Source organism: Tiliqua scincoides, chromosome 9, assembly GCF_035046505.1.
Source record: "Tiliqua scincoides isolate rTilSci1 chromosome 9, rTilSci1.hap2, whole genome shotgun sequence".
NCBI lineage: Eukaryota > Metazoa > Chordata > Lepidosauria > Squamata > Scincidae > Tiliqua > Tiliqua scincoides.
Genome location: NC_089829.1, coordinates 45,539,988 through 45,682,567, shown reverse-complemented (window position 1 = coordinate 45,682,567; position 142,580 = coordinate 45,539,988). Strand labels below are relative to the sequence as shown.

The 142,580-nt window shown below is 45.8% G+C and overlaps 3 protein-coding genes across 5 annotated transcripts; 2 read left to right on the top strand and 1 right to left on the bottom strand.

The window, feature by feature from the left end:
• The first annotated feature begins 7,076 nt into the window (after window positions 1–7,076).
• CTCF (CCCTC-binding factor) lies at window positions 7,077–38,303 on the top strand. Of its 3 annotated transcripts, none has more exons than XM_066637521.1 (11): window positions 7,077–7,139; window positions 23,606–24,395; window positions 26,003–26,173; window positions 26,754–26,887; window positions 28,613–28,733; window positions 30,583–30,732; window positions 31,378–31,538; window positions 31,688–31,870; window positions 33,138–33,273; window positions 34,201–34,365; window positions 36,703–38,303. In XM_066637521.1, the coding sequence occupies exons 2-11, from the start codon at window positions 23,615–23,617 to the stop codon at window positions 36,882–36,884; spliced, it is 2,184 nt and encodes a 727-aa protein (XP_066493618.1). In that variant the 5' UTR covers window positions 7,077–7,139; window positions 23,606–23,614; the 3' UTR covers window positions 36,885–38,303. The 3 variants fall into 3 exon arrangements, with proteins under 3 accessions (XP_066493618.1, XP_066493617.1, XP_066493619.1); XM_066637520.1 differs by lacking the exon at window positions 7,077–7,139 and adding an exon at window positions 13,956–14,258; XM_066637522.1 differs by lacking the exon at window positions 7,077–7,139 and adding an exon at window positions 17,380–17,696.
• A 6,089-nt stretch (window positions 38,304–44,392) lies between these two features.
• CARMIL2 (capping protein regulator and myosin 1 linker 2) lies at window positions 44,393–115,712 on the top strand. Its single transcript, XM_066636800.1, has 40 exons — window positions 44,393–44,432; window positions 48,810–48,898; window positions 49,448–49,498; window positions 53,626–53,685; window positions 57,001–57,122; window positions 60,236–60,333; window positions 62,218–62,288; window positions 65,870–65,943; window positions 66,203–66,278; window positions 67,072–67,160; window positions 68,032–68,126; window positions 70,272–70,358; window positions 71,652–71,761; window positions 73,208–73,285; window positions 73,486–73,562; window positions 76,984–77,088; window positions 78,606–78,675; window positions 79,471–79,552; window positions 80,423–80,519; window positions 81,050–81,107; window positions 82,449–82,621; window positions 84,247–84,315; window positions 84,824–84,917; window positions 85,375–85,464; window positions 85,735–85,863; window positions 86,515–86,628; window positions 87,522–87,667; window positions 90,332–90,419; window positions 91,052–91,171; window positions 93,743–93,809; window positions 95,408–95,637; window positions 104,075–104,178; window positions 105,269–105,680; window positions 106,315–106,434; window positions 107,135–107,171; window positions 108,727–108,798; window positions 109,964–110,314; window positions 110,963–111,070; window positions 113,432–113,536; window positions 113,867–115,712. Exons 1-40 carry the CDS (start codon window positions 44,393–44,395, stop codon window positions 114,022–114,024), a joined length of 4,416 nt encoding a protein of 1,471 aa, XP_066492897.1. The 3' UTR covers window positions 114,025–115,712.
• On the bottom strand, window positions 115,488–138,961 carry LOC136659920 (uncharacterized). Its single transcript, XM_066636795.1, has 14 exons — window positions 138,801–138,961; window positions 135,400–135,529; window positions 133,716–133,840; window positions 131,325–131,415; window positions 126,957–127,036; window positions 125,791–125,835; window positions 124,551–124,579; window positions 123,491–123,645; window positions 123,036–123,123; window positions 122,121–122,195; window positions 120,439–120,516; window positions 117,557–118,395; window positions 117,139–117,218; window positions 115,488–116,659 (listed from the first exon to the last, which is right to left on the bottom strand). Exons 1-14 carry the CDS (start codon window positions 138,842–138,844, stop codon window positions 116,599–116,601), a joined length of 1,920 nt encoding a protein of 639 aa, XP_066492892.1. The 5' UTR covers window positions 138,845–138,961; the 3' UTR covers window positions 115,488–116,598.
• Window positions 138,962–142,580: the final 3,619 nt, after the last annotated feature.

The following is a 142,580-nucleotide window of genomic DNA, read 5'->3' as shown; positions in this document are numbered from 1 at the left end:
TGCATGCAAAATAAAGCATTGTACCACTGGGCCACAGCCCTTGCCTTCAACAGGTATCATTACAATTCCCAACACAGATGGCTACATTTACAGGTGAAAACTTTGCCTATTGTGTTTCTGCCTCATTAACAGTTCAAACCTATTCCCAGCTGCACCAGTGGTGCAGCTGCACCAAAATGGTGACCGCTATATCCAGTGGCATTGCTGAGGTGGCCAGAGATCTCCTCAGGGAAGGGACTTTCATTCCCTTTCACCAGGAAAGCTCCGGGCCACACAATGGGGCTTATCAAGTCTGTGCCACCTACTTTGCCAGTGCAGACTTGAGAACCTCTATGTCAGGTTTTTCAGCCTGATACAGAGAATAGTATAAGGCAGAGCAGGGCTCTGCCAGTGCCACGCCACATAAGAACAGCCCCACTGGAGCAGGCCATAGGCCCATCTAGTCCAGCTTCCTGTATCTCACAGCGGCCCACCAAATGCCCCAGGGAGCACACCAGATCACAAGAGACCTGCAAGGCTTCCTGGGAATTGTAGTTAAGAACATAAGAACAGCCCCACTGGATCAGGCCATAGGCCCATCTAGTCCAGCTTCCTATATCTCACAGCGGCCCACCAAATGCCCCAGGGAGCACACCAGACAACAAGAGACCTCATCCTGGTGCCCTCCCTTGCATCTGGCATAGCCCATTTCTAAAATCAGGAGGTTGCGCATACACATCATGGCTTGTAACCTGTAATGGATTTTTCCTGCAGAAACTTGTCCAATCCCCTTTTAAAGGGATCTAAGCCAGATGCCGTCACCACATCCTGTGGCAAGGTGTTCCACAGACCAAGCACACGCTGCGTAAAGAAATATTTTCTTTTCTTTGTCCTAACTCTCCCAACACTCAATTTTAGTGGATGTCCCCTGGTTCTGGTATTATGTGAGAATGTGAAGAGCGTCTCTCTATCCACTTTATCCTTCCCATGCATAATTTTGTATGTCTCAATCATGTCCCCCCTCAGGCATCTCTTTTCTAGGCTGAAGAGGCCCAAACGTCGTAGCCTTTCCTCACAAGGAAGGTGCCCCAGCCCAGTAATCATCTTAGTCACTCTCTTTTGCACCTTTTCCCACTATATCCTTTTTGAGATGCGGCAACCAGAACTGGACACAATACTCCAGGTGTGGCCTTACCATAGATTTGTACAACGGCATTATAATATTAGCTGTTTTGTTCTCAATACCCTTCCTAATGATCCCAAGCATAGAATTGGCCTTCTTCACTGCTGCCACACATTGGGTCGACACTTTCATCGACCTGTCCACCACCACCCCAAGATCTCTCCTGATCTGTCACAGACAGCTCAGAACCCATTAGCCTATATGTGAAGTTTTGATTTTTTGTCCCAATATGCATGACTTTATACTTACTGACATTGAAGCGCATCTGCCATTTTGCTGCCCCTTCTGCCAGTCTGGAGAGATCCTTCTGGAGCTCCTCACAATCACTTCTGGTCTTCACCACTCAGAAAAGTTTGGTGTCGTCTGCAAACTTTGCCACCTCACTGCTCACCCCTGTCTCTAGGTCATTTATGAAGAGGTTGAAAAGCACCGGTCCCAGGACAGATCCTTGGGGCACACCGCTTTACACTTCTGTCCATTGTGAAAATTTCCCATTGACACCCCCTCTCTGTTTCCTGGTCTTCATCCAGTTCTCAATCCATGAGAGAACCTGTCCTCTAATTCCCTGACTGTCAAGTTTTTTTTAGTAGCCTTTGGTGAGTGACCATGTCGAACGACTTCTGAAAGTCCAGATATATAATGTCTACGGGTTCTCCTGCATCCACATGCCTGTTGACCTTTTCAAAGAATTCTATAAGGTTCGTGAGGCAAGACTTACCCTTACAGAAGCCATGCTAACTCTCCCTCAGCAAGGCCTGTTCGTCTATGTGTTTTGAGATCCTATCTTTGATGAGGCATTCCACCATCTTACCCAGTATAGATGTTAGGCTGACCGGCCTATAGTTTACCGGGTCTCCCCTCTTTCCCTTTTTAAAGATCAGCGTGACATTTGCTATTCTCCAATCCTCTGGCACTGTGGCCGTTTTGAGGGGCAAGTTGCATATACGCGTAACTCTACGGCAGATGCCATCAGGGCCTGGTGACTTATTGATCTTTAATAAGATCACTCCTATCACTCCTGGACTTGTTCCTCCCCATACCCTCTCCCTGCCCTGAAAGACTTTACTGCTGCCTGGAGCTCTTCCCTTGCTCTGGGCAGCGGCTGTTTGGTGCTGGCACTCCTTACACACCAGGTGCTGTAAACATGCTTTGTGGCAGGAGTGCCAAACTCATTTATACAGAGGGTTGAAGAGCATTCATGATGCCTGCTGAACTCCAGATGTCATTAAGCAGGACGTGATGCCATTAAGCAGGTAATGACCAGAAATAAGCACTTTTTTCTCACTAAGGAACTCTTGGTTGCAAATGACAGAAGAGAAAATATCAAAATATTGATCATATTTTCAAGATAAGGGAGAGTCCAATCATCAGGCAGGCCGCCTTTTCAGCAGTGACACCTCAGCACAGATCAGCACCTGAGAGCAGCTGATAGTGGTGCTGGGAGAGCCCAAGGCCCAGATATAGAGCCTCCAGGGGCCACATCCAGCCCAAGGACCTTATGTTTGACACCCCCGCTTTACGGCTTGTTTATGAGATCCAATGCCGGTCCTGGAGCTCAGCGCTGGCACTCAGAACTCTTAGGATTGGGCTCTAAAGAGGGAGTTGTTAAAAATGTAAGGCTGCAATCCTATGTGCGCTCACCTCATTGAAGACAGTGGGACTCGCTAACTTCTGAGTGGCAGCACAATCCTATGCGTGTCTACTCACAAATAAGTTCCACTAAGTTCAATGGGGTTTACTCCCATAAGAACATGAGAAGAGCCCCACTGCATCAGGTCAAAGGGGCCCCATCTAGTCCAGCTTTCTGTGCCTTAGGGAACACACAAGACAACTAGAGACCTGCATCCTGGTGCCCTTCCTTGTCAGCTGAACATAAGAAGAACTCTGCTGGATCAGGCCAAAGGCCAATCTAGTCCAACTTCCTGTGTCTCCCAAGGGCCCACCAGATGCCTTACATAAGAACATAAGAATATCCCCGCTGGATCAGGCCATGGCCTATCTAGTCCAGCTTCCTGTATCTCACAGCAGCCCACCAAATGCCCCAGGGAGCACACCAGATAACAAGAGACCTGCATCCTGGTGCCCTCCCTTGCATCTGATGTAGCTCATTTCTAAAATCAGGATGCTGCACATACATATCATGGCTTGTAACCCGTAATGGATTTTTCCTCCAGAAATTTGTCCAATCCCTTTTCAAAGGCATCCAGGCAAGATGCCATCACCAGATGCTGTGGCAATGCGTTCCACAGACCAACCACACGCTGAGTAAAGAAATATTTTCTTTTGTCTGTTCTAATTCTCCCAACACTCAATTTTAGTGGATGTCCCCTGGTTCTGGTGTTATGCGAGAGTGTAAAGAGCATCTCTCTATCCACTTTATCCTTCCCCTGCATAATTTTGTATGTCTCAATCATGTCCCCCCTCAAGCACCTCTTTTCTAGGCTGAAGAGGCCCAAACGCCGTAGCCTGAGGCCTGCATCCTGGTGTCCTCCCTTACTCTAGCATTCTGAGGTAACCTATTCCTAAAACCAGGAGGTTGCACATATCCATCACTGCTAGTCACCTGTGGTGAACTTTTCTTCCAGAAAACTGTCCAATACACTTTTAAAGGCATCTAGGCGAGATGCCATCACCACATCCTGTAGCAGGGCGTTCCACAGGTTAATCGAAAGTTGGCAACCTTCGGTCTCGAAAGACTATGGTATCGCACTCTGAAAGGTGGTTCTGGAACAGCGTCTAGTGTGGCTGAAAACGCCGATTCGGGAGTGACAATCCCTTCCACACTGGGAGCAAGTGCAGTCTGTCCCTGGTCTGTCTCCCTGGCTATGGGCCTTCCTTCTTTGCCTCTTAGCCTCAGACTGCTGGCCAAGTGTCTCTTCAAACTGGGAAAGGCCATGCTGCACAGCCTGCCTCCAAGTGGGCCGCTCAGAGGCCAGGGTTTCCCACCTGTTGCGGTCCATTCCTAAGGCCTTCAGATCCCTCTTGCAGATGTCCTTGTATCGCAGCTGTGGTCTACCTGTAGGGCACTTTCCCTGCACAAGTTCTCCATAGAGGAGATCTTTTGTGATCCGGCCATCATCCATTCTCACGACATGACCGAGCCTACGCAGGCGTCTCTGTTTCAGTAGTGCATACATGCTAGGGATTCCAGCTCGTTCCAGGACTGTGTTGTTGGGAACTTTGTCCTGCCAGGTGATGCCAAGGATGCGTCAGAGGCAGCGCATGTGGAAAGAGTTCAGTTTCCTCTTCTGTTGTGAGCGAAGAGTCCATGACTCGCTGCAGTACAGAAGTGTACTCAGGACGCAAGCTCTGTAGACCTGGATCTTGGTATGTTCCATCAGCTTCTTGTTGGACCAGACTCTCTTTGTGAGTCTGGAAAATGTGGTAGCTGCTTTACCGATGCGCTTGTTTAGCTCGGTATCAAGAGAAAGAGTGTCGGAGATCGTTGAGCCAAGGTACACAAAGTCATGGACAACCTCCAGTTTATGCGCAGAGATTGTAATGCAGGGAGGTAAGTCCACATCCTGAACCATGACCTGTGTTTTCTTAAGGTTGATCATCAGTCCAAAATCTTGGCAGGCCTTGCTAAAACGATCCATGAGCTGTTGGAGATCTTTGGCAGAGTGGGTGGTGACAGCTGCATTGTCGGCAAAGAGGAAGTCACGCAGACATTTCAGCTGGACTTTGCTCTCAGTCTGGAGAGGTTGAAGAGCTTTCCGTCTGATCTGGTCCGGAGATAGATGCCTTCTGTGGCAGTTCCAAAGGCCTGCTTCAGCAGGACAGCGAAGAAAATCCCAAACAAGGTTGGCACGAGAACACAGCCCTGCTTCACTCTGCTTCGGATGTCAAAGGGGTCTGATGCGGAGCCATCAAAGACTCTTCATGTGCCCTTCATGTCCTCGTGGAAAGATCTGATGATGCTGAGGAGCCTGGGTGGGCATCTGATTTTGGGGAGAATCTTGAAGAGGCCGTCCCTGCTGACCAGGTCAAAAGCCTTTGTGAGATCTATGAAGGTTATAAAGAGTGGCTGTCGTTCCCTGCATTTCTCTTGCAGCGGTCTAAGGGAGAATACCATATCAGTGGTGGACCTGTTGGCTCGGAATCTGCACTACGATTCTGGATAGACGCTCTCTGCAAGTACCTGGAGCCTCTTCAGTGCAACTCGGGCAAACAGCTTTCCTACAATGCTAAGGAGAGAGATGCCACCTCTGTCGCCTTTGTTCTTGTACAGCGTGATGATGTTTGCATCCCTCGTGTCCTGAGGTACTCCACCTTCTCTCCAGCAGAGACAGAGGATTTCATGCAGCTCAGTGACAATGATCTCTTTGCAGCACTTTAGGACTTCAGCAGGGATGCTGTCTTTTCCAGGTGCCTTGCCAAAGGCAAGTGAGTCCAGGGCCACGTGAAGTTCTTCTAGGGTTGGTTCACTGTCACGCTCCTCCAACACAGGCAGGCACTCAATGTTGTTCAGCGCTTCTTCGGTGACTACATTTTCTCTGGAATATAGCTCAGAGTAGTGCTGTACCCAGCATTCCATCAGTTGTGCCTGATCCTGGATGACTTCGCCTGCGGCAGACTTCAGAGGGGCAATTTTCTTCTGTGTTGGTCCTAGGGCCTGCTTGATACCATCCCCTTGATGTTGCCCGCGTCAGCTGCTATCTGTATCTGGGAACAGAACTGGAGCCAGTAGTCGTTAGCACATCTCCTGGCAGTCTGCTGGACTTTGCTGCGAGCAGCTCGGAGGACCTGCAGGTTGCACTCACTGGGACAGGCCTTGTATGCTGCTTGAGCTCTCCTCTTTTCCTCAATGACTGGTGTCAACTCCTCAGAGTGGGCTTCAAACCAGTCTGCCGTCTTGTTGGTCTTCTTGCCAAATATGGACAAGGTGGTGTTGTAAACAGCATTCTTGAAATGTTAATCACACGCTGCCATTTCAAAGAGAGGATGAGTTGTTTGAGAAAAGTTATGAGAACATAAGTAGACCCCACTGGATCAGGCCAAAGACCCATCTAGTCCAGTTTCCTGTATCAGACAGTGGCCCACCAGAGACCACTCCCTGGTGACACTTCCTGGTGTCACTCCCTTGCACCTGACCTTCTGAGGCAGTCTACTACTAAAACCGAGAGGTTGAGTATGCCCCTCCATAAATCTGTCCAATCCCTTTAAAGGCAGCCAGGTCAGGTGTCAGCACCACATCCAGTGGCAAGAAGTTCCGCAGACCAATGACATGCTGCGTGATGAAAGCGGGCATAGGACTGCAGCCTCAGGCAACGATCCTTTGCGCTTTCCTGAGAGTAAGCTCCATTGAAGACAATGGGACTTACTTCTGAGTAGACAAGCTTAGGCTTTCGCCCTCAATGCGGTGCCAGGAAAAGGGGCAGCTGAGCTTTGCAGGCACCCTTTGCGTGGCCAAGAATGACAAGCCCCCCGCCCAGGGCGGCCCTGACGTCACTGTGCCACGTCAAGGGGGACCTGTGCACAAGTTGGCCACAGCAGGCCGAGCAACGTGTGACGTCAGCAGCGGCGCTCAGCCTGAGGGGAGTTTTTCCTCCTGCTGCGCCTGCGCCGCCGCCAGGGGGCGCCGGACCGTCCCGGCGGCGGCGCCCTCGCGCGTGACGTCACGGCCTCGCCCTCCCCGCTGCGCGCGCGCGCGCGCCCCCCTTCCAAGCCGCTCCATTTGAAGTTGGCGCCCAGCGACCGCTCCCATGGTGCCCCGCGCGGAGGCGCTCTCCCCCTCCCGCCCTCCTCCGGCGGCCGCGGCTGCCGGGCCGGCGCATGCGCGGTGGGCTCGGCGCCCGCCATTTTGTGTCTGAGGCGACCGTGGAGCGATTAAACCGCGAGCTGGTGCTGGGCGCTGGCGGCGGCCGCTAGCGGCGGGGCGGCGGCGGCGGGAGCGGCTCCGCCGGGGGGCCCGCGCGGGGCGGGCCGGGGCAGGAGCGGGCCGGGGCAGGAGCGGGCCGGGGCGCCTCCGGGGCAGGTAAGCGGCGCGGGGTTTGCAGTCGCGTTCTCGGCCTCTAGGTGTCACGATGGGGCTCGGGCTGGGCGCGCCGGAGCTGCGGGGCTTTGTCTCCCTCTACCGTCCCCTCCGCCACCCGCCGCCGCGGCACTGCCGCCCTCCGGCCTCCCCGCGCAGCGCCGCCGCCCGGCCCGCTCTGCTCTGAGGCGCGGCCGCGGCGCCCTCGCGGGCCGACCCCTCCGCGCTCCCCGGGCGCAAGCCCCGAGCGGGCCCTGCCTCCGGGCGGACGCCACGCGGGCTGCGCCGCCACCCGCGAGCAGGCCCCGTCGGCCGCAGTGGGCTTGCCTCCGAGTAGACGGGCGTAGGGTGGCCCGCCCGCCGCGCGTCCTCCCCGCCCGCGCCGCGCCGCTCCCCTCCTGCCTTCGCTGCTCGCTCGCCGCGCCGCCGCCTCCTCGGCCGCCGCCGGCCTCTTCCTGCGCCGCCGCCCGCCGCCCGCCTGCTCTCGCTGTGCGCCGCGCCGCCGAGTGAGAGGCGCGGCGAGCGAGCGCCAGAGCGGGACTCGAGCTCCCTCTTGCCAGGCAGGCTGCGCTGCAGCGCCATGCAGCGCGGCCCGGCGCCAGGCGGGGACGCCCGAGACCTCCGTCCGCAGCCGACAGGGAGGCGAGGGCCCCCGCCCTGGAGAGTTGGAAGGGGGGCTGAACACTCTCCCAGGACCCGGTGCTCCAGACCCTGCTGGGGGGCCAACACCCCCTGAGATCTGTCCCGCACCCTGAAGTCTCCAGCCTTGCTGGGGGGGGGGGGTTATTCTCTCCCAAAATCCGATGCTCCCTTTTGGGGGGTTTAACACTTTCTCAAGATCTGTTCTCCCCCCCCACCCTGAAGTCTTTAGCACTCGAGGGGGGGCTTGACACTCTCCTAAAATCCAGTGCCCCCCTCTGGGGGGCAAACACACTTCCAAGATCTGTTACCCCCCCCACCCTGAAGTCTTTAGCCCTCTTGGAGGGAAGGGGCTCGACATTCTTCCAAGATCCAGTGCCTTCTTCACCCTCTAAGTCTTCAGCCTTCATGAGTTGGGCTTGACACTCTCCCAAGATCCAGTGCCCCCCCCCCAGACCCTGAAGTCTTCAGTCCTACTGGAGGAGTCCTACTTGGAAGAGGGCACTCTTCCAAGATCCAGTGTGCCCCCTCCCCATTATCTGTGTTAGAGAGTCTGCTGTGCTTTTCTCCTCTGTCTGAAAATGGGACCACCATTGGGGAGAAAGCCTTGGAATGGAGAAGGCAAGCCCAGCTCTGGCAGGTTCCCTTTTTCCTCTCGCCCTGGAGAGTTAAAATGGGGGGAGGGTAATACTCTTCCAAGATCTGTTTCCCACCAAACCCTAAAGTCTTCAGTCCTGCTGGGGTGCGCTCCCAAGATCCCCAAACCCCAAGTCTTAAGACCATCTGACTGATATCTGTGCCCTCAACAGAGTGCCACCCGCATTGCCCCCAATTATCCATATTAGAAAGCCTGCTCTGCTTTTCTTTCCTCTCCTGCACCTGGCAAAAAATGGGACTGCCTAGTAGGGAGGCAGTAGGGATCCTTCTCTTTTGGCTCTGCCCCAGCAAGGTTTGCAGTGGGTTGGGGCTCGGACATCCAGCCCTGGCATTGCAGTCTGTGGTTCTTTTTGGGTCTAGATCAGTGTTTCCCAACCAGTGGTACTTGTACCACCAATGGTACTTGAGGTGGTATCTAGTGGTGTTCATGAGACCCCCACAACCCTGCTACCTGGCGGAGACCAACACTGCAATGCAACAAGCAGCAGTAGGAGGCTTGGCAGGCAGAGTTCCAGCATGCGCTTTTCATGTGCTCAGAAAAGCCCTCCTGTCTGCCCTGAGCTTCTAACCAGTATATGTTGCATTGCATCTGGCCTCCCAGTCCAGAAGTAACCTGTGATGACACCGTCACTAGTTACTTGCAGTGGTACTTCTGATAGATGAACCATGCTAAAAGGTATAGCAGGGGACAAACATTGAGCAACTGATCTAGATCCTTCCTAAGGATCTCCTTGTAGGCTGCAATCCTGTCCACTTACTCCAGCTTGGGAGTAAGCCCCATTGATTATAATGTGACTGACTTCTGAGTAGAAATGCATAGGATTGGGCTGTTCGTAAGGAGAGCCCAGCTCAGTTTCACAAGAAGGGTGAATCAGAAATAAACATAATTATCAGCTTAGAATTTTTTGTGCCTTGCTTCTCAGTGTTTCTCAAACTGTAGGTTGGGACCCACTAGGTGGGTCACAAGGCAATTTCAGATGGGTCCCCATTCATTTCAATATTGTTAATATGATAGACTTGATACTATCATGGTATATGACTGCATTTGGGGAAATGTTACAGACCTGTACTTTTATCAGGCTACTATGTATATTCTTACAACAATGATAGTAAATGGAACTTTCTCCCGGATAAGTGTGGGTAGAATTGCAGCCTAGGATTGTTAAAAATTTTACTGCTTGATGTTGTCACACCACTTCCAGTGGGTCCTGGTGCTAAATGTGTGAGAACCACTGTTCTAAAGTCTTTTTGAACATTGTTGTCTCTTTAAAAAAAAAGTGTGCCATGACAGTTTGAATCTGAGCGGTTTGGCACATATCAAGCCCTCCTTGCAGCTGCTGGTGTGAAATTAGTAATCTTGTTGGCTGAATTTCTGTGAATAGGGTGTTTCCCTAGGCTGCCCTTAACTGATTAGGTATGATTGAGCCCCTCTACCACCACGCCAGTTGGCTGTCTTTTCTGGGGAGAGGTGGGAGTATCAGTGGGGCCAACACATTGCCTTTTTCGCCCTATTCTGTTTTCATATAGCACATGGCATTGTAAAGCTTCTGGCATTATGACTTGCCAGAGTGCATAGGTGCTGGTATCGTGAGCCTTTACTGCTCTGTGCATTATGGAATAAAGTGGTTCATAGTGGGGAGGGGGATGTAAATAGTATTATAGAATCATGTTACCTTGAGTATATTATACTAACCTGTAGTTGGTGCAGCACCTTGATGAAGCTGATGATTCTGGCATCTGTCAGTGGTTTCCATCTCTATTTTACAATAGTGGCCAAGATTAAGCTTAACCGTGTGGAAACCGTATACATTATGAAAGTGATTCTTTATTCCTATCGTGATTCTTATACTGGAATAACCTTTAATTCTGAATACTTGCCCCTATCTAGAAACCCTTATTCCTTACGTACAATTACAGTTCTACAGTGCCACCCACGTTTGTGGTTATTGGTTCGTTTTGTCACACTCCATATATGAATCACTTCTAAATAACCACAAACTTTGTAGTGCTGACTTCTGGGTTAAGCTCCGTTGCCTCTTTTAAACTTTTCTTCCTGCCGTAAAACAGGTGGGCATCATGTGCTGCTTAAATGATTCTTCTGTAGCCTGTAGGCAAATAGTTCACTATACAAAACTGTGAGGGAGCTTGGCCCAAGCTGCTCTTTTTGGTGTTGTCCATATGTGATCATTCTAGGTTTAGTTAAGTTAGAGATAGTAGACTCAAGCTAGCAAAAGTTACAACTGCTGTATGGAAATCAGTGGGATTTAACTGTGTGCTCTGTCCAGTACCCTTGATATTGGTGGGGCTTAGTTGTGACTACATCAGGCAGGTCTTCTTCTTTGGCTTGGTCTTATGCATATTCACAGTACTTGGATTAAGATCTGCTGAGTTAATGGGACCTATTCCCAGTGAAGTGTACAAATAGGATGGCAGTTGACAGCTTACTGTGAGACAGAGTTCAGACTTGCCTCTGATTGTGTTCCACCTCCATGCAAACGGCGCCAGCAAACTGTTGCTACTTGTCTTTTTGAACTCCACCTCTTTTGGGCTTAAAGTGTCCTGAACTTTCATGTTAGGCTGGATGCACTCACCTTCACTCATCACCATCTCAACCAATCAGACAGCATCTTATATGAATTTGTACTTCATTCATTCATCAACCCATCATTGTGTTGGATTCTCTGTTAGCAACACTGCTAAGGACTCAGTGTACCCTATGATGGAACTGTGTGTGTTTCGTAAAACATTCAGAATGGCAGAGCCAAAGGCAATAACTTCAGAATCTGCTTTGTAAATCTCTTTTTTTCATTTCAAGTTTAATTTGTAAATTTCTGAGGAAACGAACACTTATTTGGTACTACCCTAATCTTCCCTACAGTACGTGCCTTGAGCACCTTCTAATAAGAGTGAAAAGTGTGGGGGGTTTAAATCTTGTAATTAATAGTGCTTCATGTAAGTAATTGCCAGCCACCCTGCACGCTCTTAAGAAATACTGAGCTCCATTGAGCCAGTAAGATGAATATTTAAGACAAGAAGTCCCAATGATCACCATAACTTATTTACATAACTTTAACAAGAAAGGAATGTATATAACAGTAGAATTTTTGAGTTTTTTTATTTTAAAATGAACTTCCAACCCTTATGGTTGGAGCAGTTTAAAACACACTTACTTGCATGTTCATGGGGCAGGCTGCAGTGCTTTGCCTTCCTCAGTTTCCCTGCTGATAAACCTCCAGGGATGTATCCACTGCACGAATACACTTCTCTATCAAGAGATCCAGTTTAATATACAGGGTCAGTGTGCTGAGTTTGGATGACCCCACTTAAGTCTTGCAGTTCTGTGAGGTGCCCTTGGGTAACTTGCTCTCATCCTAATTGTCCTTACAGGGCTGTTGCAGAGATAAATTGCTATTCTGAGCATCTTGAGGGACAGAGTAGGATATAGACATGAAAGATCTTGTCTCGATAGCCATGTCCTGCTACTGCGCTGCTCTTGCGAAAAACAGTTGACATAGCACCAACTCATACTAGTCTTTAGAGTAACTCTTGTAGCTTTAGTAAGTTATGTCTAGTTTGGCATTTGGGCTTCCTGTATGTATGTTTTTATCTAACAGTTCGGAAACTTCTGGATTTGTGTGTTGAAGGAGTGCTCTGAAGAGTTTAGCTGCAGGTGGCAGATCAAAGACTCCTTTAGCGTAGGTGTAAGTAACTTTTGTACATTTTTTTTTTGTTAGAACACTTCTCGTCCTGGCTGTAGACCTGTGCAGTAACTTGAATGTCTCATATTGGTGGTGTTGGATGTGAACTGGTAGCATCTAATGTAGTCTCAGCAAAGCTGAAAGCAGAGCAGATCCTAAAGGTGTTTAGGATAACTTGAGAGAGATTCTGGGATTTTATTTGCCTGTCTTGCTGGCAGTCATGTGAATTGTACTGTTGGTCATCCCTGCTTCCAGTATACACTGGGATGCGGCTGATGCTGTTGAGAGTGGCTTGGTTCCATTTCACAAGGGAACCTGTTGAATCCCATTAGCATGGAAGACATGCAGCAGTGCTTGTTCCCTGTCCCAGATCAAGAGAGAAGTTGCACAACCTGTTAGCCTCCCAAAATTTTCTTTCCCAAAGTGTAGGTGTTTCTGGTTTGGAGTCAGCAGTGTGGCTGAATGACAGCTTCTTTGCACTGTTGTAGTGCTGGCTGACATATGATTTTTGTACTGACATTTTGCATGTCCTTGCTCTTGCGCAGTTTCTTTTTCTGTTGAGGCTGCAGCTAGAGAAAAGTTCGTGAATGAAAGCTCTGAGTTGGGAAGATGTTTGGGGATAGGTAAAGTTAGAACCTAGGACAGCTCCCCCATTCCTGTTAGTGGAAGGGCTACACAAGTGGCTTAAGCATATGAAGTTTATATTGAATCACAACATTGGTCCATTTAGCTCAGCATTGTCTAGTGTCATTGGCAGCAGCTTCCCCAAGTATTTTGAGCAGATACTAAGAAATGATTCTGAGACCTTGTTTGCAAATAATGTATTCTATCATGGAGCTGTGGCTTTCAAGCTTAGATTTCTGAGTATGCCTTTTTCTCAAGCAACCCCCCCCCCCAAGAAAATGTTATGCTGACACCAAAATAATTGTTTCTTTGCATCAACTAGGAATAGAGTTGAAGCCTATGTTGAAAAAGCCAGATTTAGGAAAGAGAAAAGTTAAAATATTGAGGTTGTCTCTACCTTCCCCCCACTTCCTTTGTAACCCGGAAGGTGAATTCATGAACTACAAGTGCCACGGTGCTGGAAAATGCAGTGTGTTCCTTATTCAGATTAGGTCCCTTGGAGTCAGTGTGCTGATTTTGGACTGTGATGTCGTTAGCATCAAAAGGGCTGCTCAGGATGGCACCTGATGGCTCATACAGCTCCTTACAGTTAAGGAATGAGAGACAAAACACGCATTTTGCCTTTGCTATCATTACCTCCACGAATACAAGATTTTTATTTGAAACTCTTTAAAAATGGATGAAGGAGGTACAACTGGAAAGGGCTGCTACTTGAAAGTACTTCTGTGCTCTCAGCTTATTGGAAACAATGTATCACATCAGGGAAAGCTTCCTATTTGCATTTTATGAGAAGAACTCTGACACTCAAACAGATCAGTGGTTCTCAAACTTTTAGCACTGGGACCCACTTTTTAGAATGAGAATCTGTCAGGACCCACTGGAAATCATAATATGCTGACACAATGATATGCTGATATGCTGCTTGACATCATCAAGCATGAAAATTTTAAACAACCTAGGCTGCAATTCTACCCACACTTACCCTGGTGTAAGTTTCATTTACTATCATTGTTAAAAACATATACATAGCTACCTGTTAAAAGTACAGGTGTGTAACATTTCCCCAAATATAGTCACATACCATGGTAGCATCAAGTTGAATATATTAAAAATAAAATCTTGAAATGAATGAGGACTGACTTGAAATTGGCTTGTGACCCACTGGGTCCCATCCCACACTTTCAGGAACACTGCTCTAGATGCTTCTGAATTATCTTTTTAGATGCAATTAGCTCTCTCCAAACTTGTTTTTAAGTTTGTACTGGGCTTTAAGTTAAGTCAGGACTGGGAAAATGCTACAAATGTTAGGTACTTTTTCAGTTGTGATCAAAACTACTGTGAGAGTCATTTTTTAATTTATTAAACATTATACCGCTCCCTTCTCCTGAGACCCTGGGCACTTGTAATGTCCATGGCGGGAGGAGGCCCCTGCCCTGGGGTCAGTTCCGAGCACGAGGGGCTTACCCGGTCTAGGCGTGGTGACCGGCAGTCGAGCGGGAAGCAGGTATGGCAGCTTTACATAGACGGTTTATTTGAGTCAACCTCTTTACATTCATGGGGGCTCGTTACTTCACGACCCCCTTCCATCTAGGCTGACTGGTGTCGTTGCCGTCAGAGCAGCTCAGGCCCCGGTCCTTCGGGTTCTTTGGAGCTTGTAGTCCAGGCCTCCCTGCCCCAGCCCTGTGCCTGTGTTCTGGAAGACCCTGCCCCAGCTGGCTGGGGTCAGGCTGGTTGGCCTTGGGAGGGCCCACTGTCCCTTGGTGTTGGCTCCCTTCTCAGTTGGTTCTCCTGGGCTGTAGTGGCATCGAGCACCCATCTCGACCACCAAGGCTCTCCAGGGTACGCCCTCTGGGTCTGGGCAGGCCCTGGAAGGTCTCTGTCCCAACCCCCTCCCTGTAGAGGCATCTCTCCTTTCCCTTTGGGCTGGGTTGCCTTCTCCCACCAGCTTCCTTCTGGAGAGTAGTGACCTCCCTCTCCAGCTCCCTTATGAGGCTTACCTCAGGTCTGCCTAACCCCACCCTTCCGGCCCACGTGTCTTACTGCTCCCAGCTGTTCCCTGTCCCTACTCCCGTGTAGGTGTCCTGCATGGCTCCCAGTCCTGCTGACACTCGGGGCTTACTCCTGAGTAGGCCTTGACTCCCAAGGAGACCTCTGTGCCCAGGGAACTCCTGGCCACCTGGTTGGGGTCCAGGTGACAGCACCTTACAGTGTATAAAATTAGAAACAATGTAGCCAAGCACAATGTGTCTAATTACACCATCGAGTGATGCCTTGCACGTGTACACCAGCAATGTTGCAGAGCTTTCATATAAGCTTGGGATGCTGGTTAATTGGCTGCATGTTACTATTATTAGAATATTTCATTAAGACAGACTCCCTTGTGTAAGTGACGTTTCTCTTTGTTTAATTGCATCATGGGGTAGTCTGACAGCAGGAGCAAGAGTGACACATGAGTCAAGGCCACATGAATACATGCAAACTCCTCATTGAGGAGCAGAAACCTCTTGCCCTACCACTCTCTCCAGAGAGTTTTTGTAAGCTGCATGGTCTAACTTCTCCTTCACCATGTGCTGTAGTCATACATCACTTCTCACATACTGTAATGTCCAGTGGATACTGTTCATGTACACAACAGTGAGGTTGTGCCATAAAAGTACATATGAATTGGGCCTAAATTCTCAGAGACCTTGAATATGTTTGCAGTATATGACTTGGAAGAAACCATTCCTCCCCCCCCCCCCAAAAAAAAATTCACGCCATGGCACATCTCTGTTTGAATAAGAATGTCTTCTACCAGCAAGGTACAGTTTCTTGCTAGTAAACAAGGCAGCTGTCCTTAACTTTCTCATCATTTTAAAACTGATGCACTTCTTGAAAAGTGAAGCTGATAGAAGGTCCTGTGTATTCCTTGAGTTTGGAGGATGGTTCCTGGGTTTTTCTGAAGGTGTCAGTGGAATGAAATTATTTCCTTGTAGCTACTTGTAAAGTAGTGTTAGCAGATATCTTGAGAAATCTTTGAAACAAAAGAAAACTTGTTGACAAAAATGAATGCTTTTCCTGACATATTTTGTCCACCATGTATCCCATTTCTCGGCAGAGTGCAGAGAGTTGCCCGATCAATTTCTCTAGTGCTCTTAGTTTGTCCAGCTCCACAATGTCTGAGGATTTCAGTAACCATTATCTTACCAAAGGGAAAGTAGAATTTTTTCATTTTAGTGGCTAACTTATAGGTTTTGTTATAATCAGTAGTTTTATTATAAGGTGTTTTGACAGAGGGATGTTACATTGTATGGAATGCCATCGTCATAGGAGTCAGATGTACAATATGGCTAATTACTAGAAAAATAGTTCTTACTGTTCAACAGCCCAATCCTACCCACACTTTCCTGGGAGTAAGCCCCATTGACTCTAATGGGACTTACTTCTGAGTAGACAGGCATAGGCTTGGGCTCTCAGGCCAGTAACTTTGATCTGAGAACTCCACCATATGTGATTAATATCTGTGTGAGGAGGAACACATTTCCAATCCTGAAAATCAGTTTATTGAATCAGATTCAGTCTTGCTGGAGTGAAGTACCGGCAAAATTGTTTGTGCTGTGTGTTTTTTTACTTCAGGCCCAAGGAAGAGTTTTGATAAACAAACATGAGTCTTTAAATCAGTGCAGTATTGCTAAAAAGCCAAAATAACTCTTGTGTACCTGTGTGATGCTTAAGAACATAACCCTTCCAGTCCAGCATCCTGTTTCCAGGTATGGACAGCCAGTTGCCTCTGGAAAACCTATAACTATGATATGAAAGAAATACCTCCTCCTCCCCCCTTCCCCCGTGTCATAATTTTGCTCCCAGCAATTAGTTTTCTTCTGGTTGCTCCCAGCAGTTGTTTACCTCTTAACCTGTTCTGTGTATTTTTGATAGAAGCAAGGTCTAGGTCTCAGGTTTGTATAATCTCCTGTTAAACATTTTGAAAATGAGTTCTTGTTTAAAAGTCATGTTTGGGGAAAGAGCAAATCATATCTGTGACTAGTATGCCCCACTTGCTGCAAGCTATTGAGAGAAAGGGATTTGCTCTTGTAATTACTGTAAACTTGTCACAGTGCCAAAGCATTCTCTACTGGTAGGTTTGATGCTTCTTAAAATGGTAGCAGAGAATATTTTAGAAAACTAATTCTTAACTGACACTGAATATTTTCTTTTAGTTCTGGGTTTTACAAAAACTAGATCTTTGAAATTGCCTCAAGTAATAAGTATAGTTACTATTGGCTTTTATTAATATTTCCAGGGTGATTTTGTCTCCCTGTATTTTATTTAGTTGCTATATTTTGGAGATGACTTCAGTGATCATCATCAGTGCTGTAACTCACAGTTACCCTGTTTTTGATAGTAAGGTTTTGTTCTTGTTTTTTTATTTGTGATTATCTGCATACAGTGCAGCAAAATTATACATTATGTGTTGTGATCTTTGAAGGCTAGATGGCCACACCCAGTATCACAATTTTGAACTTGAAGACTTTCCTGACTTCCCCTTGAATGTGACTGTTTGGATACAGAAAAATAAGCATTTGGTTCCTCTCCTGCTAGTGCTGCCAGGAAGGTCTACCCTGACCAAATTAAAGTCACAAGCTAGGAGGAAATAGTTTCTAAAGTTATGCTGAAGCAAACAAGGGTTTGTAGAATTGCTTTTGAGTTGCTCTGTTTCTGCTCTTTAAATGTGCTTGGAGTCCAGGTCAAGAAGATCCTATTTCCCACCTTTTAAAACTTATGTGGCTTGGTCCCATGATAGCCCAAGGACTACTTCAGCTGTATTTGAATCTGTCCCTCCATTAAGATCTTCAGGAGAGGCTCCGCTCTGCATGACAGCATTGAACAAGGCTTAGCCTGCATCCATGAGGGAGAGAGCTGTCTCTTCGATCCCACCTTGAAATGTCCTACCTTGGAGTGCAAGGTGCTCCCTCTTTCTTTGCTTTTTAAGAGGTGCTCAAGGTGCACCTATTCCACTAGGGTTTTGGGTTGTGGAGCTGAGCTGACTTGTATCTGCTGCCAGAGTATTGTACTGATCTGTGTCTTGAGTATTTAAAACTGTGGAGTCTGTTTTTATTGTGTTGGCATCCTTCAGTCTTGGAAGACTATGGTGTCACGCTCTGAATGGTGGTTTTGGAACAGAGTGTCCTCTCCAGTGCGTGAAGCCTGGGTAAAGCAGTTATGGAGGATAGGCTGTTACCCATGCAGCAAATCCCCCCTCTCCACGTTGCTGAAATGGTCCAATGGAAAGGCAGAAGCCAATACGGTTGGTTCCAGTGGCGTCGCAGGAGTTGCCAGAACGTGACTGTGTTCAGCCACGAACTGCCTCAGGGACTCCGGCTCCGGATTTTGCCTGGAGGTTGACTCCTGAAGCCTTTTCCATAACTGGATGTAGCCACAAGGCAGTGGAGGTTTGGGATCAGAGTTTTCCTTCTCTCAGATGAGCTGCCTTCCCAGGCTGACCAGTCCCATCTACCCATCTACTGGGTTTTTATTGTAAATCATTTTATATTGGGTGTCCTGGAACTATTTAGTCAAAGATGGGATAGAAATGAATAAATCCATGTTAGAAAATTTGGATTGAGAACCTTGGCTTGAAGTGGCTTTTTAAGAAACATACTAAGTTGTTGCTATTTAGTGTGGTGGTTGCCATGATGTAAAGTAATTTTAGTTGATTTAATTGTATGAGTTCTAGTCAATAAAAGGCAGAGATCCTGATGGGGATAGGCATAAACAGCCAGAAATATTGAGGACTCACAAGAAGATTGGAGTAGCATGTTTGCAGTGGAAGTCTAGCTCATGAGATTGTCACAAAAGATATTTACACAGTATACAATAAAAAGTTTATCAAGTTGTCTGTATAGCAAAAGAAATAAGAAACGGTTCCCTGTCCCCAGAGGGCTCGTAAGAAAACACCTGCAAACAGCCACTGAAAAGAGATTACAATTGGGTGAATAGGAGCAGTTGCTAACCCCCTGCTGAATACAAGAGAACTACCCCTTTAAAAGTGCTGCTTTATACCAAGTCAGAGGAAGAAACTAAAAACTGGTAATACAGGTTGAGCCTATTTATCCACAGATATGGCTCAACGCATTCTCCTGGAACTGCATTGAGGCAGACATGGCCCAACCTAAACCCGCTAAAGACTACCAGAGCTATGCTCTGGTTGTCTTAGAACGGTTTTCTGAAGCCTGCAGAGGCCTCTGTGGGCTTCAGAATGGCCCCGGAGTGCAAAAAAGTGACTTCCAGTTTCCCAAGCCCCTGGAGTGCTTCCCCAGGCCTCAGAATGCCTTATAAGGGCAAAAAAACATCACTTCCAGTTTCCCTCAGGAAACCAGAAGTCATATTTTTTTTACACTCTGGGGCTATTCTGAAGCACAGCTGCAATCGCCTTTGGAGGATGCCAAAAAGGTGGATTTCATTATCTGTGGGTTTTGGTATCCACAGGGGGTCCAAGAACATATCCTTCATGCTTACTGAGGCACCATCTGTATTCATTGTAGGCCTTGATGCTTTTCTCCTCTGATTTTAAAAATAGGAGGTTTTAGAACAGTACAAAGGCAGTTGATGGCAGATTCCTTCTGACGAAGGTGTTAAATTGTTCTATACCAAACTTGAAACTGGGGACAAACCCCAGTCTAAAGGGACATGATAACAACATGGAGGGGAAGGAAGAGTGTAGAAAAAGGTGCACAATAATTCTGGTGCACTTAACCTCTGAATAAGAAACATGCTTAAAAGCTATTTGTGAGTATTAATGTAAAATGGTAGTCCCACAATCTTATGTGGTAATGGGCCTCTGTATAAGTGCTAAATGGGTTTACCCCAACATTTTAGTCTCAAAATGTAGCACCCCAGACTCCCTTCTGAAAATGTCTTGTGCTTCCTGATTCTCTAATTAAATGCTTTGAAACTTTCTATAGAAAGTGTGCTTTCCAGCAGCCATGCAGTTCCTTCTCTTAAGTACAGTAATTCTCCAGGGTACATACCAGTTTCATTCTGGAGGCTTGTCCAGAGTTGGAACATATGTAAATCAAAACCGCCCACCCTTGCCAGCCCAGCACTTCCGTGCTTGTGCATAAACACTAAAATGGATAAATTTTGATGTTCATAACTTGTGAACCCTATCTGTGTGCAAGAGAGAGATGACGGTTATTTGTGAGAGAGAGAGATGACAGTGGATTTGTTGTTGGGATGTTTCAGAACACTAAATTCTGTGAAAGGGAGAGGTTGTAGAGTGTCAAGCAGGCTAGAGATTTCATTTTGTTCTCTCCTTTTTTGGAGCTTCTGGGCTTTGCTTCCTGTGATTCCCCCCCCCCCTAGTTCCACCTCCTTCCTCAGCCATGCAATGATAAATCAGGCAGTGAAAACCTCATCTTGCCCCCAGTTGCAGGCACATGAGTTGATCTGGCAAGATATGAAATGATTTATTGTGCCGGAAGTGTAGGCAAGAGAGAGAGAATTCCTGGCTGCCTTCAGTAGGTGCAGTGCTGTCACTGACAAGCAAAATCACCCACCCACACTTCTACCCACGTGATCAGCTTCAGGGCCTGGTGATTTAAGAAATCTCGGAGGCGATTCTCCTTGAGCATTTGTACTTAATCTCAGTGCTATCTACAGGGAAGTGCCATTCTGTGGAATGCTGCTGGCAGGGCTTGACTGAACTGAAAGCAACTTTTTAGAACAAAAATAGGCTACTAGGACTGTTTATCGACTGAAGTCAGAATAATGCTGTGATATGGGCTTCTGGAGTCCCAACCTCCCACATTACCAATGCAGCTTAACTCTTGGAGAACCTGTGGAGCTGTTCAGTCCTGGTCCCAGATTAAATGTGTACTTTGTTTTTTTTAAATTACAAATTCTTTCCATTCATATTCCAGCAGGTAGGTGTTGCAGACCACCAGGAGTACCACTTAACTACCAGCCCCATAGCTATGAAACCCCCTCTTCATAAGCAAGAGCTTCAAGAGCAAGCTTTCCAAAAGTCTTTTAAAACAACTTGATAGAGTTGGTTGGCTTTTAATCAGCTGTTTTAAGTGCAATCAAGCCAATGCTGAACATTAGTCCCGTTTATCTAATAGGATTATTAAACACATGGCTTAAGTTAGTGAGATTTTAAAATGCCCAACTTTGATTAAATCATGTCTTCTGTTTCTTAAACCATGCCTTTTTTCCTTATGCAATTTCCCAAAATTCATAATCGGCCAGTGAGACTCTACTTTAAATGTCTGCTCATTTGGAGGCAAGTGTAGTTTCCACAAGATGCAGGACATGTTCAATTGAAGCCCCAAAGTTCTATAATGCTGCTTAATTATCTCCCTTTTCAATGTCATATCATAAACCAGTTATGACAATTTTATTTTGTCTGACTTTAGGGAAGTAAATTCCTTTATCCCCTTTGGGAAGGAGGCCCAAAAGAAACTTGTACCCCCAGTTAAAATTCCTCTCAGAGGGCCTGTTTGTGAACTGCATTGAAAAGCTCAATGTACTTACTTGTAAATAAGTTTGTGACTCCTTGTGTGAAAGTTTGTTTTGGATTTAGCTGTATACTTTTCCCAATTCTTAGTCACACTATTAGCAAATATAATTTTTTAAAGGATTTGTGCAAAATGGTTTATAATAATCCTGAATCATTTTGACAACACTAGAAGAAATGCAGGTTGGGTGCATAATTTGGTTTCCCAAGAGAAAAATGCTTTCCAAGTGCAAGCGACAAGGCAGGTCCATTGAGCCATAAAAGCATGCAATACATTCCTTATACCTTGTCTACTAAATGTCCATCCATGCTACACTCTTCCTGTCAGCCTCTCTGTTCTTGGTTTCAGAGACAAAGTGGATCCCAGGGCCACTCTAATATGTAAGCTTCAATCAGCCTCCTATAACTGATTTACTTGTGTCATAACCTATCCTGAGGGCTTGGAGAGTTTAACATATTCAAAGGAAAATGGTAGACAAGAGTAATTAAATTAAATACCCCCCTCCTTGTTTATGCTGGCCACTGATTGTGGATCTCAAATAACAAGTTCTTGCAATATTATCCTTTATGTCACAATTAAGTTAGTTTTTAAGGTACTGCAAGATTTGTCTTCGTTCTCTCAAATGTTTAAAGTGACCAGGTGTACATACCCACATGCAACACGTGCTTTTTAATGTGAATTGATTTGACCCTCTTTCAGCTTGCTGTCACTGTGTCACAAATGATCTAACTTGGGTAGGTGGGTGAATAACTCTTTTGGATTTGTTTGCATGACTGCCTTAGATAATTAAAAGAACTCCCACCTGATGCAAGGCCCTGACTTCCAAATGCCAGTTCAGATAAAAGCTGTTAGCAGTGTTTTTTGAATTTTCTTACCTCCCCTAAGTTCCAGGGATAAGATTTCTTTTTTAAATAAGCACCTCAACCATGCTAGCTTGCTTTTGCTTCTGTGTTTTTCTTCTTAATCTTCCTCTAACATTTTTGGCTTCCCTTCTCTTTGCTCTTGCAAACAGCATATTGAGCAATTGTAGAACATACATGTCGCCTACTCGTGTGCCTTTTTATCGTCCCCATCAAAATGTCTGAGTGACTGGCATTTGGGCAGTTAAGTTGGCTTCTGTGCCGCTTTTAAAAATTAGCATTTCCACTAGAAAGGGAGAAGAGAAAGTAGAGGGTTGCTTTTTGGTGTTCCTGTAGGGAGGCGCTGCTCTGAAGCACATAGTGTCACGCCAGTGTCCCCTACTGGCTGGAGCTCTCTCTGCAAGAAATGCCCTGCACCCAGTGATTACTTTAGTATGTTTTTTCAGTGCTAAATGTAAGACTCACATTCAGGTGCTTTTGGCTTTAAATATGGGGGGGGGGGTAGAATGCATTACATTGAGTTTCATTCCATGGGTTAGTGGTATGTGACTGTCCTGTTTTGTGTTCATTTTTCCCTGACACTTCTGCTGCAGCAGTCCCAGGGGTACAGAGTTCCTCTCCATAGTCATGAATTTCTCTTTGGAATACTGCATAGTGGTGTACTGTCACTCTGGGATGGGGGAATGGGACAAGACACTTCTCAGAATTTCTCCACCCTTCTGAAAATCAGGAGCGTTTATTTCCCCTTCCCCTCCCTTTTTTACCATGGTGGGAATTTGGGAGGGTATTTCAGATCAGCTTTAGTTTTACTTGGTTAAGGAGAGTTATAAAACAGCCTTGCCCTGCAACCCACTCCCATCAGTTTTTCCCTTACAATGCAAAGGTGGGTGTTCAGAATGCTCAAATGAAACACCAGTCAGTGGGGAGCAGTAAGTTTGCTCTGTGTCCTATAGAAACCGAATGAGAGTCCTATAACTTGCCCCTCCAAATTCTCTGCAGCATGGGGGAGGGCAGGATTTCAGTCTCTGATATTCAGAAGTTTCTCAACAGGTATGCAGATTGTTTCCTGAAGGCATAAATTTTGAAAACTGCTAGTTTTTTGGTGCATAGCTTGCACTGTAAAGTCAGTTCAGGGCAATATTGACTGACCATAATGTGAGAAATCCCCAAAATCAGTAGGTTCCTGTGCTAGAATTCACCCTGCCTGTAGGACTTAAGCATCTGGATATAAAAATGAAATGCACACCAGTTCTTCAACACACTAGGCTTCCCTACATCCTATTTCCAAAATCTTGCTTCAAAATGAAACACCATTCTGTATGGATGTACCTCAGAAGTGTGTAAGGAACAGTAACTGTAGTTTTGCCTGGGTTCTAGCCAGTCTTTTGACAAAATGCATTGTGTCCTGTTTGGATTAAATTACTTAAGTGTCATAATCTTGTAAATTTTCAAAGGCATTGCCTAGGCTGAGTTTTATGTCTCTTATTCCCCATCAGGAAGGTGACATGGAAGGAGAAGCAGTAGAGGCTGTTGGTGAGGAATCTGAAACTTTCATTAAAGGCAAAGAAAGGAAGACGTATCAAAGGCGCCGGGAAGGTGGGCAGGAGGAGGATGCCTGCTCGATGCCACCCAACCAGGCAGATGGGACTGAAGTGGTGCAGGATGTCAACAGTGGCGTCCAGATGGTGATGATGGAACAGCTCGATACGACACTGCTTCAGATGAAGACAGAAGTCATGGAGGGTGCTGTACAGCAGGAAACCGAGGCCACCGTGGATGACACCCAGATCATAACCCTACAGGTTGTGAACATGGAAGAGCAGCCAATAAACCTTGGTGAACTCCAACTTGTCCAGGTGCCCGTCCCGGTATCTGTACCTGTTGCTACCACTTCTGTGGAAGAACTGCAGGGGGCCTATGAAAATGAGGTCTCCAAAGGAGGCCTCCAGGAGGGGGAGCCCATGATCTGCCACACCCTCCCTTTGCCAGAAGGCTTCCAAGTGGTAAAAGTTGGTGCAAACGGCGAGGTGGAAACACTGGAGCAAGGCGAACTTCAGCCGCAGGAAGATCCTAATTGGCAAAAGGACCCAGACTATCAGCCACCAGCCAAAAAGACAAAGAAAACCAAAAAAAGCAAACTTCGTTACACTGAGGAGGGGAAGGATGTGGACGTGTCTGTGTATGATTTTGAAGAGGAGCAGCAGGAAGGCTTGCTGTCTGAGGTCAATGCAGAAAAAGTGGTGGGCAACATGAAGCCACCAAAGCCAACAAAAATTAAAAAGAAAGGTATGTGGGGTCAGGGATTTGACGGTGTGGTGTGGGGGGCACTTTTTTGAGACTTGGGCAGGACTCAAGCTTTGCCTGTCTTGAACACCTTGTCTTCCTAAAGCAAAGAATCTCTCTGGGCTGCAGGTCTTTTAAAACATAGCTGCTGTGATGAATCCCGGTGTTTCTCCAAGATCCCCCGTTTCTTTCTGTGTGTATGTTTTGGGCTCCCCAGCAACTTCTGTGGATTCAGGATGGGAGCTGCCACTTACAGCCCTTGTCCCTTTGTTTTGCAAAATGCCATAAACCTAAGGGGGAGAAACAAGGTTGAGTCAGGAATGTGCCTGCTGATGGGCTCCTGTGCCCCCCAGTTCTCCTGGGAGGCGGATGCCCAGCTGGGTTCACTCCTCCTGTCAGATTGCCAGATGCTTTCATTACAGCCTAGTGATAAAACTTCCAAGTCAGAAGGCAGAGGTGGTTCTTCATTCTAGCTGCCCACAAGCTCGATAGGAGAGGCCCGTTCATGGAAGAAGTGAGAGAAAAGGGATGGCGATCCCATCCTTAAAGCAATTAAGATGGGGAATAAGTCTAGCTAGCAGTCATAAGGGCTTTTGTTAATTTTGCCTATTTGCATTCCTTCCAGCTTGCATACAAAGTCTTCAGTTTAACTTGCAGCTGTGCTTTTTCTGCCAAACCTATCTCCTCATTATCCTGTTCTTGCCCATTTTGTCTCTTCCTTTTTGGTTAGATTTTTAATAAACTGTTAATATTTTAACCTTGGGTCTTCCTGGTCCCTGGTATGGAAAGTGCAGTGGATTGTCATGTCTCCTTGCTCTTCAGGAGCACCTTTGAAAGTGATTTTTATAGGAAACCCCACGGTTCAGTATTTTCCAGGGGGGTGCTGCCCAGACAGCCCCCCTCTATCTGTCCTGGGCTGGTGGCAGTGGATGCACTCTACCAAGGTTTTTCTCTATTCAGCTGCATGTACTTGGAGGGGGAGAGGGGAGTAGGAAAGAAGCAAGCATGCTAACCACTAGATTCTACTGTTCTGGATCAACTTGAGGGTGCTGAGAGCCCCCTCTCTACCATGACAGCTGGTTCTTTGACTGGTTTTGATATCTCAGTTGTGGCCCATTAGAGTCAAGAAAGATGCTTTGCCCTCTTCCTCCACTTTTTCTTTGAAGGATTAAGTGCTGCCATGTGTAGAGACCTGGTTATATGGGTGGCTCAATGGATTATTGTGGTGTAGAGTCAAACTAGATGTGACATTTATAAGCAGCACCGTCTCTTTCTCTTCATGGCGTCTGTGAGGTTATGATCAGGACTCTGGGAGCAGGGTTATATCCTTCTCTACCTCTGTGGTCCCAATCTAGATCTCTCCTCTTGTCTCTCTTCCTTGCTACCTCGGCCTAAAGTAAAAATCCAGAAAGATAGTGATGCTCTTTGACATTGCATCTGGCTTGTCCCCAAGTGCCAGATTTGGGGTCAGGCTGCAATTTTTCTTCAGGTTGAACTGGATTGATTTTCAGAGTAGGAAAACTGTCTTCTACAGTGACACAGTTTACCTTTTCTTGATAGGTCTGAATTAGTTCTGCTAAAGCTATTCCTTGAATTGCTTTTCTGAACAGGGGTGAAGAAGACATTCCAGTGTGAACTGTGCAGTTATACTTGTCCACGCCGTTCTAACCTGGACCGTCACATGAAAAGCCACACTGATGAGAGGCCGCACAAGTGCCACCTCTGTGGCAGAGCCTTCCGGACAGTCACGCTGCTGAGAAACCATCTCAACACTCACACAGGTATTGCTTAGATGATGTGGTCAATACAGTCCTCCCAGTCCACTAACCACTTGAGCATATCAACCAGTCCTTGTGCTTGTCTCTGTATTATGAAGTCTTCTTGTGACTGAGGACTAGAAACTTGATCTCCCAATTCACACTGAGAATTCATTGTTGGGTTTTTTTTAGCAGCTACTAATTGGTCATCTAAAAGGCTATGATCCTGTTCTAAGTTGCAGAATATAGCTTCTAATGGAATGGGAGCAGAATTAAAATAGCCCTCAAAAATGATGTTTCTTTATGAGACACAGATCTGTTACCAAATAATGGAATATCTTTTACAGACAAGGGACTAGAAAAAACCACTTTGCTTAATGCCATTACAGTATTTAGCCTTTTTAAGCATTGATGCCATTAGTGTACTGGCATCTTCAGGGTTTTTTGTTTTTTTTTTACAATTGGTAAATTTTTTTTCCTTTTTGGGGGTGATTCTGTTGCCCATTTCTTTCACTGTTTCAAGGTCCAAAGGAGAAATGTCACAAATAAAGCAGCTGCCTGTTTTCGTGCTCCTTTTCTAATGCCAATTTCTGGTTGCTCTCAGGTACTCGTCCTCACAAGTGCCCCGACTGTGACATGGCCTTTGTGACAAGTGGCGAGTTGGTTCGGCATCGCCGCTACAAACACACTCACGAGAAGCCATTCAAGTGTTCCATGTGTGATTATGCCAGCGTGGAGGTGTGTCTCAAACTGTTTTTTCTTTTCAAGTTTGCAGGTTTATTTTTTTTCCAAGATGGTGGCTGAACGTGCCCTTAGGTGTAAGCAATCTGCTCCCATCTCAGGCTGCCTTCAGAAGCAAATTTCCTTTACATGGGGTCCTTTCTCAGAGATGTCATCCTTCATTCCATTCACTCCTCTGAAAAAGCCATTTTGAGATACCTAGCCACCTCCATCTTCTCTTGTCTCTGTTGCAGAAGCATTTCTAAAATGTGAACTTTTCACAATAGAATTGCATGATAATGAGAGTCAAGAGGTGGCAGTGATGTGGTATCAGATAGTTCTCCATGGGCTTCTAAAGGCTGGCTGTGTGCATGAGTTACTGGGTGGCAGGGGAAATGGTTCTGTAGCTGTTTGAAATGGCTATGTTTGAGATCCAGCAAGTTCTCATTAAACTCACAGACTTGAGGCTTCTGTTTCTTGGAAAACTGCCCCTCCATACCACAAGGCATACCTGGGAGGAATTCTTAAAGCGAAATTGTAAATTATTTTGCAACTGTTATGAGTTTGAACAGTTGCAAAATAATTTATAAACCCTGCTTTAAGAATTACTCCCAGGTATGCTTTGTACCTGGAAGGAACCTCGGTTTCAGAGTTCGTTCTTAGCTGCAGTGTGTCATCACATCGCAGCTAAAATCTAGCTTTGACGATTTCCCAAGGAACCTAATTCTTTCTCCCTAGCTGTTACTTAGAGTTGCACTGTTAGTCTGAGAAACATACTCTTCTAACAACCCGGTCCTCCCCAATGGTGCCAAAATGGCTCTTCTAACAACCCGGTCCTCCCCAGTGGTGCCAAAATGGCTACTGTTGTATCCAGTGGGGCTAGGGAGGCTGCTGAAAGTCTCCTCAGGGGAAGGGGGCTTTTGCCCCCTAAGAAAAGCCCCATGCCCCTCACTAAGGCTATTCAAAAGACTGTGCCAGCTAAGTCTTGCTCAGGTCTTGTTCAGTGAGACTTCGTTCAGATAAGTGTGTGTGGGACTGCAGCCTAAATCATGTTCTGAGAAGCACCTCTTCTAAAGATAATCTGCTTATAATTAAATGGCAGCTACAAGGGATTGTATGTGGTGGACAGCCACTTGGTTTCCAAGAGCGGCTTATGGTAGACTTGCTGTCTTAAATAAAAAAGTTCAGCATTCCATTGAGCAAACATAGAAACCCTTTTCAGACCACCTTCTCTACATGTATAGTGAATGTGTGGGATTGTACTTCTGGCCCCATTCCAAAGTCCAGCTTGTTTCCAAGCTCCACATGTTCAGTCAGAGGTCTGAAAAGAGATGCCTTCAGGTGCAGACACTCTGTATATTAAGGGGCTTTGATCCTGTGGATGCCCTGACTGTATGGAGTGCACACAGTTGTAAATGCATAAGAGCTCCTTTTCCAGATCTTCTGCTGAATATGCAGGTTGGAGAGGGAATGCTTTTTTGACAGTGATCTGATGTTGCAGTCTTTCTGGCCCCTACCTCGACCAGTTCACTCTGTGAAGGACTGAAAATGGTTATAAACCACTGAAAATAGCAATCTGTCCCAACAGGTATTGTAGCGCCTTGGCTGTTCTTACCTTCTGTCTGTTCCCCTTTGGAGCCAAAGAAGCTGAAAACTTCTAAAGTCACTCAGTTCTTTAGGGGAAGGCAGTTGCCTTGAACTCTGTCTTCATGTCACTAATCTTGTTGTGTTTGGGGATTTCAGGTCAGCAAGTTGAAACGCCACATTCGCTCTCACACAGGGGAGCGTCCATTCCAGTGCAGCTTGTGCAGCTACGCCAGCAGGGACACTTACAAACTGAAGAGGCACATGAGAACCCATTCTGGTACAGATAACACTCTAGCAATGGTGGTGGGATGGGGACCAGCATGTGATGGAACATGTCTCTGCACTGTTTCTTTGCGGTATAAAACCTGTGAGGAAAAACAGATTTGGTGGCAGCTCTGGATTGCCTCTAAAGAAAGAGGGGACATATAACATCTTAGTGGCTTTGCATAAAGGCCATCTTTGTAGTCTGCATTGCTTGGATCCACATTAACGCCTAGGGTGGCTTGCAGGAGCCTTGCTAGCCCTTTTGCTGTAACAGTTGTCCCTACTTTTTCACAAACTATTTCAACACACATAGCAACTAGTCTTGCCCTATAGTCTTCAGCTGTTCTTCCTAACTAGCAGCATGGGACCCAGTTTTTTAATTAGATTTCTGCCTTCCATCTTGTCTCCTCTCTCTTTCTCGGGGCATGTCTGCATTGAAGGCCTTCTGGTTTAACAAGCCGCCCTAGGAAACCCTGAGAATTCTAATGGCAGTAGTGTACAGGCATCCCCCCATATCTGTGGTTTCACTTATGCACACGTCTACCCCCCTCCCCGCACCCATTAGAGTACCTTGGTTTTTCTGTAGTAAGGATTGAAGCACAGGTGTTTATTGCCTAACCAAGGAACATTCTTGCTTCACTTAAAAATGTGTCATGCAGGCAACCAGTCTGCACACAAGAGGGAGACTAACCAAATATTCTGTTAGTCTTCTCCCTGTAGTGTGCAGGAAGATTAACTGCATGCCATGTTCTTCAGTGAAGCAAGAATGTTCCTTTAACAAGAAACATCTATGCTTCAATCCCTGTTATAGAAAAACAAAGGTAATAGAGGATTTTTTTGTTAAAAACAGAGAACACCACCATTTTGTGTTTAAAATATCTGAATAAAAACACAAAACATAGCATTTTAGCGTTTAAGCCATTTCTGCCCAACGTTGCATATATGCAAAAGGGATCACATGTGTATACATGTGGGCTGGGCAGAAATGGCTAAGATACTTTCCAGAAATTAAAATAGATTACTTTTCCAGTTAAAAATAATCCTGTGGCTGCATCTGCTGACACTGTCACCTATATCAACTACCTAGTACACTTTTAAAGTGTTTAAAATTAATAAAAATAAGAACTTGGAATAAAAATACAACACCACTTTCTGCCTTTCAAATCACAAAATCTGCCAAAAAAAAACACAAAAAACCAGTTTTCAAACAACCCTTGTAACAGACAGAGGGAGCTGCTACCATATTTATATAGGGTTCTCTTTATCTTATGTTTCCATATCCGCGGGGGTGGCCTGGAATGGAACGCCTACGGATACAGGGGAACACCTGACTACAGGACAAAACTACAGTTCCCATGAATGGGATGGGAGGTGGAGACCTGTGACACTTCCTTAACATAAAGCTGGTATACTTCGGTACAAATATACATCCTTCCTCTCGCCAGATCTTTTTACTTTTTAAAAAAAAGAAAAGAAAAAAAGCAGATGTGCCACTAATGCAACCCATCCTAGACCAGGCTGTGACCTATTTACAGATTCCAATGACCCACTAGGTGAAGAGCAATACTCTAACTAGACATCAAAAACGGAAATTTCCTGATGTCAGATTTCAGTGGCTGTGGCCGGAATGGAAATTAGGGTGCAGAAGAGACACTGGCAATCAGAGAGCACCTATTACTGTTGTCTCTTACTTGCATCACTTGAAGATCTTGTTCTTCTCTTTAAAGTGTTTGCCCTGTCAAGGCTTTGACAAGGTCTCTCCAATGCTATCTCTTTCCCCCACCCCCAATGTCAGTGATGTTTCTGCCAATAAATTAGCCTTCTGGGCTAACCACTTGTCTCTCCTTCCCCCTTTCTGAAAGGTGAGAAGCCCTATGAGTGTTACATTTGCCACGCTCGCTTCACCCAGAGTGGGACGATGAAGATGCACATCCTTCAGAAGCACACGGAGAATGTGGCCAAGTTTCACTGCCCCCACTGTGACACTGTCATTGCACGGAAGAGTGACCTGGGTGAGTGACTTAAGACTGAGGATCCATCCTCTCACTAAAGATGTGGTTAATTGAAATCACTGGACGCTGCCTCTGAGATTCAAAGTGCATTGCTGGATTTGGTGGCATTTTAATGGTCCCAAGAATGTGTTGATGACAAATGACTTGGTCCTGCTGCTTAGATATGCTGGCCTGGCCCTGCCAGGATGAAGCACCTTTTTGGAACCATGTGGAAGCTGCTTTGCACTCCTTGCAGTAGAGCAGACTATGACCTGCTCTGTGTATTTACTGGGTTGCCTTTTTGGGTCCACTCTTCCCCCCCCCCCCATGAGGATTAGACAACTGTTTTCCCATGACGGCTAGATAATGGCTTTCCAAAGTGGACACTTAAAATATGAGAATAATGTTAAATTCTGCACTAGTTATTGGACTCTACTGATCCAGGTATGCAGTCAGAACTTGGTGTGCTAATCCCAGTTTGCCCTGGGGCTCCAAACCAAGTAGTAATTTTGATAAAAGAAAATCAAATACAGAATGCTAAAATAGCATAGGCTAAACCACTTAGCGTAGGTCAACAGTGCAGTGATTGCTGGCTCAGCTAAACTTTTAACGTTTCAGTGAACTCAGTGTGAGCACCTGTAGACGTGGTTTGTTGACTTTTACTAGGTGTCCATTTGCGGAAGCAGCATTCCTATATTGAGCAGGGCAAGAAGTGTCGTTACTGTGATGCTGTGTTCCATGAGCGATACGCACTCATCCAGCACCAGAAGTCTCACAAGAATGAGAAGCGTTTCAAGTGCGACCAGTGTGACTATGCATGTCGACAGGTGAGACAGTGTAATTCTTTTAAGAATGTTGCCCTTAATCTGGCAGTGTGAGATGTGGAAAATTGTTAGCCTACTCAAATCTCTTAATGATGTGCTATAGACTAATGGTGCTTTCCTACTGACTTGTTTCTGGGTTCTGGGTCCTTTAGGAACGGCACATGATCATGCACAAGAGAACCCACACTGGGGAAAAGCCTTACGCCTGTAGCCATTGTGATAAAACCTTCCGCCAGAAGCAGCTGCTTGATATGCACTTCAAGCGCTACCACGACCCGAACTTTGTCCCAGCTGCCTTTGTCTGCTCCAAGTGTGGCAAAACCTTCACACGCCGTGTAAGTGCTCCAATTGTGTTGGAGGTGTGGTGGTTCTAAAGAGTAGTTCTTAAACTGATACCAGAGTCTTGGGCACTTCTCTGCCCAAAGAGAGAGAACTTATTTTCTTTAAAAGATTTGTGTGTGGGTGTGTGTGTCAAATTTTTTTTTTGTCTCTGCTTTCTAGTTCAAAACTAGACCCAAGGTGTCTCAAGGAGTCAACAAAACACAAGCTGCTAACAAAAATAAATAACATTTCAATAAGCAGCAGTGAAATAAAAGAAAATATCCAAGTAACAGATGAAAATTGCTACAGAAAAGCAGGAGGAGAAAACCAGCAAAATAACATGCAGGCCTAAGGCCTGCTTGAACAAACTGATTTTCAGGGGGTGGTAAAATGCAGCCAAAGGGTGGGAGGCATACAGATCCAAGGACTGAAAATCTTTCTATCCCTCAGTATACTTTTCCCAGGGTAGCCAGCAGATACACATGCAAACAAAATCATAAATCTGCTAATTAGAATAATGTATCAGATAAAGCAGCAAGGCAATAAAAATCACAGTGGTAGTTCACCACATGGAAGAATCCAAAGGCCTGGGGAAAATAAAAAAATTTTAAAAAAAATCTTTGCCTTGCTGCAGAAAGATATCAGAGAGGGCGCTAGAGATTTCCAGCAACTGCTGGATTTCCCAGAGCATCTCAAGCAAATAATGAAAGAAGGAATGTGATTGAATTTAGTCTTCTCTCATTTTCTTTAAGAGCAAATGCCAGATGCAGGTGAGGGCACCAGTACGCAGGTTGTGTCTTGCTGTCTTTTGTGCTCCCTGAAGCATTTGGTGGGCCACTCTGTGTACAGGAAGCTGGACTAGGTGGGTCTTTGACCTGATCCAGCAGGGCTCTTATGTTCTAACTCATTCAGCAGTTTTGTGATTTTTAAAAGATGACATGTGTATTGAGGTTTGCAAAGTATAAAGAAACTGCCTTCTAGTCTTGATCCCCAGAAAATGTTTTGGCATCTGAATCTTTCCTGTCATACACTTGCTAAGATGTGCATCCTTGTGGACTGGAGGGTGGGCTGCTCAGAAGAGTGTGCTGAAAGCACTGAGCTTGTCCCTGCAGCCATATGTTGGGGCTTGGTGTCTGCTTTGGCAATTTGTGCCATTGCTTATGTGTTGTTGAGATTGAAATCTGTACTTGTATCTTGGAGGTGATGGGTCCATGATGGACTTCAGGCATCTATCATTGGAGGCTGTCAACTTCTAATGCTTGCCTTCTCTCCCCTGGTTAGAACACCATGGCCAGACACGCAGATAACTGCACAGGCCCTGATGGGGTAGAAGGAGAGAACGGAGGTGAGCCCAAGAAGGGGAAACGTGGCCGAAAGAGAAAGATGCGCTCCAAGAAAGAGGACTCTTCTGATAGTGGTAAGGTCTATGTGCCATCTCACAAACTGAGCTATCTTAGCTTTGCCTGGTGGGTGCATACCTGTACAGGCAACGTAGTATCATTACCTAGCCTTTTAGTTTTCAGCAGGTTACTTGACAATGACCCTTCAGCTCTCTGCCAGCTTCTTAACTCTCCTTCCTTCCCCCGGCCCCCCGCCCAAGCTTCAGAATTCTGTATGCTGCAGTAGTCCAAAGCCTTCATTGTGGCTTAAAAAGATACACACAAAAAGAGGTGAACAGGTTTTTCCCGTTGGGCCATGGCTTACTTCCTCATACATGCATATATGTAGGTGGGCAACTGGGGGGGGGAGGAAAATCCTAATAGAGGCAGGGTGTTGAGTTACTTGCTGATCAGATGCTGGGATATACGTATCCTGACACTTGCTGGGCTCTGACCAGTTAGTGGCTAGGAGTGGCACAAATTTATGAGCAGAATCTACTGAATTTCAAAGTCTGTACAGCTCTGGAGGATATTGCAGGACGTGTTGGAAAAAGTGAAGTTCATAGTTAAGTCACTGGTGTGAATGCTTGCAACTTGATATCCCACCAGCCATAGCTTGGTGTTGCTGAAGAAGGTCCTTGGGCAACTTTCACAAGTGAAGTGGTGCAACATTTCTCTCTTTCTCCCTGCTCCAGCAGGGTGTGTATTCATAGCTTTCTCTTCCTGTTTTCCCATTGCCTTCTTTTGATTCCATTGCGGGAAAGTCCTAGAAACATGGAAGACTATTTTGCTGTTGCATTCTGGGTTTCTTCACTATTTGGGGCTCTCTTCCTCTGCAGCTCAGCCACTTCAGAACTCTGGGTTTCATTCATTCAAGCTTGAACTTGAGGCAATGGTTTGGTCTATGCTGTCAGAAGCCTGTCCTGATTGGCTTTCCTCATGTGTATCACTTTTTTATATTGAAGAGGAAAATGCAGAGCCAGAGTTGGATGATAATGAGGAGGAGGAAGAGACGGCAGTTGAAATAGAGGCTGAACCAGAAGTAGAACCTGTGGCTCCAGCACCGCCACCAGCAAAGAAGCGGAGAGGAAGGCCGCCAGGCAAAGCCAATCAACCAAAACAGCCCCAGCGTAAGTGCTGAGTTGGGGGAGCAGGACAGTGTTGTGGTCCTTTTATTCAGGGTCCAGTGTTTGGCAAGGTGGACTGTGAGAACAAACCAGGTAAAGTAAGCAGTGGCATAGCTAAGGAGGAGCAGGGGATACATTGCCCCAGGTACCCTGAGGGGGTGCCAACCTTCACCCTCAACAGCAAATCCTGAGCCAGAGCTGTCCTACCCACAGCATGGGGGCGGGTGTGCAGGATAAGGTACTGCAGCTGCAAGGACACCTTGCTGCTGCAGTACTCTCTCCTGTGTGCTGCTCCAAGTGCCATAATCCAGAAGTAATTGGCTGTAGCGTCATCACATTACCGCACAAAGGAAGATCAGTAGCTCATGCAAGTCACACTCTGTCCCTCAACTTTGCAGTTGCAGGGATCAGCAGCCTGAATATTTTCACTATCCTAAAAAGACTAGTGTTTCCCAAACGATGAGCTGTGGCACCTGAGGGTTGCAGAAAACTTGCAGGAGCGCTGCAGGATGTCCCCTGCATCCTCTTCTTCCTGGCTTTCCCAGGCACAGCCATCTTGGATCATATGAAGTCTAGCATGATTCAAGATGGTGGTTTCCAGGAGAGCTGGGGAAAAAAGACACCCCCCCCCATGAAAGAAGGGCACCATGACCACGGTAAGTTTAGGAACTGCTGGGCTAGACTGATGGGATTGGGGTTGCAATTGATGTTCTTAAGAATGTCCATCCTGTACTAGACTATGAGTTGGCACATGCTCAGGCAGATGGATAATTCCTGACTGTAGTTAACACTCACGTTGCTAAACATTTCCATATCCCATAAACTAAGTTGAACTTGCATGACCAAATCTGGTCAGCTGGTCTCTCTAATGACCCTGGGATGGATATTAATGAGCATTTTGTCTTCTGATATGGCTCAACATTTGTTCAAATGGCAGGCCAGTTCATATTCATAAGGCTTAGAAAATTTGGCTGTCCAAAAAGAGGGTTGACACAGAAACACAGTACCAGGATACAGTGACACAGAGCTTTTCTGTAAGTGGACACAAGCTGCTTGTGTGAACTCTTCCATAAGCAATCCTCAAATTAAAAATTAAAAAAAAAACTGTCTCTCAAATGCAAGTTAAACAAGTGTGTGTAATATATATATCAGGATACATTTAGTCTGGTGGTGTTTCATGAGCAGTGCTCAATTATGCTCAACTAGATACAGATTCCCCCCAGCCTTCCCATACCAACATGATACTTGAACTATCATAGGCAGAAATCAGTTCTGCCAGCCATCCTGGATATTGTTTAAGGGAGGCCTTTGCCAGGTTCTGCTGCATAGTTGTCAGTGAGTACAGTCTTCATCCACCCAGGCTAAAATTAAATGAAATATGTGCTGCAGCAGTTTCTGTTAATGGATTTGCTCCCTTGGCCTAAACCTGGATCCAGTAGCATTGGTGCTCTGTTTTGGCTTGAGCTGCATACACAGTGCTCAGAATCAAATGGAAGATTCCTCTGCACCCAGGCAATCCAAATTCTGTACCAAGAAAATCTAGTCTGCAATCTGTAGCAATGAAACAAATCAGTATTTTCTAATCATGGGTCAGGAATAGAGTACTGAGGTCCCTGAACTTCCTCTGAACATACAGGCCCCTTGTAATCATTCAAACAGTTCTCTGGCTTTTTGCAGCAGACATTGCCCACACAATTCCAAGCATATATATCTTGGCAGCTAGTTTAAGGCAGTGTTCTTCTCCAACCTTGGGATCCTGACCCCAGTGGGGTCACAAGTGCTACTTACAGGAGCAAGATATGTTAAGACCATTGGACTACAGCACTGCCAGGTAAAAGGGGAAGCGTGTGTTGTACCTCTTCAGGTACCTGGAAATTATTTCCCAGTCCTACTCAGGTTCTTAGCAACTGTGCTAAAATAGCTTTCACTAGTGCCAGGATTCATGGAAACTTGCTGCTCTCTCTAATAAGAATATTTGGTTACAGTGAACAATGCTGGAAGAGCATAATGGGGGTGGGGAGTGGGCAGATAGAGTCCCAGGAGGGAGTCGGGATTGATGGTGGGTCCCCAGTCCCATTTTTTCTTCATTGGGGTTGTGGCACATAAAAGCTAAATACTACTGCTGTAAGCCATAAACTTGCTTCTGTCTTTACCCCAGAAAGTTGGGAAACTGGTTTTTGCACCTAGTATCACTTTTGTGCTTGCACATGTGCGCACACACAGTCTAGCTATGGGTTTCTTGGACAGCAACCTAGAGGTGCTCTTATAGAGTCTCTCCAGAGAGTCTGACCTTTTTCCCCTCTCTCCCCCCCCCTTCCCTTTCCTATTTTGGCTCACTAGCAACGGCAATCATTCAGGTGGAAGACCAGAACACTGGTGCAATTGAAAACATTATAGTGGAAGTCAAGAAAGAGCCCGAAGCAGAGACTGTAGGAGCCGCAGTGGGGTCTCAGCCAGCTGCAGTGGAAGCGCCCAATGGAGACCTCACCCCGGAGATGATACTCAGCATGATGGACCGGTGATGGAGGACAGGTTGTGCTCTGACTGGACTGGCCTGGGCTCTTTTGAAGTGGCTCAATCCCTTTGTTGGTTTTTGTTTTTCCTTTTTACCTTATTTTTGGCTTTGGGAAATGCATCATTTTTAGACCATTTTACCAAACAACCCGGGAAACAAAACTTCAAATGATGATAGAAAGTGATTTGCCTGGAACTCTTTCTCTCTGTTTAGTGTTAGCATAACAGGATCATGAACATGGGGCAATTTTTGAGTCCCTGTGGGTCTCCTGCAGGCTGCTTGATCCAGTTAATGCTGCACTGCATTGTAGTGAGAGGCCACGGACAGCCTTCACACAGACGCGTGGACACCCTGACTGGAGTGCTCACACACCCACCGCTCTGGATCTGTTTGAGCGTTCCTTGAAGCTCTCTGGCCTTGGTTTTTGCTCTCTAGAGGTTTTTAATTGTAAATGCAGACTCAGGAGGGTTGTAAAACTTTTATTGCATTTTTGGTTTTGCTTTCCCCTCACCCCCCTCCTCCACTGACTGGCTCTTGTGTCAGCACCGTAGGTTTGGCATGCTCCAGCTGGTGTCTCTTCCTCCCGGTTGCTTTGCTTTCTGCAGAGCATCTCTGTAATGATCAAGCTTTGTAAATAACTTTTTTTACATTTTAATCTTTTTTCCATTTAATTAAGAGGGTGGGGAGGGGTGGGTGGGGAGTGGAGTTTAAAAAGAGCCCCGTCATTTTAACGGTTGCAAAAAAGAATTATGCAGGAATTGGTAATGAATTGAACTTCAGAAGCTATCACGTTAGTGGAAGAATGCCACCCAAGTCTGCACGTAGGATGACAGAAATCCGTACTCCAGCTCGGTTCCTAAGCACTTGGACTTGGCATTGGAAACGTCTCACTTCTGCCCCTTTTGGTTTTTGTTGGATTTTTTTTTTTTTTGAGTTTCAGATTTTCACAACTCCGTTTTCTTTATTCCATTTTTTTCTGTTTATGAATTCTGTGTTGAAAGCCGAGGTGGTAATTCGTCATGGGGGCCTCCCAAGCCCTTGAAACCTAGGCCAGGAAATTTTACTAGGTCAGTAATTATAAGATTTTTTTTTTGAGTCTTTAATTGAAAAGAAAAAAAGAATAATGTGAAATACAAATGATGCCTGTATATTGAACCGTCACATGTTTAAAAACGTAAGCTTTTTATAGAGCCTCAGTCTTGCTGATTTCAAAAGAATTTTCTTCTATGTATCGCTTTTAAGAGAGCTATCAGGTTAGCTATCCAATTCTAGGTTGATGCATTTTTGTACTTAGCTGTACCGTGTGATATTTTTCATTATTTTAGGAAACCAACATGAGATAAAATGTTATAAAAATACATAATGGGGTTTGGACTCTGGGAAGGAGAATATACTGCTGTACAGCTAATAAATAATAATGAATTAATGTGTGTGCCACATTTCTGCCTCCTCGGAATCTCAAGCAAGTTATCTGAGCTGGTGGGTAGAGTCAGGCTAAGATGGCTGGCTCATAGACCTCTTCAGCTGAAGGAAAGAAATGCATACTGGCCTTCCACATTTTGGGTTCATGGTGTTGTAATGTTAAAATGGAACCTATGTCTCACAGAAAGCTGCAGCCTGTGCAGGAAATATAGCCTTCCCTTAGTACACTGTGCATGCCAAAGCCAGAAACATAAGTAAACATATGCATTTGTTTTCCCACTTCTAACAGGTACTGCAAACTTTAGGCTGCTTTTTGTATTCTTTATTTTCCCCCTCTGGCTGCATCACTAGCCAGTGGCGTTCCTGGGGGGGAGGCAAGGGGGGCAAATGCTCCAGGGTGCCATGTCTCAAGGGGTGGCACCACCTTCCTCACTTCTGCTTCTCTCCAGGGGGGGGGGCCTTCAGAGAACTGGGGAGGCCGTGACTGCCTCCCTGACGGTCCAAAGTTCTAACACCCCCGGGAGGCCAAAAATTGCTACTTCCAGTTTTCCAGAAGTAGCGATTTTTGACCTTCCAGAGGCCTCAGAAGGCCTTTGGAAGGTAAGGGATGTGGCATGCAGCCTCCCCAGTCTCTGAAGGTCCCCAGACAGGACGGGGAGTGGCACAGGGGCCAGGAACTCCAGTGTCACTGTGCCTCAGCTCATGCCCATATCCAGAAAATGAGTTGGCACTCTCTGGTGTTAGCCTTTCATCAGTTCTTGTAGCCTAGTCCACTTACAAGATTGGATTTGAGACTTTTGTGTTCAACACTGCTTTTTACTGAGCATGTATAGATTGCTGTCAGCACTTCACCTCATAATAACCCTGTAAAGTAAGCGCATTTAACCCCAAGAGAACTGAGGTGGAGTAGGAATGGCTTGTCCAAAGGTTTTTTCAGGTGGTGCTTCTATTTAGTGTAGAAGAGCAACTGTCCCTCATCACCTCAGTGCAGTTTCCTTTCTAATGGTTGTTTGCTGATTTTGCTTTGATTGTGAGCCCCTTTGGGACAGGAAGCCATTTAGTTATTTGATTTTTTTCTGTAAGCCACTTTGTGAACTTCTTGTTTGTAAAGCGGTATATAAATATTCTTAATGTTACCTAGTGAGAATTTATGGTAGAAGTAAGATTCAAACTGAGAGTGTCCTAATTCACAACTCAGTCTATGAGCCACAGTACTACACCAGGTTACTTCAAAAATGCTGTCTTTCCCTGTATTTGGAGCTCCACATTGGCTGGCTGCCAAATTTGTTTGCTCAGCCATGGGCTTGCAGCTTTCTCAGGTATTCTCCCCCTATTAGCATAACTCTAATTATGCTAATAATCTTTGGTATTTTCATTCTAGCACTGAACTATTCCCAATGGACAAAATTCTCCATGTAAGTGCTTTGGTGGTGGGGAAGATGAGCCCACAGACCCTTCAAGGACCCGAAGGCAGAAAAATATTTGGTAAAATGGCGGAGTATCGCTGTAGATGGAATAATAGTCTAGCCATGATTTCTGTCTTTCATGAGAACTCTTCTTAATTGCTCAAGTACTTCATATGCAGCTTAGCAAAAAATTATGCACTTCGTGATCATTGTATTGGCAACCTTCAGTCTCGAAAGACTGGTATCGCGCTCTGAATGGTGGTTCTGGAACAGCGTCTAGTGTGGCTGAAAAGGCCAATTCGGGAGTGACAATCCCTTCCACACTGGGAGCAAGTGCAGTCTGTCCCTCGTCTGTCTCCCTGGCTATGGGCCTTCCTTCTTTGCCTCTTTGCCTCAGACTGTTGGCCAAGTGTCTCTTCAAACTGGAAGAGGCCATGCTGCACAGCCTGCCTCCAAGCGGGCCGCTCAGAGGCCAGAGTTTCCCACCTGTTGAGGTCCACTCCTAAGGCCTTCAGATCCCTCTTGCAGATGTCCTTGTATCGCAGCTGTGGTCTACCTGTAGGGCGCTTTCCTTGCACGAGTTCTCCATAGAGGAGATCCTTTGGGATCTGGCCATCTTCCATTCTCACGACATGACCGAGCCAACGCAGGCGTCTCTGTTTCAACAGTGCATACATGCTAGGGATTCCAGCTTGTTCCAGGACTGTGTTGTTTGGAACTTTGTCCTCCCAGGTGATGCCGAGAATGCGTCGGAGGCAGCACATGTGGAAAGCGTTCAGTTTCCTCTCCTATTGTGAGCGAAGAGTCCATGACTCGCTGCAGTACAGAAGTGTACTCAGGACGCAAGCTCTGTAGACCTGGATCTTGGTATGTTCCGTCAGCTTCTTGTTGGACCAGACTCTCTGTGAGTCTGGAAAACGTGGTAGCTGCTTCACCGATGCGTTTGTTTAGTTCGGTATCGAGAGAAAGAGTGTCGGAGATCGTTGAGCCAAGGTACACAAAGTCATGGACAACCTCCAGTTCATGTGCAGAGATTGTAATGCAGGGAGGTGAGTCCACATCCTGAACCATGACCTGTGTTTTCTTAAGGTTGATCGTCAGTCCAAAATCTTGGCAGGCCTTGCTAAAACGATCCATGAGCTGCTTTGTGATAAAATCATGGGATTGGTATATACCCAGGGTCTCCAAATTATGTCCTGGGGGACCACATCCTGCCCCCACAAGATTTTCTGGCCCATAGCAACTTAAAATATTTATTGACAATTTTTCCCTGACATTTTGACTCATCATTTCTCAGTTTAAACACTGCACTTCTCTAACTGCCACATGTCTCTTTTGTTCTGAATCATATCATGCTGATTACAAAAAGATCCAAGAAAAATTTATTCCTGTAAAATTAATTCATTTATAAGGTTGATTTTTTTTGTCTGCAAAATATGTAAAATGTGATATGGCCCACATCCTTAAGTTTGGAGACTCCTGGTATATACAGTGGGTTCCCTGTGACATTCTAAAAGCATTCCTGTATTCTTGGCTGCAAACGCCACTGAACTCAGATTTTTAAAAGTTAGGAAAACTTATTTCCAGGGAAGTTTAGAATGCCAACAGATTGTCTACAGTGGAGCTTTCTAGATCAAATATTAGTGGACTTAGCTGAAATCTTGTAGTGAAACAGTGGGTTGGAGCCAGAGGAAGCTTTTCTTGATCCAGCACTCTATAAATGTGAACTCATAAGTTGTTGTACATGCACACAACTTGCTATTTTTACAAAATATAGAATTTTAACTTGTTGGGGCTTAGAACCATAGAACAAATGATTTCCAGTAAACTATGGCAACCTGGTGATTTTGGCAGGTATTGGAGCTGCCCTAGTAGCAGCTTTTTTCTGGATAATACAGCTTCAAGTGGTGTGTGGGAAATGCAGGAAGCAGCCTCAAGCTGTTGTTGGACAATAGTGTTTCACACTTTTTGAATGCTTATGCCTGACTACCAGAATAAGGCAAATGAAGACCTTTTGCAAGACCTGTGGTTGAAAAACATTTTCAATCACTGCATTTTAAATTGCAGTTTGATGTTTATCTCTTTTCATTTCTGGGTTTTAGTACCACAGCTGTCCCATTTCTTTTGCAGGCAAAGCCTAGCTTGCCTGTTGCAGTTGTAGTGGTAAATGTGTGAATTCATGTGCAAGCTTACTGCAGATACTCACCTGTAAGTCGACCCCACAGATAAGTTGAGGGCAGGTTTTGAGCCAACAATCATGGAATTTTCTATGACCCTCGGATAAGTCGGGGGTTAAACTTAGAGGGGTGTCTGACTATAGTTTTGTCTGATTTTACCCCAGGCCAGATCCTGAAAAATAACCTACCACTAATTGTTACCTAAGAACTGTAGCCTCTAATTTATTAAAAACATAGTAAAAGATCTTAAGATACATTTTTATTCTTTTTAAATTCTGGTCTTCACCACCTTTTTGTAAACACTGTCAGAGTAAGTGCACTGTAAACAACATACCAGTAAATCAGTGGTTCCCAACCTGGTATTCATGTACTCCCAGGGACACTCAACAGGACCTTTAGGGGTACTTGGAAAAGAATGGAACAATGGCAGAAAAAGGCAGGTCATGCTCCAGAATGCCTTGCAAGGACCAGCAAGGCAGGAAGGGAGGTAGCTAGTTGGCTGTGAAAGCCCCACCAACAGCTAGTTTTTGTCATCAATTCATGTATGAACCAGTGATTGAAAACCAGCACAGTAAAAAAGCTGAAACAATATGGGAAGTGATCAATCACCCAGAATTTCTCAGCACACTTGTGGTGCAAAACAGTGCAAAGGCAGAGTCTTCTGTTCCTCAAACAGGTAAAAAGAGAAAACAGTGTGATGAATACATGAAGTCTGGGTTTTCATAGAGAGGAGATGAGGTCTTGTATTAGTACAAACATTTTGCTGATATGAAGGGTACAATTTATTATTGCCAGGGGAGATGTGAAAAAGGTTGGGAACCACTGCAGGAGAAGCATGAATCAAATCCACCTTTAAGGTGTCTGGTGATTACTTCCCTTCTCTAGTTGCTCATGTGGTTTGGAGTTTGTAGCCCCTACTCTCACAGGGTATGTGGGAAAACAGCTGGCAACTGCTTTCAGCGATGGCTAGGGCAAACAAGCAGCCTTGTGTGTGACCTCAAAATACTACTTTGGCTGATTTCAACTCTTGGGTTCATTGGATGGTTTATTGTCCTCTTGGCATCCATTACCTCCTCCTTGAGCTGGTGGGGGGTTGGAGGCCCCATTGACTGTTGCATTTCAATCCCAACAGGTGGGCTGGTTAAAATCTATCATTACCTTATTTTATAGGCCAATTTTCAAAGGTTTGCAGAGGAACGATGATGGTTCCCTGGCCCCAAAGGGCTTGCAATCCAGAAGTCACTAGCAAATAGCCACTGTGGAGGATCCTGTGCTGGAATTAACAGAATCAGTTCTCTGGAAAGTGGAACTCAACACATAATAGGTGCTGCTGTGGCAAGTTAATTAGTTCTCAGAAAGCCAGACAAGAAGACAGCGAACCTACAGAATGACCCACCTGCTTGGCCTTGTGGGCTTTCTGCCGCAAAGCTGGTTGCAAAGCCTTTCAGGGAAGCCTGTCAGGTCAAAAGGGGGAATCCAGGGTTTTCATTGCATGGTGCATTCAAAAATTTCACCTTCCTGCAGCCTTCTGAAGTGGCACCGTCCATTCTACTACTGCTCCTCACATAGGCCACTGCCATGCTCTTTGGAGACAATGTAGGGCGAGCAGTTGCTCACCTGTGGTGCTCTGTACTGTTGTACCCCTGCCCGGAAGGGCAGAGCCAGTTGGTCCGACGGGGTGGATTCTGTCCAGTGCTGCTGAGAACGAATAAGCAGAACACTAGAAGGTGGAAGGTTAGGAAGGTGTTTACTGGTTAGCAAGGCATGCCTGGGACCCCTGAGAGCTCTGCTCGCTCAAATCCAGAAGGCCCAGGGTCCAGTGGGGTGTGACACCCTTTTATACATTTCAGTTGTCATTCAAACAAAGCGTCCTAAAAAGGGGAAGTTCCCTTTGGTAACTTTCCTAAATGTCCTTCTTCTGCTCCTGCCCTCTTCACTCTTTCTTTTGCACTTGCACTTGCCTTTCTCAAAGGGAAGTCTTGTCTCATTTTGACCGTTTGGCGATGCTTGTTCTATTTTCTGTTCTATTTTCATTGATTCTGGCTTGCGGTTAGGTTAGTAAGGCACTTTATTAGCCTGTCAGCAAAAAGGGGTCAGTTAGTGATGAGATTTGGCCAGCTGTAAGTTCTAACTTCCTCTAAATCATGCCTTTTCCTGTCTCTGTTAGCTGCTCCCGCTCCTTCTCTGTGTTGCTCTGTGTTGATGGCTGTAACAAGTTTTTGCCTTGGAAAGAGGAGGAGGGGGGTTTGAGACTGATTTGCAGGCATCAGTACTCTTCCCCCCTGTGTGGGCTTGGCTTTTGCCTGCTTGCTCTGCTGGCATAGTGTTTTCTTGAGGTGGGTGGAAGAGGGAGACAGGAAGAGGCACCCTGAGGTGAAGAGGAGATAGAAAGCATCGCAGCTGCCGCCTGCTTAGTAACCTGCAGCTCAACGGAAGCAGAAGCGTTCTTTGATCTGACTGGGACATTGCAGAGAGGGCCTCGGGTTTCTGATGTGAGCAGGACCCGGAAGATGGCCGCTTCCCTCAAAGAGATTCCAGGAGAGTTGCGTGGTAAGTTGAGGCATCACAGCCCAACCATGGAAAGTCCTAGAGATAGCTTTAGTCAACTCAAATTTTAGATAGCCTTTCTTTATGGTTCAGGAGTTGGGTTTTGACCCAGAAGATTGCAGTTCCTGGATGACCTTGGGCCAGTCACAGTCTCCCAGCCTCACCTCCCTCACAGGGTTGTTGAGAGCACAAAAGGAGGGGAGGAAGTATGTACACCATCCTGAGCTCCTTGGAGAAAGGGTGGTATAAAAATGTAAAAAAATACCTTGACCCCTGAACCATTTAAGGCTCTAAGTTCTAGCCCAGAGCTGGCAAGAACTCTGAGCTTGTTTCAAGGAGGGAATGTCATTAGTGAGGGAGGGGGGAAAGGGGGCAGTCAAGTGGAGGCTCCTCAAACCCTAATGCACACACATGCTTTTGGCTTTGATTTTGTTCAACAAGTGCTATGGGTGGATAGCAGCTCTTTCTCTGTAATCACAAGGACTAGAACACCATCATTGCTATCTAAATAAAATGAGAAAGTAGAAGGCACTCATTCCACAGATCTGCACCTTGTGGCTGGTAATATGGTTCTCTCCTAACAGCTTGTATCTGTCAAGGCTTCCAGAAGAGTAGAGGTGAATTTTTGTGGTGTGTTCTGCGTGGAAACTAGGAGTGTGTAGATCGGTGGTTCCCAAACTGTGATTATGAGAACTTGAAAAGTGGTCCACAAGGTCCTACCGAAAAAGAAAAAAAGATTAGCCTTTGGTAATCTTAATAAGTGCTTTTCATCTGAGGTTTGCCAAAGGGATATGACACCCTGTGCAACTGTCACCTCCATTTCATGGTGTTATCTCATGGGCCAGCACCATCTCCTCCAGCCTGTGTCTATGTGCCAATCACTTCTGGAGCCGCCCACCCTGTTGGATGTGGTCCATAATGATTCCAATTTTTGCCTTGGTGGTTCTTGGTCTCCTAAAGGTTGAGAACCACTGGTGTATGTATCTACAACCAAGGTCCCCCAACCTTTAGGGGACCAAGAACCACTGAGGCAAAAATTGGAATCTATTAGTGGGTTTCTGGTATAAGGTAATATTTATGTCCATCGTGGTGTCCTGAAAATGGAGCTTCTGCCTGTGGGTCTTGATTATTCAGCTGTCAGTGTGTATCAGGCAGTATATGCACCAGGAGCTGAGGAAGTCGTGTTCTAAGTCAGCCATGAACGTTGGCATACTTTCAAATCATGGGTGTGCTGTTGACGTAAAGATGGACACTTTCCCCTAATCTGGACTAACCGTGAGGACAAAGTGGCAAAACCTGGTGGAGCTGTTGTATCATCATCAAGGATAATGTTGCTGGTGGCTTGTATGAAGCTTTAGCATCCATTGTGACCAGGGTGGCATCCTCTGGTCTAGGGTTGGTGGATTGTTATTTACATAGAAGCCTAAACAGGCAGAAACCAGAAGTCCTGCCAAAGGCAACCACCTCAGGAGCTCCTTTCCAATCCCAAAGCAATCTCAGTTGGAGAGGAAATCTTCAGCTGCAGTCTAATAACCAAACCTCAAAAGACGTGGGTGTTAATGAAAAATAACAGTCCTTTATAACAATTGTTTTTGACAGGCAATGATTTGCATTGCCTTCTGCGAACAAGGCAAGTAATTCGGAATATCATTTGCAAGAGTCTTTTTTTTTAATATAGTAAACATTTGCAATGTGACAGTGGCTTTAGACATTCTGGACACCCCACCCTCACAAAGAAATGTAAATCCAGTTGTGAAAGTTGCAGTATATCATACAAGAACCAGCAGATTGTTTGCTGATTTGGGGCCCAATCCTAGCCAACTTTCCAGCACCGATGCAACCTTGGGGAAGCCTCCACAACTGCCCCCCCCCAATTGCAGAATCCCATGAGTAACCCATTGGTTCAGTTGCACCAGTGCTGGAAAGCTGGAAAACTGGATAAGATTGGGCCTTTGGTCAACTTTCCTAACCTTTGTTGAAAGGGAAGAGGAAATATTATTATAAGAGAAAAGTGAGAGGGCTAGCTAGAGCACACTGCCTAGGAATTAGAGATTAGCACACAGCATCCCTCCCCACTTTCTATTTCCCTCCTTGTACTGGGCAAGCTGCGAGGGGGGACGGGTGGCAGATTCACTGCTGCCATCCAAAGTTAGGGGGGAACCCTCTCCCAGATGAATAGGGAGCCCACAATTTCTCTTTAAATCAAGACATATGGTAGCAAAACTAGAGCAATTTGGCAGCCTGTTCCCTCCCAGAAGAAGATACAGGGAGTTAAATTTGGGGGGGTGGGGGTGGAAGGAGCAATACATAAAAGGGAGGAAGGCAAAAGGAAAAATGAGGCACGTATCAAAAGCGAACAGGAGGTTGTTGGCAAGGTGGTTACAAAGCAAGCTGATAAGAAATAAATTCATTTGATGTAGCTAAGCTGAATACATTCTCAATCTCAACTGCATTTACACAGTCCTAGTCTTCCTAGTCCTAGTCCTGGGGGCTGGGGATAAGAATAGGCCCTCAGTTTGGCTGTACTTGTCGTAAGAGGCGACTGAACAGCCACTGGGTAGATGGGACTGGTCAGCCTGGGAAGGCAGCTCATCTGAGAGAAGGAAAACCCTGATCCCAAACCTCCACTGCCCTGTGGCTACATCCAGTTATGGAAAAGGCTTCAGGAGTCAACCTTGAGGCAAAATCCGGAGCTGGAGTCCCTGAGGCAGTTCGTGGCTGAACACAGTCACGTTCTGGCAACTCCTGCGACGCCGCTGGAACCAACCGTATTGGCTTCTGCCTTTCCATTGGACCATTTCAGCGACATGGAGAGGGGGAATTTGCTGCATGGGTGACAGTCTATCCTCCATACCTACTTTACCCAGGCCTCGCGCACTGGAGAGGACACTCTGTTCCAGAACACTATTCAGAGTGCGATACCATAGTCTTCCGAGACTGAAGGATGCCAACAACAGTCTTCCATGGTGGCGGGGGAGGGGGGTTGCCCTGAGTTTTATAGCCAGTGGGCATTAAACGTGCTCTACCCACAAAATGGTCATTTGAGATGATGGGGGGGGGGGGAGAGAATTGAATTTCCCACTGTTGGATGTCAGGTGGGTATCTGACATACGCTGGAATATGCTGGCTCTCAGTCAAATCTCTTTGGATACTAGTCAAGAAGAAGGTGAACCTGCTCCAAGGACAGTAACAGAGACAATGGAAGGATAATGGCCACTGCCCAGAGAAGGCTCAGCAGTCTCTGAAGGATGCTGAGGCATTACTAAAATCTCAGGGCGGGGGGATGCTGGACAGATCTACCAGGGACAGTGAACAAAATGACAGAACATGAGGGGAAGAGTGGACTTTTCATCACAAGGACCACCCCCAATGAGGGACCAGCTTTTGTTTAAAAAAAAAACTCTGCCTGGGTCTGTAAACAGCTTTTTGTACTCAGAAGCTGTGCCATCATCCTTCAATTCAGCTTCCGGCCAATTTCCAAATCTCCCAGCCCCTCTCTTGGTTGTTCTGAAACTTGTAACACCAGTTGCTGGGAAGCAACAGCAGGAGAGTTGTGTTGACCGACATGTCACACTTCTGGCCCTCCTCATAATGGCATCTGTTGGTCACACTATGAAATAGGATGCTAAATGAGATGGAACTTGGATGTTCTCCAGCAGATCCCCATCTTATTTTCTTATTCTTCCTCCCCCCCCCCCCCAATTTCTGCCCATCTTTTGGGTATATTCTTTCCTCTGATTCTCTCTCTTTAAAAATGTAGTTAAAATGCTAAAACATTCTGCTCCAAATTCAGGCAATGCAATACAAGTTTGCAGGGCTTGCTAATTATGCCAACATAGAATTTGGGACTTTTTAGCACAAACTCCCCATAACACTATTCAGCTGGAGTCAGTTTAAGTAAGACCCAAAGCTTATCTATCAATGTACTGTAGATCAATGTTTTTCAAACTGTTGGTTGGGACCCATTGTGTGGGTCACAAGCCAGTTTCAGGAGGGTCCCTATTCATTTCAATATTTTATTTTTAATATATTAGACTTGATGGTATGTGACTGCATTTGGGGAAATGTTACAGACCTGTACTTTTAACAAGGTACTATGTACATTCTTTTAACAATGATAGTAAATGGGATTTACTCCTGGGTAAGTGTGGGCAGGATTGCAGGCTAGTATTGTTAAAAATGTTCTTGCTTGTTGATGTCAGTTCTGGTGGGTCCTGACAGATTCTCATTCTAAAAAGCGGGTCCCGGAGCTAAATGTGTGAGAGCCACTGCTGCAGATGGAATCAAGGATCTTCTCCTTACCTTTCACTTCTGGGTGTGAAGTGCTTTTACCAGGCTACATGTGCTCTTCTAAATCCATTCATCCTGCCACTTTTCCAGAAAGCATCACCAATTTCCTAGGGGCCCCGGTGGTTGTCTTACAAGCTGCTCAACTCCCTGTCAAATCTAAAATTGAAGATATCGTGTTGGTATGTATGGATTGCTTTACTTGACCACTCTGTTGTTTTCAGTGTGTCTGGACATAATTTTCCCAGGTCTCTCCCAAATGCAGTTGAAGGCCATGGTGCCTTAGCTTTCCTAGGCTGTTTTCAAATGAACATGTTCCCACAATACTGAAGTAGATCTTTCTTGACATCAGCATCTTCCTCCCAACAGAAATAATTAACTAGTGGCACCTTCACCTCCCATCACCTGAGACTAATGTTGCTATGAATCTGGTACTGCCAGTGTGCTTGTTTCTGCACCCTTACAATATCCAAAAGAACCATACACAGCCATGTGGATTCATTAGAAAAAATATCCCAAAGCCACAATCTGAAAACACCTCTGTTAGGACCACCCAAAGTGATACACAGTTGGAGTCTGTCAATGATAGGTGCAGCATTTGCCTGCAGTGACAAATGTTGAATATGGAGGTCCCAGGGAGAAGAACCACATAAGTTCCTGTTTTGTACTAAGTGTGAAAGGAAACACAATTGAGCCTCAGCCTCTTCGTGTCTGCTTGTCTTTCCACTCAGGCTTTGATGCCTTGGCGAGCATTTGTCCTGCTGGCAAAACTTCCACTCAAGGTAAGTCTTGTTCTATCCATGGTCTGTGCAGGTCTTCCAAACAAGATCTCTCTTTCTCTTGCCCAGGTAAGCCTGTGAACTGGAGGTTGCCAGCTTTCTCAAAATGACCATGCTTCTCTGGCTTTTTGCATTTTTCTCAGGAGAATAGGTGACAAACAATCTATTTATTGGGGTATCTACCACTGAGCCCTGCCCATTTGCTGCTGTATTCTGCCACTTTTGCCTCTGGGCCTCAGCCAAGTACCAAATCTTTTTCTGCCATTTTTTACCATTGTGACATCACCAGGTTAGCCAAGAGGTGATCTGATGTAGCTTGCATCAGCAACAGATGCAGGGGGGCAGGGGGGCAATGGATTTGGGGTACCAAACACCATGAGTCCGTCACTGCCTCCCTCCAGCCCACCACAGATGCAAGCTGCATATATCCACTTCCTGTTCGCTCAAAGCAAGCAGGAAGTGGATCTGCTTCTGTACCATGCTCCATCATTTGGTGGGCCGCTGTGACTAGATGGGCCTTTGGCCTGATCCAGCGGGGCTGTTCTTATGTTCTTATCATGTGGTTTTCGCAAACCTAGACGTGTACAACTTAACAGTATTTACAGAGACCACATGAATGAAGGAGCTCCTGCTGTTTCCTATTAGGAATAAAACATTGGAACTGGTCAGTGTTTCCCAACCTTCAGGAACCCATGACCTGCAGTGCACCAAGAAAATCAACTTGGGCATGGTGCAGTGGTGGTGAAGTCTGATCATTCCACCTCATCGCCTCTGGTTTTCGCATCTGATCTGTGCAGAAACTCACACACTTCCGCTTCCACTGCTGATTGTCCCAGAAGGCTCTGTGCCCCAATTTCCCGAGGGATGCTGCTGCCTATCGCGAGTTTCTGCACAGATGAGGCACAAAAATGGGAGGCAGTGAGGCAAAATGGTAAGCACCACCGTACCACACCCGAGCTGATTTCTCAGTCCAGCCCATGGGCAATAGTTTGGAGACCCCTGCTCTACACTCTAGCCCACAGCTTTCTTCTTCTCTACACTTGCTAATTGGGTAAGAGGCACTTTTTCAAGCGGGTGCTTCTCTTTTATTTAGCAGGGGGAGAGTAACTGGCCCTCCTCACCCCAACAGTGTCTTTTCTAGTGGCTGCCTGCTGGTGTTTTGCATCTGTTAGATTGTGAGCCCTTTTGGGACAGGGAGCCATTTGTTATTTGATTTTTCTCTGTAAACCGCTTTGTGAACTTCTGTTGAAAAGCAGTATATAAATACTGTTAATAATAATAAATACACCTCCTCTTCTGCAATATTTTCCTCTTTATTTTTGAATCCAGGGAGCAGGAAAAGGAGCAATAGAAGCACTGGCCAGTGGTTCCATCGGGTAAAGGGGGTGCAGCATTTGGTGCACCCCTCAGGAACCAGGAGATCTTGGGCCAACCCTGGACAAATGCAGCCACATCCCCTTCTTGAAACTAGACAGGGAGAAAAGACCCGAAAGCTGTTTTTTCTCTTAGAAAGAAAAATTACAGCAGCAAATCCTGCAGCAAAATATTGAACATTTGGGAAACGGAATGCATGCCACATCCAAGGATATTGCCGCCCCGAGAGCCCGTGAGCCACGTCGGTCGGATATAAATCCAATGACTATATTAAGCTTCACGTGGAGAGGATGTTAATCTGGCATTTTTACTGTGACTCACCGACCTTGGCACAGTCAGCCTTTATAGATGGTTTCCAAAGCATGGCAATCCGTCCCAGAACATGTTTGACAATATTAAACAGAAGTAGATATAAGAATCCCACTGCCATATATACCACCCGCGACCCCAGGAGTGCCCACCTAATCTTAGGCTGCACAGAATGGTAAATTAACAAAACTCCTCATCATGTTTTATTAACTACATTAATATAGATCATGTCCCTCTGTGTGCATTTAAAATGGTAGTACGATTTCCTACTCTTTCATTCTGTAGCTCATGGCCATTCAGGTTTCTTTTCTCTTAATCCTCTGCTTCTTGGCACATCCTAACCAACACTATTGGCTCCCTTCTGATGTATGTTGTTGGCAACCTTCAGTCTCGAAAGACTCTGGTATCGCGCTCTGAAAGGTGGTTCTGGAACAGCGTCTAGTGGGGCTGAAAAGGCCAATTCGGGAGTGACAATCCCTTCCACACCGGGAGCAAGTGCAGTCTGTCCCTGGTCTGTCTCCCTGGCTGTGGGCCTTCCTTCTTTGCCTCTTTGCCTCAGTCTGTTGGCCAAGCATCTCTTCAAACTGGGAAAGGCCATGCTGCACAGCCTGCCTCCAAGTGGGCCACTCAGAGGCCAGGGTTTCCCACTTGTTGAGGTCCATTCCTAAGGCCTTCAGATCCCTCTTGCAGATGTCCTTGTATAATATGTAGCTTCTCTCTTGCAAAATTTGTCTACACCTGGAGGGAAGCAGTACTCTCCAATGGAAGGATGCTTGTGTCACTCTGAGGACTGCTTTTCATGCCTCATTTTCTACCTGAAGAACCAAATGCACGTGGAGTGCATCCAGGGGATGGCTCAGCCATGCAGCCAGCTGAACCTCTTGCTTTAGGTGGTGGGCTGTGGGAAGCAGCAAGCTGGATGAGGATGTCCTGCACTCACCTGCCAAGTCCCCTGGCCCATCGCCCTTCCAGCAACTCTATCTGGCTGCTTCTCTTGCACATTTTGTTTGGAACATGCAAGAGGAGGAGGGCTTGTTACAGGGTGTTCCCAGATGTTACAGGGTGTTCCCTGATGTTGCAAGGTTCAAAAGCAAACTCAGTAGGCAAGAGTGGTGATAAGTTCCGAGCGTTTATTGTATTCCCATCAAACCAGCGTCTCAAGGGATTTTTTCCAAGCATTGAGAGTGAATGTGAGAGTCAGAATTCTGCAAAAGGGTTCTTTCCAGTCTGAATCTCTCTCTTTTATTGCAATTTCGAGTTCCCTCCTTGAGACATGTACATTTCTCATTTCTCATTGGCTCAGGATAGTCTTAGACATTTGATTGGTGGGTTACAAGTCACCAGTTGTTCAAATTACATTCAACATATACAATTTACAGATTTTGAGCAGTCAGTAGGTGGTACTGCAATTTCAATTTTGCTCAAAACTGACCTTATCTTATGACATCATCTTCATGTAGCCAAAGAATCCTTGAAATGCAACTTACTTGCCATGGGGTTTGCGGGCTCAGCAAAAAAAAAAATTGCTGCCTTATGCTTTTTCTCTGGGAACCTGACCTTTGATGTTAACTGGAAATGGCTTTGATGTTATGTCTTCCGAGACCCTTTTAATGCAGTTAGACCACTAAAACTTACTTAAGATAATGTTATATATTAGTTACCCTTGTTTAGGCACCAAAACTGGGTTAAAATGCTGAAAATTATATAGCTAGCTACCTACATGCATATATATAAGGTGTCTGAGCTTGAAGTAATGATACTGATCCTGTGTGTTAAAAAGCAAAACAGACCGATTTTAAAATCACAAACCTTTTTTTCTCCTCTTCTTCGGAGCACAAAGGCCTATTGATTGTGCCTGCATAGTCTTATCAGAATGTTCTGTTGTGGAAAGAACATTTGACATGTGAGCTTCCCCATTAAACTCTAACATAAGTGACAGACCTTTTACCTTCCATCAGGCTGACCTCCTTGTCCTCCAGCTCTACCACTGCTGTGATCAAGAAAAGAGCTGGAGTCACTGCCACCTTCTTTCCTCCCCAGTCTCTTCTTATAAAGCAATAACGTGTCTTGCAATAAGCTGAAAGTTCATAGCAAGACAAACAGGCAGGCAGGCCGCTTGTAGGCTAGAGTGGAACAGGAAGCAGGAAGTTAACATTTGCTCTTATTTCCCTTCTAGCCTGCAGGCTGCCTGCCTACCTGTCTTGCTATAAGCTTTCTGCTTAGAGCATTTGGTTAAAGCAAGACATGTTATTGCTTTGTGCCAACATAATGAAGATAAACAAAAGTAATGGGTATGGGGGGGCACAGGGAACTGCAGAGATATGGTTCCTAGTCATGGTTTCTGGTATCTGCAGGGAGGGCAGGAATGTACCCACCACGGATACCAGGGGATGCCTATACTTTGAAGGTAAGGGTGTAAATTCATTTTTGCATGTCTCTACCTGCAGGTACAAGTTAGCTTCAGCTTCCTAGCAGTGCAGAAGATCAGGATAAAAGACACTAACCAGGTGAGTGCATGTTGCAGGTATTGTGATGTACCCCCTGCACTGAGAACTCCTTTCCTTCCCCTCCCTGCAGGCCCAGGGTCCAGCAGATGCATTTCCCGCTGGATCAATATTCCAAAGCCATCAGAAGTGCACACTGAGCACAAACCTGTATATCTCAAACATTCTGTTTTAATTAAGCCTTCAAGATCAGGACACTGTTTTTGCCAGCTCTGCTCCCTTGCTAGTTGCAACAAGCTTGCCGTTCCAAAATTAAGCAGGCCAAGCTTTTCTTAGCATGGAAATAAAGTGACAGGAAGACTTCTAAATCTGCTTAATTTCTGTGTGTCAAGCTGCTGTAAAAACTACAGGAGCAGAGCCAGGAAAATGGTTGATTGCACTGACATTAAATAGCCAGTTCAATGTCATTAAAAATTATTCATCTCTAGCAGCCAAAGGGCAGGAGACAACAGTCTCTCTTGGACTAAAATCCAGTTTCTTATGCTTGAATTAACACCGGGATGGAAGTGCCATTTCCGTCTCCAAAATTCCAGTTTGATTTCTCTAGGGTCAAACGCTCCAAATGTTCCCTTTTGCCAGGGATGAATCCTATTGCACCTGGCCAATGAGCCAGTTACTAATTCTCAGATCCTTATCCAATACAGAGCTGTATGAGCAGCCCAAACAAACTAGGAACCAACATCAGCCTCATTCCTTTTTCTGACATCTATCCTCAGGAATTCACTGTTCCTTTTTAAAAAATCCCTCTTTCTGCCTTTGGAGAGTTGTTAATTTTTTTTAGCGTAAGTTGATACAGCCGTCATTCTTCGGGGGTTCAGCTCCTTTGTTCAACACTTTGAAAAGTTCAGTCCCAAACTGGGCACACTTTCTCTCTAGTGCACACGCAAGTAAATGCATGCACATGAGCATTAAGGTACCACTGCCATTTCATACCCTGCAGTTGCTGAAGTATAGTTTGCACTGTTGGTAGTTCATTGTTGGGCAATTAGGTTTTTCTAGTGTAACCTTAAGCAAAAGAGCAGACAGCCTTCTTACTTTTAAACCAGCTGAAGACAGCCTATTGCAGAGACATTGAAATGACTGTTGTATGATCCATGTACAAGTATTTTATGGCACACATCAGATGGATGTGTAGGAGAGAGAATTTCAGCAGGTGTAGTTTGTCATCTGAAATTCCCTCTTCAATACAATTGTTAAAGGTCCAGGATCTCTAAAGTTAAAGTTTGCCCACCCCTGGAGTAGAGCTTTCCACCGTGCTTGCTAGGGCAGCTTAGGTATTAATCCTTGGTACAAAGATTGAGTGTTTACAAGTGTGCTCCTGATTTTGTCTGTGAAATGTTGGAGGGTATGGGGAGGACACACACTGCTACCTTATATCATGGACCCATCTTGCTCAGTATCTTTGCTATTGATTCAACAACTCTCCAGGGTTCAGATGTTTTTTTGGTTTTTGTTTGTTTTTTTGCAGCATTACCAAAGATTGAACCTAACTTTGGCATGCCAAACAGAGGCTGTATGAGAGAGTGATAGGGTGGGTGTCCTCCAGTTTTGTAGGAACTAGATTAGTGAATGGTAGGACAACAGTAGATCACTACCCCACTACCCAAGCCCATCCAAATTTAGCAGTAACATGTTCCAAACTGTCTCAAAGCCTTGTACAGGGAAGCTAGCTAGCACATATGCAATATAATAATAATAACTAATAATAACTAGATATTTATATCCCGTCTTTCTGGTCATCGGATTACTCCTCTGACTTTATTCAAGGCGGTTTACATAGGCAGGCGTTTCTAAATCCCTCAAGGGGATTTTTTACAATCGTAGAGGTTCTCTCTTTCAAGAACTACACAACATTTCAGATGGATTTTCCGGGTCTGATCTCACTTCTGGCCTCCAGTGCCTCCCATGCAGGCTGACAAGCAGCTCCTTCACCTCTCACATTGAGGGCAGCCAAGACGCTTCTTCGCTCACCCGAAGAGCAGATGGAATAACTTGGCTCGGCTTGTCAGCTGCTTCAAGGTCTCGCTGTTCAGGGAGCTGCCGGTGTTCTCGAATTGGCGACCTTCTGATGTTATCTTTGGGCTAACGGAGGCTCTACCCTCTAGACCAGACCTCACGCCTGAGATCTGGTCTATCGATCAACCAGATCGATAAATTTTCAATCCTTTGCCCCACACAACCAACAAATGGAAAGGAGGTATTTGGAATAAAACTTTTTGCAAAGTGACCAAGGTTGCTTTGCTATTGATTCAGACTTTGCCGTTAGCCTGAGTCTGAGTGGTTTGCCAGCCATGGCGGCAGCTGGATGCATCCTGCAGTCTTTACTAATCAGATTAGGGAATTGCGAAGAACGTGAAATGGAGCCTCTAGCCAGTTGCATCGTTATAAGGCCACACACCTCATTTGGCTCATTTGGTGCCAGGTTTGTTCTTCAGGCACATAGTAATGGATGGTTTTTATGTACTTGCTTTCCACATAATTTTTTTGCCATATTTGAAATTCTTCTGCCTTTTATTAAAGACCTGACATATTTGTTTATACAGTATCTTATCCTTCCTTTAGTAGCTCAGAGTTTCTTATGTAAGGATCCAGTGCTGACCACCCAGCTCTTGGGGGACATGCGAAAACTTGACTGCTAGCATCTTAGCTGCCATTCTGCCTCCTCCCAGTTCAGTCTCACTCCTCTCCTTTTCCTCATCTTTTTCCAGTCCAGTAAGTGGAGGCAGAAGGAAACATGGAGGTGGAAGTGGGTGCCTTTCATCACCTGACCAGAACTGTGCAAAATATTTCAGTTGAGGTTGCACCATAGATTGATATAGGGGCAATATATACTATATTAACAGACTCAGGGCCCAATCCTATCCAACTTTTCAGCACTGATGTAGCCATGCCAAAGGGACATGTGCTGCATCCTGCAGGAGAAAGGCAACCACAGAGACATCTTCAAGGAACACTAACTGCATTATAGCTACATAGGCTCTGGAAAGTTGGGTAGGACTGGGCCCTTATTTTCAATCCCTTTCCTAATGGTGCCAACAGGTCTTGGGCTGGTTCAGTTGCTGCAACCCTGTAACGCAGAACCATATTCCTCTCTACATATTACAAACTGCACCTGAGAGAGGAAGGTGGCTTCATGCCTCAAGACCACCTACAGACTTCAACAGGATTTACTTATTGGTAAATGTCAAGAGTAATACCAGTGTGTTGGGAGCCTACATTTGGGTTCTGAATTAGTTTTCATTAATGAAGCAGGGAGAGAACTAGTAGAGAAGCCCTGGGAAACACCATTCCTGCTATCTTTCCCCCTCATCTCTCCAGGTTGTCATAGAAACAGATGCATCTTCCTATGAATTTGGGTTCTTGTCATTGGATGAATTGGAGCAGGTGGTGATCCATATGGTTGTGTCCCTTAAGAAGATCTTCCCAGATTCTTCACCAGGGTAAGAGTGTTGTATGTACTTGATAACCACCAAAACATGAGAAGATCTGAGGCTGTGCGCTGGATTTTTGGATCCAGCAAAGGTTAAGGCAGTTTCAGCAAAGTTAAGGCAGATCTGGGATTAGTCAAGTCAAGAGGTGTTTATTTGACGCCTCCATTTTTTATTTTTGTCAGCAATACCCCAAACATTCCTCTCCCGCTGGAATAGAAAAACATGTTAAGATCTACTGAACATGAATTGCAAATGTATTGCAGAAAAATCTCATAAATGCAGATGGCAAAGTGCATCCACAATTATATTACTCATTACACACATGAAAAAACAGGCCTATGCAAATATATACAGGAATGACCTGCAAAGCCATATATATCAATAGTAAAACTGTATACTCCTATAGTACTAGTTGGCTACCCCGGGGGGGGGGAGCACAAGAATGCATTACTGTGGTTATGCTGTACATACAAAAACATGTAGATATAAAGGCGTGTGAAAAACAGAGGGCATTGTGTTCTTATATTTATTTTTCTGATTAATCAGTTTATATCACAGGACTACTGTGTACTGTAAACAGTACAATTCTGAACTTTCATGGTAGATTCTGAAAACTTTTAAATGCTTTTCTGTCCCACCTTGATGGTTTAATGCTCCTTTTTATTTTCAGTAGCCTTCTGTTTGTACAATCCCTTGGGGTTTGGGGGTGCTCTCTTAAAACGTAAGAAATACCATTTGCCACTGCTATAGGGTAAAGCTAACCAGTGTGATATCACTTTAACAAATAGCTCCTGGGTTTGGAAGTCTTTAAAAAAAAAAAAATAAAGGGCTATAAGCTCACAGGTGCAGATAGATGAGCCCAGCACAGGACCAGCTCCTTAGAGATGAATGCCCCTTTTGGATTTTCTCACTAGCTGAATCTTGTTCAGAAGAAGCATTTTCTGTGCTCTTAAGGAAGGCTGTCAACAAGACCTGACAGGCATATATGGGTAACTTCAACAAATGTATTGTTTTGAGCCCAGCAATCTCCTTTTCCCTGGTGTACCTTTATTATCTCTCCCTTCTGCTCAGTCCTTTTGAACTCATGATCTTCCTGGCTCCGTTTGTCGAAGGGAGAGCCTTTCCCTTTGCTTTTCTTCAGCCATGCAAGACTGAGATCAAACTTTTCCCCATTGCCCTCAACATCTCTCCAGGTAAAGATGATTTGCTACCATGAGGGTTTCTTTTACGTCTACCCTCCCCTTCCTACCCCCTACAGCAGTGGTACTCAAACTTTTCCGGCCAGTGGCTCCCTTGACCCCCGTGGCTGTTTGCCATGACTCCCCATCATGTTCCTGAGGGCTGGAAGTGACATCATTAAACAGGAAGTGGTCAGGAATATTAACTATATTAAATATAATATTATAATATTATATTTATTATAATATAATATTAAATATATATTGACTATATTAATATTAACTATATTAATCATATCATTAATTAAATGCAGATCTTAAAAATATATTAATACACAGCAATATTCATGCTTTATAAATGATCAGCTGCTGATCACTGTTGGAGACAGGATGCTGGAGTAGGTAGATTTTGTCTGGTCCAGGAAGACTCATTTTTTTAACTTTGTAAGCATACCAACATACAACATACAACAAACCTTTATTAGGCATATATTGTAAGCTTACCAATAGAACTGTTTTATCAAATGAACTTTGTGAATGACCAGTCTGATCAATATTATACACACACACACCCCTGTGGACCCCAATCCAACTAGTCATTTCTCCCATCTCCTTGGATAAGATTGAACCCTTTATTAATTTAATGAAATTAAATTTTTCCAGCAGCTGGTGGGGAAAACAAAAATAGACCATGAAAATCTATCAGAGCTTATAAGGGTTTGGTTAGGAAGCTGATTTGTCTCCTATACTAGGAGATGCACAGCTCAAGCCTATGCATGTCTACTCAGAAGTAAGTCCCGTTAGAATCAATGGGGCATACTCCCAGGAAAGTGTGGATAGGATTGGGCTGGCAATCACTTCATCAATGGCTGATAAGTATTCCCTTCAAATAGCAAGATTCATCACTTTAAAAATACAGCCTTTCCTCTTCAGTCAAACAACAAGATTAATAAATCACTTTAAAAACAGTCCCCTTTTTCTGCTCCTGTCCAAGTAAAGTGTGTGCTTGTCTCTCCCCTCCCCCTTCGCCAAGTGCATGGAAACAACTTTAAGTCCCCTGCTGACTGGTAAAATAGGAAGTCTTTTATTTGGGGAAGGGAAGGAAAGCGGGAAGGTTTGGAGATTGAAAGGGGGAAGAGGGAGGGGGTTGAAAAGAGAGATTACACTTTGATGAGCAGCGATCCCAGGCTGGAAACTAGGAACCAACCAGGCAAGGATCAGTGAGGGTTAAGGAATGCAAGCGAGCGTGCTCGGTACTTGCCAGCTGGGGATTGGAGTCGAAGAGCTTTGGAAACAACATGCAGCGAACACAGAAGGCGGCAGCCTCGGAGTGGAGGGAGAAGAGGGCGGGATGGCAGCAGCCACTCTCCCAGCTGAGAAACTCCCGTTTCTTCTGCTTTAAAAAAATACACAGGCGATGGGCTCGTATTCTGCCCAGGGGTGTGACTGTATCACTGCAAGGACATCCCGCGCCTCCCCTTTGATTTCCTGGCGCCTCCCTAAAGAGCCACGCTGTACAGTTTGAATAATACTGCCATAAAGAGTTATCCAGCCAGGGCCTATTTTCAAAAGTATTTAAAAGACATCTTCCAACCAGCAAGTAGTGCTGGTACATGCTCCTCTTGTGTCTGAGGCCATGTGCAGTCCTCACCTGCTTTGCTCACAGCATTTCAATCTTTACCTCTGCTTTTCTTCCAGTCTGTTTCCCTCGCCTTCTTCTAGTCCAGGGAGCAGGAGAAGTAGAGAGACACGCAGAGGCAGGTGGCCCTATCAGTCCATTACCTGAGGCAACCATCTCAGTTGGCCTCATGGACTGCCTGGCCCTGCAAGTCTTTCTCTTGGAGCAAGAACCCAGAAATACAGTGGATGTGGAAGCTCCCTTCATAACGTTGCCTTTTTTATTTTCTCCTTTTCCATTCAAATGTCATGTTCCCTGGTTTGAAGCAATCTGCTCCAGAATGCCCGGCCCAGCTTGCTTGAGAGAATTCAAGGGATAACAGATTCCATGGCAGGAGCACTGCAAGAAAACCAAAGACCATGTGGTAATCATCTTTACATGAGAAAATAAGGCTTGAAAAAACATGCTGTAAAATTGCCTGCAGTTGCAGGAGGGCAAGGCTCCTATATTTCTTAGTGCGCTGCTCTTCAACCTGTGGGTCAGGACTCCAGTGGGGTCGGGGCAACCTTTCAAAGCCTGTGCAAGAGAAGGCTTGGATCCAGTTATGGTCCTGCCTTATAAAAACTGAGTTCTTGATATAATCCTGCACAGCCTCTTTTCACTGTCTTTCCCCGTAGTTCCTAAGGCTGTTCCTGCGGAGGCTGCTACCGTATAGGGTTGTTTTAAAGACACAAGAGGTCAGGGAAAGGGGGCAGGCAGCAGGTGGGCAGTGATGGGAGAGCGGGTCCTAGGAGGGGGTGGAATTGGCGGTGGGTCCCCAGTCTCATACTTTATTTATTTATTGGGGTTGCGGCACAAAAAAGGTTGAAGGCCAATGTCTTAGCATTTAAATAGGAGAGGGCATTATAACAGAGGTGATTATTCCCATTGGTTCATGACTACACCTTCTGAGGTTCTCAAATATTCAAAGTCTAAGGCCCTTTGTATCGGTCATCTGTCGGAAGAAAACACTGAGCAAAAGTTGTAATAACAGCCTTAAAATGGACATTTAAAAATGTTTGAAGATGCTTCATTTGCTGTCCTAACAAATGAATTCTGCTGAGTATTTTGTGTTTTTGTATAGTTCAAAATGGGGTGGAATTGGGGTGAGAGAAGATATACTGCTTTGGCCAAGGATGTCGTTGGCTGACATGAAACTTTCTCGTCTTGTATACATGGAACACTCATACAGCATTTGCATCTTGTTTAGAACGTTCTAAGCACATCACATGCATTATCTCAGTGATGTTTGAGCACTTGGTCATGTAGGTTAGTATTACCTTTATATAGAAGGGAATCTGGAGGCTGATGGCCCAATCTTAGGCGCATTTACCTATAAGTAAGTCTCATTGAGATTAGTGAGCTGTAGTCCCAGGTAAATGTATGTAGGATTAAGTCCTAGGCTTCAATCTTATAAACACTCACATTCCCCCTACCCATTTTATTGTCAGAACATCTCTGTGATATAGGTTAAGCTGAGAGGGTAGTGACTATCTAAGCCCACCTAGTTTCAAGATTTAGTGAGAATTTCAACCCAGATCTCCCTCGTCCTAATCTGAGACACTAACTGCTACGCCAGGGGTATCAAACTTGTTTCATGCAGTGGACCAAAATAGCAGACCATGACGGTTGGAAGTGATATCATTAAGCAGGAAGTGACATCATTAAGCAGGGGCTGATCAGAAATAAGCACTTTTTTCTCTATTAGGAACTCATTAGCTACAAATGACACAAAAGAAAATATGCAAATCTTGATCATATTTTCAAGTTATCAGGAAGCCCAATTATCACACCAGCTGCCCTTTCAGAAGTGATACTTCAGCACATCTCAGCAGCTAAGGGCAGGTGTTGGGAGACCCCAAAGATCACACAAGTCAGATAAGGCCCACGGAAGCTCTTTATGTTGGTCACCTCTGCGCTACACCATGTGGCTCACCTTAAAATGGTTATCTGGGACACTTTTCTTATACAAAGTATCTTGCTAGTCTTCAGAATATTTGTGTGAGTTAGACCTCTGCAGTTCTCAGTTGACAGATGAAGAACTGAGGCAGAAAGAATGCCCATCTGTTGACTCAGCAGGGTTGATTCTGGGATTTGAAGGCAGATCTTCCAAGTTCCCTGGACCACATTGGCTATAACCCAACAGCACTTATTTTCCCCTTTGAATCCCTAAATGGTTTGGTTCTCTCTCTTACAAATGCTTCCCTTCCCTGCACAGACACTTCCTTGGACTCCTGCTGTAATATTTAACTTCTGCTATCATTGGCAGGTGGCTTTTCAGAGACGTATGCAGCCCTCTGCGATTACAGTGGCCTTCCTTTCCGAGAGGAGATCCAGTGGGTAAGGCAGCAAGAACACAAGAGACAAGATTAGTAATTCATAGCAAAGCATCAGGTATAAAAATAACCTGTGTGGTGACTCTGTGATGCAGTAAGTCACTCTGCTCCCTCTGGCTGGTTTGTGGGCTTGAACAAGGGTTGGCTTTTCATGAGACCTGGAATTTTGCCAAGGAACACTCCTCCTGTTACCAGTTGATTGGAAACTGCCTTGGCTAATGAGAGCCCTGAACCAGAGCTGCTGCCATTCTTAGCAGGAGGGTCCCTGGGATTAATACAAGAAAGCGTTGCACCGCTGCTGTTTTCATTTCAAAGGTGGCTGTGCTGCAAGCCCCAGAGCAGAACTGTTGCATGTGCCACTCATCCCTGAGCATTTCAGGAAGAGCGCTCCAGGGCTTGGGTTTCCTTTGGAAGAAAGAGAGCACTGGGGACTGGCCTTCTTTGTAATATCTGCTTGATTTGCATATATGCTGGCAATGCATATGAAGAGGCGTTCAGCAGCAGATCTTTGTACACACAGTAGATCTGCCACTCCACACCAGATCCCCAGAGAGATGCACCTTGCAAGTTCAAGGTGCTTGGCTTTAATTTGCCACCACCTCTGTTGTGAGAGGGCCAAACCCCATGTGATGTTTAAGCATTGTTATCCTTGATGGGCTTAGTCTGAAATCCACCACACTAGTGTTACTCAAACTGTGGGTCGGGACCCACTAGGTGGGTTGCGAGCCAATTTCAGGTGGGTCCCCATTCATTTCAATATTTTATTTTTAATGTATTAGACTTGTATTAGACTCGTATTAGACTTGATGGTATGTGACTGCATTTGGGGAAATGTTACAGACCTGTACAGACAGGCTTTTCTGTATATGCTTTTAACAATGATGGTCAATGGGACTTACTCCTGGGTAAGTGTGGGTAGGATTGCAGGATAGGATTGTTAAAAATGTTCCTGCTTGGTGATGTCACTTCCGGTCATGACATCATTTCTGGTGGGTCCTGACAGATTCTCATTCTAAAAAGTGGGTCCCAGTGCTAAATGTGTGAGAACCACTGCACTACACGCTTACCCAGGAGTATCTCACTGAAGTAGGTAGGGTTTACTTCTATGCATAGGACTGTGCTGTTAGGTTTTCTTTAGCCAAAAGCAGCTGGAATTGGGACTGTGGTAGTCAGTCAGGCAGGACTCCTTACAGGGGTCCACATCGGTGTGTAGACCCCTTTCACAGCTGCATGGTGTCGCAACTGCGTTGTGATGTTGCCTCCAAAAGTTCGGCTAGCACATCATCACCAATCTTTCAGATTGCTAAGCTGTGCAGAGCTTGGCTTGGAGGTGTGCATTCACTCTGCTGTACACCTAAGAGGGAACCAAGTGGAGGTGGTCGGCACACACCCTCCCTGCATGATCAGCTCAGATCCCTGATCCACCTGTCGTTTACACTGGGGAAAACCCAACATTAGTGGTTTAAACATCACACACACAGCTTTCAAGCAGTGGAACTGCTGTTTATACAACACACGCACACACCTTACATGGCTTCTAAGCTAGAGGAATGCTGCTTCCCCCCCAGCTGTGATGGCTATCAGATGAACAGGGATTCTGAAAGCTTGTTCTTAACCCCCGCATCAGCCGAGTTTCTGGACATCCAACAGGCCATCTGCCTGTCAAAGCAACTGTCAGTCAGGACGCCGCTCAATCTCATACTTTTAAATTCCCCATTGACGGGAGACAAGACCAGTGTGTCTGCTCTGGTGATGGCGACTGGCCTGGACGCCTTTAAAAGGGGATTGGACAAGTTTCTGGAGGAAAAATCCATTACGGGGTACAAGCCATGATGTGTATGCGCAACCTCCTGATTTTAGAAATGGGCTATGTCAGAATGCCAAAGCAAGGGAGGGCACCAGGATGCAGGTCTCTTGTAATCAGGTGTGCTCCCTGGGGCATTTGGTGGGCCGCTGTGAGATACAGAAAGCTGGACTAAATGGGCCTATGGCCTGATCCAGTGGGGCTCTTCTTATGTTCTTATGTTCAGTTCTGCCATTCACTGCTGCTTCTACTGCTGTGCAGCGCACCTGGAATCCTGCTTGTTGTAGCAGGAGGGGGCGAAGAGCAGATGATGGGGCCAGGAAAGTAGCGGCCAGGAGAAGCCATTACTCATCTCATGCTGTGTCGGCAAATTTTAAACAGTGTGTGTACTTTCTCTGGATAACGAGCTGGCAGCCCGATTGTGTGTATGTTTGCTTTTAAATCCGTACATCTATGTAGGAAAACTGGAGTGTTCGATGGAGCTGTCAGGCACAGGGATACCAAGAATCTGGGTCAGCATTTTGATGCGCAGCTCATGGTTAGTCGTGAGCATGAATCTTCTAGGATCTAGGAGAGGTTTTGGTGGGTGATTATGAGGGAGTTGAAGGCAGGCCTGAGAAACTATGAGATTGTGCTTGTATTTTGAAATCACAGCCTCTTCTGGGACCATTTGTTTGTATGTAAACCACTTTGTGAACTGATGCTGCTGGAAAGGAGTCTGTAATAATCTTGACATCCCGTCTGCTGCTCAAGGTGGTTAGCAGTATACTAAAATCATACAGCAGCAGTAACATTTGATATGGAAAACAGTGGCAATTCACTTACAGAAACAATGTAGAAACAGCACAATTAAACACGGGGGGGGGGAGGGGAGAGAGAGAGCACTTAGGTTCCAGAAGTTTAATAGAACAAAGTAATGGAGCTAGCTTTACATCTTGGGGCAAGGAGCAGGTCCAGCTCACCTGGAAAAGGTATGAAGTATGAAAAGGAATGAACTGGAAAAGGTATGAAGTTTTCTCCAATGCCTTAGCTACTACTCTCTTCTCCTTCACACTTCCACTCTGTTTCTCTCTTCCTTTCAAGTCCAAAAGGTGGGAAGAGAAGCAGCAGATGCATTAGTTGGCATGGGGCCAGGAAAGAATGGGCAGGATTTAGTCACTGCCATGGGTGCAGGAAGTCAGAACTGTCAAGGAGTCCCATATCAGGGCCACTGCAGAAAAGGCCCTGTCAGGTGTTGCTGCCAAATGTGGCTCTCCCAATGGTGGGGATACACAAGAAGGCCCTCTTGGTTGATCTCGGGGTGGGGGAGGGGAGGTTCAAACAGGAGGAGGCCGCAGCCCTTCAGGTATTCTTGATCCAACCCATTTAGGACTTTAGCTGTCAAAATCAGCACCTTGAACTGCCTGGAAACAGACGTGCAGCTGATGATGGAGCAGTGTGATGTCTCCTCCACTCCTCCTACTGGTCAGCTGCCTGCAGCATTTGACCCTAAGGTTGCCATCTGGGAGTCAATCTCATTTTGCTCAGCGAGTCATCTTCTGAGTAGACATGAATAAGACTGCACTGAAACTGAAGTTTTTGAACAGTTGGCACCACATAAAGGGCATTAGAGTCGTCCGTAGGCTATTTAATCAGTGAGTGGACAACCATAGTTGGGTCAGATTAGCTTCTGTAGCTTTATCTTCATTTTGAATAAGTTTTGTTGATATGGGGGATGGTCAGGGGAGTGGCAAAGGAGAAGCCCCCACCCCTCCAGTCATGTGCTAATTTTTCTTTTGCAGGATGTAGACAATATTTATCACAACCAGGGATGCAGGGAGTTCAACCTGCTGGACTTCAGCTACCTGCACAGCCAGTGAGTTCACGAAAAAGCATTGTATTGAAACTCGTGGGCATGTGCGGATGGGAAGCGGATGTGGGAATTAAAGAGAATCGTTACTGAAATTTTTTTTTAATTTGACTTGTTTTGAAAAGTTGTTACCTGGACTGAGAATAAAACAGGTTGAAAATCTAACATATTTTGTTGCACCTTGACAAATGTTCTGTCTACCCCAGTTTCAGTGGACTTGTGCTGTAGCGGTGCTTAACTGGGTTAATGCTTTCTTCTGCTATAGGGATGTAGCTCTTAGTGTGTCTGCCTTGTCTTGCAATCGGTGGTTCACAAGCCTGAGTTGCAAGGACACCAAACTGGTGAGTTCTGCAAAGTGAGTGTGATGTGAGTGTGAGTGTGAGTGTCCCGCTTCCCCAAGTGGTGGGAACTTCCAGGGGCACCTCTGGCCAAATTCTGGATGGCTTTGGAAGAGAGATATAAGGAAGCTTACTAGGTCTTTGTAACAGGGGGGTCCCCAAGTTACATACATTTGCTCTTTCTAACAAACTTGCAGTAACTATTATTCTCCAGCATACAAATGCCAAGCCGCACATGCAAACAACGATGCACCGGCTTGATGGAGATTCGCAATGACTTGTGATGATGTCACAAGCTGCTGCTGGGTCCAAGAGAGCTGTGGGCACAATCTGGCCTGGGAGCGGAGCGCAAGGGTGAGGTGGAAGGAGGCAGAGGCAGGAGGGAGAAGAAAGGAAGGAGCTGGAACTCTCAGGAGACAAAGAGGGAGAAGAAATGGAGAGGAGGAGAGAATGCAGGAGGCAGAGAGCAAGAGGAAGTGGAGCAGGAAGAGAGAGATGATGGAAGGACAAGGGACAGAAGGAAACGGGTTAAATGGACTTTTGCAGGCTAGCCTGGGAGCCTTTCAGAACCCTGAAAATGTGTTCCAAGGTCCAAACAACTGGCTTACAGACATACTTCTGGACCACAAGCCATTTGTAGGTTGGGGAGTTCTGTGTTGGTATATTTACAAATAAACAATTGGAGTGCTGGACTGGAGACTGAATAGCAAAGCACTCCTTCCTGGCAACTGTGGGAACTCTGCTCACCCAGCGTCCAGACTGCAAACTCATTACAGTCTCTTTCCTTCTGCCCTAGAGTCTGGATATCCTCGAGCAGATCCTGCACGTGCTCAGCAAGTCGGTGACTCTGGAAGAGCTGGTGCTGGAAAACTGTGGCTTGAAGCTGTAGGCAAAGGGGCATGACGTTTGCTAATGAATAATTCCTTGCAAATTCATTGTGAATGCATTGTGGTGGGTGCTGGGAGTAGGATGTTGTCTGGCAGCAGGAGGTGTGCTTCTTTCTCATCGAGCAGTTCAAAACGTCATCACCTTTTCGCATGCCATGAAAATCAGCAGCCCAGTTACTTAAGGCTGAGTGTATTCAATTCTTTAACTGAATTCTTAAATGTGTGGAAGACAAGCCTCTGCTAGGATAGCCACCTTCTAAAAACACTACCTAAACTATTTCAAATGGTCAATACATGTTTCCATGGGACCCAAAAGCATATTTGGGGGGTGGTGGTGGTGGTGGCTTCTGATAGCATCCCATACTGCAAATACAAAAAATGTTCAGTATTCCATAACGGTGCAATCCCAAGATAGACAATGTTGTTCCAGGTGGAAGTGGCAGGTATGTACTGGTATAAGATCCAAATACAGCATACACCAATAGCCTGTGTGCAGAGTGAGATAACAGATACCTAGACATAAATAGGTGTATGAATGAACTGGTTCTAGGCTCTAAGCCAGTGTGTATGTTCATGACTCATGCTATAATTCCGGGACTACAAGGCATACATCTCACATTAAAGAAAGGCTTGGTTGTTTCCAAGAAGATGATCCAAAGGCCTAAGCAGTTGTTGTGCTCTGCTCATGTGAGTTTAAAAGCAGACTCACATGGGCATTGTCCAAGGTTGCTTTCAATTTGATTGACTGTTGCAGTCAGTCTGGGTGGGAAGTGCCCGAGTGAAATGAACATGGATGGTGGGGTTTGCACTCAGTGCCTGCCTCTGGTTGGGCCCCTTGTGATAGTTGTGTGAACTCTTTTCCCTTGCAGTGATTTTGCTCAGGAGATGGCCCAGGTACTCGGCGATCATCCCGATTCTGCCTTAAACGCAATTAATCTCGCTGGGAACCCTCTGGAGGACCGAGGTAGCGCATTCTTAGCCTGCAGTGAGGCAGCATGTCTTTGGTTTTGGCTTTTGGAACTTCCAGCTACAGAAGCTGTAATTTCTGCCTTCTGAAATTGAGGCAATGTCTTCCCAGGTGTCTTTAGATCTTCAGTTAGTCTTTCAACCATTGTTCACTTATATGACATTTTAATGTGGAAAGACAGCAGGATATTTTCCCATATTGATTGCATTTGCAGTAACCCTACAAGGTGGGTGACCATTCATTTAACTTCACAGGTGAGAAATTAAAAATAGTACATCCTTGACATTTGTATAACACTTCTGAGCATTCAGAGTGTTCATTATCTTGTTATAACTCTTGCAATAACCATCAAAGTGCATATTACTGATCCCCATATGGTAGCTGGTGAACTGAAGCCGACTTGCTTATAGGGCCAGCCCATTTGGGTCTGAGGTGGTGTGCCAAATATTGCCACATCTTGTCATGCCAAATGCCGCCTGCTACAACTGGCAGTATAATTAACCCCTTCTCCTCCTCCTTGGATTGAAAAGAGAAGAGGTGGTGCAGAGGAGAAGAGTGATGGGCTAGATCAGGGGCGCCCAAACCCCGGCCCGGGGGCCACTTGCGGCCCTCGGGGACTCACACTCTGGCCCGCAGGGAGCCCCCAGTCTCCAATGAGCATCTGGCCCTCTGGAGACTTGCTGGAGCCCATGCTGGCCTGATGCAACTGCTCTCAGTGTGAAGATGACTGTTTGACCTCTCGCATGAGCTGTGGGACAAGGGTTCCCTCCACTGCTTGCTGCTTCACATCTGTGATGTAGCAGTGGCAGTGAAGGAAAGGCTGGCCTTGCTTTGTGCAAGGATTTTTATAGGCCTTGAGCTGTTGCAAGACCTTCATTCATTCATTCATACAAGTTCCATCTCTAATATATCCATTTATGTAAATTTATTCATCCCTTTGAAATGTAAATTAATTTGGCCCCTGACGCAGTGTCAGAGAGATGATGTGGCCCTCCTGCCAAAACCTTTGGACACCCCTGGGCTAGACAAAAACTCTCCACACTCCCATTCTGTTCCCCTCTTCCCCTTTCAGTCCAGGGAGTAGCGGAGAATCACTCTATCTCCTCAGTCAGTCTAGTGCAGGGGTGTCCAAACATTTTGGCAGGAGGGCCACATCATCTCTCTGACACTCTGTCAGGGGGGGCGGGAAAAAAAGAATTAATTTACATTTCAAATTTGAATAAATTTACATCAACGAATATATTAGAGATGGAACTTATATAAATGAACGAAGGTCTTGCAGTAGCTCAAGGCCTATAAAAGGCCTTGCACAAAGCAAGGCTAGCCTTTCCTTTGCTGCTACTGCTGCATCACAGACGTGAAACAGCAAATAGTGGAGGGAGCCCTCGTCCCACAGCTCAGGTGAGAGGTCAAACAGTCGTCCTCATGCTGAGAGCAGTTGCGTTGGGCCAGCATGGGCTCCAGCAAGTCTCCAGAGGGCCAGAGGCTCACTGGAGACTGGGGGCTCCCCGAGGGCTGCAAGTGGCTCTGGGCCGGAGTTTGGGCACCCCTGGTCTAGTGAATGGACCAGCCCTGTTTTGTTTAATTCCACATATTGAATTAATGTCAGAAATGCAATTGGAGATTGACACATAGCCCAATCAGCTCTCAACTAAGGTCGGAAGACAGCAGAGTGACAGCTTCACTAACTTGAGTGAATCTGGAGATGGGAATTGAACCTAAATCCGGGCAAAAGTTTCTACTCACTGGCCGACATTGCCTGAGCAGTGAGGTTGACATGGGATTAAAATGGTTAAAGGCCAGAAGTGCTATTGTATGGTCACCTGGTTGCAACCCACCTGTAGAGAACTGCTGCAGCGCGGTATTGACTAAAAGGCCGAGCTGTGAATTGGGGACCTCCTGGTTTCAGTCTCGCCTCTGCTTTGGACTCACGAGGTGACCTTGGGTAAGCCACTGCCTCTCTGGCTCAGTCTTCCCCAACTGCAGTATGGGGATACTAATCCACTTAATCTTACAGAGTTGTCGTAAGGACTACATGAAGATGATACATGTGAAGCGCTTTGCACACTCAAAAAGAGCTAGACAGATGTAAAGTACTCTACTTATGGTTTCTCTGGCTTGAGTTGTTCTGTTCCTCTGTAGGCATAATCGCTTTGAGTCAGACCTTTGAGAAGCCCTTCAAGAATCTCTGCAGTCTGAACTTTGCTAGGACCTCCATGACTCTGAAAGGTACAGTGGAAGTTGCTGGTCCATCATGGAGTGCTGGGGAGAGCTGTGGGGTGATGCTTTTTAGGGAGATGATCTTGAGCACACTACAGGGCACAGGAATCTGGCCTCTGCTCTTCCAAAATGCGCAGTCTCCAGTGGTATCTATTTAAAATGTGCAATATCTTTTGTAATATTATTTTTGCCGTGAGACAGTTTATCTTTTCTTTTTTCATGCTACTGTATAGTAATTTCTTGATTGGTTCTGTTACGCTCTGATTTAATGGTCTTTAAAAAAAAAAAAGTACAGTATTTGTGTTGCCTGAACTTCAGGTACTAAGTCAGATTCCACGCTGGTGTTGGTAACTTACCTGATTTATTTACAAAAGTAGATACAATTTCCTGGCAGGGTTCCTAACCTAGGCCTGCAGCAACATCTTTTAGGCCAAAGAAAAAGAGGGAGAAGAGTCTGCAGGCTGGGTTGTGATGGGACAGTGCACTGTTCATTCCCTGTGTCTGAACATAGCGCACTCACTGCATGTGTGCAGCAGGCTATATAACCCCCCACCCACATTGACCTTTTGATGGGGTACAAATATTTTTAAAAATAGCTGAAAATGTTCTGCTCTCGAATGGCACCCCAAATCTGTCATCTGCAGCAGCTGCTTTGCTGTAAGGGAGGCACTGCATGTACTAGTTGCTGATATTTAGCAAATGTGCAAGTCATAATTGGAGCATATCATCCAACTGTGTCTATCTGCTGGTTGGAAGAATGCCTGCCTTCTTCCTTCCGTTCGAGGCATAGTTTTCTAGCTCATACTGAATTTCCCCAGCCGCAGTCTGTGTCAAGGAGGGCCAACCCTTGACACAGACACAGACACAGACCAGGCCATCCTGTCTGTGTGGATTGGCAGAAGACACCCACCACTTGCTCCTCCTCTTTCCACTCCCTAAATTCAAAAAGGACTCAGGGGACACTGTGGGAGAGAGGATAGTGGTGGGCTAGAGACACTCTAGTCCACCACTCTTCTCCCCTAGAGATACTCTAGCTTACTTTTCTCCTCTCCTCCATACTTGTTCTTATACTCTGTTCCCATCTTCCTTTTTGAATCCAAGAAGTGAGAAGATGAGTAGCTGGTGTGCTGCTGGGTAAAAGGAGAGCAGCATTTGACACGACCACCTTGGATATCAGGGAGCCTTAGACTGACCCTGGCTCTCCAAGCAGTGCAGTTTGGTGGCACTGTGCTTCTGGGACTTCAGTGTAAGTTGGCACCCTCCAGCATTTACCATCTCTTCATAATTTCTCTCTCCTGCTAGGAGTGATGGCCCTTTCCAGATCTCTAGTCTTCAATGAACTATTCAGAATCTCTTTGCACCTCTTGGATCTCTCTGGAAACCCAGGAAGCCTGGCCACCGAAGATGCAGGTGTGAGTATGAAATCATCTGGGAGCTGTCTGGCAACCACGCCGTGCTTCCTGCATGCTTTCCAATGAGCCAGGGACAAGAGGGCCATTCACACATCACACTGAACATGGGTAGATGTCCCTGTGCAGCTTACATGTTTCTGTGTGAATGATGATGCGTGTCTTTTTTCTAGAATGAATTTGGAGACTGGGCCTGTCAAGTACAGGTACAGATTGTGCATAATGTATGAATGACTGCATCCATGTGCAGATCAACCATCTGTATACGCAATGGGCAGACTGTGCATGCATGTGATGTGATGTGTGAATAGCCCTCGAATGTCAGAATTTGCAACTCGGCCCCAATCGTATTAATAAATAATAAGCATTTGCTTAGAGTCTTCATGTGGGCAAAGCTCCTTGCATGTGTTATCTTGAGGTCATCCTTAAAATGACCTTGTGAGGTAAGGAAGTATTATTGTCCCCACATTGCTGGGGAGACTGAGAAGGAGCAACTTTTCTAAGCCTACCAAGCACATTCATGGCAGAGGCAAGAATTACACCAGGGAAGTCTGGATTTGCAGCTGAGATCCTATCCTGTGCCAGGTCTCCTTCTTGCAGTCTCAGAATGACATTTCAAGATAAGACATCCGCCTCTTGCTATTCCATGTTTTTTGGTGCAGGTATATGGTCAACTAAGTGGTTCCCTTGGACAGCCAGTCTGTGCTTTGCTGGGGAAACTTTCCAAGCCTTCTATCTGTGTCTTGTCTGAGAACAAACTGAATCTTTCTGTGTGCTGAAACAGAACCACTTCTGCAAAGCTGCAGTGTGCTACACGATCACCTTAAAGTCACGCTAACACTTGACGAGGATACTTTGACCTTAAGGTTACCAATGCTGGTGCTCATTGTCTGAAAACGGAGCTCAAGCCTCCACTTTTTGATGGCCCAATTGAGTCAAGAGGAACTTGGCAACTTTAGACTCTATTCACATACCACTCAACTAGCCCGCACACCATGTTCCGGAGCTGGGAGCTGTCCTGATTCCATATTTAGGGGAATGGAGGTGGTGTGATCTGCCTTATATTCGCACTGGAATTACCTACAGTATTATGAAGCAAATACCTGGTTTCCCATCCCATGTTTTTCCTGGTTTTTCCTGCAGGGATAGAGTAGGCATTTTCAAAGGAGAATCAATAGGTGGGCATCATGCTGACTGGCAATGGTGCTCCAGAGTCCCAGGAATTTTCCCCAACTGGAGATGGATGTTAAACAAAGGAGGTATTGATTGGACCTTGTGCATGCAAAGCATAAACTCTGCAAAGAGGTTTTTCTGATTTTGAGCATCAGATTGGACAGTGCCCCCCACCAGGCCAAATCCATATTAATGGATCTCACTCTGTTTGCACCTTGAATCCACATCACAATTTCTCTTTTCCGTGAGTTGAAGTTCCACTTTTTTCTCTTCTAGGGCTTATTTTCTTTCCTGAGTCAGCCAAATGCTTTGGGTCACCTCGACCTGTCTGGGACGGACTGCGCTCTGGATGTGGTGAGCGCCTGGCAGCTGCTGCTATTTCTTAGACTTGAGCGTGATGTGTCCTGACATGTCTCCAGGGAACTACTGTGGTGCTGCATTAGCCGTCCACCACGTTCCCCTTCCCACGGTGCAGAATGAATTGTTGCTTCGGTTACAGAAGGGCTTGGTCTGCTCTGCTTGCTTGTTTCAAGATTGTGCTTCCCTGTTTCCAGCTCTTTGGTGCCTTGGCCAGTGGGTGTTGTGGGAGCCTCGTCCACCTGAATCTATCCAAGAACGTCTACTCTCGCAAGTAATTTCTCTCAGGAATATCTTGGAGTGTTTTCCTTGTGCTTTGCTGAGGACTTAGTAGGACTTGAGCAGTGCAATTGGCAGTTGGCTGTTGTGATGGCCTCACACGGATATCACAGCTGTGAATGGAACAATGAATGGAACTGTGAGCAACAAATGGAATACAAGCATACTGTTCTGGTTTTGCTCAAGGCTCTTAAGACCATAGGTAGGGAAGGGTCCTTGAGAATGAACTGTTAGTCCTGCTCTGGATCTCTTCCCCCCCCCCCCCAGTTGACTTGTACTAAACCTTGAAGTGCAGGAGCTGTCATGATGCAGTCTGCTCCCCCCCAGCAAACATCTCATAACCACATAAAGGGCTGGCCCAAGAGCTCCTGGTACCTGAGGTGGCCAAATGCTTCCCCCTCTTCCCTGATGATATGCCAGCCTCTGGTCCTCTCACTCTCCAACATTCCAGCTCAGCAGTCTCCTGCCCTCAACCTTTACTCTTTGTTTCACTCTTCCTTTTCTGATCCAGGAAGAATTAGCAGTGGAGGTAAGGAGACATACCTGCTGCCCACTAATCTTTTACTTGAGGTGACTGCTTCAGTTAACCTCACAGATGGGCCAGCCTTGGCCACATACCAATTGATTCAACGGGGGGGGGGGATCAACTTTACATTTCTTCATTGGAATCTTTTTTCTTCCTACCATTTACTTCTATGTTGAAACATGTACTTCATTGAAACATGCAGTTTCACTCCAAACTCTGGATGTGTGTTGCAAAAATATAAAAGCTATGTATAGAAATGGAAAGATGGGATAAAAAAATCCCAAATAAATATAAAGTGGCTTTAGAGGGCAGTCCTATCCAGGCTTACTCAGAGTTCCATTTACTTCCATTACCTGAGTCTTCTAGGACCCCTCCCCCAATGAAATGAATAAGCCTCCCTCCCCTCCCAGGAGTGCACGATTCAGCCCTGTCTTCTCCCCTCCCATCCATGCACCTCTTCCCCTCCCATCTGGAGGCAGAATTGTGCTTTTGCAAATTTTCCAAACCCTTTTGCAAATTTTGCAGTTTGCCTCCTACTGAGCCTGCCGCTGCTTTTCAGCTGAGGTCCTTGGGGGGAAAAAAGTTTCAAAAGTAGCACTTCTGATTCAGAAGAAGTCCTGGAGATCTGCTACCACTTGGTACACCCCCTGCTTGCTTTGCACAGCGGGCCCAAGTTCTGAGTTATCATGCTGTTGTGTGGCTAAAGTTCATTCATCAGCGTAACAACTTTGTCCCAAACTTAGGGATCAATCCTGTACGTACCTACCATTGGCAACCTTCAGTCCCGAAAGACTCTGGTATCGTGCTCTGAATGGTGCTTCTGGAACAGCGTCTAGTGTGGCTGACAAGGCCGATTCGAAAGTGACAATCCCTTCCACACTGGGAGCAAGTGCAGTCTGTCTCTGGTCTGTCTCCCTGGCTATGGGCCTTCCTTCTTTGCCTCTTTGCCTCAGACTGTTGGCAAAGTGTCTCTTCAAACTAGGAAAGGCCATGCTGCACAGCCTGCCTCCAAGCGGGCCGCTCAGAGGCCAGGGTTTTGGAGTGTCCTCTCCAGTGCGCGAAGCCTGGGTAAAGAAGGTATGGAGGATAGGCTGTTACCCATGCAGCAAATCCCCCCTCTCCACGTCACTGAAATGGTCCAATGGAAAGGCAGAAGCCAATACGGTTGGTTCCAGCGGCGTCACAGGAGTTGCCAGAACGTGACTGTGTTCAGCCGTGAACTGCCTCAGGGACTCCGGCTCTGGATTGTGCCTCGAGGTTGACTCCTGAAGCCTTTTCCATAACTGGTTGCAGCCAGAAGGCAGTGGAGGTTTAGGACCAGAGTTTTCCTTCTCTTAGATGAGCTGCCTTCCCAGGCTGACGAGTCTCATCTACCCAGTGTACATACCTACATGACAGTAAATCCCATGGACTTACTTCTGAGTAAACATGTATAGGATTGCATTTGTTAGACACTCAGCTAAATTCATTTTGAAGAGGCAAGCTTAAAACTGCCTCTTACTAAGCAAAAAATAGGTAGCGGGGAGGGCAGGTCCTGATCCCGACCACAGTGCACAGAGAGGGGGATGTTAACTCTTTCCCTTGGCAACATTTTTCCCCTGGAAGACCCTCACCCTGCAAGTGGGTGTTTGCAACCAAATAGTAATGATGCTTAACATTTGTATAGCTTTTTTTTTCTGAGTATGGAAAGAGTACGTGCATTTTCTTAATGTTGAACTTACAACAACCTTGTAAGGAAAGTAGTAAGAGAGATGAGGCTAAGAGGGAGTGGGTGGCAGAAGACCTCCTAGTGAGTTCTTGGCAGTGGTGAGATTTGAACTGGGAATTCCTGGTTTATAACTCAGCCACCATGCCACATCAGGTCGACTGATGGCTTCTCCCTCTCTTCACCCCTCCCAGCAAATGTTTTCAGCAGGAAAACCTCCAGGTTCACCATGACCTCCACAAGGATCTCCCCACCATCACCACCAAGAGCCACTTCTAGTTTCAAGCATGGCTCTTTGAAAATGGGTTTAACTGAATGTCCAGTTTGGCCCAGCGTTGCCAGTCTGACGAGCAGTAGATTATTTCACTCTGGACTCGGGAGAGGGGGGTGCTTCTTTTTTGTCAGCAAGACTCTTTTAAAACACATTAGCCAAATGTCTCTCTTGGCCCTTAAGTCATTCTTACAATTTGCTTGCACAGTTTAGAAGCGAAGCACCAGCATTTCAAAAGGGCAGCCGTGAGATGTTCTTCCATTTTTCATAACCATTATCACACATTCTGTCATGGGGCGCATATTGAGTCAAGATAACCTGCATGCAGGGCTATTTGTATCTTCTGCTAGCTAAAGAGAAACACTGCGCCCTGAAAGCTGAGTTTCTGTGGTCTAACACTTGATATCCCAGGGCCTGGCACGTCATGAAATTTGCTGAAATGAAACAGCTCTGGATTTGCTCAGTGCCTGGGCAAGAGATTGCTTTAGAGCCTTCTGACCTCTGCTGTGGGTTCCACAGCGGGTGAAAGGCAGGATATAAATTAAATAACCAAATGCATCATATGCAGAACAATAGCAATTATTTTCTGCCAAAGTGCCTTAGTGTGCAGTCTCATCACATTTTAACTGAATATTTGGCATTTTGGGCTGGGTGAGCACTAACATTTTGTAAGTTCTAGGGTTGAGGATCCCTTACTGATTGACCAGTTCAGTGTGTTGCCTGATAGGACTGTGTCCTGCTATCATATCAATATCCTTTGTGGGGCTTTTGCTCAGGTGTGATAGGCAGCTTTGGGCTGGCAAGAGCTCGCTGTTTTGAGCTACATTCTGACTTCTGAACAGACCTCTAGAACAGAACCACTACGTATGTTGGGGACCTGCCCACAAAATGTAAAAAGCTACCTTTCTTTTCAGAAAGAACAGAGATGTTCCTCCTGCTATCAGCAAGTTCTTCAGCAACACCTCTCTCCTTCAACATGTCTGTCTGGCAGGAACGAAGCTACCACCAGAGGCTTTGAGGTAAGGATGGGGCTAGCCTGCCAGTGAGGCAGATTGGTGGAGGGTGGGAGCTGCCATCTTTGCTGTTGCTTCTGTTCCTCCTCCCAGGCTTGATGGATTTGAGACGGATGTATAGAGGAGAAAGACGTAGCTTGCTAGAGCATTTTCCCAAAGATGCTTTAGCCTACTCCCCTCTGTTTCCTCTTCCACAATTCTTTTTTTTTTCTTCCAAACTCAGCACACTGAGGGGAATGGGGTGATGCTCTTTGAGCAGTGTCACTGAAAAGTGGTGGAGAAGGAGTAGGGTAAATCTGGCTGCAGTAGCTGTGGGTGGACAGGTGAAGACATGGGCAAAGGAAATGAGGGTGGCATATGGTGCCCACCTTAGGCCACTTTTGAGGGATTGGTGAATGGGAAATTGAAGCCAATTTCCATGAAAAGAGAGAGAAATCAAGATGTTGGAGTCTTATTGCTGTGCAGGCTTTTGTGGCCCTGTGCAAATTGTTTTCCTAGCCTGTCCAACTGGATATTATGCAAATACATCACTGTGAAAAAAATGTAGCCATCTTGGGCCCCAATCCAGATCAAGTTTACACCATGGAGAAGGTTTTCTAGTCTTCCCCTTCATCCCAGTGAAAATCTGCCCCCTCTTCACACTGCTGTTTGCTCCAATAGGCAAACAAAAGGGAGATTTACCTTCAAGGATTTCTGTGAGAATAAATGAGATTCTCATTTGGAGGGTTTGGAGAAAAAAGCATTTTGCCTCACAAATAAAAATAGGCTGCTTTAAAATATGAGGTTTGAAAACGTATATTTTCTAATTCTGAGAGTGTTGTCACTGTTTTATGACTGTAACCTCACTTATAAGAAACAACTATGTGCAAATTAAGATGTTGCATCAGTGTTCATAAGAAAGGAACCCATATTGTCAAACCTGGCTTCTGTTCTAATGTATAAATTAATTTATGGACGTCTCTGCTCCAGGATTGGTGATGGTTAATGGCTGAGATGGATTTAAACGCCATGGAGGACAATTATGCTGGTGGCTACTGGTCATAATGGCTATAAACCACCTCCTAGTTCAGAGACAGTACACCATCATATCATTTGCCTTGGGGGTGGGGACAACAGTGGGAGGGGCTCATTGCCTTAAGATCTTATTGGTGGATTTTTGGCTGATCAATATAGGAAACAAGATGGTACTCTATTTATATCCTTGAGGCCAAAGGAAGATGTGTGAGGAGCTCACAGTGGAGAAGAAAAACACAAAAGATTCAGATTATTATTTTCACGTTTTTATACCACTCTTCCTCCGAGGAGCTCAAGGTGTTCATAGTTCCCTCCCAGCAACCCTGTGAGTTGGATGAGGCTAAGTGATAGTGACCGGTCACCCCAGAAGCCTTGTGGTCGAGTGGAGATTTGAAGCTGGATCTTCCAAATCTAAGTTCAACTCCTGAACCACTACACCATCTCTGTGGGGATATCTGGCTTCACCCATGTCTCAATTCTACATTCCTTTCTCTTCTGGTTTGTTACAGAGCCTTGCTGCAGGGTTTGGCATATAACACCCAACTGAGTGGCTTGCACCTGGACATCAGCTGCTGTGAGGTCAGAAGGGACGCCTGAAAGGGTGTATGATGGGTGTTGCCCAGGTGGTTTGTAGAACTAGTTTGGCAAGAGAGCAGCTGTGCAAGGCACAGTATAACCCCTCAAATCTTTTTGATGAGGCTGAGCTTGTTGAGATCAAAGGGACTGGGCCTGTGAAAAGATAGGCAAGCACAAATGTTTCAGGGTGCCGTGTGGGTCTGAAGACTGGGAATGTGGAGTTCCTGTGTGTATCTGGCATCTGTGCAAAACAGAAGATGGGAATATGTTGCTAGAAAGCTGAAGGTTTAGAATGCTAATTTTGAAGGATATTTACATACAAGGCTGGTGCAACATTTCCAGACACCTGGGGGTGTGTGTGCAAAACAGCCTCTTCCCTCCCCCTTTTCTGGCAACACACTAGTCTTCCCTGTTCCCCCTCTGCTCCCTGAATTTGGCAAGGAAAAGGGGAATGGAATGGGGGCATGTGGTGGGCTAAGAGCATCGCCAGCATCTTGGCCCAGCACTCTCCTCCCCTGCATGCTTCCATTTCAGCTTCATTGCCCTCCTTTCCAGATTTGAAAAAAGAGGAACAGTGGAGGTTGGTTTGGCTGCTCACACCTCCAGTCCACCACCTGAGACAATTGCCTCAGGCGGCCTCCTGGATTGCCAGCCTTGTTCATAGACATGTACTGTAGAGAAAAGTAATGTCAGCTTTGTGGAATGTCACAAGTTATAGCACCTCGGCGGAAGGGATTTGGTTTTCCTTATGGCTCAAGAAAGTTAATAAGCCTTCCATTTGTTGTCTCCTTTGCAAAGCTGAGATCGGCAGGTGCCCAGGTGATCCAGGACTTGGTTTCGGATGCCAGCTCAATCAGTGACTTGAATTTGTCTGACAATGGTAGGCTTATCCTGACAGCTCAATCTGTCCTTAGGAGTGAGGCTGAGCTCCTGTAGCTGAAGACCAATTTCTTCTGACCCACATAGCCTATCTAGCCATATCTAATACCCTAGTCTTCGAGGAGAGTAAATCTGCAGATATTCTTTTGTCTGTGGGATATTAAAAGCACTCGGCTAGCTTGTGAAGAGTGATCCTTGCCACCCTGTCCATACCCAAAGGCCTTCAGCAATTCTTGCTGAATTGTTAGAATCTGAAAGGCTAAACTAGATGGACCTTTAATTGGGTCATTGGCCTGGGGTGCTTGCTTTACCTTTTGTAAATAGTGCCTGGGTGAGAGGGAGGGCTTGATCCAGATTGGGAATGCAGCAGGGGGATAGGCAATTGAGTTTATTTCCTCTCCATAGTCCTAATCCAGAACTCCCTTCTTCCCCACTTGCTGTTTAGCAAGTAAAGCAATTACACCAGAACTGCTGATGGTAAAAAAAATGGTAGTTAAAGACGGTAACTGGAAAAAAGCCCACAAAAATTTTGCCCACGTGGGTTTGGGCATTTTTTTCTGTGGGCAATTCCTGTGTGAGTTTTTTCCATATGAGCTGAGCCAGGAATACCGGGTTTAGGGAAGTGGTGCTGAGAGATGGGTGTGCCTTTCTGTCCTGCTTGTGGCCTTCCCAAATGTGACAGGTGGGCTACTGTCAGAAGCAGGACCAGGCAGGGCTCTTCTCAAGTTGATTATGTTCTTATCTGCCTTATTGCTTCCAATGCCTCACCCAACCTGCACTTGTCAGTCTACCAGCCCTGGGGCACCATCACTGCCCTCCCCATGACTAAGAACATGTGCCATGGTTGCTGCCATCACCCTTCTTTCTGCAGGTTTTGATTCTGACATGGTGACCCTAGTGCTAGCCATCAGTAGGAGCAGGTCCATCAAGCATGTAGCCCTGGGGAAGAACTTCAGTATCCGATCCAGGTGATTGCTTCACACTCTGTTAGATCTTTGCCTCTTCTAGAATCTCCAGCTCATGCTGCCCTTTGACCTTACACACTGTCTCAGAGTAGGAGGAACTGCCTTTTGCCTTAGCCTCTCCTCTCAGGTAGATGCCCTTGACTGTCCTGAGCGCTGCGCAGTTTGAAGCCCTGGGAAGCTCCTTGGAGCTTGGCATTCCCAGAAGTCCAGTGGTAATACATGATGTTATTGCCGTGTGTCTGGAAATGCTGCAGGGCTCCCATATAGCTGCTGAAGGGTTCCTGACCTTCAGGACGCTGAAGGGTGACGCTGACCCCTCAGAGGGAATATTGATCTTTAGGACCCCAATGGAGATTTCCATTCAATACTCCCAACGTCAAGGAGTTGTTAAGAACCATTAAGCAGCTTCTTGGCTTATTAGCTTGTTTAAAGCACCCACTGGCCAGCATTCCTGACGTGTTAACAATATGAATGTGCTGCAATTTGAATTCCAGGGAGAGGTATAGGAAAACCGGTCTGCTTCTTTCCCCTAGGGAGACCCTGGCTGATGTTCTGCACCGAATTGCTCAACTCATACAAGATGACGACTCTGTAAGTGGGGAGTTCTAAAAGGAGGACCCTGATACCTACTTCAGCCAGTCTGGTGCAAACACACAGATGCACCCATTTCTGCAAGTTATTACTCATTCCCAATGCTCAGTGTTGCTGATTGTCATCTGATTGTTAAGGGGATGGGGCCCTTGTGGCCTCGCTGCAGTGTGCAAGGCTGGGTTGGGGAGGACTGCAGATCAGTGTCGCAGACTTGGCCCCATGTGTATGAATTCTGTGGTTTCTTCAACCAACTAAGATGGATATCAGTGCTTGAAGGATCCCATTAGAGTGACATCATCAGGGTTGGTCTTGTCAGGCACTGGCAAAGAGACCATGCTCATAAGAACATAAGAACAGCCCCACTGGATCAGGCCATAGGCCCATCTAGTCCAGCATCCCGTATCTCACAGCGGCCCACCAAATGCCCCAGGGAGCACACCAGATAACAAGAGACCTGCAAGGCTTCCTGGGAATTGTAGTTAAGAACATAAGAACAGCCCCACTGGATCAGGCCATAGGCCCATCTAGTCCAGCTTCCTGTATCTCACAGCGGCCCACCAAATGCCCCAGGGAGCACACCAGATAACAAGAGACCTGCAAGGCTTCCTGGGAATTGTAGTTAAGAACATAAGAACAGCCCCACTGGATCAGGCCATAGGCCCATCTAGTCCAGCTTCCTGTATCTCACAGCGGCCCACCAAATGCCCCAGGGAGCACACCAGATAACAAGAGACCTCATCCTGGTGCCCTCCCTTGCATCTGGCTTTCTGACATAGCCCATTTCTAAAATCAGGAGGTTGCGCATACACATCATGGCTTGTATCCCGTAATGGATTTTTCCTCCAGAAACTTGTCCAATCCCCTTTTAAAGGCGACCAGGCTAGACGCCATCACCACATCCTGTGGCAAGGAGTTCCACAAGCATAGAAGCAATAAGAGGGCCGACTTGGTCAAGTCACTCCCCTGAACCCCCCACAATCAGTGGCAGTGTGTGTCAACTGAGAGCTTGGTGCTGCTGCTGTGCCTTACAATCCCATCTACAAATGGGAACATCCCTCAGAAAGAACATCCCCTTCAAAGAGGGCAAGAGAAGGGCACGCCACTCTTTGATCCAGAGACTGGTACCACAGCTTTCCCCACCAGCCAATGGGCTTCTCCCAAAAGCTGCTGCGAGCTTCTGCTAATGCAAAAAATTCAACTCCGTTTCTGGGCTGGGGGGGCGGAGCCACCGCTTGTCAGGAAGCTTGGGGAGGTGCAGGAACCCAAATTGCCATGGGAGGTCTTTGCCCTGGGACCCTCAGCAGTCTGGCACTGATATTCTTCCACATCTTTTTCTTTCAGCCTGTTGAATCCTTGTCAGTGGCGGAATCCCGCCTGAAGTTAGGAACCGGCATCCTCCTGGACAGTTTGGGGAGTGGCAGCCGTCTTGTGAAGCTGGATATCAGTGGCAATGCTATGGGAGACCTGGGTGCAAAGATACTGGCCAAAGCCTTGTCAACTAACACAACACTCAGGTGTGTGAGCCTCGTTGCTTCCTTATTGTGATCATATTAAAAAGCTACGCTATTGGGGCTGAGCAGGAGTTGCCACTGGCATTGCGTGGAGTGTCCGTGTGCCACGCTGGACTTTTTACACCCTTCTACAGGTAAGAGGAGAAGCAGGAAACATACTGTTGGCAACCTTCAGTCTCGAGAGACTCTGGTATCGCACTCTGAATGGTGGTTCTGGAACAGCATCTAGTGTGGCTGAAAAGGCCAATTCGGGAGTGACAATCCCTTCCACACCGGGAGCAAGTGCAGTCTGTCCCTGGTCTGTCTCCCTGGCTATGGGCCTTCCTTCTTTGCCTCTTTGCCTCAGACTGTTGGCCAAGTGTCTCTTCAAACTGGGAAAGGCCATGCTGCACAGCCTGCCTCCAAGCGGACCGCTCAGAGGCCAGGGTTTCCCACCTGTTGAGGTCCACTCCTAAGGCCTTCAGATCCCTCTTGCAGATGTCCTTGTATTGCAGCTGTGGTCTACCTGTAGACCACATACACTGTATAAATGTTCTTGTTTGCGTAAGTTGTTCAAGTCATAGAGGGACTGGGGTTCCCAATACTGTCATTAATGTGGGGTTGGGAATATTTGCAGGGGAGCATTGCAGGGCAGGAGGGGATTATTGGTCCCTCCTTGTCCCTGCAAGTCTTCCCTGTAAATGCACTGTGTCAGGTCGCTGAAGTGCTCTTGCTCCCCACGCTGGGATCCAAAAACTCAGGGCTGGCCTGTCCATGAAACCGAGTTTGCCTGCCTCTCCCACTCTTGCTGCTCCCTGGATTGGAACAGGAAGAGGGGGAACAAGGAGGAAGTGTGGAGGAGCGTGATGGGCTCTGATGTGAGCCTACCACACTCCTTTCCTCTTCCGTGCTTCCGTTCTGCTCTTTCCCCTCTTCCATTTTGAATCCAGGGTGCAGAACAAGCAGCAATGGGGGAGTGACATTTGGCATGCCCCCTCTGGTGCCAGGGAATATTGGGCCAGCCCTGCCAAAGATGCAGTGAGCCTAGCACAGAGTGGGCTGTGGAAATGACTTCAAGCAAGCATGGAGATTTGGCAGGGTGAATCGGCAGGCATGGAAGGGGCTTAGCAGGCCTCTCTCCTACCTGCTAATTCTACTCTGAAAATGCCTCTGCCCCCCCGCCCCATTTTGCATTATCTTGGCAGGCAAACCAGCGCAAGGTGATCGATCACATGCAGTGGCTTAGCTAGAGGGGGTGCACGGCACTAAGTTTTGCAGGGAGCCTCGCCGCACTGTTTTCTCCAAAGGGACGGGGGAGGGGCCACTTGCACAACTCCCTGCAGAACTTAGTGCTTTTCACCATGTCCAGCTATGCCACCGATCACAAGTGTGAAAGGCAGCATCTTGTTTGTCTTAAACTCGACTTTTTTGTGGCTTATCACTTTGGTGCAAAAGTTTATTTTTTTTAAAACAATTTCTGCTCAACGTTGCATGTACACAACAGGGATCAAAAGTTTACACCTGTGGGCCGGGCAAAAATGGGTTAAAGCATGAATTATACACAGAAATGTTTTCTATCTTCTATATAAGAATCCAACATGTTTTACTAAGGGCTGTGTGTGTGTGTGCATTTCCTCATATACTCCTAGGACTTTAATATGGGACAGGAACAACACAACTGTGTGTGGATTCTCTGATGTTGCTCATGCGTTGGAAAGGTAGGTGCCTCAGCTCTTCCTCAGTTGACGGACCCCCTGCTCAAAATTTAATCCAGCCACTCCTGCTCTTCGTGCTCCTTGGATTCATTAAGGGGATTAGAACAGAAGAGACAGCATGAAAGAGAGGAGAGGAGAGGAAAGGGTGGGCTTAGAGTGCCAGTTGTCCTGATGGATGGGCTGAGCCTGTGGGACGGAAATGGCAAAACTCATTTTGCCCTGATGCTATCAGTTTTTTGCCCTAACATATTTTTACTGCTGGAGCAGGAAAAGTCACTCTTCTGAACCCGGTGCAGTTTACAGCTTTGCAAACACTCTTGTTAACACACAGTTAATGCCACATCTGCAATGATATAGTTGGAACTCTTTCATGTGCACTTGTCTCCTGTATGTATACCACTTTAAGGGGGGAGAAAAGCAGCCCCTTTGCCATGTGATTAGCACACATGTGTCTTTTGCCATCTGGATCAGCCTTGGAAGTCATCTCATACAAGCCATGCCTCTTCTCCAGGAATTTCACCCTAAAGACCATGCCTTTGCCGGTGAGCGATGTGGCTCAGGCTTACCGAAATCATCCAGAAAAAACAGAGGAGGCTGTACACCAGGTGAATAAACATGACTGTGTGTGGTTTGGGCCTAATTTGGCGATGGGCTTGCTGTAGAGTCAAGATAGTGTAGTGGTTTGGGACCTGGGCATAGACGTGAAAAAACCAAGTTCAAATCCCCACTCAGCCATGAAGCTTCCTGGGTGACCTTGAACCAGTCACTATCTCTCAGCCTCACCTACCTCGCAAGGTTGTTGTGAGAACAAAAGGAGGGACGGAACCATGTTCAGCACCCTGAGTTCCTTGGAGGAAGGGTGGCATAAAAAATATATAGCTCAACCTTGTAACTAAGTTCTGAGTGCCAGAATGAATCAAGGGGTACGGAGGTTGGTATATGTATACCAATATGCTAAGCCTGTGTTATACAGTATATCCTGCAATGCACAACCACTTGGGGTTTTTTTTTGGGGGGGGAAGGGCAGGATTATCTGCATCATGTCTCTTTTGTGTGCTGCAGATACAGTCTTATCTCGCACGGAATCAGATGCAAGAGCCTTTGCCCAAGGAGGAACCTCCATTGCAGCCAGACATTACATCTTCAGAGCAGGTGGGAACTCTTAGAACTTTTCCTCCCTGTCTTGGCCTCGCATCTTGCCTGCCCTTCTCTTCCAAGAGAAAGACATAAGAGCAAAAGGCAGCATGTGAAAGGGAAAGGAGGAGGAACACTGCACCAGAGTTATAATTCTCATAATCCTTAGTACTGGTCTAATTTTTTTGAGCATTCCAAAAACCTTCCATATGCTATCTCATAGTCATTCTTACAACGAAAAGGTTGATGGCGTTATTTTGCTGCCCTGTGTTTTGTCCTCTGTTCTAGGTCATTAAGGATCTGTGCCAGTCTGTGCAGGACTACATCAAGATGCTGAGCTCTGTCCAGGACGTGAAGGTCAAGGCTGACATCCTCTGGGCAGAAGAAGCCATCAGGGATGCAGTCCTTTCCATTGGTGTGAGTTCTCCGTGTGTGTGAGTTCCTGCAAGCCTCCCCCTTGGCTTGTCTTTGCTTGGAACTCTGGGTGCATGCAAATGTACTTTTTTTTAAGAATGGGTACAGGCGATGTTGGGAGTCAGTCAGGATGGGCACTGGCCAAGGGCACACTTTTGACAGGGTTGACCAAACTGGATGGACCCTGAACCATCAGTGCACATGGCAGTGGTAGCACCCCTTGTGCCAGGCTAAAGATGCTCTAGTCTACCTCTCTCCTTCACACTTCCTTTTCCGCTCTGTTCCCCTCTTCCTTTTCCAATTCGAGGAGTGGGAGGAGCAGAGATTGGCACATCACCAAGACAGCGTTTGGCACCACCTTGGGCAAAGAGATGTCTTGGACCAGCCCTGCTTTCCAGGGAGGCTTTGGAAAGAGCTGGCTGCTGTTCTGAATTAAGTTATTTCAGCACTTGAATTATTTTCCCGCATGGCTCTTTTATAAAGTGCTTTTGTGCCCTGTGTGAACATTTATAATGGAACAATAGGAAGAGAAATCATATGTATGTGTAAAATGTGAATTTTGCATTTGAATTAAAGACTGGTTTAGGTGCAAACAGGTTGATGCCTTTCATGTGAACCACTCTTAAACTTCTGTGTGTTTCTTTCCCACGGCAGATTTTGCCCTTTTTGTCCAAGGCAGGAAGCACACCATACCAGAACAGAAAGCTGGAGGACAAGCTGGAAAGCCTCCTTGGGGAAGTCTCCCAGATCTGCAGCAGAGAGATCCAGGTAAGAGTTCTGTGGGCCAGTGGCATAACTAGAGGGGGTGAAAAGCACTTAGTTTGCAGGGAGCCTCACTGCAGTGCATAAGCAGCCCCCTCCCCCTTGGAGCCATTCCAGGTGTCTGCCTCCGTTTTGCACCCCCTGCCTGGAATGACTCCAAAGAGTAGGGGCCACTTGCGTGCCACAGTGCTCCCTGCGAAACTAAATGCTTTGCACCCCCTCTAGCTACACCACTGCTGTGGGCACCAAATCTGCTATCTTTCACCCCACAAGAACAGAGAGGGAATGTAGTAGCTCAGCTGCAGGGTCACCCATCTGCTTTGCATGCTGAGGGTTCCACATTCAGTCTCTGGCACCTCAAAGGCTGGGAGGCACCTCTAAGGCCCTGCCAGCATAGTCAATACTGACCCAGACAGGTCTGGTTTAGGCAGCATGCTATGATTTTGATGCAGAAAAAAGCATTGTAAGAGACTCTGCTTCCATTCTCTCTCTCTCCCCCCCCCCCCACCATCGCAGAGGTTTCTAGTCCTTATGGATGCAGAAAGAAGCCTGAAAATGTGCCTGGTGAACTCTCTGAAACCAGAAGGCATTTGAGCTGGCAATGAGTGTATGAAACTTCTTTGCCCCTTCATATTATCATTAGAAGCTGAACAAAGCATGCATATCTTTAATTTTCATAATTTTTTCATTAGCAACATTTTATTTTATTTTTTTTTTAAAATATAGCCTTATTGGATGTGATCCAGAAACTGGACTGGAGTCTGGGGGCTCTTTCAATGAACATTTCCCAGTATACCTTACTGGTTAACTGGTGCTGTTGTTCACTGTCCCTAACAGCAGGCTTCAAATCCTACACTCCCCAGCTACACCCCAGCCCTTTGTTTGTGCTTTCTTGACAGACCATCCTGCATACCACAGTGGACACTGCGCAGAGCCTGTGCCCCAAAACACGGCAGAAAAGCCATTTCTGGGACCATGTGATCCACAGCGTCCCCGAGAAGGCCCTCCTGGACCAGTTGCTCACCAAGGTCTACAGCAACCTCTCGTAGGTGCCAGGCTTTGCAAAGCCCCTTTTATTTCCAGAAACACCCAAATGCCAGTTTAGGCTGGAAGCAAGTGCGACTGCCAGGCTGCAGAGCATTAAGCTTTGACGTGAAAGGACGAGGCTCTGCCGCAGGCTGTGTCTCTCCTTGAGATTTCGGCTGGCTTGGCTGACAGCTTCTCAGCAGGGATGCATGCGGGGCAGGAGCAGAGGTGGGGGTTCCTTGGACTGCCTTTTTTTGCTGTTTGCTGGTACAGAGAGAGAACTCTCCTCCTGTTTGCAGCAATCTCTTACAGCTCTTGTCTGGTACATGAACCCCTATAAAAAGTCTCTCCATCAGAGAGGCAGAAGAGGCCCCTGCCTCGTCCTGTATCACAGTCTGCTCCCTGGGGGCCCATCACAGTGACAGCTGCCTATGTGCTCAGTGCATCTCTACACTACAGACATAGACTGGCTTAACAGGCATGTCTCCTTTCCAAGGAATTCTGGGAATTGTAGTTCTGTTGATGGCTCTCTTCCTACCAGAGAATCTCAGCTCCTCACTGGACAAAAAATTCCCAAGATTCTTTGAGAGACATCCCTGACAGTTAATGTAAGTGGTATAGGAACCCCGCTAAGTTTATAATTCAGATCAAATCTTTGCTAAGTGTTCAAAGCTTGCAAAAAGTGTCACAGAGAAAGTCAGCTACCTCACTCACCCACTTGGGTCCTTCCCAGGCACTCCTGCAAGGCTCATTTTGGTTTGCTTGGCAAGTGTCTTGATGTGGCATTTGCACCAAGTCTCTTGGAAGTCCTCCCATTTTCCCCCCTGACCTGCTCCTTGGGAAACAGCATCTGACTCCAAAAAGGCCGTAACCCAGGCAGCCTTGTGCTCAGCAAGCAACCAGCCTCTCTGCCCACATGATGCCACCCGGCAGCTCTGGCAGGGAACATATTACTCCTCTGCTGAAATACACCTAAGATTTGCAAATATAATTAGACCTTAAAGCACTTGCAGTGTAGTGAGGGGTGGTCACTAGGACCCTGAGCAAGGTCCTCATTCCTTCTTGTCCACAAACAATGAGGCAAGGCACTGAGTGGAGACAGATCTGCCACTCCCATTGTCTCTCCTCTTCCACTCATTCTGCTCTTCCTTTTTGCATCCCAGGAGCAGGGGAAGAGCAGCTATGGTTGACATGTCATGGGGCAAGATGGGGCATAGGAAGCAGCAAGGCAGCAACCAGTGGGAAGATTGTGTGGCGCCCTGCCTCATGCCCCCAGAAGTTATGAACCAATTTAATTTGTAGTTTAGCAGCAACTGTCCTAAGCACCTTGCTGTGTTTGGGCATCACCTCCATGCCGCCTCCTGGGCTGAAACACCTGATGGTCAAAGCAGTCCTGCAGCATCCCATCTCCCCCCAGGCTGCCTGTGTGTGCAGAATATGTCAGAAGTTTATAAAATTTGTTTGTGCTGTGCAGGGGGGGGGGGGGAAGAGACTTTTCTTCATCTTCTATAATTCAGCTCTGAGTCAGCCAGTGAAATTAATTAGCAGTAGATTGTTCAGGGCAGACAAAAGGAAGTCCTTCTCCAGACAGTGCATAATTAATTTACAGAATTTGCTGCCACAGACTACAGTGATGTCCACTAATGCAGATGGCTTTGGGATGGGTTTGGACAAATATAGGCCTATAGCTGGTTATTAGCTCTTCATGTTAAAACTTCATGTTCAAAGGAATTGTGCTTCTGAATATCAGTTGCTGGGGGGGGGGAGCAAATTGTAGGCAAGAGCTGCTGCCCACTATGCCTTGCTTGTGGGGTTCTTGGAGGCCTCTGCAGACAGTGGATATTGGATTAGATCAGTGGTTCCCAAACTGGGTTGTCCCCCGCCAGTGGGTTGCAAGCTGATTGTTGGTTGCACAGGGCCCACCTCCAACTGCCACACTCATCACCGCCACATCCTCTACTCCGCTGTCCTTAGCCCACTTCAGGTCTCTTCGCATCATGCTGTCATCACTCCAGCCAGCGCAAGGCCCGGGACTCACTGCCAGCTGCTGCTGTCATTGACAAGAGCTTCAAATCTCTACATACACTCTTCTCAGTAGAAACTGCTATTGCTATAAATCCCTTATTTTAAGTGACCTCTGTTTTTGTAAGGGAATGTGTCTTATTTTACAGCATCAACTCTGTAGAACATCACTGATGTTCCTTATTTCTACACCAGCAATGACAGTGGTGGCCAGCTGTGAGTCCTGGGCCTTGCGCTGACTGCAATGTGTGACTTGCAATAGATAATTGTGTTTAAAAATGGGTTGCAGTGCAACCCATTGGGAAGCACTAGATTAGGTTATTCTTTTTAGTCTGATCTTGCAGGCCTTATCTTCTGTTCTTCTATAGGTATTCTCTGGTCACATGTTAAGCATCTGGTGGCCCAGGGCCCTGGCAGTCATCTCACCTGGTTTCTCAGTCTCCATATTTTCCAATTTTCAGGCAAATTTATCAAAGCCTCCGTAGGGAGTGGAACCTCATACGGACTGCAGCCACTTCGTGCTGCCCGACACTAATAGCTTGCTCTGTTCCATTAATTTATTTACAGTGCGGTCCCCTACTCAGAAGTAAGTCTCACTGTGTTCCCAGGTAAGTATGTGTAAGATTACAGCCTTGGTTATTTCTGGATTTAAATCTGCTAGGGAGATCCAGCTGTCAATCACTCAGTCCATGGCCAGAGGTCTCATAGACAAGACAGTGGAGGAGTTATCCATCATTCATGGCAAACTGGTGAGTGCTAGGCAGGATGCAAGTAAGTGTGTCAGGGGCAATCCTAGTTGAAGTAGGAGTTACATTTGCTGTGTTGATTTTTGCTTTGCACTCTCGTGGTTTATACAGGATAACTCTCCCACCCCATGCACTACCAAGATGGTGTTCCAAGCTCACTGTTTGTCGTAATAAAAATACTTAGCATTTGTATAGCACTTTGAGAGTTTAAAGTGCTTCCTATATATGGTATAAATTTGTCCTTACAACACGAGCTAGTTTATCATTATAATCCCCATCTTGAGGATGGGGAACTGAAGTTGGCTTCAGCTTCAAGAAGACTTTTAATTCCTGCAAACATCTTTCTTTGGTCCTTAAGGTATTCTTAGGATTGCCTGATGTGGATGCTATACCTGGTGCCTGCCTACTTTGGTCTTTGCAGAGTCCCTCCAAACTGAACTTCCAAGTGGTTAGCATAAAACCATAACCATGTTTCTACGAGTACCAAACACCCAGATTTTGAAAGGAACAGAAGTGGCAAGAAAAATACTGATTTGCTGGAAGCAATAAGCGGCCACCATGGCATGTATCAAGTGTGCCAGTGCATTTTCTCTAAAGGAAAAGTGCTGTTCTCACTCTGATTTTAATCACTGCAGGCAAGAAACTTTCCAAAACCAACAGAGATGTTGCAGGCAACAAGTGCAGACTGGGATGCTTTGGAACAAAGGCATGGAAGCCTTCAGAATGTTGTGAAGGAGGACTTCCAAAATAAGGAGGTATGGCAGTTTTGCCCCTCGGTGTGTGCTTGCATATTCCTGCAACTGTTTTCTACAGAGATTGTTCTGGGTATGTCAATAATCTGGACAGGATTCTGGGCTATGCCCTTACATTGCCTGCACTAGCCCTCTATGCCAGCATAGTTGAAGACTGCATTCTGGTATTCCTTACTCTCCTTCGCCCAAACTACTCATAGCATCAGGGGAAGCAACCAGGCAGCATTTGGTAAGATGGCTGTTTAACAACCTCTGTAAGCCCATCAACCCAGACAAATGTCTTATTCACTTTGACAAGCAACTGATTTATGTCCCCAAGCTGCTCGTCTCAGGTGTCTTTGAAATGTGTGTACTTTCTTTTTTCACACTGCTGGGAATCGTGTCATCCTTCTTCTGACATTACTGGCATTTGACAAGATTTTGGAAACTCAGTGGTTGAAAATGCTCCTGATCTGTTACCCACACTTCTGCATCATGCTTTCTAATTTGGTTCAACAGCCAAATTGCATCACTAGACCTTTCAATGCGTCTCTTACTTCCTTCTGGGATCTTGGAGCTTTACATGAAGCTGCAAATTTTTCATCTTTGCTTTTAGAGACTGCTGTGAGGCCATATCTCTGCAGACTTGAAATGGTTTAATAATAATTTCCTCTCCCCAGAGACTCCTGGGAACAGAGTTCTCTAACAGAGGATTCTCGGCGCCTCACTCAGCTTCAATTTCTTTGCAGAAATCTGCCCATTAAACCGGTGTAAACATGATATAATAATAATAATAATAATAATAATAATAATAATAATAATAATAATAATAATAATAATAATAAAAACTTTATTTCTATCCCGCCCTTCTCCCCAAAGGGACCCAGGGCGGCTAACAACATATAAAACAGATTAAAACATAATTTCACAAACAGATAAAAACACATTAAAAAACACATTAGCAGAACCCATAAAAACAGTAGTCAGATAAAAGTCAGAATAAAAGAGCATAAAACAGCAGTACTTAGAGGAGTCAAGCCTGTAAAAAGCAACTAAAAGATGTATAAAAGATGTTAAAAAGGCCATGAAGTCAGAAGGCTTGATTAAACAACAAGGTCTTCAGGCCTCGCCTGAAGTCTCCAGAGAGGGAGCCATTCTCAAGTCAAGGGGAAGGGAGTTCCACAACGTTGGTGCCACTACTGAGAAGGCCCTATCTCTTGCCACCGCCCCACGTACCTCCTTAGGCGGCGGCACTTGTAAAAAGGCATTCTCTGATGACCTGAGAGGATGAGCCGGATTGTACGGGACAATATCAACTTGTACTGTAGATGTGGCCTAAAGGATCTCGTGCAGCAGTGCTTTAGAGAGTGCTCATTTCAGAAGGGCCAGAACCTCCCTCCCTCCCTCAGCCTCAAGAATTTTATCAAGGCTTAATTATTTTATGACTAAACTGAAGGGAGTCAGGGGGTGCAGCTTGTGGGTTTCATTAAGGGTCCCACTACTTACTCTCTTGTAATTTGAGCACTTGCTTAGACCAGGGGTGTCCAAAGTTTTTGGCAGGAGGGCCACATCATCTCTGACACTGTGTTGGGGGCCGAATTAATTTACATTTCAAATTTGAATAAATTTAAATAAATGAATATATTAAAGATGAACTTATATGAATGAATGAAGGTCTTGCAATAGCTCAAGGCCTATAAAAGGCCTTGCACAAAGCAAGGCTGGCCTTTCCTTTGCTGCCGCTACTGCATCACAGATGTGAAACAGCAAGCAGTGGAGGGAGCCCTCATCCCACAGCTCACGCGAGAGGTCAAACAGTCACCCTCATGCTGAGAGCAGCTGCGTCGGGCCAGTGTGGGCTCCAACAAATCTCTGGAGGGCCAGAGGCTCATTGGAGACTAGGGGCTCCCTGAGGGTCACATTGAGAGGCCTCGAGGGCCGCAAGTGGCCCCAGGGCCGGGGTTTGGGCACCCCTGGCTTAGACAAACAGGAACATGTAGTGGAAAAGTTTCTGAATTCACATTCAATGGAAAACAAAAGCAACAGTCCTCTCTGAAGCTACCAGGCATCCTTCACTCTCCTCTTGCAACTTGCCTTGTCTGGGTGCCAGATGTCATCCTCACTCCTATGCTTATCCCAGAGCACCATCTCCTCTCCCCACTTGTCTAGGCCAGCCCAAGATCTCCCAGCACCTCAGTCACTGCACCAAATGTTGCTTCCCCTTACTCAGGGCACACTAGCTGCTGCCTTCACTTCTCCTCCCTCAATTTGAAGAGGAAAAGGGGGATGGAGTTGGAGAGGAAATGTGGAGAGGAGTAGTGAGCTAGAATGCCTCTGAAAAGGATGATTGGAATGGAGCAGAAGAGGAAGTGTGGAGGACAGGAGAGTGGTGAGCTAGAGTGTCTTATACTCTGTCTCCCCAGTCTCATCCACGCCTCCCCTTCCGTCCCATTTCCCTTTTCCTTTTTGAATCCAGGGAATGGGAGGAAGAGAAACAGAGGCAACAAGTGCCCCCTGCCAGCCACCTCAGTTGGTCTCATGGATAAGCTGGCCATGAGAAGAGTTGCTTTTAAAGGATCTTCTCTCTCCTCACAGCTCCGGATGGCTGCACAGTGGAAAAGTACCTGCTCTGGGAGTGTTCTGCCAACGCCTGACCCAAACAGTAAGGCTTACATTTGTATTTGTGATTTAGGAGGACCTGCCTCCAAATCTAGAAAACTCAGAAGCATTTTAGGTGAACACCACATTTACTATCATTTAGCGTGTACCTAAATAGTTAAAGCCGCCTTGAGTCCCTTCAGGGAGAAAGGCAGGGTAAAAAAATAAAGTTATTATTAAAGCATGTTTGTAATAAACATAGAAACCAAAAAATGAGATTGGTAATACCCCCTTCTCCAAAATTAAGGTCTATGTTATACATTATGTCTTGCTTGCTAAAGGTTCATTGCTGTTAACATGAAATAAAATGTCCTGACTGTATCACATGCTTTAATTCCTATATCCATCAGCTGCATGTTTCTTTGCTCCTGTGGAAGACGGCTTTCATTATCATGGTTCTGGTTTTATTTATTTGTTCACATTTTTGTACCGCCCTTCCTCTGAGGAGCCCAGGGTGGTGTACATGTTCCTTCCCTCCCTTTGTCCTCACAACAACCCTGTGAGGTAGGTGAGGCTGAGAGATCGCGACTGGCCTGAGGTCACCCAGGAAGCTTCGTGGCTGAGCAGGGATTTGAACCTGGATTTTCCAAGTCCAGCTCCCAAACCATTACGCCATCCTGGTTCTCAGGAAGTTTTAACATCTAGCAATGCATGGACAAGCCGGCCTTAAAGCATGTGTGTGGGAGGGGTAGCTAATCAAATGGCTGCCTGAGCACTCATTGGGACGAAGTGACAAAAATCCATCACCATTTGCTTGAGTTTTCAGCAGCTGCCTCTACTATGGAGACTGGAATGAAGAACCCTTTTACTCTGCTCCAGGAATTGTATGGGGCATTTATGTATTCCTACCCCCATCTCCTCTAGGGAGGAAAGAGAGCCTGACAACTGAATTGGAAGTGACAGCAACAAGGGCAGGTCTGGGAGGGGAGGAATTTGGGCCCCGCAAGTTCCATGTGATAGCGACAGCAGCAAAGGGTGGGACATGGGAAACCGTGGGGACCCGGACTGTAGGACTTGCCTGCTGCTCGCAGGTCAGTGAGTGGCTGGATTTGGAGAATCGCAGCAGGATCTATTAGCTGGTATGAATGAGCAAAGGGGACTTGGGCAGCCTCTGACCTGTGGGTCTCCTGACTCCCCAGAATAAAAGCAAGCAGAGAGCAGCCCAAGCGGGCCGTGCAAGGCCCTCTCACCCCTTGGCTAGATTTCCAGCTGCAAAGCAAATGAAGCCGGTAGCTTTTCCAGCTGCCTGCCATTCTTCAAGCAGGCATGAGGCAGGAAATAATATCCTGCTGCTTCTCCCTGATAGGAAGGCTGGGGGGGGGGGCTGAGGATTCATTGCAGAGCCTGTGTCCCAGGCAGGGGTGCAGGAGCTGCAGCTCCTCCTCAGCCTTCCCCAGGCAAGGCAGGCTCTTCCCCTTGCTGTGGCAGCAGCCGCCAAGCCTGCCTGTCAGTTAGTCGCCTGCGATGTGACAGGTCTGCCTGTGACAGGGGCTGCTGCTGCTCCATAGGGCTCAGTGGCAGCCTCTTGCCCGCCTGGGAGCTCCAAGGATTCCCGCCCCCACCTCTGCCTGCCTGCCTCCTCATCCCATTTCTCCCTTCCAGGTCCGCCAGCCCTCGATCCGGAGGCAGAGGCAGCGGCTCAGGAGAGCCGGGCCTCCGGAAAGGCACGCCCTGCCTCCGCAAAGGATGCTGAGGCTGGGAGCCGGCTGCCTGCCTGCACAGAGCCTGCATCCCTTATGGACCTGCCGACTGCGGGAGGGAGGCTGGAGCATCACACCCGAGACAGGCCCAGGCCCAACCGCAGGAACAGGCAGCCCCCCAGCAAGCCCCAGGTAAGGCTGCCCTTCCCCTGCTGCCGCCTCTGCTTGAAGGGGCTGTGCCTTCGTGTCTGTGTCTGATGGGGAGGTGGGCAAAGGTCTTGCCAGGTGTTTGTGGCAGCCATGGAGGAGGAAACGGGCACGGCAGCGGCTGCCTGACTGGGTGCTTGTCAGCCGGGCTGTCAGAGGACAAGGTGGTGGCGATCTGAGAGGCGACGGCATTTGGGGGCTGGAAGCAGATCTTTCCTGCTTCTGTTTATTTCCTGGGTGTTGTGGGGGAGGGGAAAAAACTGCAGCCTGCTTCGGAGGCTTGTGTGCTAGTCCACCTGCAGGCACGCGTCCTCTTTTCCTGCCACCTATTTAGGATTATTCCAGCATTCACCGAGAAATGAAGTTGTTGCAGGGACCATCTATGTCCAGAAAAGGCTGTTTGCTTTCTCTGATTTTTTTTTTTTTAACAATCCGCTGCTTATTTTTCTCAGGGCTTCCACCACTGACACAATCCATGCTAAGGCCTCTGCTCTTTGAGCATTTTTTGCATGCTGGTACACTTCCCCATGCTAAGGAAAGCTGAATTAGCCCCTGATGTCCTGTAGCTCCTGTGGTCCAGACGGATAGTTTAACCTCCCCCCTCAGCTACAGTGGGAAGCAGAAACTGTGTGGGGCAACCAAAGTAAATATTGAGGAAAATCAGGCAGGTGTAAGGCTACTTGTATATGCAGGAGCTAGGGCAACATATTGCTCAGCTCCTGGCATAAACGCCACTTGCTCACACACAGCATATTGTAAGCATGCACGCTTATGATGTGTTGTATGTGAGTGAGTGGCATTTGTGCCAGAAACAGAGCAATATGTGATCCTAGATTCTGCGTATAGCAATAGCCTTGGAGAGCGGAGTATGGTCTCCAGAATCAGCTCAAAAGTCCTGGCACCTGGGGCAATGCACCAATACCACCCCCCCTTACCCAGTGGCATAGACTGCTGCCATGGCCGCTGTACTTCCTGCTCCCTGGACTAAAAAGGAAGAGAGTAGGAGAGTGGAAGTCTGGAGTGTCTGACGCCATAGCCAGACCTTTGTCCATCCAGCAGGGCTACTTTTATATTTAAAAATGCTTGTCTGGGGTGGTCTTTGAGTGACACAAAGTGATCGTGTTCCAATCATCTGCTGTTTTCTGCAAGAATGGCATACTGTGATTAGACCTTTGCACTCCACCTTTCAAGCATAAAACGATGCCCAGGGTGGCTTACAATAACAGATGTCAAACAGCAAGATCAGTGGTTCCCAAACTTTTTTGACTGGCAGCTACCTTGACCTACTGGGCCACTAACTGCGGCTTCCCATTAGGGCTACAATCCTAAACATTGTATAGCGTGGTAGGTTTTTATAAGGATTCCATGGGCTGCTTTCTGTGGCTCCCTGAGGAGCCGTGGCTCACAGAGTCAGATCATATAAAAGACATCTGTAAAATAAACAAGCAATACAGCAGCAGGGAGTCTGAAAAAGAACTGACCATCAGAAGAAGAGAGCACGGTGTGACTGCTAGGATTAAAAAAAAAATCTTTGGAACTGGCAAGGATGGGGCCAGTTGAGCTTCACTAGGAAGGAAGTTCCTAGTGCAGCTGAGACACAACAGCAGAGAAGGCTCTTTCTTGGGTGCCAGCCAGCCAACCATCCAGGTGTCCCATATTGGCAAGATGCAGAAAACTATGCTGTTCTCTGTCAGGCCAGTAGCTAATCTTGTTCAGTATTTTCACAACGACTGACAGTAGCTCTTCGTGGTTTCAGGCACTTTCCTAGCCCTACCCAAAGATGTCTGGAATTGATCCTGGAATCTTTTGCACAGTAGGTGTTGTGCCTTCTCTTTAGTTCCATCTGAGACAAGGTGGTCCTCCAATTACCCCTGGCCCTAAGACTTTCAAAGTCAAAACCAACGCTTTGAATTTCCCACCTTAGAACCGTGCACAAGAGAACAGACCCTTTCCTGCAGTGCCAGCCTGTCTCCCTTAGACATCTGGGGGGGATAGCAATTTTCCAGGTTCTTAAATTGTTCCCATAAATCACCCTAGTAATGTTTACAACGAGCTTGGAAGGTAGGCCTGTATTGTTATCCTCATACTGGGGAGGAAAGGCTGAAAACTTGTATTTGTGGTTGAAGTGCGGTCAGAGCCAGAGAGCTCCAAGCTTCCAGCTCTTGCTTTTAACCACTATACTGTACTTAGCTCACCACTATTGTACGCTGAAGCTGTCCTGGGACATTCACATGAATTCAGTCAACTAGAAATAGCATCCAGGTGCCTGTGAAGTCTGATGGAATAACTTAAAGATGCCATCCTAAACACACTTCCTAGGGAACAAATCCCTTGCACTCTGTGGGACTCACTATTGCTAAGTAAACAAGTTGAGGATTGTGCGGGAGACCTGACAGAGCTGCTTGGAACCGAGCATTAGTTGGCCCTGTGAAGATAAACCATTTGGGAATCAAGAAGCCCCGTCACGTTTTTCAAAGCAGTCATATGGCAGCCCTGTGTCTGGTGCTTCTTGTATTCACAAAGGTGGACTGCAGTGTGCTGTGTTATTGCAGCTCATAGAAACAGCCATAACCTGCCATGTATGCTGAACATGCTTGTTAAAGAGAATGCATTATATCAAGGTCTTGATAAAGCACACGGCATCCCTCTGCAGGGCACCTATTAGGACTGGGCATCTCCATCAGTGACGCTGACTGAGCCAGGCAGTCACCTCAAGAGCTGGTTTGGCACCTCTGTCTGCCTCCACCATCTCTCTCTCTCTCTCTCTCTCTCTCTGGATTTGGAAAGAGGTGAATAGAGCAAAAGTCTGGCAGAAAGGAGAGTGTTGAGCTTCTAACGTGTACAGCGCAGGGAACACAACTCCTTCCTTCTCTCACAAGGTGAAAACCATCTCTTTGCAATGTGCTTCTCTGAAACCCTCTGCAACTCAGGGCAAAGGACTTCCTTTGATGCGCAAGAACGAGAACAGTGCGGGGCTCCCCATTTTACTGGGACCCTCCTCTCTGGCTTTTCTACCACCCTGATTAACTCAGCCTTGTGTTTGCAGTTTATGCCCAATGATAGGTGGCTTAGCTGGAGCTCATTCCGTCATGATGTTCACCCAAGTAGGCACAAGGAAGCCCAGGATGGTGTTCATCTGTGTCTGGTAGTGACATGTGATCTGCTTGCCTCCTTCATTTCCCACTCTCCTCAGTGTGCTTACCTTATTGTCTGCCTTATTCCCCCAGGAATTGTTTAGCTGGGTGCAGTGGTATAGCTAGAGGGGGTGCAAAGCTGTAAGTTTTGCAGGGAGCCTCACTGCAGCATGCAAAGGCCCCCCTCCCCTTTGGAGCCATTCCAGGCAGTGGGAGCAAAACGAAGGCGTACACCTGGTTCCAAAGGGGAGGGGCCCCTTGTGCATGCTGCGGTGAGGCTCCCTGCAAAGCTTTGCACCCCCTCTAGCTATGCCACTGGCTGGGTGAGCTACTCTTCATGAGAATAGGGTGGTCACCTATTATAGGTGATCACTGCCACCTAGCTCTGTCTGTTGGGTTTTGTGCCCCAACCCACTGCACAAACACAGGACCCTCTGGCCCCTCATTTATCCCTTTCCACATAGCTTCCGTTTCTTCTGCTGTTAGAGAAGGAAGGCCCATAGCCAGGGAGACAGACCAGGGACAGACTGCACTTGCTCCCAGTGTGGAAGGGATTGTCACTCCTGAATTGGCCTTTTCAGCCACACTAGACGCTGTTCCAGAACCACCACTCAGAGTGCGATCCCAGAGTCTTTTGAGACTGAAGGTTGCCAGCATACTAGAGCAATTAAGATTTGAAGTCATTAATAACACAGCATCTTTTTGAGCATGAATTTCCTGTCTTTGGAAACACTGCAATTTCCTCATCAGTACTGCAGGGCTGCTTGTCCTTTGGCCTGCACAGAGAAGTTAAATTTGCCCTACAAGACAGAGAGACCAGGAGCTGATTGAGACCTTATGCTCAGTGTCTCCAGATACAGGATACAGCTGTTGACTGCAGCCTTCAGTACAGAGGGCAGGGCTGTGGGAGGGCTCCTTGGGAGGCAGAGATCCCGCTTAGATCCCACTCAACCACCTACAGGTGTATCAGGAAGGAGGCAATCTGCGTTTTGAAATATCCATCATGTGCTAAAGTCGAGACCTTTCTTACTTCAGGAACACTGCTGCAATGGAACTTGAGGGAAGACTGATGGACGTAAACATTCAGTAGCAGCTGGCCATTCTTGCCCTTGGCTAACATCTCCTCCTGGTTCTTAATCATTAAATAAAAACTTGGGTTGGAGAATTATTTCCTTAACCAAGTCTCCCTGGAGAAAAGCCTTGGTCTTACTCAGATTTCAACTAATGCCAACTGTGGTTTTAAAACCCTGCAACACACCGTATAATCTGTGGTTTTGTGTACATGGTTTAGATGAGATTGAGGATATGTTACATTGCCTCTTTTGATGCCCCGTAAGCCTGTCAGTTAAGAGAGGAGCTTCTTCCAGAGTCACTGAAGGAATGCAAGTCCTGGTCTAATTTACAGAAAATGTGACTTTCTTCTTGCAAACAGTAATGAGATCATTCCAGGGAGGATGGTGCTTGCATTGTCTTTGGCCAGCTAAAGAATGTATTTGGTTTTCCATGTTATTTCCATGTGACAATTTCTAGTATATGTGCCAGTCTGTGCACTTCTGAAAGAACTTTATGGTGTCTATTTTGATCACAACATTGGATTGTGAAGCCAATTGAAGCCAATTGAACCATGAAGTTCTTTCAGAAGTGCACAGACTGGCACATATACTAGAAAAAATTGTCACATGAAAATAACATGAAAATTCAGATACATCATCATCATTTTTTATTTACGGTCACAGACCCAACATATACATTCTTTATTTATGGTCACAGATACATTCTTTAGCTGGCCAAAGAGTTCTTCTGATTATATTCTGGCTGTTTGGTTGTTTGTTTCTGTAAATATTTATACGGTGCCCGGTTTGTCCTGAATGTGTCCGGTTTTATCTGGTGTGCTCCCTGGGGCATTTGGTGGGCCGCTGTGAGATACAGGAAGCTGGACTAGATGGGCCTTTGGCCTGATCCAGTGGGGCTGTTCTTATGTTCTTAATGTTTTTGTTTTAATCCACACCATGTTGTTTAATTTTGGCAAAGGTTTATGACCCAAACAAATATCACTTTGCTTTTAAACCTAGTTTACTGCTACTGCTTTGCTACTCAGTTTACCCACACCATGATAAGCACCTGCAAAATTTCCGCAACTTCTCTGTCCTCTTCCCCATCTCTTTTTTTTATTCATTGGGTTGGCTGTGAGTATGAGTGCCTCAAGAACCGCCTGCTCCCATAATCCTGTGTGCCCCCTACAATATCAGATAGGGCCCTTCATAGGACAGCACCAGCATCCAAAGCCAAGAGGATGATGGCAAGGTGTTGGGCCATTTCTGTTGTGGCACCATGTTTCTAGCACCAGTTACCAGACTATTTGAGAACAACCCCCTCTTTATATGATTTCTGGAGGGGTCTAGACATTTATTTTTTCTGTTTGGCCTTTGTGGAGGGACTACCTAGGGACTCTTTTTATCCTTGGTCACTGCTTTTATGCCACTGTTTTATGCTGTTACTGTGTCTATTCTTTTATCCGTGCTATTTAATGTTGTATTTTTAAATGGTTTTTTAATTTAAATGTGGTATTTTTGGTATTGTATTTTTATGTTTTGATCGTACACTGCTTCGAACGTAGGGAAGGCAATATATAAATCTTTTAATAAATAAGAGTTGTGCAGATCTGTGCAACTGAATGTGACTGTTTTAGCATAAGCCCATCTCAGCCCATATTCATTGTGCTAGTACAGAACCCATTTTGCCAAGGAGACAATATACAGAGTTGCAAGCTGGGAACTGTCATGATAAGGTAGCATTAGAATATCTTGGTTACGTGGTTTTTCTATATTTTACTCATGCATAAGAGAACCACATTGTTTAGCTAAAGCAGCGGTTCTCAAACTTTTCCCTCTCTGGAGCCCTTTACACTCTGCATGTGCAGAGTCTCAGGGGGCCTTAGAGTGCTGGTGCATACACAGAATGGCACCCTGCTAAACAGATAGTGGTTACTTAAGTTGTGCTCATGGAGCCCCTGAAGGGGTCTCAGGAAGCTCCGAGGCTCTTAGGAATGCTCTGAAACACTCAGTGAAACGCTGAGCTAAATAAAGTAAAGCCATGTTGTTGTCTGTTTGTCAGGACTGGATCAAAAGGTGGTGAACTTCAATGACCCTTGCTGTAAACTTGCAATGTTTCTCAAACTGTGGGTTGCGACCCACTAGGTGGGTCATGAGCCAATTTCAGATGGCTCCCCATCATTTCAATGTTTTATTTTTAATATGTTATACTTGGATGCTACCATGGTATGCGAGTGCATTTGGAGAAATGTTACAGCTCTGTACTTTTAACAGGCTACTGTGTATATGCTTTTAATAATGATAGTCAATGGGACTTACTCCTGAGTAGGATTGCAGGATAGGATAGAAGTGGGCCCCTGTGCTAAAAGTTTGAGAACCACTGCTTTAAAGGAATGTGCAAAGCTGAGGCCAACAAGGAAGGGGATAGCGCATTCCAGGTCAAACAGAGTTACCATGTCAGACAATGCCCCTCCTAAGAGAGAGTTCACTCATTCGCAATCCTTCCTGTCTTTTCCAAAACCACATTGTGTTCTTTTCTGGTTGGGAATCTCACATTTGCTGCCAAATCTCTAGTCCTGGCTTTAATGTCCACCTGATGCTGGGAATAAATGCTGGGATTGGCTCAGGAAGCCATGTGGATTGTGAGGTCACCAGCCAAGTATTGTGTAACTTCAAAACCACAAGTTTTGATTGTAATCATTTGAGATTTATTGGAGATGAAATTTCCACATCTGTGTGTATTTTAGGTAGTACTGTTTGTAATAGTAATGCATCCAGTATGCATGGATATGTGCAGGAAGTACATCAATCTTCCCCTTGCCATATGGAGAGTGTGAGTGTTTTAAGGGCATCCTCAGCAGTCTTGCCTCAGTAGTCCAGAATATTAAGAGGTGGAAGATAAAAAGCATGAGGGCCCTAGCCAAGAAGGAAAGGCTGCCTAGGATATGACTGCATGCCAACATCTCTGTCTGGCTTTATAGAGCTGTTGCTAACCTGTGTTTAAAGAGAAAAAGGTGAACGCAATCCTATGACTTGAGGTATTTCCTGTGCACAGATTATTTCATCCTCTCTGTTACTGGATTTCTGTACTGAACAGGAACTGTGTAAATCCACGTATTCAATACATGAGTATTGGGGTTTTGGGGGAGCCATTGCTGAAAATGGAGCCAAATCCTAGAAAAAGATGTCATGGTTTGACCAGAAGGACCCTGGGAGAGAAGACCTTGGCCACAAGTAAGGGAGTTTCTCCTTGCTGCACAGATCCTTACTCAGTGGTGCTCAGTCTTCTCTGCCCTGGTTATGTTCAAATGATGCTGTGTTTCTCTGAGGTTTCCTTAAAGTTCTGAGGTTGTAGCTGAGGCCATAGCTTTGTGGTTGTGCATGTGCTTTGCATGCAGGAGACCCCAGCTTCAGTCTCTGCCAAGTAAGGCTGGGAAAGACATCCCCCCCCCCAAGCATGCAGAATCACTACCAGCCAGTGTAGAAAATCCTAAGCTAGTACTATTGCACTGTATTCTTGTCTAGACTAGTGGTTCTCAAATCTTTTGGTACCAGGACCCACTTTTTAGAATGACAGTCTGTCCAGACCCACTGGAAGTGATGTCATGGCCGGAAGTGACATCATCAACCAGGAAAGTTTTTAACACCTCCCCATATGACAAAATCAAATCAAATTAAGTAAGTAAATTAAAAGTTTACAATAAGTGTAAGTTTAAACATTTGTTTAAAATAATGAAGAACCCTCTAACACGCCCAACAGTTGCTGATCTTTAAAAAAAAAAAAATTCCCCAAACATCCCAAAGGCTGCAATCCTATCCACACTTACCTGGGAGTAAGTTCCATTGACTTTCATTGTTCAAAATATATACATAGTAACCTGTTAAAAGTGCAGACCTGTAACCTATGCCCAAATGCAGTCACATACCATGGGAGCATCAAGTCTAATCTATTAAAAATAAAATAAACATTGAAACGAATGGAAACTGACCTGAAATTGGTTCACAATCCACCTAGTGGGTCCCAACCCACAGTTTGCTCTGGACTCACATCTTCATAGATATTTTCTCATCTAACGACTTGGGTGGCAGATCCAGACAAGCAGCTTATTCCCTGAGCCTGAACAGGGGACAGGAGCTTGCACAGTGGATTTCCTTCTCTAGGGAAGTCAATTCCTTCTGACTGTGTTTCTTATTTTTCTTACCTGCCTTCTTAACCGTAATAGTGCTTGCTCCCAGGTGCAGCCACCAGTGCGCGAGAATGACGAAGACAGAAGCATTGCCAGGCTGGATGAAGGGTTAGATGAATTCTTCACAAAGAAGGTGATACACGAGCATTTGCCGTAAGTGAAGATTTTGTCTTCAACAGGGGAGCTTCCAGCCAACACTGAGTGGATGGTCATGAATCTGGGACTGGGGAGGTGATGGAGAAAGAGGGGCAAGGACCGTGCCTGCTTCGCGTAGGCCATAGGGCGGCAGCCAAGGAGCCAGCCAGTCATCATGGCAAAGACCCTTTCAAACTAACATTTTGTGAATTTAATGAGCGTTAGCTGCCCATTTCCACAGCTGGTGCATTTGGCAGAGAAAGGAAGTTCCTCAGAGTTGGATTATTTTGCTTGTAAGAAGACAGTCAGTTCCGAGCTGGATGACAAAGGGGGTATTCTAAAGGGAATATTTAGATACCACTTTTAAACAAAAATGTTCAAAGTGGCTTACAGAGAAAGTCAAATAAATAATGGTCTCTTATTCCCAAAAGGCTTACTATCTAAAAAAGATGTAGAAAGAACACCAGCAAACAGCCACTAGAAAAGATACTGTGCTGGGGTGTTGAGGGACACTGCGATCCCCCGGCTCAATATAAGAAGATATTTAAGACTTGAAAAAGGGCCTCCTGGCTGTTAGCTGCAATATTTTGCTGGCATCTGTACAAGTCTTCCTCCTATATAATATAATAATAATAATACAGGTATTTATATACCGCCTTTCTTGGTCTTTATTCAAGACTTTATTCAAGGCGGTTTACATAGGCAGGCAATTTAAATCCCGGTAGGGATTTTTACAGTTTGAAAGAAGGTTTCTATCTTTCAAGAAACCACAACATTCAGATGTTTCTTTCATTGATCTGGTCGCACATTCTGGCCTCCATCCTCCCACGCTCAGAGCAGATGGAATAACTCGGCTCAGCTTGTCAGCTGCTTCAAAGTCCAACGGTGCCAGTGGCCTCGAACTGGCGACCTTCGGATGTTATCTTCAGGCAAATGGAGGCTCTACCCTCTAGACCAGACCTCTACCCTCTAGACTTCCCCCCATATAATATAATATACATTGGGATGCGGACAGGCCCACGGGGACCCTCACCTGCCCTGCTACCCAAAGTTTCAGTCTTGACTCCTCAAGTCATTCTCTGGTTTTCTCTTTGCTGTCTGACTGCAGCCCTGTTTCACTGGAAGCCTCCCCAGCAGCTGCAGCCACACCAGTACCTTCTGGCTCCCGGACCCTCAAAAAGAAACTAGGACATTTCTTTGCCTTCAAGAAGCCAAAGTCAAGCAGGAGTCCCAAGCAAGAGAAAGAGCCCGAGGGTGGTAGTCCCTCCGCAGCAAGGGGCAGGAAGCTGATGCTCAGTGAGATTCTAAGAGCCCCCAGCAAAGCCAGCGAGTCGACGAAAGCGCTCAGCAAGTCGGAGGAAGGAGGGCTGGCTGTGGACAGCAGAGGCCACCTGGAGCAAAGCCAGACTCCAGACAGTGGCCGCAGGGCCAGGCCCAAGTATTCCAGGGAGGGAAAGTCCCAGTCCCTGATACTTCTGTCGGGGGAGGACGAAGAGACGCTTGGTGTGAGACACGAGAGGGTAAGACTCTCTTATCTCATGTGTGACTCAGTGGGATGGCAGCTTTTTTTTCTTGAGCCTTTGAGTTCAGTGGTAGAGTTGACTGGTCAGGCCTCACAGATGTAAAGGAAGTTTATTCTTCCCAAAGCAGCTGGACCTTAGTTGATCCTCCAGGTTCCTCTGGTTCTGAATACAAACCTTGTGTGTGTGTCTTGTGTTAAGTGAGCCAAGTGTCCTGTAGTTGTTAACATCCTCCTGTTGAAAGGAACTCTGATTGAACAGCTTGAAACAACAGAGGACAAGTGTGAGTGAGCCCCTTGTTGTCTTAACAGCTATTGCTGTAGGAATGGCAAGATGAATCTGGCGATTTCAGCTGTATCAATGGATGGGAGTGAGTGTGTGGAGGGCGTATTTCATTCCCAGCAGTTGGGCTATCTGAGTGAAAGCAGGTGGCAATTCATGAACGAGGGCACCTGGTCTAGGCCAGCTCGTCTGTCCCTCCCGGCAGTGACCCAAGTAGACCATCTCCCAAAAGGTCCCCAGCTCACACAAGGTGTGTGGACCAGCCAAGCAAGTTTCTGGTCTGTGCTACTATACAATTATAAATAAGGGTCTTACTGAAGGTGCCCAGATTTGTCATCTGTTTGTCCTGCAGAAGAGGCCCTTTGAGAGGAGTGATGGTGAGCTTCCCAGCTCCTTTGAACAGCGTGTCCATGTCATGCTACATAGGATTGGTGTCACCAAGGTTTTGTCCTCTGAAGGCAAAAAGAAACAGGTGAGATATGATGATGCTGTCTATGATGAGGGGTTGTGTTGCTCTTTCAAAGTAAACACAAGTGAAATAGCTGTGATTGGACAGTCTTCCAATAGGATTTTCCTGGAAGGAGGTAGAAGCATAATGAGACTTAGGAGCTACAAATCTCCTAGCTAGCCTTCTGTCTCTCCTTTGATCAGTTTAAGTGAACTTTTGTACCCCTCTTTGTCTTAAACAGAAAAAGGACTTAAATTGTGAGTCCTTTTTACAATATCAAGATATATGAATCTCTCTTAAAAGAAACGTGTTCCTGTGGAAGCTTTTCTGTGCATGGTTGACTGAGTTTTACTTAGTCTGATTATAGGTGGGTTTCTGTATAGATAATGCTCTCTTTTGTCAGAAGTCTCCCAGTCCACTCCACTACAACCCCAAGATACTAAATACAGTTCGGTCTTAAGTCTCTGAACAGGCACTTTGATGGGTGTAATGGGATATTCCATTATTTGAGAGAGGCAGTATATTGAAGCAATAGTGTAAAAATCCCTAGAAACTGAGGTCTGTCCCAACAGCATTCCTGTCCTTGCTTCACTCCAGCTGAAATCTTCTCCATTTCATGCCAGGTTGCAGGATTTCCTTTTTCCTGCCTCTACAGAACCACTCTACAGAGTGTTTTCTGGAAAGGATCTGCCCTGAGAGTTTATTTCTTTCCATTCATTTGCAGAGCAAAGATGGAGAAATCAAGAAAGCTGGGTCTGATGGTGAGTAGCATTTGATTCCTCCTGGGGTAAAATAGACCATCTCTTTCCCCCCCCCCCACCTTCCCCAGTACTCACTTTAGCCCTCCAGTAGAGTCCTTGTGCCCTCATCACCTTAGGATTTCTGCTTGTATCAGGGCAGAAAAAATATTTCAGATGTGGGGAAAACAAAAGTTTTAGGCATCAGCCCTGAGCCAAGATGGGAAAAAATTGCAGAGCTGGAATGGAAAAGGTGATGTGCATCAGAGTGTTGCATGCATCTAGCAGGTCTTAATAAAAACGTTAGAACAGCTACCCCTGTGCCACATCAAAAACGACTTTTTAAAAACTCTTCTCCATTCTGAAACTGGTGTGTTGTGTAATATATGTCCAAAGCCCCCTGGGGTGGTGGAATTGAGTAGCATCCATGTTTATTGTTTTGAAACATTAAAGATGTTAAACTCGTACCCTGCTTGAGAGTGAGCATTAAAATTTGCTTAGAGATGAGAGGTAGTACAGGGAGAACTATCATCCCTGGCCTCTGAATGTGTGTTGCACATGGATGACATCTACTGGGGCTGAAGGGAAAATATCACTCATATATACTATATTCAGAGGGCACAGAGCTTACACTCATGGCATCGCTCCATCCATGCCTCACTCACTGTCTTCCTTGTGAAGAGAAAATGAATGATACTGCTGGCTTGTTGTTTTTGCAATTTGCTCAAGGCATTTGCCAGTACACTATAGAAAACCTGAGCAAGGTTAGCTATAAGGTGAACTGTTTTTTCCAGAGAATAAATAACACATTGGAAGTCCCTTGTTGCAAACCCAATAGAGGGTACTATTCACAACGACAACATTTATTTGCAACGTTCCAATGGCTCACTCTTTAAACAGGGAATTAAATGTTCCTCTCATACTAGCTTGTATATGGGGCTCAAGGTCTCTTTCTACAAGCAAGATCAGAGTGATTCCCTACAAGGTGAGCAAACTACTCCTGCCACAGCCATAGAAAGTCCTTGAGGACAGAAAGTTGATTGAAGCGATTTTGTAAGAGGCATAGAACAATACTAAAAACTGGGCCAGCAAAAGACAGGGAAACAAATTCCCTTATCTACCATATAGTGTGCAATAAGCTTCTGGGAATGGTACTAAGACCTAGTTTTCATTGAGGTGGTAAACTTGTGCCTGGGTTGTACCACTTTAGACTGTAGGTGGGAGCTCACTTGATATTTCTACATGGAGAAATATTCTCTGCGTGCAGCAAACTAGAAGTCTGGAAGGATCTTAGCCTTGGTTTCAACCTGTCAGTTTCCTGTGTGCTGGAGCTTAATATTTTAAAACAGAAAATTCCAACAGGTGATTTTCGGCTGCCACTTGCGGTTTGAAGTGGTATAGTCCAGACACTCCTAAAACATCTCAGTGAGAACAAGGTTCAGAGCCCTCTGCAGGCCATGGCCACCCTTTGGTTAAGTAATTCCTTGAAGGCCTTCAAATATAACTTTTACCCACAAAGAACCTTGCCTCTTTCTGCCATTTCTAGCTGTCTCCCTGACTGAGGCTGTTTGATTTCTAGGGGACATCGTGGACTGCTCAGCAGAATCTCCTCCTTGCTCTTTGAAATCACGCACCCATTCCATGTCCACAGGTAGGTGTGCTTTGAGACTGGAGAGTCCCTGTTCCAACCTGTGGCTGTCACTCTCGGCAGTCTCATCAGTTGTTCACAGGTTTACCTTCCCTTGCAACATATGTTCTCATATATTAAGAGGCACTTTTCAAGTGGGGGGAGAGTAATTGGCCCACCTCACCCCAGCACTGTCTGTTCTAGTGGCTGTCTGCTGGTATTCCTTTGCATCTTTTTAGATTGTGAGCCCTTTTGGGACAGGGAGCCATTTAGTTATTTGATTTTTCTCTGTAAACCGCTTTGTAAACTTTTAGTTGAAAAGCGGTATATAAATACTGTTAATAATAATAATAATAATAATAATAATAATAATAATAATAATAATAATAATAATAATAATAATAATATGCCACAGCTCAGAGGTGATGGGACAAGCTTACCTAGCAAATGGCAGTGGGAACCTTTTTGTACTGGAAGGCCACACTTTATTTAAAGAAGATCCTATTTGTGTCAAATATGCAAAAGGCCACATGGTTCCCCACCTCTGTAAAACAACTAAATATCAATAAAATAAATCATGGGTGGATAGCAGTAAGCAACCAAACTGCTGGTTAATGACAGGGGTGTCCAAAGTTTTTGGCAGGAGGGCCACATCAGCTCTCTGACATTGTGTTGGGGGCCGGGGGAAAAAAGAATTAATTTACATTTAAAATTTGAATAAATTTGCATAAGTTTACATAAATGAGTATATTAAAGATGAACTTATATGAATGAATGCAGGTCTTGCAATAGCTCAAGGCCTATAAAAGGCCTTGCACAGAGCAAGGCTGGCCTTTCCTTTGCTGCCGCTACTGCATTACGGACGTGGAACAGCAAGCAGTGGAGGGAGCCCTCATCCCACAGCTCACGCGAGAGGTCAAACAGTCACCCTCATGCTGAGAGCAGCTGTGTCGGGCCAGCGTGGGCTCCAACAAATCTCCAGAGGGCCAGAGGCTCATTGGAGATGGGGGGCTCCCTGAGGGTAGCATTGAGAGGCCTCAAGGGCCGCAAGTGGCCCCAGAGCCGGGGTTTGGACACCCCTGGTTAATGAGATGCAGTATTGTCCCAGAATGGGGAGGGAGAAAAGAGATGCTAGATCACTGGATCATTGTTGGGTATTGTGCCAATAGCTTGCCTCACTCTATTGCAGACCCCACTGTGCGGATAGGTCCCGCTGATGTAACTGGCAGAACAGGTATTGACCCAAGCAGTGGATCCGGCGAGGGAAGACTATCCTGGAAAGCTCTAGGGAAGCAACTGAATGCAGAGCTCAAGGGCAAGTGTTCAGAACTCAGCTCTTCCCCCAAAAGAGGGTCTGCTCTTCAGGAGCCAGCCAGCCCCAGGGAGCAGAAAAGCAGAGAGAGCTGGAGCAGCAGTTTGCCCAGGATCGGAAGAAGCACAGCAGGCCCTCCTCCAGTCAGGAGAACCAGCAATGCTGGAGATGGACAGGCATTCTCTGAACTACATAATTCATTTGCTGATGTAAACAAGATTGCTGAAGGTATGTGAAGTGGGTGCTTGGTGCTCTGATATTAAAATCCTGCTCCCCACAATCTTGATGCTTCTTCACCAAAACCCCTTATAGAACCCACAGCACTACGTAGCAAGTTTTCTCTGACCAACCTTGCTAGAGAAATCTAAGCATGTACCGACTCAGAGCAAAAGAAAAGGAAAGCAATAATCCAGGCACCTCAGTGAGCTTGGCTGTCTAGGAGAGTTGCTTGGGATACCAGAAACTTGCTTGATGTACTGACAAAGGCTGGGATAATTGACTGGTATAGATAGTCTAGCTCAGAGGTGTCAAACTCATTTCATACAGAGGGCTGAAGTTAGCATTCATGGTGCCTGCTGAGGAATGGAAGTAACATCATAAAGCAGGAAGTGACATCATTAAGCAGATGATGGCCAGAAATTTGTTCTCTCATACAAACTTCTGAAATGACAGAAAAAAACTTTATCGTACAGTATTTCGAAGATATGAGAGAGCCCAATTATAACGGGCTGGATAAATTGCTTCTGGGGGCTGCATGCAGCCCATGGGCCTTATGTTTGACACCCCGGTCTAGCTTCTCTTGGGCTCCTCCCAGAACTCCCCTGCCACTAGCCAAGGCCTGTTTAGACACTGCATAATATATGCTCTTCCTTTCAGACAATCAGCTCAAACCCAAATCTCGTCTGAAGCCAGTGGCAAACCGACGAGCCATGTCTGTTCATGAAGAACAGCTCAGGGACCAGGCTTGTGTGGCAGAACTGCACCGTGAGTAGACACTGAAGGATGCTCTGTGTGGGAAATGGAGTACAGCCTTTTATTGGGAATGTTGTAGTTGTGGACAGCCTGCTTTGGCAGGGGGTTGGACTTGGTGACCTTGTAGGTCCCTTCTAACTCTACAGTCCTCTAGGAGCTTGCAGTCTTGGCGGATCTTGTAATTGAGAATGACCCGTCTCCAGCTATTAGGATGCTTCGCAGATCATCCCAAATCCCATCCTCTTCTGAGAATTGCCTTGGATCTTGCAGCACTGTCCAGCACTTAAGTGTTTTCAGACCAGGGTTTTCTTCACTCTCCCTTTAAAAACTAATTTACAGCAAGACTGACCTTCCAAATTAGTGGGTAATGAGAGCAGGCACTGCTAAATTTAAAGTCCAATGTAAGGTTTAGTGATGACATGCGAGCTCCATAAAGTTTTAATATGTAATAAAAAGAGTGATTTTAAACTGTTTTCAGAGGGCTAAATACCTGCTTTTTAAAAAAGGGCACCAGGCTTCAGGCCTGCAATGCAGCCATATCATCTATTCTGCTTTTTAATTCCGTTTTTTTTGGGGGGGGGAGGGGGGAGAGCAGGCTGCTGCTGTGTGGTGACAACAGGGCACTTGGGCAGGAGTCCTCTTCCGTATGTATGATGTTGCTCTCCAAGTTTTATTTTTTAAAAGGAGTGTTTTAAGATGGGAGATTGTGGTGCTAAAACAATGAAGGTGCTAAAAGAATGGCTACAAGGCCAAGCTTAACAGTGCCTGTTGAAAATAGTTGTTTCCCCCCCCCCCTCTACTTAAGACTAGCCTTACTTCCATTTGTCTTCAGTGGTTATTTTGAGACAGTGCTATTAGACTAGTTCTTTGCTTTCAACCGCCATCCTTTCATGCACTTCAGGGTCAATGGAACAAGCAGGAGAGGTACTCAAACATGTAAGGAAAGAGAGAATGCATGGCAGGGAGGCAAGGGAGCTGAGCTGGGATAAAGAAAAAAGGAAGCAGGGTGGAAGCTGTTAAAAGGAAAAAAAGCAGAAAATGAGAATAGTCAGATTTGGTTATGGCGACGAACGACAAAGGCCTTGGCTACATCCCTTCTGGATTACTGCAATAATTGCAGTGTGGGGCCGCCTTTCAGGAACGTCTGGAAACCGCAGCTGGTTCACGGTGCTGCACTCAGACTGCTGACTGAGCTGGGCAGAAGGAGGGTGCAACACCCTTACTGCAACAGCTGCACTGGCTTACAGTTTGTTTCTGGGACCAATTCAAAGTGCTGGTCTTGACTTTTGAAGGCCTAAGCAACCTGGGGCCAAGATGCCTAAAAGGACTGTCTTCCTCCATATGAACCCAAGTAAACATCTGCTGGAGAGGCTCTCCACAGTTCATCAACCCAGGAGAAGTCTGCCTCTATTACTATGCCCAGATTGTTGAACTCCCTCCCCTGGAAGGCAAACCCCACACTTTGCCCCCTCAGTGACAGTTTTTTCAGTCTCATAGTAAGTCCTTCCTTGTCTGCTAGGTTTTCAATATACTTGCTGTTTGACTACTATTATGTCTGAATACTATTTTACACTGATACTGTAATCGGTTTTAATTGGTTTTGTATTCCATTGCAACTGTTTTGCTAATTGTTTGATTGCATAGTTAATGATATTTTTTCACATCAAAAAAGCATCCATAGAGCACTTGTAGACATGTAACCTCTAAATTCCTAAAGCAGTGATTCTCAAACTCAAAGGGAGTTTGATACTGTACGTAAGTCTTGGCAGAGGGGAAGTGGGTCACAATCACTTTATTATTATTTTGAGGTGTGGGGAGCCTTGCAGAGGGCTCCATGGGGCTCCCCACACCCCCAGGAGGCTGCTGAAGGCAGGGATAAGTTTAAAAAAAGCCCCTGTGACCCCAGCAGCAACTTGATCCTGGGGACCGCATCTTTGCCTTCTCCTCTTTCCAACCCCTCAAAGTGTCAGGGGCACTCATTCTCAAGTTCGTGCGTCACAACCCACCAGTTTGAGAACCACCAGTTTTGTTGAGCACTAAAACAATTTTATATATGTAAATAGTGGACAAAACACAGAAGGTTCAAAACTTTTAAATGTTACAGCTTCCTCTTTTTCAGTAACATAGTTTTATTTAAATGCAAGCCAAGGTGGTGACAGTTTAAATGATGTATACTACTGTGGTAATCTTGAGTATCTTACTGAAAGTGAAAAGGTAAGATATAAATGAAAGCACAGAAGATCAAAGGCCCCTTTATTAAAAGGAGAGGACAGCACTGCCTGCATACTTGAGCAAAATTTAAACTTTCTCAATTTTCTTTCTGATGTAAGGAAACATATCTTGCTAACCTTAGCCTGGCTTTGTTCCTTGCAGATGTGAAAATCCCTCTCTGTCTGCAGCGCTCTCCAATCCTAAAGTGGAAGATTAAGCCCAAGTCCCTACCTGAACCTGAGACAGCTGTATCATCAGACTCCCCAGGTAAGAGTGGCAAAAAAAGGGGTGGGATTCCCCTTTCCCTAAATGCAAATTGCTGCTCCATAAAATGTTCAAATTTTATTACTCTCCTTATTGCTGCTGATCAAGGCACTGCTGCTACAATCACCTGGCTCTTAAGAGAGTCAAAATAATACATTTTGTCCTACTCAAAACTATCTTTTGAGCAGCCATAAGCACCTAGCATACAGTTGGAGGTAGAAAAGTACAGTATGATTGATTCTGCATTGAGGTTTCCCATATGTGTGTCAGTAGAGGTTTACAGAACAGGCTCCTGATGCTATGTTGACAGAATGTTTATGGGGTCTGTTTTAGGCACTCCGTCCCAGGAAAGGAACATGGCAGCCACGGAGTCAAAGCCACAAGCAGAAGTGGGAGAAGCGTTGCAACCAATGCTAGAGACTGCACAAAATACAGCCCTAGACCAAAGAACTGCTGTGCTGCTCCCCAAGTCACCGACACAAGAGCACTGAGCAGGTACCTGCTGCTTCTGCATGATGGTGGCTCATCCAAATGAGCATGGAACGAGGGCTTACGAAGAAGCAGCACAGCCAGCTGTGGGGGGCAAGCAAGCCCCATCACGGTGTCCCAGTTGGTAAAGACAGCATTGCCACTGAGGGGCAGTGGCGTCGAAACTCTTGCACGTCTTCTGGGCAGTCCCCTTTTCAACTTTTGCTCTTGTATACTCTCATGTAAGTGCCCAGTGTTCTGTTGGCTCAAGGGGAAAAGCCAAAAATGCAAAGTATCTAGTGGATAGGCCGCTTCCAGCAGCAGTTACACAGCTGGGAGCTGGTGCAGATGCTAAAAAGTATATAGTGCCAGAAACTGAGAACCACCAGCAGGAGGGGTGGGGTATTTTACATACACTAAACTTGCCTGCCTTGCATTGTATTTTTTTTGAGGAGAATGGGCTTGGTCAGCTGTGTGTCTTGCAGAGAGGGCAAAAGGCAGGAATGCAGCCAAGCCTCAGGCTGGTCTGTCTCATGTCGACAATCTTACTCCTTTCTTCAGGCTGCAACATACCTGTTCCTAGAGTCCCATTTCCTCCAACCATCTCCCTTTATAGCCTAGGTATGACCTAGGAATAAGACCACCTGTGTGTGTTTGGCATAAATAAGGCAGGAAAGAGGGTGTGTGTGTTTTGGCAGCTTTCAGTAAGTTAAACTAATAACAGGAGTCTCAGCCCCTCCTTCCCACAATTAAATGAGGATGATAATTCAAATCAGCAGAATTGTTCTTGTCATTTATTGTGGTATCAGAACTGTTTGTCTTTGCTTCCCTAGTATCTCCAAGAGCCAGCAGTGCCTTGCAGTTACAGGAGGTGGGGTGGGAGAAGACGCTTAAGCTCCTGGGGTGGTTGTGAGGTGTTGTGTTAAACATGATGCTTCTCTTCAAATCTATGGTTAGTCACTAGCCCTCAGCCTGGTATTCAGGACTATCAAACTCCAGGTCAAATCAGAATAGCTCACCCTATTTAGTCTGTCATCATGAGCCTGCACATGATCAGGTGGGTTTACAAGCTGAGTCATTCAAAGTTAGATGTTTAGTTGAAAAGCACTGAAGTGTATAATGGGAGGCGCGCACACACACCCTGTTCTACAGTACTGAAAATCTGCAACTGACCAATGCCACTATGTGTAGCTGCACTGAAGAGACAGTTATCACATGTGATATCACATGTGATAACTGTGCTTTGAACTCCAATTTCCTATGCTACATGAATTTAGGTGCAGGAAATTTACAGTATAGGAGAATGGCTCTCAACAAGCCTCAATTACTTTTATTCAGGGAATGAGGAACAACAGGTGGCTCTTGTGCTCATGCCCCAAGGTATTAATACTTGTATTATTATTAAGGGGTCAAGACACTCCGTGTGGTAGATGCAACACCCTCTTAAGCTCACCCACCATGCAGCTATGCATCTGGGAAGCTGTTACTATACACAGAGCAGGAGCAATCTGCTATAAGAAGACAACTGCTAGACTCCTACTGATCTTTCTTGACCAATTCTCAAACCAAGAGGGACTCCAGCTCTCTGTGTTGTTCTTTCGGGATCTACCACCCATTACCAGGTGACTATTGCATGTATGTTTATGAAGTATTCTAGCACAAACAGCTGATTTTCTTTACATTAAAGGCATTATTTTTTTTAAAGCAAAGGATTTTCATTCATTTTATTTCACTCTCCCAGCCATGTTTCAGTTGCGTGCACTCTTTTTCCCCCAAAGTTGAGTGCAGTAAGTATATTTTCTATAAAAGCTGTGTGGTTTTCTAATTTGTTTTATTCTCAAACATGTTATAAAGCATGTAAACAATATGAAATATTTTGTAATTAAATGAAATGGGAAGTTGACAAAACACAAAGTTTCTAATCCTATTCAGAGTTGAGGTTGGCATAAGAAAAAATTCTTGACAATAAAAGATTCTGATAGGCATTTGTAAATTTGTAAGAAAAATAAGAGAAGTAACAACGTAACATGGGAACAATCCACATATCACTTAGCAAGAGAAGAATTATTACCTCAGTGTAGTATTTTTTAGGCTGCAGGGTGACTTAGTTTTTTATTGCATAGAAAATGGTGATTGTGCAACTGCATCAAACACTGTTACTCTGGAGTAGCTAAAGGCTAAGTGTTTTGTGGATTGTTACCTCTAAATCAGATGCAATCGGTGGGCAAGGCAATTCTAAGGGCCAAAGTACACATTATTTTGGTTTTCTTTCCTTTAAAAACAAAGAATGCTGAGAGGGCACTAAAAATGAGAGGGAAGATTAATACTTTGCCCCCCATAAACACTTAATCTAAAATAAAAAAGGTTTTCACTGTCTTTGAACTTTGTTTTCAAAATTGTTCACGCTGACATTCAGTCACTCCCTTACAGAAGCAGACATATGTTTGTTAGAATTGTAGCCTTCACTCTTAGAGTGCATTTAATTTCAAGAAAGTTCATCAAAAATTAACTTTACTATGAAAAACACAAAATACTAACAAGGCAAAGGTGGCTAGAGACATTCCAACCTGAGGTACACAAGGCATTGAAGGTCAGGACTATTGCTTTTGCATGTTGCTGAAAACCCAACATGCCCATCCCAGAAGGGCTCTTGAGATCCTGTAAACAAAAACAGAAGACTCTTAAAATGGGATTGCAGGGTATGGGTATAAACAAAGTATTGCCCACTGGTGTATTCCATAAGCAGGAAAATTTTACTGTCATTAGCAAGAACTTACAGAAGGAAGTACTGGAAGATTTTAAATTCTGCAGTTGTTCATATGATTGCTTCAAACAATTTGTACAATCACCAAAGCCAGGGGGAGAATTGCTCCCTTCCCAGAAATCAAAGTTCTGTCTAGTTTTTACTTTTTAAAGTAAAGTTTTTACTTTTTAAATACTGGCCTACCCATGGCAATATGCATGAACTGAAGCACAAATGGAGGATTTACGAAGGTTTTGCTATCCTGGTTCAAAGGCAGTTGGCACAATTTCTCTGGATTCCAAACAGAGCAACTTTTTTGGAAACAATTTATAAGCTGTCATGCCCACCCACTTCAAATTCTACCAGCTGCACTAGTCTACTAGTCTACACTAACCTTGTAGATCTTACTTGCGTGCAGAGTTCAGGTGTTGGTGGTTTGTTTGTAAAATCGAAAAAGGTGCTTGTCACACACTCCTAGAAGGAAGGGGGAGAAACAGGCTCAATTGAACTCAAATTCCTATCTTATTCTACTTTTTGAGATTTACAGGCCACTTCTTCTGCAAACAGCTCTCTGCAGGAAGATCAGACAGGTGAGAGATGGACACTCCAAATCACTGGAACAACTCACTCTGCGTAACAGCAGAATCAAACACACAGGAAAAAACTGGGAAGGGAGTCAAAGGAGAGTCTGGGCTTTCTCAGGCAGCTACTTAGATCTCCACAAGGAGTACCTCCTGGGAGTGTCCTGGCAATAAACCAAAGAGCTTTGCCAATGACCACCATTGTCCTTTGCCTGGGATCACAGATTTTACCTGTTGTGGGGCTCCACACTGGTCACAGCAGCAATCACTTGGTCTTCCAGTGGTAACTTCTGTTGCTATCCGCTTCCTCTCCCTTTCTACAAGTCTCTCTGAATGCCTGAGCTGGGCAGATGACTGTGGTTGTTGGACCTGAGGCTCCTCCTGCATCCGGCTCTTCTTGGGGGTGCTCACAAATTTCAGAGGACGCTTCCAAGGTACCAGCTTCCCACCTTGCTTATTGTATTTTGGAAAGACCGCAGGGGAAAGCTGGTGCAGGGCTTTCGGACTGACAATGGTTGAACTAGAAGATGTTTCAGTAGGTTCCTCCTCATCTTGAATCATCTGTTTCCTTTTAGCCACTTTTAGTTTCTTGCTGTTTTCCATTAATTTCTTGCTAGTTCCTCTCACCATCTTATGACCCTGTAAACGGGCTAGATTATCTTCTGCTACATTTTCAGGCAATGGCCCAAGAGATAAGTCACTTCGAACAGTGGAATGGACAGAAGAGAGAAGGCATGCGCTGGCTTGGGAATGGGAATTTCTCAGTAGTTGGCCACAAGGGAAACTCTCATCAGTGTCTGAAGTTTTGTTGGTGTGATGTGCAGCAAGTCTAGATTCCTGCCTGGCAAGTTCTTTGAGACACTCACTGCTGTGAGAAGGAAGCAAAGATGGGGAAGGTGTTTTCCTCTCCACTGGCTCAGCTTGACTAGAACTACAGCGGGGCATTTGATCACGAGTCTCCAGGAAATCCGGGGTGCAACTATTGGCGTGTACAGCTGCCTCCTCTTCAGCAGTCATAGCCAGCTGCATCTGCTGTACGTGGGGAAGGCTGGATGGGGTGTCAGACATTTCTGCCAAAGCAAAAATGCACATACACTATTTTCAACACGCAAGACTATGAGACACAGCTTTACCAGAAGGAACTTATTCAGAATCTATGGCACATGCAGAGCACGAACATCACTTCTGTAACACACCCGCATAAGAAGAAATGATCCAAAGACCATTAACCCATTTTTGCCTGGCCCAAAGGTATACACATTTGGTACCTTTTGTGCAGAAATGGTTTAAGAACAGTAAACTTGATGCTACTACACATGAGTAATTTTTCTAGTTCCCCCTCAAGGTCCAGGGGAGACAACAGGTAGATACACCTAATCTGTAAGAGATCCTAAGTTGTAAGGTGCCAACTAGTTCCAAACAGGCCCTAGCAGAAGACAGCTGGATCATAAGTAATTCCTAAACTACCTCTGCAAAAGAAATGTAGTATATTTAAAAAAAAAATCTGAGGAAACAATTGAAGGGCCAGTGACATTGACTCTACCAATTGACTCCCTCCCTTGCAAGCAAAGGGCCAAAATCAATGCAATGTGGAACTGGATATCCCCACTTCAAAATAAAAAAAAAACTTCAAAGCAGCTTTTGGGGGGAAGGCTTCTAGTTTTACAGGCACAGTGGACCATGGGAGAGAGTTTTAACCATTTCCCTGATCTAAATTGTTGCATTCCCTTCTCTGTCAGCTCCATGAGAAAACCAAATACAGGCACCTACATGGTTTGCACAAGCAAAACTAATGATAGATTGCAACTGAAAAACAGGGCAGGGAAAAGGGTTAAAATGCTGCTCTCCCATCCCACCTGCTTATTAATACTAGCATCAATATCTCCCATCCTCCCAGTTGAGACATGGGAAGTCTGTGATTGGATTTCCCATCTGTTTTGGTCCCAGATGCAGACATACAGTCCTTTAACTTCCTCTCCCTCAAAGTGAACAGCCACAGGAGACTTTCAGTACCCTCCTTTTATGAAATAGACATAAGCAAAAGAAAGTGAGCAACTGGCTGCATAATTAAGAGAATCCTGCAGTTCACCTGGGATGTACATGCTTTGTTAAAGCCTCTTTTTACAAAAGAGAAAGTGGCTAGGGTGCATAGTAGGGGGATAGCTTAGGCTAAGCATTGGAATAGCCCAAGGGCTAGACTTAGGGCCCAATCCTATCCAACTTTCCAGGGTTGAATCAGTCGCAATGCAGCCCAGAAGCTAAAAATGTTCCCTGACCTTGAGGATGCCTCCATGACTGCGCCCACACTGCATAATGCAGTGCGCAGCCCATTGGCACTGTTGCATCAGCGCTGAAAAGTTGGAGAGGATTGGGCCCTTAATTCCCAGAGTGAACCACTGAGAATGCCACTTCCCTACTCTAGGTAGAGCCTTTGAAATTAGAATGCATACATACAACCTTCTGCTAACACCCAAGGTATTTGTTGCTGGCAAGCAGGGCTAAAACAAAACAAAATCCTTTCAGTTGCCACATACTCTATCACTAGCCCAAAAAAGGGATGCACTGAATCATTTAAGACACCTCTATTTTATGTTTTACAGTGAATTCCTTATTTAATTTGTTCTTGTTAAAAGATGTATACCCCAGCCTTCCTCCCCATAACAGAGCACCCAGCTTTGAAAGCATAACTTTTTTCCAAGAAAATGGAAGGGATAGCACAGTTAGGTTCCAAGGGAATCTAAAATCAGTGGGACTGAACAGCATCTAATTTGGCTGGATTGTGCCCATCCTTTATTAATTCCAAGACAAAAAGTTAACAGAACCAATAGAAGTTTAATTTTTGCAACCCTGCATCATAATAGTTTCAGTATCACATGTTTTAAATCGATCACTAAAAAGCACAAATGTAACTTTTTCATGCTAGGCATTTGATGAATTCAGTAGTAGTCTAATTTTCCTTTATGCTGAAAATTCCAAACAGTTGTAATCATATACCACCACAACCACCATCCTTGTATATGAGGCCAAGGGAAATAATTTCTGGTGCAAATATTTTGTACAGAGAGAAAAGGATGGGTGCTCTCTCCAAGTAGTAGTAGAAAGCAAACTCTCACCACTAGAGGATGTCAGTGTCATGCCCGGAAATACATCCCAAGGGTTTTCCAAGGAGTCAACTACATTTTCAGAGTCCGCTGTCAAAAAAAAAAAAGTGTATAATCAACAAAATTTATGCAAGCAGGCATGAGAAAGGTGCAGGACACCTCAAAGGCAGTATATAGTCAACATGGATGGACACTCAAATGTTGCAAAGGATTCTGGGAAGCTATCTTCAAGAAAACAGCCAACTACTCAAAGTCAGAGAGAACTGAACCCGCAAAGTTTTAGAATCCCAGACAGAACAGATCTGATCTCAAAATTTGGTGGGCCGCTGTGAGATACAGGAGAATGGACTAGATGGGCCTATGGCCTGATCCAGTGGGGCTCTTCTTATGTTCTTAATTTGATTTAGTAAGGAGCAGATCTCCAAAATGAGTTTCTGGTTATGAAGAGGAAAAGCAAGAATGGTGTTGGGTTCCCAAGCTACAGCTTTATAGGGAATTGCTTCGACCTGCCCCATCCTACATCATTGTGCCTTGGGTGCATTCCCCAACAGCGGTGATCCTGGGCCCAGTAGCACCCTTGGCCGAAACCACAAGCTACTTCCCCCCCCCCCCCACCAAGCTGCCACAGGCTGTTACCCTCTGCTTCCCTTCTGGAGGCCCAGGGAGGCTGGCAGCACATTGTCTCCCCAACCCTCCAAAGGTCTCGGAGGGCCAAAAAAATATCACTTCCAGTTTCACATCCTTAGAAGGCATTCTGAGGGCCAGGGAGGCTTCCCCGGCCCTCAGAATGCTTTCTAAGGGCTTAAAAACAGTGCACTGCTTGCCCAGTCCTCAGAATGCCTCTGAGCAAAAGGCTCTGGGTGACGCAAGGGGGTGCCACAGGGTGGGGGTGAATGATGACATGACACCATCCCCAGCCTGGTGCCAGGGTATTTGTCCCTCTTGCCCCCCCCAGGTACACCAATGTTCCCCAATATCCTAACTAGACTACACAAGGGATGATCCTTGAGACTTCCTAGCCCAAGTGTGCAGTTGTCATAAATAGGTGATGTTTGACCTCTTCCCTGTCAAATAATATCTGTGTACACATTTTTCTCAATGTGCTAACTAAAATACTTATGCCACAAAATTTCATTCTAAGAGCCAACTGCAAGCAAGTCTTGGATGCATCTGACCTATTGTAAAAAAGTACGAAGGATGTAAGCAAATCAACCAGTTTTGAACTACTTGAAGCAAAGCACCTGAAGTTCCTCAGCAGAGCTAGCTCAGATGTAGCAACCAGTCGTGCTTTGCTATTATGAATAAGTGCTGCTTGTGTGTACCCCCTCATGTGCAAAGGAAAGATTTTTAAAGCTTCTGTACCTAATCTGTTATGAACCATAGTTTGTCATTTCATCTGAACAGGTTTCATATCTTGGTTTCTTAACAACAACACTTTGGTTTGTGCAATCCAGTTTCCAAGGTTCAAATCAAAATGGGAAAATGTGGGTTATAACAAACCCGGAACAGAATCTTTAATCATCCTTTCATATGCATGGAGTGAGGATGGGGAGTGTGCAAGATGAGAACCAAGCAAGGTTTTGGATAGCATCTCTCCCTCAGTGCTTCCAGGGTGGAAATCCTAACTTCCCCAATAGAAAAGCCAAACATGGTTCTGCCAGCTAGAATACAAGAAGACAACTACTGGTACCCACCACTGAAGAAGGATATAGTACTAATTTCATCATCTTGACCATTTTCGTCAGTATCAAGAACAACTAGAGAAGGCTCTGTAAAAAAGAAGAATACGAAGAAGAAGGGAGGGATAGCCCAGCATTCAGTATCTCTGGGGACATGCTCCAGAGTCATCTACTCCAAGTCCAATCTACTGCTTTCCAGTATAGGAGCCTTAGAAGTGCAGCAAAACATGCCAGCAGATTTCATCTACAGCAAAAGAAATCTGCCTGTATGTTTTGCTGTGCTTGAAGAATTTGGAATCTACTTCCAAATACAAAAATCTACAAATACATGAGGGATACTTAAAAAAGCAATAATGCAATGCACCTTAATTTACCTAATTCTGGTTTCAGTCCATGCCTTGTGTGGATCTTAATTTTTTCAAGACACCTGATGCTGGATGAATTGGGCATTATAACAAAGGATGACTTCAGGATCAACCAAGTGAGCAACAGCCTTTTATATTCAATGCTTAATAGCACAAGAGTTCTATAGTCATTTTATTGACAGCAAGATGACAGAATCTACAGGACCCCACCCATAAACCCAGCAGTGTTAGACAGTGCGAACCAACAATCTCTAAATAAATACTATGCATTCCCCCTCTTATACCAGGGATCCTAAAATAGCTGCTGCTTGTAGCCACGCAATTCTGACCACAAAAGCACAACCTAAGGGCCTCAAACACGTTTGGCCTCCAATACACTTTTGCTACTCCTTATGAACTGCCACTGAAACTTTAGTATTCTTATGAACTGCTTTCAAAACTATAGATTCTTCCTTGACTTTCTATAAAGCTGGGATACTCTGAAATTAATGTCTCACAAGAAAGATCTTTGACAACGCAACCAGCTCCCATGATCAGTATTAAACTAAGTAGCCTACTCTCTTACTTGATGAGCAGGACTTGCGAAGCACTGCCTCATTGTCCTCACTGATGACTAGGAACTTCCCTGGGACTGTAAAGGTGTCTTGATGTATCTGAAATGAGAATCATTATCCAGTTCCTGCTCCCTACATACTCCGTATTAGAGTCACACACTCCCAGTGAGCTCTCTACAAGTTTCTCAAGTCTCTAATAAACTAAGAGAATGAACCTTAAAAGTATACATCTGCACCAATTACTTACAGTACAGAAACTCCATCACATCCACAGCTTTGAGATAAAGATTCAGCACCCACTTCATTGTCAAGGATAAAGACCTGACCACTTTGAATCTTTATGTTCTTAATTCTGCTCTCATTTTTGCCCTTCCTAGAAGGCAGTTGTGCCCCTTCCCATCCCCGGATCCCAAATGCTTTGGCTGACATGTCACAGCCAGGGCACAGAAGGCATGTTAAGACAGACCTTATCTCGCTGGCATTCCACCTGCCATTTTGTGTCAGGATATGCAGCCAGCTCCTCAGCATCCAACACACTGAGGCAAGCCTCGACATTTCGTTTCAAGGTTGCGAGCCGATCTTGCTTTATCTCTCTCAGTATTTCAGAAACAGATGATGGTTCTTAACAGGAAAAGAAGAACACACACAATAAATGGAATGCTGAGGCCAAATTACACATAAGGCCAAGCTGGTGATATTTCTAGGGGTGGGTTTAAAGTGGAAGCGATTCACTCATAACATTAAAGTTAGCTGATGGGGAGCCTGGCCCAGAATCATGATGCACAGCAAGGAGAAGGAGGTTAACACTTTCCCATGCACGGCTTTCAGGCTGCACAATCCCCCAAACTAGCAATCTGTTGCAAACAGACATTGGGGACAAATAGCGAACTCCAGGGGAGGGATTTTCAGTGCAAAGGTGGTGGTGGGTGACTGTTAACATACATCCGTTGCAGTGCACCACACTCCCAGGCCAGACCCATGTCTCTGCCCCTCACAGCAGCTAATTTTTAAAGGCAGGGTTGTAAAGATGCGTTTAGCCATTGTTTAATTTGGCACTCAGCATACAAAAGAGTCCCACAAGATTCCACAGTAAGGATAAATGGATATGAAACAGATGCCATCAACACTAGACTAGTTAAAAAAATTAAAAACCTAGAAAAATGCTTGCATCCGGCTTTTCGTAACTGTATGTAAGCAAATTTTTTGAAATAAGGTGAAAAAAATTGTGCTGCAAGCAAAAAGAGAATGAGAAAAGAATTTTGCAATAAGAAAGTGAGAGCCATTTTGTATCTCTTTTGGCCTAAATTCTTCAGAGCCTAAATCAAAAGGATGTAAACTATGCAAAGGAGACGGAATTCTCCCTTATCCCAAATGCCAATCACTTCTTTGTTTTTAAAAGTGGGGTTGTTGCACTGGCTGCATGATGTGAGCACCTCTGGAGAGTCCAAGGAATTCATTTCACACCAATGACTTATCAGTAATATTTCACAAAAAGAAAAACATTTATGATGCTCATTGCACTGTACCTGAGCTGGGCTGCAGGGCAAAGCCTCTCCTGATACAGGCAAACAAAACAGAATCCAGAGTTAAAACACTACAACAGACTTGCAAAATCCCCTTGACATTGTAACTCTTGAAGCTCCTCTCTATATGCCTCTATTTATTTGCCCTTCTTTGATTTTATGCTACCCTAATTTGCAGCATTCAAAAATAGGATCATTAGGACATACACTATATGTTTGTCCCTGGAATAAATGTAAGGACATCCTAGGAATGAAGTAGAATACACTTCATCTTGAGTAGCGCCCTTGATTAGGACTCAACTTCTAATTTGACCACAAGGGTGCCAGTACACCTCACTTAATTCTTTTCTTGTAACATTCTTCAAAATATCTGGACCATCATCAGTGGACCAACACTGTTCCTCTGCAACATCTGCTACTTGGAAATGATAAAACAACAACAAAAACCAAACAAATGTGTGCAATGGTCTTTCTGCTTCACACAATGCATAATTTATGGAATTTGTTACCATAAGATGTGGTACTAGTACTAGGCCTCTAGCCTAGATTCCCTTTAAAGGATCCACAATACACTGGATACATTCTGCAAATGTATATCCCTGGTTCTCTGTCAATGGCTACTACTCATGAACCTGCTACGACCAGGTTCAGAGGTAGGTGAACAACAGCACAAGAGAGGTATTGCCTTCCTGCTTGTGGGGTTTTCTAGAGGCATTTAGCTGGCCATTTGGGAAAGTGCTGGGCTAGATGTTCCTTTGGACTGATCCAGAAGGGACCTTCTTATGTGTACTGTGGGCAATGTCAAGTTAGTATCACCACTTAGTGAAAATTTATTATCTTTTCAGTTTTAAGCATGAAATACCCGGCAATTCCTATAACATTACCTCCGGTTTGTCATCCCTCCTGTCCTTGAAATAAGATCAGGGTGATGTGCATGAAGTGTATTCCGTTTTATCTTCACAACAACCCTGCAAGTTATGTTAGGCCAAATGGCTAACCCAACATTTCTGGTGAGCATCATGGCCAAGTAGGAATCCGAAATAAAATCTCCTTACATCAAGTCCTATACTTCATCCACTATGCCATACAGGCTCTCATTCTGTGCTAACTTGCCATTTATAAACTGTGTGCTTCCTTTGATCAAGTGATCAGTAAGCTTTTCTTACTGTTCTTATGTTCTTACATTCTTTTAACTAACCCACATTTCAAGCAAGACAAAGTAATGGTTGGGACATGTACTTACTGCCATAGTTCTTTTATCTTCTTCAGTATCAATGGTTCCCGATTGCTGTTATAAAACAAAAAGACATCTTGACCACCACAGTCAAAAGCCTTCAGTAACAAAACAGCTGCCCTGCAGGGCCAACCAGTGATTCACAACAAAACCTTTCAAACAGAAAAAGAAATTACTATGAAGAGGTCTAGAGATCCGTTTCACTGTGATCTCACCATAAATTGCAGCCTTTGAATACTGGATAATCTTTTAAAAATCACTACCAATTTGTAGCTTGGAGAAAAAAAAAATCTGAAATCATGTAGACAATTTTCAACAACAGAAACAGAGATAATTTGAGGGGTCAAAAATTCTAAGATCAAGCCTAACCAAAGTCAAAAAAGTGTGCCAAATTCTGCCACATTCCCCCCTTGTGTGTACATGGGCAGAAAGAAGTTCAGCCCCTACCCCTTGCCACTGCTGCCTCATCACCTTCCGTGCCTGTGCGTCTTCAAAACTGGCTGAGCAAGGACTGTTCATTCCTCTTCAACTTGCAAGATGCTCTTGGCCCAGCCTGTTTTGAAGAAGTGCTAGCGACAGAAGAGGTAGGAAGGAGACTATCCTCTTGTCAATTAGTTGTCCAAGGAGATCCATTGGGAACACCATCACAGTAGCCCTTACTTCCTCTTTCAGCATAATTGGAGCAACTTCCAGCACTAGTGGTGGAGGAAGTAAGCCACCCCACTGAATTCACCTTCTGAGCAAGTGCGAAGATGATGGGGAAGCAAGTGGGCAGGTAGTAGGCCACAGGAGGCAATGGGTGGGCATGGGGTACAAGGCGGCCCATGCCAATTTGTCACCTTCCCCAAGCCACCGCCTCAGTAGGTTTCTTCTGCTATCAAACCAGTTCCCATACCCTCAGTCTGTGGTCAATATTTCACAGTTGCACAAGTAAATAACATGGAGGTGGGAGGGGGAAGATCAAAACTTTGCAAACCCTCAAGAAGATGCATCAAGCAGGGAGAAGGGCTGAAACAAAGACACATAATTAATTCTGAGGCTTTGCTTATTTTTGCCTGGTTGAATTAAAATATGATGCAGGTTCATTCAAGAGTCTTCTGTTCTCTCTTTCTTCCCAGCCCCCACCACACATACTCTGACCAAATAATGAAGCTAAGAGAAGCATTATGTCTCACCAGTCCTGCTGGCTCATTCTCTGCCTCTTCACAGGCATAACACAGAAACAATCAAGCACAAGGTAGAATCTACATTCCTCCTGAAAGGGACAGAGAAACACAGTTAAGAGGCATGGTGCCCAAGCAAGAGTTAGTCCAAAATAATACAATCCTCACCCAAACTGGAGGCTAAAGCTTCTTAAAAGCAGGGGCTATCAGAACCTGGAAACTCCAAAGCAGCTGTTTGCCCCAAGAGCAGCTGTTGGAATAAAATTACTGTTGGGGGCAGATTTTCAGTGCAAAAATGGCACAGTTAAGAGCTTGCCACACACCACACTCCCAGGTCAGACCACCATAACCCATGCTAACTTTAAAGTTAAAAGTATCATTTCCAATCCATGTTTTAACATTACATATAATTTATCCCATACTGACCCTTTCAGCAAAATGCTACAACTACATTGTCCAGATGGGACAAAAAAAAAAAAAAAAAAAAGGCTGATATGACCATTCTGAGATGCAAGATTCATCTTAAGACAGCTTTGCTGCCACCCCCACAATCCACATGATAAAACAGTCTCACACAAAGATCATAGGTATAAATGTTATAAAAAGGTATAAAACCTTATAAAAGGTATAAAATCAATAAAAAGCTAGAAAACAAGTATTTTATATATTGCATTGAAATCCCATCCTTCATCCTAGGACTTCATGATGGAGTCCTTTTATCCTTACACCCACCATTTGAGGACAGTTAGGCTGAACAAGTGGCCCAAATTCACCCACTGAGCTTAATGACCAAGGATTTGAACTGGGGTCTTCCAAGGCAAAGTCCAAACCCTAGCTCCTATACTACACCAGTTCTCATTAGTAAGACACTTTCATTAATACAAAGCCCAATCTTATGCACGTCTACTCCGAAGTAAGTCCCAATATAGTCATTGGGGCTTACTCCCAGGTAAGTGTGGCTAGAATTGCAGCCCAAGGGCCCAATCCTATCCAATTTCCCAGTGCCAGTGCAGCCATGCCAATGGGGTATGCACTGCATACTGTAGAGAGGCAATCACAGAGGCCTCCTCAAGGTATGGGAATGTTTGTACCCTTACCTCAGGGCTGCATTATGGTTGCACCAGAGCTGGAAAGTTGGACAGGATTGGACCCTAAGTTACATATATCCTTCCTTTCTGTCAAGGAGTGTTGTTTAAGAAACCTGCAAGGTAGATTCTGACTCACTGAAGGCCAGCCACTGGCTTTTAAGACAGAATCACCATTTGGTTCTACATTTCATGAACGCGGACGCAGCACTCTCAGCACCACACCAGAGTGCATCCCATTTTCAGGTTGCAAAACTCACAATTTTTATTTAGGTTTTTGTTTTTCAATTTTTTGTAATCCTGCCATTCACAACAAAATCAGAACACAACAACAACAAAAACACACTCAATAAAACTTTAAACACAAGAGGCTGCTTTCACACAAGACCATTCTCCCGTATCAGTACTGAAGGGAGAGGGGTCAGTCAATGGTTACCTCAGAAATGGGGGACCACGCTAGGGCCAAACTAGATGAGATATGGACAATTGTGATCCTGGCCCTATGCTGCCCGGGACCAGGACCACAAAGTGCCACCACACCATGCTGCCCCCACCCGCCACCAGGCGCATCTGGGGGCCTTTTGAGGCCTCCAGAAGGCCTAAAAATGTCATGATTTTTGCCCCCCCAAAACCCCAAAGTGCCGTATTTAGGCCCTCTGGAGGTCACGGATGCCGTGGGTGGCCTCTCAAAAGGCCTTGGAAAGGCCAGTAAAGGCCTGTTTTCCAGTAAAATCCTGTTAAAAACAAAACCCCAAAGTGCCATATTTAGGCCCGCCAGAGGCCTCAGAAGGCCATGTGGCGGGGGGGGGGGCTGGGGATGCCATGGGTGGCCTCCCTGGCCCTCAAAGGCCTTAGAAAGGCCAGTAAAGGCCTGTTCAAAATAAAACACAAAACAGGCAGCAAGGGGAGAAGGTTGTGGTGGCAGCACCCCTGGGTGGCATTAGCCACCCTCAACCCCCCCCCCCTCCGGTACGCCAGTGGATATGGAAGCTCTATGACTGGAACTTCCAATCTCTTTTTCTCTTCAAAAAGAAGCTGTGGGCGGGGTGGGGGTAGAGGGGGGGACAACTTGGATTGCTAACTGCACTAACTCTTTGCCCCCCCCACCAGTTTCCCAATTTAAAAACAATCACTCCTCTTCCTCCTCAAGTGCATCTGCCATCTTTTCCACTCAAGGAACCCCAGGGCTGTATACATTGTTCCCCATCCTGCCATTTTACCCTCATGGCAACCCCGCACTTTTGCACAAAGCAGCACAACCACACAGCCTCTTTCCCCTCATTCTTGGGGCCGCGTCTCTCTACGCTGAGGACAGGTCAAAGGCTTCCCCCCCCCCTTAGGTCTGGCCTGTGTTACACTATACAGGAGGAAAAAAACCATTTCCATGAACAAAAGTGGGGTGGGGGAGAGAAAAACACCTCATAGAATTTTTCCCTCCCTTTGTCTGGTTTAAGTCAAGCCAGACTGGACTACATCAAGTCAGCAGTCCAAGCCACCTGGCTTACTAAGCCTGGTCTCAATAGATGAAACTCATTGAGACCTGGGGTGGTAAAACGGCCTGTATCACTTCAGGCTGCAGGTTAGAAAAAAAAATCCACATTTTTTAGTGTTCTGCATGTTAATAAAAAACATACATTCCCTATAAGTAGAGTGCTCTTTACACTCTCACATAACACCAGAACCAGGGGACATCCACTAAAATTGAGTGTTGGGCGGGTTAGAACAGACAAAAGAAAATATTTCTTTACTCAGCTTATGGTCAGTCTGTGGAACTCCTTGCCACAGGATGTGGTGGTGGCGTCTAGCCTAGACGCCTTTAAAAGGGGATTGGACAAGTTTCTGGAGGAAAAATCCATTATGGGGTGCAAGCCATGATGTGTATGCGCAACCTCCTGATTTTAGAAATGGGTTATGTCAGAATGCCAGATGCAAGGGAGGGCACCAGGATGAGGTCTCTTGTTATCTGGTGTGCTCCCTGGGGCATTTGGTGGGCCGCTGTGAGATACAGGAAGCTGGACTAGATGGGCCTATGGCCTGATCCAGTGGGGCTGTTCTTATGTTCTATCATAGGAGGTAGCAGGATCTTTTCTCCATTTATTATTATTATTATTATTATTATTATTATTATTATTATTATTAAATCCAACTCTGTGAATTTAAAAACAAAACCATGTGCAGTATTCAAAGTTACAGCAATCTGCAAACAGGGTGACCAGATGTCATAACCACAGAGGAAAACAAAGGCACCCCATAATGTAGGACACCCAAGAAAAATGTAGGATATGACAAAGTAAAAGCTAAAAGCACTCATTTATTGATTTCATATGGTTAAAAACTATATTACTTATAGTTTTAAATTGAATATCGCATATAATTTATTACATATAGGGCACAATCCTAGCCAGGTCTACTCAGAAGTAAGTCCTATTTTGTTCAATGGGGCTTGTTCTCAGGAAAATGTAGTTAGGATTGCAGCCACAGTTTTTTAAGTACGAGAAGGCTATGCACTGCTTGCAGGGAAAAGGGAGACATTAAAGTTCTGTTCCATGACACAAGACTAAAAAAGGAGGACATATCCTCAGAAAAGAGGACGTTTGGTCACCCTGGGCCCAATCCTATCCAATTTTCCAGTGCTGACCCAGTTGTGCCAATGGTGTGCGCTGCATCCTGTGATGGAGGGTAGTCACTGGGGTCTACTCAAGGTATGGGAACACATGTTCCCTTACCATGGGGCTGCATTGTGGCTACACCGAAGCTGGAAAATTGGATAGGATCAGACCCTGTCTGCAGTCACCCTGCAATCTGAAGTGGTACAGTCCACTCTACCATCTCCTTCTACTGCTGCACAGATCAGACCTAAGAGAGCAGAGATGCCAGCTGATTATGGCAACTATTTTGAAGGCTTCTGACTAGGCTAGCCCAAAAACATTTTTGCCGTATGCTGTACGTTCCTCCTCCTAAGCTCATCCCACAGATTTATCGGGGTCTGCCTGTTGACTCTCCCAAACCCATTTTGAAGGCCCAGTTGACTTCTGAAGGACAATCCCATGATGGACATTTTAACACAATGTCCTAAGTTCTAGCTAAGCAGGGTCAGGCCTGGTTAGTACTTGGATGGGAGACCGCCTGGGAATACCGGGTGCATATATCATAGTCTTTCGTGACTGAAGGTTGCCAACCATTAACCACCATTAACCTAAATTCTAAACCACCAAGCACAATACAAGGGCATCAGTACGCACACGCTCTCGCATGCCACATGCGTGCAGATATATCAAGGTTGTATGTGCCTTACCACTTTAGCTGTCTCCTTGAAACACACCCTGTAATTCTGCAGGGTGATGAAATGGCCAAGGATGCTGGAAAATCCAGACTGTGGCAAAGAGCTAAGAAAGAGACAGAGGGACAAGGATAAGGGGAAAGGTGGCTTTGAAATGTACACAAGCAACAAGTCACTGAAAAACACGCACTGCCTCTCTTGCGCTCAGAACAGGTCATTTGCAATACTGGCAGATAGTGTAGGATTTGGCACAAGGTTTGGAAGAATCCGAATGAATTTACTTGGAATGTTGAGAATGTATTTTTAATAAAGAGTCAGTATGGTTTACACAGAAATTCAATTCAACAATATAAGAACGCAAGGAATGGCCACAAAAGGCATTAGGATTAACAAGGTGAGCTTAACAAGATGACAGGTATGTGATGTCCGTCACATACCCACAATTCTTCTCTTACTTACTCCACTGCTCTTCAAACAAAGAGAAAAATCAGAAATCATAAAGATCTGCAAAACTCAAGCAAGGAATGCAAATAGAAGTTTGAGAATGGAGTCCATACAAGCAAACCATTTACCTAAACCTGAATTTTCTTGGAGTTCATTACACAGGCCTACACACATTTTGTTATCTTAAAAGTTAGACCTATTCTTGGGTATGCTTGGAGTACTGAATCCAAAAATTGCATCGATTTTACCCAATTTGCTTTAGTTTTAGGGGTACATCATAGCCACTTTATATGCCAATTCAAGCAGCTTCTCATGAGGAAACCATGGTGTTGGCTTCCTCAAGAGGAAGCTGCTTGAATCAGCATATAAGGTGGCTATGCCATAGTCCCAAAACTAGAGCCAATCGGACAAAACCAATGCCATTTTTGGATTCAACACCCCAAAAAGATCCTAAATTTGTTCAAAAAAGCAACTAAAAAATTTTTGTTGTGGGGTTTTTTTTGTTTGTTTTTGTAGGCCTGTGTTATTCATGCAGGGATTAACACATTCTAGAACTTGCTCTTCCCTACTATAAGCTTCTCTCTGTAAATACCAATTATCAACCTCAGGGCTGGGCCCAAGTCCTCCTGGTCTCTGAGATGGCATGCCAAATGCTGCTCTCCCTTACCAGGAAATATGCCAGCCTCTGTTCTTCCTACTTCCTCAATTGGAAAACAAAGAGAGAGACAAAATGGAAGAGGCTAGCCCACCACTCTTTTCTCCTCCTCACTTCCACTTGTGTTCCACCCCCCCTCCCTTTTCTAATCCAGGGGATTGGGAAGAGACAGAGAAGCAAGGGGAACAAGTGAGCAAACTAAGGGTGGGCACCTACTGCCAACCTGCAAGGAGTCTGTGGAACTCCTTGCCGCAGGATGTGGTGACGGCATCTGGCCTGGATGCCTTTAAAAGAGGATTGGACAAGTTTCTGGAGGAAAAATCGATTATGGGTTACAAGCCATGATGTGTATGCACAACCTCCTGATTTTAGAAATGGGCTATGTCAGAATGCGAATGCAAGGGAGGGCACCAGAATGAGGTCTCTTGTTATCTGGTGTGCTCCCTGGGGCATTTGGTGGGCCGCTGCGAGATACAGAAAGCTGGACTAGATGGGCCTATGGCCTGATCCAGTGGGGCTGTTCTTATGTTCTTATGCTGCTTGAGGCAGCCACCTCAATTGGTATGGATGGACCAATCCTGAACAACCTCTTTAAAAATTCAAAAAGTTTTTTTAAAAAAACACATTTTTCTAATGTGAAAATAGCAATCATTGTTTTTCATTTCATAGCACTGCATTGCAAGCAAAAAAGTTATGCAATATTCTGCATGGATTTTATGTCCCAAATCTGTTCAAAGTGCCTGAATCAATTCTGCTTTTCAAAGTTAGGAATCTGAACCAAAACCAAGCTGGAGAGTTAAACAACCACTGATAAACATAAACCAGATCTAAATTCAAAACTTTCAGCAGCGACTCCTTGAGATTAGGCCCAAATCCGAACCAACCTTCCCACACTGATATAGCTGTGCCAGTGGGGCATGTGCTTCATCCTGCAGTTGGGTGGCAGTCACAGAGACCCTCAGGATAAGGGAATATTTGCTCCCTTGCCTCAGAGCTGCATTGCCCTTTCCTTGGTGCTGGAAAGTGGGTTAGGATTGCTCCCTTAATCCCTAAGGAGAGTACATCTTTTCTGCATCTGAGCATTCTTGCAACACTGTGACTAAGCAATGCATAATTTCTGATATACTCCAGAAGACACATGAATGTATCATTGTTGCTTCCACATGTCACCAGGTGCTCCACAAAGGCTGTTCACCAAACACCAAATCCAATGACTTTCCAAATTACAGCACAGAACAGGATCCAGAACCTTTTACTCTAACAAAACAAAAAAAAAAAAAAAACCAGAGCGAAAAACTGAAGCCTACCACTTTGACATCTGAATAGCTTTGGCTGTAACAACCACTTGTATATAGCAACGTCCATCTCCAATGTGCAGGACAGCTGCTGGGTTCTGCCCATCATGATGTGGACCTCTTGATTCATTCAAAACCTAGTAGCAGATTTGGAGGAGAAAGTAAGAAATAAGGTCAGGCATTTCCAATACCTGTGAGAAACAGAGGCCAAACTAGTGTCCCATTCCTTTGAAGGATATGGAGGGAGAATTTGGAGGTTGCCATTTGGAGGTTAGGTAGGTGATGCTCTCTTTTCCTCAATTAGACTTGCGTTTGTCACATCTGCAAGAGTCTCTTGGTTTGAAGGGAAAACCACACAATGTGGTTTTAGGCCATTTGTTCCATGCTCTGTGGTTGTAATCCTATACACACTTTCCTGGGAGTGAGTCCCTTTGAACACAATGGGATTTACTTCTGAGTGCATAGGATTGCACTGCAAGCCAAGGTGATGATAAACAAGGTAGGAGAGCAAAGACTATTATATTCAGGGCCATCAATTAAGACTCAACTAATACAAAATTCTTGTTATTTAATAAGTGAATTGTATTTGCATACATTTCCATAGGACAAAACACAACTAAGAGAAAAAGCATGCTTCATTTTAAGATGATGCATGCCTGTGTTCCAGCAGGCATTATCTTGGAGAAGGCATTTCCCCCTTTTACATAAATTATATTATTTCTTAAGCATCTAAAAAACCTAGACAATGGACACACATGAAGTTAACAGTTACAAGGTTCTGTCTGCAAGCTACTATCTAAATACACAAACACATAAGGGGGTGGGGGTGGGAGGAAGGACACTGGAGAAAGAGAGTCCAAAAAGTACTATACTAAAATCACAGCAGATTAGGAAAAGTCTTTGATTAGGAAAAGTGTGTCTTAAGGTATTTCTCCAAAAGAGCAAGAAATTGTAACATATGAATGTCTAGGGACTGTGAATTCCAAACACAAGGTGCTGCCAAGGAAAAAGGACAAACACAGGAAGCGATATCCTTGGTGTTGTCAAGAGATTATTTGAGAACACAGAGTTCTTGGAGGAGTATGAATCAAGGATAGAAAGGACCAATAGAAAATAGGCATTTAACAATGACTGCAGCTGAAGTTATAAGACACACAACAGTCAACAAATGTCATGCTCAGCAAGGAAGTCCTCCATCTCTGTGCCCGATGAGAGACACAGAGTGCCTGGTCTACCTCTCAGGACCGGCCTGTCCAGGCAGCCAGTACAAGAGGCTGCAACAGTGGCAGCCACCTCCCTCAATCCAAGAACACTCTGCTTGGCACTGGAGTAAGCACAAAGAAGAAGCTGCTTTGCACTCACCTGAACTGCAGCAAATTGTTCTTGTACTTAACATGCTCTTCACACACTGCCTTGCAATCCGAAAGAGCAGGACTTGAAATGAAACTGGAAGCCCCACACTTCTGGTTTTCAAGGCACCACATGGGGAGCGCAGCAAAGGTTTTTGTTTTAGAGGAGAGGCAATGGACCCAAGCCAGCAACAGGCAGAATTTCAGGTCACCCCACCCCTGCTCTCTCTTTCACAACAGAATCTGAATCACAACTGCCGATATCACAGGATCATCTGGCTGATCCCAGAAAGGATGCCATGCTATGTTTGACAGTTTTCTAACCACTGCTGCTAGTTTGTACCCACCTTCAGGATGTGGCCCAGCTGCCCTTCTTCTTTGGCTTCATCCTCCTTGTATTCCAACAGAACATTCAGAATCCAAGGCTCCAAGTAGGAAGGTCTGACTGCATTTGTCTGGCTGGCCTCACTGTCTAAACTGAAAGAGTATGGTGTTAGTGAGGACAGAAGACTACCCAGTCTCACTGGGATACGGGAAAAGAGAACCAAGATGGTGTAGTGGTTTGAGAGTTGGATTTAGGCCAGGAAGATCCAGTTTCAAATCCACGCTCAGCCACGAAGTTTCCTGGGTGACCTTGGGCCAGGCACTCTCAGCCTCATCTCCTTCACAGAGTTGTTGGAATGACAAAAGGAGGAAATATGGACTGGAGTAAAATTAATTAGAAGAGTGAAACCCACCTGACTGCTCCATCCCACCCTCTTTTACTGTTCTGCAGACAGGTTTGTTGCTCAATTGGCAGGGCAAATTATCACTAGACAGGAAGAAGGACCCCAAATCCAGCACACGGCTGGTGAATAACTGAGGGCGCAATCCTAACCAACTTTCCGGCATGAACCTAGCCACAATGCAGACCAAAGGTAAGGTAACAAACATGTCCTTACCTTGAGGAGGCCTCCTTGACTAGCTCCCCAGTGCAGGATGCAGCGCATGCCACATTGGCACAGTTATGTCACTGCTGGAAAGTTGGTTAAGATTGTGCCCTGAGCTTCCAAAGAAAGAACAAGAATGCTACTGGCAGATTTTTCAGCAGTTCTAAAGCCACTGAAGCTGCACAGCAGTTTCTGGGGAATTAGAAGTGTCTGAAGAATAACAGAGGAAAAACCAGGACATTAATCAAACAGTCAGGAAATAATTCAGGAGAACATGCTGCTTTGGGGTCAATTTTATAGCACCAATTTCACTTGTGCGTTTTACTGTGCCCAGGCTTTGAAATTCCCTCCTAGAGAGATTCACGTCATCCCCGCACTGGATACAAGTGTCTATATTAAGTAATTAAAATTTGTCTGTGATCAGCTTCAGCTTTCACTATGGTCATTGCAAGTGGGCAAAAGGCTTCTTTCAGGGCAACTGCAATGATTTTGCACATTACCCTGGAACCATTTTGGCATAGATGTTCCTTTCACATGCTACACAACCATGCAGTCCCATTAGCCTGTTCAAACATCTGAATGCAACAGCTAACATCATGACATTTCTAGAGCCAACAGACCCATCTTTTCACGTGCAAGACAATTACAAAGAAAGCATAAGAATAGTCACAAACGTGACTCTAATTACTGGTCTCTAAACCGATGCACAGAAGGTTCTATCTGTTCACTAAGAACTTATCCTTTGCTTCTTATCAAATAAAAATGCTGTTTTCGTTACAATCAGGTACTGTCCACAAAGTCATAAATATGTCAGGAAATCACACCCCAGGCCAGGCACATTCTGTGCTAAACAAAATCCCAAATTCTGCATCACTGAAACCTGAATCAGATGTTTGGAATAAATTATGCACTTGTGTGAATTTATATAAAAATAACAGAGCTGCATCATTTTTTCCCCACTGCACAAAATGCACACTACTTTTCAATGACTCCCCCTCCCCCGAACTATAAAAACGCAAAAATTGCTTTGAAGACATCAACGCAAGATTCCTAAGAAGGCAAATTCTGCAGAGTCCAGATTTAGGACATCAGTGTAAATCAGAAAGCAAAAGAAGCAGCCCAAGAACAGAAGTTTGGCATGGAGTTTCACTCATCTTTTCTGGCTTATGCTTTTTATTTTCCCCATATTTGCAATGTGGGAATTCATGAATTTGATTACTTTGGATTATGCTATTTAGATTCCCCATTTGCACTGCGGGGCGGGGGGCACAAAGGGGAACTGCATTTGCTGTATAGAGGTTATTCCTTGCAGAAAGCAGGCGGGCTACATGATGGTACTCAATGAAAGACTTGTACAGACATGCCCAAAGGGGTCTGAGATGCTCGCAGTCTTTATCCACGCCATTGAACCAAACCTAGATGTAGCATACATGCTTGGCTTCTACAACTTGTTTATGGTACTTCCTCCTAGCTCATGACAATGGGTCATTGACTTGTACACTATGAATTAAATATACAGTGTGGGATACTGCTGCAAAATTGCCCATGTGCAAGCAGCAGGGAGAATCCATGACTATCTTTTCCAGTGGGTTCTGAATCTTCAGAAGCTTCAGAATCAGAAGTTCTGAATCTTCTTAGCATGAGACCCATTTAGGACAATGGGTCATTTAATGATTTAATTCTCTCTGTAAACTGCTTTGTTAACTTTTTTGTTGTTGAAAAGCGGTACATAAATATACTTGATCATAATAATAGCAAAACCTAAGAAAAAAAATGAGAGGCACCATAAAACAGTCACCATAGCAGCTAGCAAGGGCAGAAAATTCCCATTGATCAAAGTGAAATTCAGTCTAAAGAAACTGACCAGGAGAATCTAGAACAGCTATTTTCAACCACTGTGCTGTTGCACACTGGTGTGCCAGGAATAGTCTGCAGGTGTGCCACAGGAGTTTGGAGGAGGGTTATATATTAGTAGGGCCATTGGAGGATGTGAGCCCCTGGCCAGCAGAGCAGTGTGCCTTTCCAATTGCCAAAAAACCAATGGTGTGCTTTGACAGTTTTAATGCCTTCTCAGTGTGTCATAAAATGAAAAAGATTGAAAATCACTAATCTAGAAGCTATCTTATTTCATGGAGAGATGGGGGGGGGGGGGAAGAGATCCAAAAGATGCAGTCCAGAGGTCAATGTTCTCCACTCACTCCTTTTAGATATGGGTCCCACAAGCACCTTGAAGATATGGAGGGGAGCCTATTAAAATTGCCAACTTGACTCAGAGCCCAATCCTAGACATGTCTACTTAGAAGTAAGTCCCAATATGGCAATGGGGCTTACTCCCAGGAAATGTGGATAGAATTGTAACCTCTTGGAAATTTCCTCCCCCCAAATAGTTCTGAAAGTTTCAGTTGAAGTCTCCAAGCTGGCTTCTTTCATTGTCGCCTGGCCAATAATTCCTGAAGAGCTGGCAATCCTTCTTGGACTGCACGGCTTGGGGGGAGGGCTCCACGAGATCCAACTTTGGAGATTTCCAAGAGGCAACAAAGCAGCAGGGATGAGAGAAGAGCGTGGTGCCCAGGGTGCTGGGCTCTCCAGGGTGTGCCTGGCAGAGGGACGCCCAGGGTGGTGGGCTCTCCAAGTGCCCCCAGCAGTGGGACACCCAAGCCCGTGCCCCCAGTGGCGGACCTTCCAGGCACGCCCTGCAGAGGGACGCCCAGGGTGGTGGGCTCTTCAGGCGCGTGCCCCCCGCGGTGGGCTCTGCAGGTGTGCCCTGGAGAGGGACGCCCAGGGTGGTGGGCTCTCCAGGCGCGCCGGCTGCAGCTTACCCTTCGGCGTGCGAGTCCCGGGGCGCCCTCGGCTTCTGGTTCATGGGGGCGGCGGCGGAGCTCCTGCAGCGGGCACGGCCGTGCCCTCCTGCTCATGCCCGCGGCGCTCGTTCGCCCCCGACAGTCGCAGCAGGCGGGGGCCGGTCGGGGTGGGCCGCCTGGGCGGGCTTGCGGCGGGCGGAGCGCTGGCACCAGACCCGCCCGCTGGAGTTGCAGCGCAGGAAGAGGAAGCGACGACACGGAGGCCGCCCGCCCGCCCTCCCGGGCTGCAAGCGGAGGGGGCTGCGCACGGGGTGGCGCCCCGGCTCTGAGCCTTGCAGGCTCCGGAGGGTGAGCGAAGCGGCCCTGCACGCCGCTGAAGGCAGGAGACCTTGCTCCTGAGTAGACGCGTGTCGCGCTGGGAGCGTTCATACGATCAGCTCTTCTCCCCTTCCAACTCCTTGCACAAGGAGGGGGATTTCCCGGGCCGGGGGGGGGGTTTCTGATCCCGCGTCTCTCTCTGTGTGTGTCTCATGTTTCTGCTTTGTGTGTGTGCGTGTGTGTAACCCGAACCAACTTCCCAGCTCCAAGGTAAGGGAACAAACATTGCCTGACCTTGGGGAGGCATCTGTGACTAGCCCCCACCTGCAGGATGCAGCACATGCCCCGCTGGCACAGCTCTGCCAGTGCTGGAAAGTTGGTGAGGATTGCACGCTGTGTCTGTGTGTGCAGCTCCTCCTTTCCAGTTCTCTTTTTGCAGCAGGACACGGTGGTGACGCCATTAATTTGGGGTTCCGTCTGCAAAGTTTCCATTCGGATGATTAAAGGGCTCAGGAGGTGCTCCGCATCACGCAGGATGGACTGACCTTGCCGCTGCCTGGTTCCTTTCCCCTCATAAGAACAGCCTCGCTGGATCAGGCCACAGGCCCATCTAGTCCAGCTTCCTGGATCTCACAGCTGCCCGACAAATGCCCCAGGGAGCACACAAGACAACAAGAGACCTGCATCCTGGTGCCCTCCCCTGCATCTGACATAACCCATTTCTAAAATCAGGAGGTTGCACATGTAATGGATTTTTCCTCCAGAAACTTGTCCAATCCCCTTTTAAAGGCATCCAGGCCAGACACCATCACCACATCCTGTGGCAAGGAGTTCCACAGACCAACCACACGCTGAGTAAAGAAATATTTTATTTTGTCTGTCCTAACTCTCCCAACACTCAATTTTAGTGGATGTCCCCTGGTTCTGGTGTTATGTGAGAGTGTAAAGAGCATCACTCTATCCACTCTGTCCTTCCCGTGCATAATTTTGTAAGTCTCAATCATGTCCCCCCTCAGGCGCCTCTTTTCTAGGCTGAAGAGGCCCAAATGCCGTAGCCTTTCCTTATAAGGAAGGTGCCCCAGCCTAGTAATCATCTTAGGGCGCAATCCTAACCCCTTATGTCAGTGCTCTCCAGCACTGCTTGCCACAGGATGTAGTGATGACACTTGGCCTAATCAGTGTTTCTCAATGTTTGTTCTCCACCATACCACTTCATAGCGTCCACCTGTTCAAAGTACTACTGAAAGCAACTGGCCACCGCATCATCACCAGTTACTTCAGGGATGGAAGGCTGGATGCAATGTGACAAACACCCACAAGAGGCTCAGGGTGGACAGGGGTGCTTTTTCGAGGGCAGGTAAGCCTGCTCTGGAGCTTCCTGCTGCTGTTTGCTGTGTCGCATTCCTGATCTTGCTGCCAGGCGGCAGGTATCCCCGGGGGTCCTGCAAGTATCACCAGACACAACCTCAAGTACCACTCATGATCCCCGTACCACTGGTTGAGAAACACTGGCCTAGATACCTTTAAAAGAGGATTGGACAAATCTCTGGAGGAAAAGTCCTTCACAGATTAGAAGCCATGATAGGTAGGAATGTACAACCTCCCGATTTTAGGAGTAGGCTACCTCAGAATGCCAGATGTAAGAGAATGACACCAGGATGCAGGTGTTGCCTTGGGTGCTCCTGGAGGCATCTGGTAGTTCACTGTGAGATACAGGAAACTGGACTAGATGAGGCTTTGGCCTGATCCAGCAGGGCTCTTCTTATGTCTTTTTGATGCTACAACCCCACTAAATAAATAAATAACTGAGGTATGAGACTGGGGAGCCATTGCCAGTCCCACCTCCTTCCTGGGACCTGATCTTCCTCCGTCGCTGCCCACCACTGCCTACCCCATTTCCCCCTGCCCTTATGTCTTCACAACAACCCTATGAGGAGTGGCCTAAGCAGGGCCCGCCTGAGGAGCTACAAGGTAAGACAGCAAGAGGAGGCTGTGCAGCATTATAGCAAGAACTCAGTTTTGATAAGGCAGGACCATTACTGGATTGGGCCAAACCCTCTCTCTTGCACAGGCTTTGGAAGGTTGCCCCAACCCCCCAAATGAGGCTTCATGACCCCAATGAGGTCCCACCCACAGGATGAAGAACACCACTATCTATAATACCTTAAAACCAGACCAAACACTGACTGGGTAAAGTGTGACCAACCTTTGAAAGGCAATTTTGCACTCAGTCGCCATCTGATCCTTAATTTATCTGAACTGTGCCAGAAGGGGAGCTGCAGGCCTGGGCCAAGACCTCCTGAAGTGGGATGGCAAATGCTCTCCCCTTACTCGATGATGTAACACTGGGATGATGCCCTCCCAGTGTTCTAGCACAGCTCCATCCTCCCCTCCACATTTCCTCATTCTCTCTGTCCCACTTTTCCAATCCAGGCAGTGGAAAGAGGAGAAGCAATGGGGGGCAAACAAGCAGATAGAGTTGGGTGTCCCCCCACAATCTGCTGCCGGAGTCAGCTGCTTCAGTTGGCCTCATGAGTGGGCCGGCCCTGAGTAGTTGTGTTACAATATGAGCCTAAGTGCCAAATGTCACAGACACAGTGTTAATTTGCTGTAGGCCAAAACTACACATGTGACCCACCCACCTCCTAGAGCAGCACTTGCCAAGCCATGGCCTGCAGGCCAGAACTGGTGCCCTGCATAACCCCTTCCCTACATGAACCGCATTTGCTTTTCTGTGGGAGGGAGCTTCATGGCCATGGCGCCAATCTCCCATGAGCACTGGCTTGCTGAGCATCAGTTTGTCACGTCTGCCCAGAAATCCAAGCACAATGGCTGCTGGGCGACAGACCCTGGAAGCAGCAAGTGGGGGCTCAGTGCAGGGGAGGTTGTTCCACGACCACAAGGCTCCCTGGCAAAAAGATAAGCACTGTTCAAGCTGAGGAAGCCTTTCCTGGCACACAGTGCTCTCCACTTTGGAGACCGCTGTCCCAGAGCAATGGTTCCGAAACATTTTAGCACCAGGACCCACTTTTTAAAATGACACTCTTGGGACCTACATAGCTTTATGAGCCTTAAAAAAAAGTCACTTTACCAGCTGCTCAAGCCTCTATTTTTATCCTATTTACTATATTGGAGGGGGGAACACATTCTGGAACATTTGTTGAGCTCTATGTTCATTGGATCAGAACCATTCTGGTGACTTTGATTCCCCTTGCCTGGCCTTGGGTGAGAACTGAGGATATAAGGCAGGGGTGCCCAAACCCCGGCCCTGGGGCCACTTGCGGCCCTCGAGGCCTCTCAATGCGGCCCTCATGGAGCCTGCAGTCTCCAATGAGCCTCTGGCCCTCCAGAGATTTGTTGGAGCCCACACTGGCCCGACGCAGCTGCTCTCAGCATGAGGACAACTGTTTGACCTCTTGCGTGAGCTGTGGGATGAGGGCTCCCTCCACGGCTTGTTGTTTCATGTCTGTGATGCAGTAG

Coding starts and splice junctions, on each gene's coding strand:
- CTCF (XM_066637520.1), top strand. CDS start 14,160: ATGTCCATGGCGGGAGGAGGCCCCTGCCCTGGGGTCAGTTCCGAGCAC. Junction 28,734..30,582: donor GCACATGAGAACCCATTCTG/GTACAGATAACA, acceptor CCTTTCTGAAAG/GTGAGAAGCCCTATGAGTGT. Junction 30,733..31,377: donor TGCACGGAAGAGTGACCTGG/GTGAGTGACTTA, acceptor GACTTTTACTAG/GTGTCCATTTGCGGAAGCAG.
- CARMIL2 (XM_066636800.1), top strand. CDS start 44,393: ATGGCCGCTTCCCTCAAAGAGATTCCAGGAGAGTTGCGTG. Junction 62,289..65,869: donor TCCGAGAGGAGATCCAGTGG/GTAAGGCAGCAA, acceptor TTTCTTTTGCAG/GATGTAGACAATATTTATCA. Junction 90,420..91,051: donor CCATCATTCATGGCAAACTG/GTGAGTGCTAGG, acceptor TAATCACTGCAG/GCAAGAAACTTTCCAAAACC.
- LOC136659920 (XM_066636795.1), bottom strand. CDS start 138,844: ATGAACCAGAAGCCGAGGGCGCCCCGGGACTCGCACGCCGAAGG. Junction 127,037..131,324: donor TCAAGGAGACAGCTAAAGTG/GTAAGGCACATA, acceptor TGTCCCTTTCAG/GAGGAATGTAGATTCTACCT. Junction 122,196..123,035: donor TCGCAAGTCCTGCTCATCAA/GTAAGAGAGTAG, acceptor TCTTTTTTACAG/AGCCTTCTCTAGTTGTTCTT.